The sequence below is a fragment of the Clarias gariepinus genome, chromosome 2 (genome assembly GCF_024256425.1).
Source record: "Clarias gariepinus isolate MV-2021 ecotype Netherlands chromosome 2, CGAR_prim_01v2, whole genome shotgun sequence".
Classification (NCBI taxonomy): domain Eukaryota; kingdom Metazoa; phylum Chordata; class Actinopteri; order Siluriformes; family Clariidae; genus Clarias; species Clarias gariepinus.
Genome location: NC_071101.1, coordinates 23,762,301 through 23,894,148, shown reverse-complemented (window position 1 = coordinate 23,894,148; position 131,848 = coordinate 23,762,301). Strand labels below are relative to the sequence as shown.

The following is a 131,848-nucleotide window of genomic DNA, read 5'->3' as shown; positions in this document are numbered from 1 at the left end:
CTGGCACAGAAGGCAATAATCAACACCAAACAACATGTTTTAGTTTAGACAAGGATAGAACTTCAAATGGTTTCATTGATTCAACACATTCATATACACTTATACACTTACCACTGTAGGGTCGGTAGCGCAAGCTATAATCAACAAGCCCAGTTATCCTTACAGTAACTCAGACAGGACCAGTTGTTCATGGCCTGGACACTTCACAGACCTGAGCTTTGTGGAAGTGTTTGCAAACTATACAAATTCCTATTGTATTTTACCCTTGACATGGCATTTGCCCATGACATGATAGCCACTCAATTAACATGTGGTAAAAAGTTTATTAATGAGATGATAAGGGGAGATCAAAATGATACAACAGGCTTTATAGTGTATAGTGATATTTAAATACTGTATAAGTAATGCTGTAATTAATTTATGTGCAGTAAGTGGATATATGCACATTACTCTGCTATATTTTACATTTTGTATAATTGGGCGAAATAGTGGTGCAGTTGATAGTACTGCTGTCTGTGTGGAGATAGGGATGTTCTACCCGTTCCTGCTTGAGAGTTCTCCAGAAGTTTGGATACTTTAAATTGACTCAATATAATACAATATAAATAACTGACCTTAAATTCAGAGTGCATTCCCACTGCGTTCCTGGGAAGGGCTTTGGATTTTCACAATCCCTGACCAGCATAAAAAAACTATTATCTATGATAGATTAAAAACTGGTTGAATTACTATTATATTTATATCAATATGCTGTGTGTGAATAATGCGAACTACAGAATATATCAGATTGTAGCATTTCTATATGTTACAGATATGTAGTTAGAAAAATATGTGCAAGCTTTGTAGACAAAATAAACCTCGTAGACTTTCATTTTAACTATTGGGTTATGCTGCCTATGCAATATTCACTGTTAACTTGAGGAGACGAGTTATTTTTAGGGATGCACCGAAATGAAAATTCTGGGCCGAAAACGAAACCGAAATTTTTGGATGCACTTGGCCGAAAACCGATACCGAAACCGAAAATGGCTTCATTAAAAAACATGTTTAAAATATTTTCTTTTTGTTTGTATTAAAAAAACTACAAATTAATTAAGCAATCAAACCTTTATTGATAATAAATAACAGTAATAAGGCTGTTTAACAATAACAAAACTAAATAAAATTTCTTTCTGTAACAAAATTGTGCAAAAAAAATTCTAGCTGCTTTTTTACTTCAATTTTAAATTACTGTACCAAACAACAGTGCACAAACAGAAGAAAAATAAATAAATCCAACCTCTTATTGTAAACAACATAACTATACACACTAAATTGGTCTGCTTTTAATTTAAGCAAAAGAAGCAGGTTTATCTTTATGAACAAAAGTTTTTCAGTTTTCTGGCTGAAGACACAGTTCCTCTTCTCATGAAGAACATACTGCACTGAATAAAATCACGCGGCTCAATGTGGTGTATTAGCCTACGAAATCCGATGTCCTCCACGACTGAAAACGGCTGGTCATCTAAAGCAATGAATTTCATTACTTTCTCTGTTATGTCACGTGCTTTAGCACGTGACCCCCTCTTGAAACTTTTGCAGAGCAAATGTTGCATATTGCAACTTTGCTGTCCTCATCTGAAACTTTGAAGTGCTTCTAAACCGCCGACATACTCCGTGTTTGATGCGTAATGACAGCGCGAACGAGACGGGAGGATGGGAGAGGCGTGGCGACAATTTCGGCTTTTATTTTCGGCGCTTTCTTACGTTTCGGCCGAAACCGATAATGCTATTTCGGCCGAAAATTTTCGGCGGCCGAAATTTCGGTGCATCCCTAGTTATTTTCTATCTTCTTTTATAAATATAAAGAACAAAATGTTGGCATTTGTGTTAGTTTAGTTGAAATTTGTTTCTAGGACAATTCTAAATTGTTTAAAAGTAATGCCCACATGTACATTTATTTTTTTATTCAAAATGAATTTATTCAAAGAATACATTTTCTCGACTTATACTGTATACTACTGTAGCTTTACAATACAGGTACCTGCTTAGTTTGAGAGATCCTGTATATTTCTTTCACTTTTCAAATATTTCCTATTGAAAGTTTTAAGGTTCAGCTCATCACTTTCTGTGATTTGATGCTGTTTTCATACAAAGGTGTTCCCTTTAAAGAATCTAAATATTATTGACATGTGGAAAAAGTATGATTATTCAGTCATCTTTATTTATCCTTTTGTGAAGTACACCCTGGATGGGATGCCAGTTTTCTGTAGGGTGCCATGCACACTGGCCCATTCCCACTGAGATGCAAAGCACTTTGGAGTTCAATTTGCCTACTGGCATGTTGGAAGGAAGGAAACTGGAGAATCTGGAGGAAATTTACTGAGCAGAGACAGCAGTCTTTTAGTTAATTGTCATGTAAATTCACCCTTTGATCTTGGTTCTAGTTTACGTCTGAAGTCTCACTGCACGCCGTGTAATTTTAGAAGATCTTAGTTCCATAATTTTGAGAGCTGAATGCTCTGCTTATTGCACTGCTTACTGAGTATTGCATTGTCATGTTTGTTGCTCTTATTTGCACATTTGCATGTGCACTTTTAGGTGCAATTAATTCGCTAGTGTGTCTTAGTCAATTAGTCAGTTTTGTTAATTTATGTTGTTAAATATGTTTAATGTAGCACCTTGATCGGGAGGAATGTTGTTTTGTTTCACTGTGTACTGAACTGTAGATGGTTGAAATGACAATAAAAGCCTACTTGCCTTCACTTGAAAAAGTTCTGAAATATACAAAAGAAAAAAAAAGAAAAAATTCTTGAATTTTGTTCACTTTTATGAAAAATGTAAAAATCTTTTTGACAAAAATATTGGCCTGCTTAATGTACTGTTAGCCCAACAATGAAGGTCAGACACACACATTGGTCTCAGTGTCTTATTAATTATTTAATCATTTAACATAAATTTGATTATGTTTATATACACCACAGTGACGTATGGATCCTGTGACAAAGCCACATTGTTCTGAATTGCCATTCATTAACATTTTATCCAGTTCATTTCCAAGTAACATGTGTGACTAGAACCTTTTGTGTATATTCGATAAAAAATTATATTATTGTTTTCTATTCTATCCTTAATTCTGTAACCATTATTTATTGATGCACATTTAAACAGATCTCAGTTTCATGCCATAGTGTGTCTCATTACGATGCACAGTCATACACTCACACTCAGTACCCTTACAGGTGCTCTGAGCTCTTTAGTGGTGGCTTCTATGTTGGTCATCCTGCTTATCATGACAATCATTTGGTGCTCTGTTAGGAAAAGGTAAAGTACACATTTTAAATGGTAACACTTTATATATGCCATATTAAACAGTTTTATTTTGTGATTAAGATATTTTGTAATATTTATTATTGTTGGAAATAACCAGGCTAGAAGATGTAAATTAGAAATGACAGAATCATGGCTTTAACAAGTTGAGTACAAAGCAATGTGTAGATTTGCATATATCTTATGCATGAAAATGTGTCTTCAGGTCGAAGACTGACCAACAGAACATAAAAAATGATGGATGCGAGCAATTGGAAGGAAAAGAGAAGAGAGGAAAGCACAGGCATGCAACCCAGTTTTTCCTACACCACATCTAAAGACCTGGCCAATGAAATAACTTTCAAATTAAACCTTTGAAAAGTATACGTGAAGCTAGGAAGCACAGCATAAATCTTTTTTATTTGTGTTTGTGTTCTGAACTTGACTTAACGGTTCAGACTATGTGTATATATATACTGCACATACTCACACACACACACAGGGAAACAAGTAACAACCACAACAGCAATAGTCAGTTTTTACAGTATTTTATATGACATAAGACATATGAAGGTCAGTTATTCTGGATGGTACTGTTATTTGCAAAACCATCAAGCACCAAGAAGAAACTGGATAAAACTACCTCTGCTGCAGAGGAGAAGTTCATTTAGAGTTAACAGCACCTCAGATTAGAGCTCAATATCAACTGTTCAAAAGGGATTATTATTACTTACTGATTATAAGAAATACCTTACTATTGCTTAAAAACCAGGGAAAACCATGGAATTACATGGTGTAATCACACTTTCATTGACAGAAGTGCTTTCCAGGTCTCTAATGTCTCTCACAGACGACATGTCTGTAATCTGTGTATGGCTCCCCCAGACAATGACATTTGTATCTCCTTGTCCATCTAGACATATAGTGGGTAGTGGAAAAGTGTAGATACTGTCAGAGCACATTATGGTTCAGTGTTAATCTGAGGCGGTGTGAGACGGGTAGTTACTTTGGTTCCACCCTGTGTTTAGCATTGTGCAGCTCTGTCGATTAGAATAATGAAAGGGCACTATGCTTCATGCAAATAGAGCTCAATTCATTCCTACTGAACGTGGCACAGAAATGCCTCATTGTTTCTTAGGCTGCACGTGGGTTCACCTTTGACCCTTCTTTCTTCAAACTAATCACAAGACCAACTCCCATACACTCCCATTGATCCCACTTTCAAGTAGACTGAACCTACAGTGCACCAGATGAACGCTGATCATGGGAAAGGTGCAATATAGACGAGAACTGTACAAAAGATACTGTCAGAGCACATTACACTTCAGAAAGGATTACTTAAGTAAATAATGTAGTTTGCATTTTTCTGTTATAATTTACAGAATAATATGAAAAATGACAATAAATTCATCACAATTCACATTCTGTAGCACTGACAAGTTTGCCACATGTTGGATATATGCAGATACTATCTATTTTAACCATCTTCTCAAAATTCAACGTGCATTTCCTTTATTTAAATATTTCACCTATTTTAACCTATGCATTTAATGTAAGTTTTTATAGTAGCAATGTTACAGAACTAAGACAGTATGTGTAGGTTGTGTGTGTAAATATGTTACCAGCAATATAAATACATGGTTACGGGTGTACTAAATGTTTTTTCCATAATGACTGCATTTGTCTAGCATTATATGATGGAACAAATAATACATTGTTTCAGTGAATTGTCTTAATTTTGGTTATAATTTCGGGCTAGATTTATAAAAAAAAAAAAAAAAAAAAACTTAAAACTTAATAAAAAAAAAACTTAAACTGTTAATTTTTTATGCTTCACATATTTTGCGAGTATAGTTTGCCTTGTTACAAAACTATGAAATATATTTATCACAAGCTTTACTGCAAATTAAAGTTGTTTTCAATAATGCGATTTAAACTCCTTAAGATGATATGAATCTGAATTATAAAGACATGAAACATAGTCATTATATGATTCAAGACATGACCTTCAATTTTAAGGACATAAAAAAACACAAAAATGTGTCGTGTCATGTCATGCATGTTATAGAACATGTATAGCCTAAGATGTTTTTAGCAGGACATCATGTCAGATTCTTCAATCTCAGCATGGGTGTCAAAATACACCGATGTCACACTGTCTGTTGACTTCCATGTTTTTATGAATCATTGAACATAGGATTAGTTAAAAAAGAGCTGTCTTGCTCTCAGGTACATTATTGGTAGCAACCTGCCAACCTAAATTATTTTCTTGTGTTTGATATGATGTGGATGTGATCTTCTTGGCTTTTTAAAGAATGGGAAGGCCAGGAGTACAAGAATGAAAGCATGAATGAGCCTGAGGACAATTATTCTTACAAATAAAGAATAGGCATAGGCATAAGCTTTTTAAATTCATTGACATTACATTGATATAAGTTTTTAAATTGTAAATAGGGCAGTGATCATTTTATCACCCACTTAACTAAGAAATTTATTCCGACTGGCGCAGTGGTAAAGTGCTCGCCCTATCATCCGGAGATCGCTGGTTCGATCCCCGGGTGATTCTGTTACCTCTCACAGCCGGAGGTCTAGAGAGAGCTGATTGGCCGAGCTCTCTCAGAGGGGAGGGATGAGAGATACTTTGTGCTCCCACAATAATCACGGCTCTACAGCCAATCAGGGGCGTCTGTGTGCTCGCGCACGCAGAAGGAGCGGCTAGCGCTTTCCTCTGCTCTACTCTATCTCTTTTTTTCCCTTTTTTTTAATGCCAAGAACAAAGTACAATAAAAATAATTTACCAACAAAGAGGTAATAATATATACAAAGCACCATTGGTATACAGAGCTAAGATTAAATAAATAAATAAATAACAGATATAATAATAATAATAAAATAAAAGAGTAGAAGCTCTAAAACAAATTAAAAAGAAGAATTTTAAGTGCTTTAAGATTCTTCAATGATGAAATGGTTTGGATATACTGTTGAACCTCTTTTTTAAAAACAATAAACAAAGAATTTTGCCGAGAGAATTTACAGCGATGAATATGAAACTTACCTAGAAATAATAGTAAGTTAATACTAAAATATTCATTAGTTTGATCTTTTTATATATAAAAGAAGCCAAACAGTACATCTTTAAACAGCAAAGAGTAACCCTGGAGCACATTGTGATTGATACCATTGGAGAATTCAATCCAAAAAATTTGTGTGTGAGGACAATCCCAGAAAATATGCGTATCGGTTTCATTTGTGTCACCACAAAAACAAAAAAAACTTGTATCTTTATCTGATTTAAACCTTTTTAAAAACTCTTTAGCTGGGTAAGATCTGTGTAATAGTTTAAATGAGATTTCTCTAACCTTGTTAGTTAATATATATTTCAAAGACAGAGACCATACTTTTTTCCAATCAATATGATCAACAAAATTCTTCCAATAAGACATCAAATATGGAGCTGTTACAAGTTCCTTTTGAAAGAGCGATCTAATCTTATAATTACGTGATGAAGGATGTGACAAAAAGCATAGGTTTCCTACTGGGAATTCAAAAGGGCCCAGAGAAATAGATAAAGTGCTGGTTGATCTCACAGAGTCTCTTAAAAGCATAATAGCTCCTTTAGGAACAGCGCCCATGACAATGGAGAACTCTTCATAACTTAAAATAAGACCTTCAGTTTAATAACTGGGAAACAATCAAAAAGTTTTTCTCAAACCAATTATTAAAAAATAGAGATTTTCTCTTATATACAATGTCTTCATTGTTCCAAATGAAATACCGATGAGGCGAGAAGTTATGTTTAAAAATTAAAGACCATGCAAGTAATGCCTGTTTATGGAATTTAGATAAATTGTAAGGGATTCTGTCAATACAATAATTACAGATCAATAAGAAAGGGAGGTCACCTAATTTGGAAAAAAAGTAATTGGGGATAAAATTCCAGATTGAATTAGGATTACATAGAAACTGCCTAATCCAATTAATTTTAAAAGTGTTATTTAAAGAAAAGAAATCAAGGAAATTCAATTCACCATACTCATACGTATTAATTATAACAGACTTCCTAACATAATGGATTTTGTTTTTCCAAACAAAATTAAAGAGGATTTTATCAACAGATTTACAGATTTTGTTGTCCACATATAAAAAGAGTGCGGCATATGTGAGTCTGGAGAAAAAAGCGGATGCTGTACAATCTTTGATAGACATTAATACACATTTACCTATGTTTAAAGTAAGACCCGAAGCTTCAGAGAAAAGTTTTATATTATTAATTGCTATAGGGATTTGGGAAGCATCTCTCAAAAAAAAAGGTGGAGTCGTCTGCTACCTGACTAATAAATATGTCTCGATCTGCTATATGAATACCTCGAATACCGCTTTCACATACAAATGTTGAGAGTAGCTACATGGAATGGAGAAATAAATAGGGAGAGATAGGGCACCCTTGTCTCACGCCTCTGAATAAACTAAACCTTGGTGAAGTGCCATTCTTAAATTTAATCGAAGCACTCCATATTATAAAAGGTTTTAACTACTCTGCAAAACATACCCCCGAAACCAAATTTTTCTAATGAATCAATAATAAACTGATGCTCTAAAGAATCGAAGGCCTTATAAAAGTCCAAGAAAAGAATAAAACTGTCCCCCTGAATCAAGTCTGAATAATCTAGTAAATCAAGAATCATTCTTACATTGTTCACAATGTGTCTTTTGTTCAAAAAAACAGATTGAGTCTCGTCTATTATAGAGCTCAGTACAGATTTTAGTCTTTTAGCAAAAAGAACTGCTAAAATTTTACAATCACTGTTAAGCAGAGAAACAGGCCGCCAATTGTCAATTAAAAGTACATCTTTTCTGGGTTTAGGAATTAAAGTAATTAAACCTTAAGTGAGAGTCGGGGGGAGAGTTTCATTCTGTATGCTTTCTTCAAACACCTTAATTAAAAAGGAGACAATTCTTTAGAGAACTGTTTATAAAACTCTGCAGTAAGCCCGTCCGTTCCCGGAGATTTATTGTTTTTAAAGTTCAAGAATTGAGTTACTAAATTCAGATAAAGTAATTTTACTGTCACAAAAATAATCTCTTGTAATAGTCTTACAATTTTTTAAGGAATCTAGAAAAGTATGGGCTGCCTCTTCAGAATAATTTTTTTTTCGTAAAGATTACTATAAAATTTTGCACAGAAACGTGCAATTAGCTGAGGATTATTGGTGGTTTCCCCCTCGATTTTAAGATTTTGGATTAGTGAAGTATTAGAGCGACTCTTTTCTAATCTGAAAAAATATGCAGTGTTACATTCTCCCTCCTCCATCCATTTCTGTCTAGATCTAATGTAGGCACCCTGTGCCTTGTAAGTGTACATTTTATCTAATTTCAATTACAGATCAGCATACTCAAGCTTATCTGATTCAGAAAGTAACTCCGGGGGTTTAGAGGAAAGTATTAAAATTTTGAAAACCACCTTGTTTTCTTCTGCTTTCTTAAGTTTAGCTAAAACACTACCAAATCTTCTAAAGTATTTCCCAATTTCAAATTTTAACAACTCCCCCTGGAAACAAAATGAATTTGACACTAACGCTCTTCTCCAGTACTGCTCAATTAGTAATGTAATATTCTTCTTAGCATCCTCATAGAGGAGAAGAGAATTACTCAATTTCCAGTAAGAAGGAGAGAAGCTAAAATCAAGGGATGCAGAAAGACAGACTGTGAGAGAGACAGCACTATGATCTGTAAAAGGTGTAGCATGGATGTTAACTGATCTACAACTATTTGCTAGGCTTTGGGAAATGAGCCAGTAATCGGAACTGCTTAGAGTGATCCTTGCTACTCCACGAATAAAGTCTTAGATGTGGATACATTTCTCTCCATATATCAATAACACTAAAACGTGCCATGAGATTACTTCTTATTGGACTCATAGAAGCAGCTCTAGGGGGAGAACCTGTCTAAATCACTGTTTAAAACCATATTAAAATCCCGGCTAAAATAAAAGCAGCATTGGGGTATTTATTTAACCAGAACTGTATATTTTCAGAGATCTCATCGATTAAAATGATATTTTCTTTAGAAGAATTATATCCATAGATATTTAGTAAAATAGAGATGGTGTCATGAAGTGAAATTACTAACAAGAGGAAATGACCTTTAGGGGGGTCACTGACAATGTGCAAAATCTCACCAGCAAACTTATTTTTTAAAGTGGCGACACCTGCTGATCGCTCTGTACCGTCTGACATCCATACATTATTGCCCCACTGGGACCTCCAAAATGTAACATCATCTTGTGTGGAATGGGTTTCTTGAAAAAAGCAAAAGTCTGATCCATGGTTTTTAACAAATAAAAAGAGGGCTTTGCGCTTCCCATTGTTTCTTAAACCGTTGGCATTCAGAGAAATGAACGATACTGACATAAACAAACAGTAAGGAACAGCTGTTAACACGAATCAAAGTCTACTCTATCTCTCTGTGAGCGAGCAGTTCGAAAAGACACGGTCGGCTGGTGTCAAGCGGTTCGGAGAAAATACGTGATAGTCCTCGGCCCTCCCGGCTGAATGGTAGTACAAGCCTTAATGTGGGAGCCCCCCTAGTGACAGGGAGGAATTGGCCACGATTAAATTAGGGGAGAAAATCGTAATAATAATAAATAATAATAGCCTCTGTGCTACCAAAATTCGATGCATTGTCCAGGAGTTTTGTAGATTTCTGTCAGATACTGTATGTGTTGGATGTATAATAATAATAATAATAATAATAATAATAATAATAACAATAATTATCCATGTTTACTCTACATCCAGTCGAATGAAACCCCAACATCTTAAACCATTGCAAGTGTGTGGTTAAAAAAATAAAAACGAATTATTTGGCATATGTTCCCCACAGCACAGTGGAAAGTTTTTTCTTTCACATATCTCAGTAGGGAAGTTGGGGTCAGTGTGAGCCAGAATACAAACCCCTGACCTTCTAATCAGTAACCCAGTAATGAAAAAAGTTTTTTTTTCTACAAAACACACATTTTTGGTGAAGTTTGTAACTAGTATGTCTATATTCAGTTCAATTTATTCATCCATTGTGCACAGCAACTATCCTGTGTAAGATTGTAGGGTAAGTGGAGGGGTCATAAAGTCTGCAGCCTCTCCAAGGGGACTCAGCACAGAGTGGAGGACATCCTGGATGACGTGGCAAATCATCACAGTGCACACACACTCACACACCCAGTCATACACTATGGGCATTTTAAAAACGCCATCAGCCTACACCGCATGTTTTTGGACTAGAGTAAACCTTCCAAGCACCAGGAGTATATACAAACTCCATACTGTATACACAGACAGGAAGTGAAATTTGAACCCCCAACCATGAAAGTGCATGGCAACAGTGCTAACCATTATAGCAGTTGTAACAATGGACATTGTGGCAAATTACTGAAGCTTTACAGAAATACGGTTCATATACAGTATTTGTATATGAGAATCTCATGTGATGTCATACTTGGGAGATTTTTTTTAAGTATTCCTTAAAAATAGTCTGGACTTTCTTTACCTTATAAATAAATTTTAATTAACAAGGTGATTTAAATTATTTTAAAGATTATTTAAATTATTATTAAAAAATATATATCCTGTCAAATCTTTGATTTCTTTGAGATTTACAAAGGCCATCATCTGCTCTTAAGCCACTGTGCATTTGTTTTGGACCTGTGGTTATACAGAAATATTTTCGTCAGATATGTTTTTTATTTAGAATATTCAGTGTCTTCTAAATTCTTTCAAAGACGTTATTTTTTTAACAACAAGAAGGAGGGGGTGTGATAAATATTTTATACTAAATTTAATCTTCATAATTGATAAGTTATTTTTTTATAAATGTAATTTCTATAATGGCTTTCTTGCATTCAAAAATTACATTATGAGATATTTAGTAACTATCAAGTTTTCCAAAAACTACAAAGCTGTTAGAATTGTAAGTCATATGGAATATTTTTAATGCTCCTTTTACAGTAATCCCCCTCTCCTTTCCTGTTTTTTTTTTTTTTTTTTTTTTGTTACCTATGGCTTCTTTTTATCTTCCCTGGCTATACTGTTTGCATTGTGTATCATTCTATTCATAAAAAATCAGCACAAATAATAATAATTAGTATTACTAGTAAGTACATTATATAAGTATTTGTCTGAGGCGTTGCTTTTTTTTATTGAATATTTGCTCAGAAATACAAATGTAACAAAACACATACTAAGGCAAAGATCCAGGGGTTCAAGGATTGCCAAACAATACATAGCAAAAAAAACAAATCACATAACTAACATAATCTTTCCTCACAACATAAATAATGTCTAAGGCGTCGCCTTTATTTTGAATGACTAGGTTTGATGACGTCATCGCCAGTTTCTCGGTGCGGAAAAAACGGGCTCCTCCAGGCTACCGTAGCTTCCTTATCACCTGATCACTGCTCGTTAATTCACTGATCAGAGGTTGGACTCTCATACATCTTAATGCAAATAAAGTAGTAACATTCTCAGCTGCCGATTTAACTTGTTTATATAAATATCACGACCTTTAATTCTGTCCTTATTACTTCCTTGGGGATTTTTCTTCTTCCTTTTCTCGCCATCTGTACAGTGACTGTTCGATCATGTTTCACCCGCCGGTGTTTAAACACAGGCGCACTCTTCTGGAGCGGGCAGAGAAGTTTATTTCTGACGTGTATTTCACCGACTGTAATCTCAGGGGAAGGTGTGCTGACTGGTTTTGTTATTGCTGTTGTAATGTATGTTAAGGTCTGCATGTGTTCTTGTCACATTAAAGGCTAATAGAATTGACATTAAGTATAAACAATGTATACTTTTTAAGTAACTAAAATAAACATTAATGTTCTCTGGAGATTAAAACTTCAATACAGTGTTATTAAGGGCTGTATGTGAGGGACTCTGCTCTCTTAATAACTCCTATAAGTTTAATCATTTACAGCAGTGACAGCCGTAAAAGCTTCTTCATGGATGTCCTTTCAGACTCTATGGAGAATCGTGTCCTCTTGAGTCTCTGTCAGTGTTTCAGACTGCTAAACGTATCCCATACGCCGAGGCAGTTCAGCAAAACTTTCAGCCTTGTAAAGTTGGCGATACTTTTGGACCCACGTAAGATTATCCTTAAGTTTTTTTCTTTTCTTTTTTTCACAATGTGGCACTAAAATGAGCAAACCTTTAAACTGGTATTCATTATTGTGACAGGTGGTGGACTTGCTGGTTCAAACTTGCCCTAAAAATTCCAGAAGAGTGGAAAGGGAAGCAGGTTCATCTGAGATGGGAGAGCGATGGAGAGGGAATGGTGTGGCGGGACCAAGAACCAGTCCAGGTAAGGGATTTTAGAATAGATAAGACTAGCAATATGAGTCGTTTGTTTTTACTCTGGTTATTTGCAACATATGATGATTTTTATTTTTTAGGGTTTGACCAAAGAAGGTGAAAAGACGAGCTACATTTTGACTGAGTGTCTAAAACAGGATGAACCCCACAGGCAAGTTCTAATTGTGTAAACAAAGCTTTTAATAAGATGAAGAAAAATCAGGATGAGTAAGTAGTTAAATTAAATTTAAGGGCATTTATTGGAAGTTTGCAACACCATCTTCCCTACACAACTCATTTGTCTGTCTGTCTTTCTCTCTATATATTTATCTATTTACATTTTATTTTTATTTGATCTTCTCTTACCCTCATCAGTCTAATTTTTCATTATTGTGTTACAGCATGACCCTGTATGTTGAATTAGCATGCAATGGATTGTTCGGGGCTGGACAGGGTTCCATGATAGCTGCTCCTGACCTAAACAGAAAGTACAGTCTTCATAAGGCTGAGATTGTTGTTTTTAATCAAGATGTGCAGGACCTTCTCACTGACTTTGAGATGCTTGTGGACATTGTTAAGGCATGAGATATTGTTTAAATCACATGTAATTTTAACTGGATACCAATTCAAATATTTGAATAGATTTTTTATGAAATGCCTGGCTTTTGGCTCATATTTTTTATCCTGCTTTTACTTTACCTCAGGTGCTTGGTGAAGGTGACCAACGTGGATATCAGGCTTTGTTTACAGCAAATGAGATGGTCAATTTGTGTGACCCAGATGATCCCAAGTCTTTCTCTTCAGCCCGCAACCTAGCTCAAATATTCTTCAACCAGAAAAATGGACAAAGCCAACACATCATGCATGCCATGGGCCATTGTCACATTGACACAGGTTTTGAATTTTACTCCTTTAAAGCTTAATGAGTGGTGATGCGGCCTAAGGAAAAAGGCTACAATTCACACATTTGATGTTTGGGGTTTTCTTTTCACAGCCTGGCTGTGGCCATATGAAGAAACCATCAGAAAATGTGCACGCAGCTGGATCACAGCAGTCCGCTTGATGGAAAAGAACCCACAGTTTATCTTTACATGCTCCCAGGTATTGTAATTAATCATCTAGTTTGCTTTTCCTTATCTACTGTATCACATAATATGAATGTATACAGTACACTTCAGTGTTCATTATACACACTCATAGCAAAGATTTTTATAATTTGTATTGCCCCCCTTATACAAAAATACTTATATCCACCAATAATAGCATTAGAATAGCATTATCTGAAAATCAAGTAAAATTTCAAGCATTTTCTGAAAGAGATATCATCTGCTGTAGAGGTCTGAAGAATCCATTAGTCTGTGTGTTTTTCATTCAGGCACAGCAGTTTCTGTGGGTGAAGGACTGGTATCCAGGTCTGTTCTCCCAGATCCAGCACTTTGTGAAGAAAGGGCAGTTTGTTCCAGTTGGAGGCACATGGGTGGAGATGGTAATCATTTATTTCTTCTTTTTTTTAATGCCCATTTGCAAATAGGTTCAATTCTTTTGAGCTGGAAGCGATAACACTTCTGCAACTAAGTCTAACGGTATTGAAACTTGTCCTTTTCTTTTTAATGACAGGATGTGCTACTAACAGAAAGTAGTTAACCATGAGGAGGTGTTAGCTGGCACAATGCTAAGCAGATTTACTACAAGCATCCCATAGTTGATATTAGAGATTACAATATTTTTGTTTATATATGTGGAATGTGTTAATTGTTGATGTACAAGTTACCAGAGATTCAATAATTAATTTGAATGAATGCATTAATATAAAAGTGTGATATAAATTACAGCTAAATCATCAAAGCAAATCATTACAGCAGGGCCTTTTAAATGTAATAAGCATATAAATGTAATAAGCATCACCTGACAAATTAAGTTTAAGGATTTAACATATAGGCGGCATGGTGTCTGATGGGTAGCACTGTGGCCTCACACCCCCAGGGTCAAGGGTTCAATTCCTGCTTCAGGTGTGTGTATGGGATTTGCATGTTTTTCCTGTGCTTGTTGGGTTTTCTCCGGGTGCTCCGGTTTCCTCCTACAGTCCAACGGCATGCAGATTACAATAATTGGTATCCCAATTGTGTTGTGTGTATGTATGCTTTGCAATGAATTAGCACACCACACCTTGTGTCCGAGGTTTCCCTGGCTCCAGGCTTCCTGCGACCCTGTATGGGATAAGCAGTATAAAAGATGTATGAATTGATGATTCAACCTATACTGTGTAACAATGCTTTTTATCCCTATAACAGACTGATGTTGCTTTAAATAAAATGTAATTTACAGTGATTTATTTATTTATTTATTTATTTATTTTTAAGGATGGCAACTTGCCCTCCGGAGAGTCTATGGTCAGGCAGTTTTTAGAAGGCCAGAACTTCTTTAAAGCAGAATTTGGACAATACTGCAAAGAGGTAAGTTTTAAGCAACACAACATATATACATACATATATAATATTGATTTTTATTTAAAAACTTTGAGGTTTAGCTATCTTATTTATTCTGTATTTTTATTTTTTCACAGTTCTGGTTACCTGATACATTTGGCTACTCTGCGCAGCTCCCGCAGATAATGCAAGGCTGTGGTATCACCCGCTTTCTCACACAGAAGTTAAGCTGGAACCTTATCAACACCTTTCCTGTAAGAATCGGGTGTGCTCACTTAAAGGCGCAATATTTTTTGGACCCCTGACCATTTCACCACTATGTGCATTTTTTAAAAAATAGTCTATTATATTTAATCCCTTCATTGATTTTATAATAACCTTCCTTCTTTTGGGCTTTTCACCAGATTTTTAAGCATACCTATGCTGTTTGCTTGTTTAGCCATAGGAACATTAGTCGGGTGAAGAGCAGTCAGCATTCCAGTTGATTCCAGTTTGTACACAGGGGCATGATTTTGCTGGGTTGGGTTTCTTGATTCCAGTGAAGGAAAAATGTAATGCAACAGCATTTAAAGTTATTCTTTACAACCTTATACAAATTTAAAGCAACAATATGATAAAGATCCACATATGGCTATGATGTTCAGGTGTCCACAAAGCTTTGACCATATCTTGCATTTAAACTTTTATATTGCCTTGCAACAATGGCTCAAATAACTTCTCGCTTGACCATAATGTTGATTATGATACTTAAGCTTCCTTTCTATCAGCACAACACTTTCTTTTGGGAGGGCATTGATGGATCCAAAGTGTTAACACACTTCCCACCTGGAAACAGCTATGGGATGATGGCTAAAGTTGAGGATGTGAGTGAACATTAATACCAAATCTATTGATAATGGCTCCCTCTATTGGTCAATGTAATTCATTCCTTTCTCTATTTTCCACAGTTAATCCAAACCGTCAGGAACAACAAAGACAAGGGGCGGGCAAATCACAGCGCAATGCTGTTTGGTTTTGGGGATGGAGGTGGAGGACCTACCCAGGTCATGCTGGACCGCTTAAAACGCGTACAGGATTCTGATGGTCTACCGAGGTCATTTCCTGCTTTGAGTTTCCTCTATTCTAGTCATAACAAAGAGAGAAGAAAAAGCTGATATTAATGTGTTCAGTGATGCAAATTAATATAACAATGAGCTTTGCAAATCCTGCTTTAATAAAAAAATTAAATATTTAAATGTTTCTTTGTTTCATCAGGGTTCAAATGTCCAGTCCAGATCGTCTCTTCTCTGAACTTCAGGCTGACTCTGGCCTCCTGTGTACCTGGTCTGGTGAGCTCTTCCTCGAGCTGCACAACGGCACGTACACTACTCAGGCAAAGGTATGCGGCCATCTATCAGAAGAACACTTATGCTCTCCCTTTTCTAAAGCAGATGTTTGCTTTTTCAACATCAAGTGATGAACTTGGTGCATGTTTGTATCACAGATAAAGCTGGGAAATCGTCAATGTGAGGCCCTACTGCATGATATTGAGGTGGCCAACTGCTTGGCACTCAGTAAAAGCCCTGAATTCTTATATCCAACAAAGGAGCTTCAGAAGTTATGGAGGTAAAGCCTGAACATAAATATTTAAGTGACCTCAACTCATTCAGTTGGAGGACTTATTGTCTTTTGATGTCCTTCTAGGCTTCTTCTGCTCAACCAATTTCATGATGTCATTCCTGGCAGTTGCATTGAGATGGTGGTACAAGATGCAATAAATTATTATACTGGTAACACTTGTTTGAACTATACACACACACATACAGTGCCTACAGTGGTGTGGAAAAAGTACCCCTTATTAAACTTTTTTTTTGTGTTTTTAGCAAGTTGTCACACTTTGAGATCATACAAACAAATTTTAATATTACACTAAAAGAATCCAAGTAACTACAAAATTAAGTTTTTAAATTATGATTTTATTTATTAAGGTAAATATTTGTTCAATTGAACAAAAACTCCAAACATTTGTCTTTACTTTGTCATTGAGGAGTATTATGTGTAGAATAATGAGAGAAAAAAGGATGAAAATCCATTTTAGGATGGGGGTACTGTATGATAATGCAACCAAAGTCAGCAAAGTGTTTTTTTTTTTTTTTCTTTCCCGCAAGAAATTCAAAAGACTGGTTCCAGACTTCTGCTTGCTGCCTGTGATGTGCTAAGGGTTAGTCCCCAGTTTGGAGCAGGCTCTAGGACAGGAGTTCTCAACACACTCTCTTGGGAGCGCTCTGAAGTCGTAGAATTGCCAGAAGAGGGTGCTCAGAGAAAGCTAGGTAATCAAACATGCCATTATTTCACCTTTTTAAACGCTGGGGCATTGTCAGAAAATATTTATTTTCAATAATGTTCAATAATGGCTTTTGATTTGGCAGACCTTTTTCATTTTCTTCTTCTTTAATTGATTTCTATTTCTTCCTGCTGCTAAAACGCAATTCTAAAATATCTCAGGCTTTTGTCACACAAAGGCCTTTAAACAAAAGGTGTCTTTTTCTGACATGATTATAATCAAATAGATTTAAATCGCATAATTAACTGTATTTCCTATGAATCTTTTCTTTCAGCCTTGGTCACAGCCCCAAGTGTTGGAGTAGCTCCGGTCAAAGAGTCTGCTGAGTCTGCGCCTGTAGTGACGGTAACAGTGCAGGTATTGTGCTCCGGAGTACAGTTCATTACAGAGGTTTGTTTACACCCATAAAACACTGCTTTAATCTACGGGTCTCTTAATTCCAGCCTGATGGCACCGTCAGAATGGACAATGGCATTTTGAAAGTCATCTTGGACAAAATGGGCCGATTAATATCTCTGATTCATGTGGAGACAAGCAGGTGAGGTCTTTTCAAGTTGAATCTCTGATAAGAAGAACTGCATATAAATACTTATCTACTTAAAAAAAAAAAGAGAAGATTTTAATGCACTTTGTTTGTAGAGAGGCCATATCTGAGGGCTGTCTTGGAAATCAGTTTGTATTGTTTGATGACATTCCTTTATACTGGGATGCATGGGATGTGATGGACTACCACCTTCAGACCAGGTAATTTATCATCCTATTAGATTTTACTAGTAGTGAAAGATCTAATAATGTTCCTGACATGTTTGCATAGTTTACCTTGAAAGTACGTCACAGAATCTATTTGCAGAAAGCCTGTTGTGGATGTGACTCATCTTGTTGAAGTGGTGAGTGCTGGGGGACTGCGAGGAAGTGTGACCTTCTCCCTGCGCATTAGCGGGAAAAGCAGCATCACACAGGAAGTCATACTGGATGCTGACTGTCCTTACCTCAAGTTCAGTACGCAGGTGAAAAGTGCAGGGCTCTTTAGAGTCATTGATTGCTCATGATTTCATCAAGCTCATGCTTAGTGTTGGGATTTTTTTAGGTGGACTGGGCAGAGGCACATAAGTTCCTTAAGGTGGAGTTTCCTGTGCAGGTTCGCAGTTACGATGCCACCTATGAGATTCAGTTTGGTCATCTGCAGAGACCTACACACAGAAACACATCCTGGGACTGGGCTCGCTTTGAGGTGCCGAGTACACAGTTGTTATAATGTTTGACTGCTGTTAAGCACATCGATAATATTTATGAGCCAATATTTACCATAGTTGATAAGTGATTTTTCATACCTCTAGGTGTGGGGACATAAATGGGCTGATCTCTCAGAATATGGCTTTGGCGTTGCTCTTCTGAATGACTGCAAATACGGGCACTCTGTTCACCAGAATATCATGACCTTATCATTGTAAGTTCACTGACTTCATGAGGCTTGTGGCCTGTTTAGAAATCTGTTTAAACAATTTCTTACCATCTCAGACTGAGAGCACCGAAAGCACCTGATGCCAATGCAGACATGGGACATCATAAATTTACTTACGCTATCATGCCACACAAAGGTGGGTCCATACAGATTCACTAAACAATATTAAAACCAAAGTCATAACCCTGATGATACGCTGGCTTTCCAGGCACTTTTCAGGATGCATCAGTCACACAACACGCCTATAACCTCAACTTTCCTCTTCGTCTGATTCCTGATGTCAACATCTCCAGTCCTTGGAGTGCATTTAGTATAAGCTCAACAGCTATCATCCTGAAAACTATTAAACAGGTACTGGGGTGGGTTTGTCTGAATTGTTTCCTTTCCGTTATCTCATTGCTGAGTCGACAACTTATTTTTGCAGGCTGAGGAAAGGAAGAACGTCCTTGTTGTCCGTCTGTATGAATCTCACGGAAGCAGTGTGGCTGCAGTTCTGTCCACGTCACTCCCAGTGAAAGAGGCTTGGCAGTAAGTTTGTACATGGGTACAGTATCATGAAAGCTAAAAGCTGCACTAAACTCTTGCAATACTGATGCCCAAGATGCATTAACAATATTTTAGGAGTAAATGAACATTACCTAACTACTTATCTACCAAGTGTGTGATGCAGGTAAACAATGTCTCAGTCAATGAAAATTGTTTAAAAGATGTTTTTATATTAATTGCATTAATTGCATGATTTTGCAATGGCATGAAGTTGCCTTGTTTTCTAATATAACTAACTCTCCTACTACAATTACCTGGAACACATCAGTCATTTTTTGAGTCCTTTACTGCATGAACAGGAAATGCCCTCTGTAGAATATACATTGTCTAACAATTCATGTGGTCTATCCTATCAGCTACAAAACCACATTACCTTAGCCAGAGTTCTCGAACATCACCTTTAACTGCATTTTTAATTGTAAACCAGAGAGACTTTAATTTATTCCAATATCATTAGATATTCCAGTTTATATTTTTATAAGCTAAGCAACTTTGATAATGGTAGGTTATAATTCCCCACAGTTTATATCACAGAACCCCTGGTTATGCATCACAAACTCCTGGCTTTATTGAACGCAGGGTTTTATAGACCAGAATGCTGGTTTCTTAATTAGGTCTCTTAAATCATTATACGCTTTACAAATTTTAAATAAATTCTTGTGTCTACTTAATTAGCCACATATATTTTTACAAGTAGTAAGCATTCCTATTTTTTTATCTCTTTGTTCCTTCTTGTCCTAAGTATGTACGTCCTCCTTAATAATGCTTACTAGCCATTTCTGGTGTATTATGTTACTGAAGATCTTATCTTTCTGACCAGTTGTGACCTGCTGGAGCGTCCGGGTTGTCCTGCTACACTCACTGACTCTGGAATTCCCCTCACCTTTAAACCATTTCAGATCATCTCACTCCTATTGCAACTACACTAAGTTAAACCAGTCACACATAAGCTTGGATAATTATATTTGGTGTAAAGAACTTTTTAAATAAATTGTATTAAAGTTTTCATGAAATTATAAGAAAAGCCTAAAGTGATAGTCAGATGTTAATTTGTAACATTCTGTTCATTTTATTTACTTACATGTTACAGTGTAGACATTAGTTGTCAAGTTAACAAAATACATAAAATACTGCCAGTCAAACATTAAGGTTTTAAATATAATTAATGAATCAATGAATATTTTTGTTACATTACATCCTAGAATGAAAAATGTATTTTTAATTCAGATTTTATTAACCAGACCTCACATAATGAAAAAATACCTTAATAATCAGGAACAAAATGAAAAGCCCTCTTTGCTGTGAAACCCCTAAATAAGATCTGGTTCACCCAATTAACTTCTGAAGTCAGATAATTAGTTGATTATGGTCCACCTGTGTGCCATCAAAGTGTCACATATGTCACATGGTGTTACTGTATATTCCCCCTTTTTGAAAGGCCCATGCGTCTGTACTGCCACTAAGGCCATGTTCACAGGTAGCTGGGTATTTTTTAAAAAAGAGATTTTTCTTCTTCGTTTTTAAAAACAATTCTGTCCACAAGACCTATAGTTTAAAAATATGTTTGTCCACATTTGAAAATCTTCACTTTGGATGGAGATTTCCAAAAGCTCCGTTTTCAATTACCAAAATTGCGCTGTGTGGACAGAAGGCGGAAACCACAGAGAAAAATTTGTTTTTAAAAATACCCGGCTGTGTGTGGACATGGCCTAAGTAAGCAGCATGAAGACCAAAGTGCACCTCAAAGAAGTCAGAAACAAAGTTGTGAAGAAGTACAAGTCAGGTGGATTATAAAAACATACCCAAGACACACCAAAGCACAGCACTAAATCCATTACAATAAAATTTAAATAATATTGCAGTACTAAAAACCTGCCACAGATAACGCTGAAGGAGCGACGCAGACAAAATGAAAAGGATGGATGTAGAATAAATCATGAGAAAAGGGGTATTTTAGTCTACCTTTGATTTGAGACTTACTTCTGATCCCTTAAGTTTCTGCCTAGCCCAAAGCTGTTGTAGCATGACTGTGCGCTGTAGTGTATGCATCACACTATCATAGAACAATTATGGACAATAATATCCATGCCAATAGAGTTTTGAAAATGTTTTTATTGAGATGAGAAACGGATCAACATGTTAAAAATGCAAAATAGCATTATCCAAAGCCATAACTAATGTGAAAGGTGTGCACGAATATGATTTGTGTATTAACCACAGCTTAACAAAGGCAGCTGCCCACCAAATCTCACACGTAATTGGGAGGCAGTCATTTACAGGTTCACATGATCCTCCTGATCCAACAGTCATGCCTTTTTTATAATAAAGAAAATGGTTCTTAAGCATTTCTACTGCTCTTCTTGCGAGGTTTTCTGGCCTTGGCTTTAGTGTCACTTTTTGTTCTTATACTTTTAGTTGTGGTTTGCTGTAGACCTGAAAAGAACCAGTGGTTTAATTTCAAATGGTGAGAATACTGTGACCAAACTAAATGGTCATACAAATAAATCACGTCAGTTACCTGATAAACTGCTCTGCCTGCGTGTATTTGGTCTTCCAACGTCATCAGCTGCTTCTATTTTTAGTCCAGTTGTGCTAGCATTCCGCTGTTTGTTGTTTCGTTTCTTAGGCACACTCTTCTCCATTTTTACAAGCTTTTCCTGGAAAATGCTCCAAGTTAAAGTCTGTCCCTCATTAGCTACAATGTGCACAGTTACTAACCTTGTAGTTGATAAATAAAGCTGGATCTTACCTTCTTTGTATCTGTATAGTCATCTTTCTTGATTTTTCTCTTTGTCTTAGGACCCTTGGAGGCTAAAATCCAATAGACTTAATTATAGCACTGACTTAACAGCAATGACACAAATTTCTGAATTAATAAGCTTAGATTACCCTTAGGGACCATTGGACCTGGATGACCCTGAAAAGAATACAAACAAAAATAATTATAAGATCTATTTAGTTTTTATTTTGCTCAGTTAAGTATTTACTGTATAAAACTAATTCCTTACATGAAACCAAATAGTTCTTCCATTGTGGTCTCTTACTGAATTCATTCCATCAACATTGTAACACTGCAGCCAGGAAACAAATTCTGTGAAATCTCCCTTCCCTGGGTCATATCCTTTTCCACCTAAATAATAATATTAATAATAAACTGCCAGTAATTTAACAATATCATTATGACATTATAGTTTTAGTTTTACCAAGCCCTTTGTCTTTACACACAGAATAATCTATCTTAATGTATAGCCAATGTCCCAAACCTCCTATGCTTGGACTAAAGTTTTTCTGCCTACTGTACATCTAATGCTAAATGTAAATCCAACACCAAATATGGGTTCCTCACAATTATCAAGGATAATTACATGTCCTATGGACACAGATGTATTCTTATTCAATTTGGTTTGTAATAAAATTGATTACGACTTTAGCTGTCCATAATGTTCATAAGGCTATTGTATGCACATCATCAGAACCAAGAAGAGGGCTTACACACCCTGGACAGGCAACAACAAAGTTATAAAAAATATTTAAAAGTTATCTGTTAAGTAAAGAGACAATAATAAGTGAACTGATTTACAAAAAGTGATCATACAGACAATTGGATTATGCTGATTAAAGTGATCCTCCATTTCCTATTGTAAACTTTATTATTTTAAATGATTCAATAATGTTTTTTCCCTAAGTACGTTGCAAATGTAGAGGTAGGAAAGCATCTCTCTGTGGATGATTTTTTTAAATTTCACTTTTTTGGGAGGGTTTATTGGTTTTTATCAAATTTATTCTTGCATATTATTACCTTTTTAAATGAAATTTACAAATAAAACTAACTTACTATAATAAAATGCTGTAGTTTGAATTGTGTTTGAGGCTACATGTGAAAGAGGTACAGTTTGACCATATGAAGGGTTTTTCCCCAAGCTCCCATACACATAATGCAACATTCATAGCTAAATTTACCCAGATTAATCACTTCAAGTGGTACAGTGTGACAGAGAGAGAGGAGGTCTGGAGACTCAGTTTTCTTCTCACCCACATCAGCTTTCTGAACATGAAAAAAACAAAGCTATTATTGTACAATGACGCACTAATAATTCATAACCAAGACCTTTATCATCATCACCTTTGCCATCTCTGTGCTGGACTCCTTTTTTATGTGCTTTGTTTCTTCATGTTTTAAATTAAGTCCCTCTAACACGCTTCTTGCCTTCACAAAGGGAGGAATCTTTAATCTGAAATAACAGGCCAAAGTGACAGTGTTCTCAAACAAATCATATCTTTATGGTCTGGGAGGTAAAAGAGGTCAATGTAGGCATGCAATATTTATGGTCAGCCTCTAAATGATGGAATGGCAAAGCTTTTTTCTATTGAAAGAATTTCAGTATTTATTATACACAGATTTCACTGCATTTTTAAATATATAATGATTATCAAAGTCACAAATAACCTGTACAAAATCTCTGCTCGGAGGTAGTTGCCAATTCCATTGAAGTATTTCTGATTTAAGAGAGCCTCACAGACTGGCCTGTCAAATGCCTTGTCTGACAAGTTGGACAAAACGTTCTCCCTGAAAAATAACAAGAGTAAAGACATTACAGTAGATGCAAATGTTTTTCAGCTGCTCCCGGCAAGGGGTCGTTCTGGTCCACACACAAGCTTGGCACAGGTTTTTCGCTGGATGCTCTTACTAACACAACCCTCCCATTTTATCCAGGCTTGGGACCAGCATTGCATCCATTGGCTGGAGTTTGTGCACTGGCTGAGAATCAAACCTGGGCAGGTGAAACACCTACTGTACAGCTGGTGTACGTTTACACTCCCTCATGGAAATGATGTTCCCTGATGGCAGTGGACTCTTTTAGCAGGATAATGCGCCCTCACGCACTGCACACATGGTTCAAGAAACATGCCAAAAGTTCAAGGTGTTGACTCTGCCTCCAAATTCTATAAAAAGCCAATCCATGGATGCTTCACCTCAAAACTATGGACGGATGTGCTACGGACAGGATAAAGCAGATACCACACATACCTTTAGAGGTCTATCAAAGTGCAGGCCATGACAGCTTAAAACTGAATTTAGATTTTAAAAAATTATACATACTGTATATACATATGGCCATAATGTTATGGCTGATCGGTGTATATGTTCTAGAGCATCTGATTGGATGAACACTAGACTACACAATATAAATCACCAAAGATATTGAGTGTTTTAACAAAACTGACATGATATGATCTCTTGTTATGTATAACACTTCAACCTTGAATTCAAGGTCACTTTAACAGTTTCCGTGAGTGACCAACCCCCACCTGAAGCTCTCATACTCAGTCATGACACAGGGGCCTCTGTCTTTCTGCCAGTCTCCATCAGCATGCCAGCTGCCAAACCTGCGGACATCAACGAAGCTCAGCACTCTCTGAGGATCCTCCTTAGTGTAGAATCGCAGGTGGGCATGTTTCGGGAGCTCAGATGCCGCAGTGAAACGGAAGTAGCCTGACATCCCAAACCGAAAGACCACATCCATAGGCAACTGGTTTAGCCCTGATTTTTTAGTCTTGATCGGAGTGAGTGAGAGTCGCACTTCTTTTCCTCTGGATGTGGCACTGATCCGGTACGCATCGCTGGAGAACGACACCTCGGCTCCTTTACTCACTTCAGACTTCTCCACAGCGCCAGTGAAAATCACACCTGCACATGTCGTGTTCACAAACACACTGGCCAGGTGCAGCTCAGGACCCTCAGGCATTGGACCCTGTTTCAAATTAAACAGATACTAATGACGACAAAGTTAAACAGCAGGAGGTGTTAGGGGTGATCCCCACTACGGCGTGCAGCTAGAAAAACTAAATCCAAGTTGTTGCACAGTTATATAGTCAACGTGAACCAGCAAAACGCTGTGTCTAACGGTACACTAAAGTACTTTACTCACGCTGTTTTACAAAACACCGCCATTTTTACGAAGCGGAAGCCGAGGCGTAGCGTTATTTCCTGCGCGCGAGCTAGTGTATTAACTCTTTCAGTTTTTTTTTTTTTTTAAAGCTAATGCTAACTTCTGAAATTCATCATGTTCTTTTAACCGCACACAGCGAAGTAATTTGTTCATCTTATCCCACATATACACTTGATAACTATGACACACAAGGTTTTCACCAGAAACACGAAAAAAGCCTTTAAAACAGGCTGATTTAAAAACAAACATCTACATTTAGAGTATATTTAATCGAAATATCTGTGGTGGGGGATTTTTTTTCTTAAACCATTTATAAAGAAAAAAAATGCCACACAGGTTTTCCCCCCTAAATAAATCTGTAAATAGTCTTTAAACTTTTTAAAAAACTTCTTAAAATCTGTCAACCTTGCATTCCACTAAACAAACAAAACCTACTTAAAATCATATGAAGATAGACATCTGTGAATGATGGATTTAAACACTACAAAGTAATAACCGAATAGGACCTTTTATAAAATATTGTATATACAGTGTATATATATATATATATATATATATATAAGTTCAGTTTGTGTCTGCGATGGATTGGCACCCCATCCAGGGTGTAGTGTACCCTAGCTTGTGTCGCAGGTCTCCTGGCGTAGGCTCCAGGCCTTCCATGACCCTGAACACAGAATAAAGCAGTATAGATGATACTATAGGTTAGTGATTGGGTGGGCAGTGTTTGTACAGGCATTGTCATCAACTTTTAAGTCATACAGTAAGGGTGTCATAGGCATTCCTCACCATCTGTAACATTAGGCAGTGTCTATCATAAAACAGGTACACCAGGCCATCTCATAGCTACCGACACCCCAGATCAGCCTGCGGGGCATCTACAGAGACGCATACAACAGCTGCTGATGAAACATTGAAGTGGCTTGAGAAGCGGCAGCGAGTTGACCACACACATCTTTTGCAGGTAATGGTAGCTTGCAGGCGTCAGGATCTCCACGCGGTGGGAGACGCGGGTAAACCTCATGTATTGCATGAAAAGTGGTCCCAAAATGAGACAATGTAAATGCACAGCATACTAATAACTTTAGTTTTATCTAATTTAAGTTCCTGATATCACAGTCATTATAGCAACTTAAAACAGTTCTCTCTCGCTCGCTCGCTCTTTGGGTTACTGTAGAAGCACAAATCTGTCCTTAATGATAGAAAAAAATTACACCAAGTTTCCTCCTGTCTTTTTACTGAAAGCATCATTATTGAATGATTATCAGGCATGCAGAATTAAATAGTGTAGTGTTATATTATTCCTTACATCGTTTGCATTTTGGCCTGCACTTCTTGCCTTACTGAACAAAATCTCAGGTGGTGGTGCTCTGCATCTGGAGAAAGTTACAGCAACTTATTTCTCTCCAATCGCTGTAATTGAATGAAGCCTTATGCACTTATGTATTACTTATGACAAAATTTGTAAACTATGTTAAATTTACAGAAGTCAAAATAAAAAGTCGTAATACAGGCAACATGTTATTGATGAATTATTTATTTGATGAACAGTCATCTATAAAATACAAAACATTTTCAAGATAAAAAAACTTAACATGACTTGAAGAAAAATGGATCAAGTAATATAACTTATTTCAGTCTTTAGGTTAAAGACCCGGCTGTGTACAGCTCTGTATTGTATTGATGTGCTTTATAGTCTGTACATCTTTGTACAGAAACACCTAACCAACTAATATAAAGTGTTCTACATTTACTTTATGATTAAAAAAAGATTTAATCTGATCATAGTGAATAAATCTATATACCTGAGGCACCTTATAATTGGTAATTACACCACCAGGTTTTCTTCTTCCCATTAATTCCACTGGCACTGAAAGCCTACAGTTTAGATAGATTCTAGTCTAAGTGTACATGATTCATATTTATAATAAATGAAAAAAGCATAATACAAGATGGACTCATTGCAGTGCATTCATCATAGCTTGTGCCTGTTTAAGTTCTAGAAAGCAAAGGGGGAAAATATACATTAATTTACTCTTAATAAAGATAAGTATTGTAAAACTAAAACAGCAAATTTATTAGTGACAAACTCATACCTGTTAAGAGCACTCTGAACTTGTCTGCAGTGATTGAGACTACAGTGGTCTCAGTGGAACCAGACTCTTGGTCCTGGGCCTTAAGCTTTAGCTGTACTGAGGGCTCATTCACCTCCTTTAGCTCGCTGGAGCTTAGCAGGTAGTCAACTCTCCAGTTTACTGCTTCCAGACGCCCCACTGAATACACAGAGTGACACTGTATACTCTGCTTATTTGTAGTATATACTATATTCAGGATGTGCTCAGCAATGCTCCATAAGTAAGAGCTCATGTAAAGGCTGCTTTATGCCTTTTTATACTTACAGCGTAGACTGCTCTCCTTTAGCTTCTCCTGCAGGACAGTGTGTTTGTCTTCATAGGATTTACACAGCCCTGTAGTGTGCTCTGCAAAAACACAGGTGCAAACACTGCTTATGTAACTAATCTCTGAAGATGTGTGCAACAATATCATGCCCAATAACTGAACACACTGATAATGTAGCTAGAGTTAGAGGACCATGTTGTGTATATACCCAAGTTTGTGTAGTTAATGTTCTAAATCATTCTCACCTTTTGGCAAACCCAGTTGCTGAAGTTCACTGGACAGAGATTCACTATCAACATCATGCTTTGCTGCACTGGAGAGAATAAAACTCAGCACAGCGACACTGGCTTTAATATCGCCACTCTCTGGAACAAATAAACTGATTTAGAACAACTTGCAAGACATAAATAGGAGCTATTGGTGAGAGTGAAGCTTATCCGATAAGAAAATTTACTTCTTTTGTAATGATTATGTTTGATGCTGTTAAATTCTTGAAAATGTTTTAAAATGTTAATATGCAGAAAATGAAACTTATTCAAAGTTTCCCAGTCTTTAAGCATGTAAAATAATCAGAAATACTTTAATTTTTGCATATGGTGGGAAGCAAAAGGGAAATACATTTCACTAGCACAGTAGCACTTATCTAATAATAGATATTAAGTGGCAGCTTTACGGGAAATCTAAAACAAGCCAAAGGCCAAAAGCGGCCAGAAAAAGCTCCATTAGAGGACACAAGAGAACAAAAGGAAGCAGTACTATTTCTGTTTTTAAAAAGGTATGGTACAAACATAAGTCACATTTGGACCAATATACTAACTATTATAATAGTTACTTAGAATTTAGCTTTAATTTTATCTAGCCATTTTTTTTGTGACGACGTTCAGCCGTTTTCTGTAATAAGTGCTTATATGTTGTACTATATGAGGTGTGATATTAATTTTGAGCTCTTTATGGAAATTTGTATGTATAAAATTGTGACAAAAAAAATTCCTTCAAAGCCAATTAAGCAAATTCATGAAGAGCTTATAACTTTTTTGTTTACATGAAGTATGAGGTGCACAACCCACTTTTAATAGTAAAATCAATAAGGTTTTAACTCACCAAATTTTGCATCAGAGGTTAGTTTCGCCACCTTGTCATACTGAAAAGAAAAACTTGATTTCAATGATGTCTCCAGATCCATCCAAGCATACATTTACATTTAGGCATTTGGCAGACGCCCTTGTCCAGTGTGACTTACAATATTGCTTTAAAATTTCCATCATTGGATAGATCCTTACACTGTTACTAAGTGACATCAGTCAAACACTGTTGGGAAGGATTTTTTTGTTTTGAAAGTGGGGGAGGGTTAACCTAAATACCCAGGTTTTTGGCCATCGCTTAAAGATCATTTAGGAAATTCATTCCACCACCTAGCAGCCAGAACAAACGATTAGATGCATGTCTTTATCAATCCCTGAGAGGTGGTGGGACCAGTCGAGCAGTGCTTGAAGAACAGAAGAAATTTAATGCAGCGCAGGGTATGATAAGAGCTTTGTGGTAAGTGGGGGCTGATCCGTTTTAAGCTTTGTAGACAAGCATCAGTGTTCTGAATTTAATGCAGACAGTAACAGGAAGCCAGTAAAGGGGGTGGAAAATGGAGTGGTGTGGGAGAATTTTGGAAGGTTGAAACAAGTCGTGCAGCTGCATTCTGCATCAGCTGCAGTGCACAAATTGTACACAGAGGCAGGCAAACTGCCAGGTCTGGGTTTCAGTAGTTTAATCTTGAAATAACACATACATGAATCTTGAAATAACACATACATACTGTATAGCACCATAAATGCATTGAAACTCACATCAATGGCTTCGTCGAGAATGTCTTTTATCACTTGCGCACACAGAAGTTTCATCTTGACGCTTGACTGTGTTGGAAACAATAAAAAGCACGTCAGTGTTCCTTTGCTTTACTATTAGACTGTATTCACGTGATGTAGCAGCATGTCATTTTATCATAAATTAAAGCCGTTACTTAACTATTCGTGCTAACGTGCTGATTTCAGCTAAAACCCAGTCTGGGCAGTCCAAATCCCCACAAAATCGGAACCGCTGGAGGGAAAAGCCAGAATGAACAGAATGATTAGCACATTGCTTACTTAGCCAGCTAGCTAACACGATATTTAACCCTGACATACGACGGCTACAAGAAACGTTTGCTTTAATTTGTTATTGGTTTTCAAACACCGTATTAACTGGTAGTTGTGAGATACAATAAATCTTCTGTAAAGAAAAATACCCGTTATATTACCATGTTGTTCTACAATCAGCTGTGTAGACCCCCTTCTTCTTCGTCTACTTTTATGTTCATTAACATTACACCGCCACCTGAAGGCTGATCAAGGAAGAACGTGTGAAACCTGCACTTTCAGGATTCTGGGTTCGAATCATGCCTACAGTCCTGTGTGTGTGGGGGGGTTTGCATTTTCCTCCATGCTTGGTGGGTTTCCTCCCACAGTTCAAAGACCTGCAGATTAGGCGAATTGGCGTTCCCAAATTCCCAGTTTGTGTAAATTCGGAAGCGGTATTTTAAGGACCGTCGACAAATTTCTGTCCAAATGAAAAGTGATACTTGTTACTTACCTGGTGTCAGTTATTCTAGTTTATTATTAAATATACATATACCATGCGTCATTGCATACTTCTTTTGTTTATTTATTAATACTTGTTGAATTAATAGATAATATACAGTGAAAGTATCTGACTATATACAGTAAAGTATATAGTCTCTCACACTCTAGATATGTAGATAGATAGTTAGATAGATAGACTAGGGACAGGCTCCAGACCTCAGGATATGGAAAACCAATGTGATTTAGTGTATGCAGACCCGAGAATTAAGTGCTTTTTAACAAATTGTTCTTCTTGAAGATGTGTGAATAAAATTGCTTTTCGAAATAAAATTTCGCTGCAATAAAGCTAGCTATAGGCTACACAGTGTCAAATAATACATACATTAACGCTATAAAAAAAGGTGACGCCAATGCGGGTGCTCCCATTGACGTGGTGGATGACATATAAGCAATACGATTTAGTATCTATAAATGCTATTAAGTTCTGCACTACACCTCCTCCCTCCCTCCCTCCCTCTGTGTGTTGGGTTGGGTTGGGTTTATCCTCTTTGTGCTATACTGTAAGTCTGAGCCACTGACCGCCGCTCTCTCTTCATTGCATACTGTAGATGAACTGAGAGAAATGACAATGGTTTGCAAATTTCTTCTTTTTGAGTCGTGCTTTCTATCTGTGTCCTGTTCGTGGATGATTCCCAGATTAACGCTGCGACAAGGTAGGCTGTGTTTAATATTAAATAAGCATGACGGCTTCGTTTGATCTTTTGCTGTAGTTATCAGACTAATGAGAGAATGGGTTTGCAGTAGAGTTTTGCAGTGAGGGATCTAATTCTCGCAGCAAAGTAAACAAGACAAGATTTAGCATATAGAATAACTCATGGCATGCATTATTTTATATTATGTTTATTTTTATTATTATTTATTTTTCATATATATATATATAAAACAGATGATTCACCTCTCCAGCAAATCTATAGCAAAAATGTAAGCTACACAGTCTTCTGCCTTGGAAATGGGTCCGAGAAGCTGTTCATAGGGACCCTGAACCGTGTGCTAGAGCTGCACAATGATCGTGTAGTAAAGGTAATTACTTCTAAAGATTATTCAGTGTAAAGGGAAGGCAAGGAAATACTGTAGCTGACTTGTGTCAGAAGGTTTTTATAAGATTCTGTAGTATTAAAATAAGAACATTTCATTAACCTATACAAGTGAAATTGTTGAAATTATGTCATAAAATTCTTTTTTGTTGTTGTTTTTTAAAGAACTTCACTTTGCCAAAAATAGGAGGTGATCATGAGGTATGTTGTTGTCCTTGATTTAAATATAAAATTAGATCTGGGATTTGTTATGCCCTTTTGGCTTTGTTTTAGTTTTCCATATGTCTTCTTTGGTTGATATTAGGGCGCATGGTGGCTTAGTTGTCAGCAGTGTCGCCTTGTACCTCCAGGGTCCAGTTCCAGGCCAAATTTGTGTGCATGGAGTTTGCATGTTCCTCTCGTGCTTTGTGGGTTTCCCCCTGGGTGCTCCGGTTTTCTTTCATAGTTCGAAGACATGAAGATTAGGAGTTCCAAATTGCCCATAGTGTGTGAGTGTGTGTATGTGTGTGCGCCCTGCGATAGATAGTCATCCCTTAAGCCCGCCTCATCCCTTAAGTCTCCTGGGATAGGCTCCAGGCCCCCCATGACTCTGTATACAGGATTAAGCCGTATAGACAATGAGTGAGTGAGTAAGTGGTTAATATTATGAACACCATTAAATTTAAATGCCAGACACCATAAATCTAATTTCCAGGCATGTGTGGGTTTATTTAACAGGACTGCTTTGGAAATGTGTAAACTAGAAGTTTATTACATGGTCCTGGTGAGCCAATGTCAAGTACCGATTAGGTGCACATTTTCCCTCTATTTCAGAGCATTCATGAATATGTCATAACTGTAATTGAAGAATTCCAGGATTGGCTTATTGTTTGCGGTACAAATGGACATAAACCAAAGTGCTGGAAGATGGTAGGTTGAATAAATACTGTACCATCCATCAGCTTTTTCCTAGTTCTTTTAAATTTTGTGAATATCGTAGCTGGACCTTACTGTTTTAATTAATTCGCCTTTTTCACCTTTTTAGGATGTCAGAACAAATGATAGCTCTGCTGTGGTTGTGGAAAGTTTTTCTGGCAGTGGCATTTCACCTTCCATATACTCTCAAAACTCTCTGTCTCTTGTAGTAGGTATGTGATATGCAGTGTTTCTTAAATACGTAGATAGTTTATTAAAGCCTGAATGAAAACAATGTCATGTATAGAAGCTACAGTATTAAAGTAGCTGAACAGGAAAATACAATTACCACTAAAAAGAAATTCAAATGTGTATGGTATTTGACAAACTTGAACTCCGTATGAAGTGTATAAAATATTAATTAATAAAGTTTTGTGGAAATTTCTATAGTTTATAAAACAAGCATAGATGGTGCTTAAATATAGAATATAAAAATTAGAGGCTTACATATAAAATACTGGTATAAAAAGCATTTTTTTAAAAACAGATATGACGCATGTATTGTGTTATTTAGATTCAAGTCAAACTAGGACTCATACCACAGTTATGAAAGTTAAAAACTAAGTTTCCATTATTTATCTATATAATCCCCCGCTACACTAATGGACTTATTCTATGCTGAAGCCATGATTCGACTGCCTGCTTCACATCTAAAACACTGGCCTCCCGGGAACACTTTTATGGCCCTAAAACATGTGGAATTGGCATGCAGCAAGGTCAGGGCTGTACAGGGGATGTGGAAATAACTCCCTGCCAAGTTCCTGCAATGTACAGGTGGTGTTCATAAATGATTGTGTGTACAGTTCCCACAGACAGGTGTGTCTCTTCTGCAAGTTGTTAACAAGTTATCTGTCAATTTCCAATCATCAGGTGTTACAATCGTTGAATATTTACGGGACTTCGGCCAGGATCGTCATTCATGGATGTATGGGTTTCTTTATAATTTGCACCATTAAAATGTTTTAAATCGGCTATGAGTCTAATCACCATACTGAACTTGAAGTTTTCTGTAAGTGGCAATTGGTTTAATTCTTTTATTCATAAGAAATTTTATCACAAGTCCTGGTTTGACTTGAGTGTGCCTCATAGATTTAATTAGTTGTCATGCAAAATTGCTTCCAGGGATTGGATTTGACAAAACCTTTGATTTTTCTTTACACAATTGTATTGTGAAAGAAATGATCACAATATTTACATTACAGTGCTGTAAAAAAGTATTTGATGTAAAGTGGTTAAACAATTGCATAATTGTCACACCTAAATGATTCAGATGATGAAACAAATTAATATTTTACACAAAGAAAACCAGCGTAAATATGAAATACAGTTTTTAGGTGATGATTTATTTATTAAGAGAAAAAGCTGTTCAAACCTGGAGATATTTTAACAAAATATAGAGCCTTTGTGTTCTTTTTGGTCAGCAGAGGCTTTTGTCATTTTTGACCAGTCTCTTTTTTAATTGTTGAATCATTAACACTGACCTTTTAACTGAGGCAAGTGAGGCCTGCAGTTCTTTAGATGTTGTTCTGTGTTCTTTTATGACCTCCTGGGTGAGTCATCATTGTGTTCTTGGAGTAATTTTGGTTTGCTGGAGTCCCAAAGCCTTAGAAATGTCCTTGTGTCTTTCCATACTGATGCAAGTCAATTACTTAGACTGCGGCATATTGTGTTGTTTTTTGAAATCTTTTAGTGTGAGACTAGCGTTACTATTGAAGTGATTTCTTGATTCATCTGGTCTAGCAAAGGTCTGGCCTGGGTGCCTAGTGTGGCTAGTAAAATTACTTTTTTTTTATATAAAAGAGCCAGCCAGGATAGCTTTGGATAGCTTTTTTCCCTTAATAAATTAAATTAGCATTTAAAAACTGCATTTCGTATTCACTCAGGGTACCTTTGTGTAATATTAAACTTTATTTAATGATCTGAATCATTTAGGTGTGGATTTATAATAATTAAAAAAATCGGGAAGGGGATAAATACTTTTTACCAAGTCCTGATATGTACAATCCTTCCCTTCCCAGATAGAGATCTTTATGCTGCAGCTCCACTTTATTCAGATGGAACATCACTACAGTTCCGCAGGCTAGCTGGCAGCCAAATCAAATTATGGATGAATGGTCCATGGCTTACAGGTAGATAAATATCAATGAGCACACATAAATACACAGACAAAAAAAAAAAATCATTACTCTTTTATCCCATTGCTTTCCAGAACCAACATTTATCTCAGCTTTTGTGGCCAGCAGACCTGAGGACCCAATGAATGAGAAAATATATCTTCTATTTCGAGAGAGAAACTCAGACGACAGTCCAGAAGCTGACCCCTGGATCTCTAGAGTGGCCAGAGTATGCAAGGTGTGGCATTATATATTTGTACAGTGTAATGTTTATAGCCATTTAATAGAATGCATGCTATAAATAGAAGGCACACAACACAAACATGTTTTTCACAAAGGAATAAAGGTAGATCCTCTCTACAGTACCATCAGGAATGCTGATGCATTTGAAACTATCCTGAGGTGGGTGGGGAGAACTGATGCTATGTCGTATCATAACATTATTAGGTGGTGCTTTCAAGATGTTTATCTTGAGCTAGGTTTGTAATATAAGAACATTGTTTTTGCAACTGTAGAAAGCTTTTTTTTATTATTATTCCTGGCATCTCTTTGTAGACTGACCAAGGAGGGCCCAAGAGTATTCTTCAGAACATTTGGACATCTTTTCTAAAGGCTCGCCTTGTGTGTGCAATTCCTGGAGAGTCACTGTACTTCAATCGTCTGCAGGACATCTTCGTGCTACACTCTAATAATTGGAAACAATCTCTGGTCTATGCTCTTTTTTCAAGCAGCTGGTAAACATCCTTGTCTATTTCTGTAAAGCTTAGCCAGCAGACATCCTGTCTGCTCTAGCTGTTTACAGCTTAGTTAGAAAACATCCTCCTGTAGAAGTGTAGGCAAAAATATCCTTTAATTATGTACACCATGACCATGTTAAATATGTACATGTTCAATTAATCATTGTAATTTTGTCGGGAACATGTGAATGCTATACAGTGAATACACAATTTGTTGATCACCTGTTTCTATTATCGTGTCTATTTGTTTACTCATGGTACAGGAATGCTACGGCTGTTTGCATATACTCCTTGGCGGAGCTTGATGATATTTTTGAGAACTCCAGCTTCAAAGGATACGATGACGATATTCCCAACCCAAGGCCAGGAACTGTAAGACTTTGCTTGTTCTTTTTACCTCTGTTTATATTGTTATCTGTCTATTGCAGCAAGAAGTATTCAGGCAAACAAAATCAAGCAAGCTCATGGAAATGTCATGTACAGGATAATTTTTTAAATAATGAACCGATTTCATGACTAATTGCTTCACTTATCAAGCATCGTTATGGAAATAGTCAGTGACTAAAAAAGGAGTTATCTAAGTTTTGAATGGCTGCCATCTTAAACCTTAAACATCGAATAACAACAGCGATCAACTCAGTGGATCGTGATATGCTGGTACGCACTTGAGAGATATTCTCTCATCACACTGATGTTGCCCGTGCTGCCAGTGGTGGTCACACTGAACACTTGTAAGACAGGAAATAAAAGCTGATTGTGAGTAGAATACTTGTGACTTGACTGAAGTTTTGTATTACTTTTCCTTGATAAAATATTGTGAAATCAGGTTTATTCTTTTTAAATTACCCTGTATAATTTCTTTTTAGATGGTACCTTTAACATCTGCTTTTAATCATATGACTATGAATGTTTCATTATGATCCACATCAAAGAAACTATTTTTATTTGTATGGAACAGTTGTTTAGCATCATCATCTCATGTTTTCAGCTGTGTCCCACTGTTGCCACTGGACCCTATCCTATGAGGGGTTAATGCTCTGGTTTAGTCCAGTTGAGTATTTTAAATAATTGCAGTTGTTTCACCAAGATTGTTTTGTTCTAACAATAACCTCAATTTCTTTATCGTTTGACCTAGGACAAAGGAAATCATTTGTATCCCTCAACAATGCCTATTACTGTATATTGGCTTCACTATGCTCAGGATGTGCTGAAAGATTGCTTCCGAATCCCAAATACAGACAAACCTCTCTGGAATTTGTTATACAACATTAATCTGCCATAACATTAAAACCTCTAAAAACTGTGCCGTAAATAGGATTAATTATCTCGTTACAGTGCCACCTGTTAAAGGGTGGGTTGTATTAGGCAACACATGACCAGTCTGTTTCAGTGGTTGATGTTTTGGAGGCAGAAACAATGCGTCCAACATATCAAAAATCAGGCAAGTGGTTTTAATGTTAAGGCTGATTAGTGTACATACCTTAGTTTTACTCCACAAGTCAAGGCATCCAATAGAAAAATTCCAGTAAATGTGAAAAAATGGCCTACATATTTTATAACAAGTTCTAACTGTCTTTTTAAAATTATTATCTTCCAGTGTGTGAGGGACAGTAGGTCTCTGCCCATCCAAACTATCCGTATTACTAAAAACCACCCAGAGATGACCGAATGGGTGCATCCCATACAGAAAGATACTCCTCTCTACATAAGCAATAACCAAATTTACACCAAAATTGCAGTGGATAGAGTACAGACTTCAGAAAAAATGTATAATGTGTTGCTGCTTGCCACAGGTATGTACTAATAGCTTTATATTACATTATTTTGAATTAACTCAGCATTGTTATGCTTCAAAATGAAGTTTTGATCACCTTTCACAGCAGCTGCAGGAACAAAACCGTTAAGGTGGCACCAGCAAGCCGAGAAAAGGCAGTCAAATCCAAAACACAATCCAAATTGTAGTCAATTAACAGGTCAAGTTTGCAGTAGAAAGCAGATGCATCATTCGAGAAAAAAGACCAAAGCAAAACTAAACATTACAGGGGTCGCCAAAAAGACAACATATGCCATGTATTATAGTTCTCCCTGTGCACAAAAAAACCTATGCGGCTAAAGATTTAACCACAGTTAATGGATGGAAGCTTCTAAAGCTGGGATGTCCAACTCTGCACAAAAATTGCTAAAACTATGCAATTCTCAAATGAATTGTGAACGTCATGGATTGAGGATTTTCATACTAAATATTGATTCTTGTATAATTTTATTGCATGAAGTTGGAAATTATTATTATTATCTTCATAATCATTATAAAAAAAGTCATTATAAAAAAATATTGAATTTCACTTTTGTCACAATGCTTTTTGCCACCACTTTAGTTGTTCACTATATAAATATTTTGGTAAGTTGAATGTTTATTCCTAGTTGTTTACTTGACCACCCGCTTTTCTGTAGATTGCTGTTACTGTATCTGACTCAGATGCTGTGATGCATTATTTACTTTATTGCATTATTTAGTCTTTCAAGCATAAATTAAACATAGTCTATTTGGGTATACATGTCAGGCTCTCCATAAACAGCTTTGCCAGATTCAAGTTCTTCCAGTGTAAGGTTTTCTGATATTGTAATACAACCCACTCATTGAGTTCCTGATCCCTTAAATGGAAATACTTCTTAAAGCCAATTTCCAGATGAATATACATACAGTACAATCCCATTCCAGCTTGGGTCTGCTGGAACCCTTTTGTCTAATCAGACAATGCTCATGTATTTCCTATTGTCTGTTTCCGGGTCTGTCTATGACTTACATGTGAATTACTTTTGTTCTTTTGATATATGGGATGTACAGTATGTGACAAAAAGCAAATGGCTAAAAGCTTAAATATGCTATCTTTGTTGAAGAGAACTTCAGGCCCACCATGTGGCCTTGTGGTTGTCCCCCCTTTTTTAAATTTGGGTGATGGCCAGTAAGTGTATTGAGGTGCGGCGGTCACATCAAACAAATTAACAAAATACACAGGGATTGTTTTCAGCTTTTTAATGTTGTATAGTTGTGTGTGTATTATTTAGAGAATGGATTTTATCTCATGTCAGTTACTGGTTAAAAACTTCCATTACGTCTTGGCAACATTTGCTATTGCTTCTAGCCTGATCTCTCCTCTTTAGTCATTCCATGCTTTTCTATTTGTGTGTAAACTGCAGATACTGGAACAATCCATAAGATACTGGAACATAATTCCAAAACCTTTATAATTTCTGAGACAAGTCTTTGCCATGGGCCTGCTCCTGTTCTGTCTATGAAACTACATTCTGAAAAGGTACACACAATGCTGCTTTGAATTTCCATTTGTTATTTGAATAATGTTTTTCTGAAATGATAAGAAATATCATGTATAATCTATGTATATTTATTAAAATGTATGAAGTCTGAATATCATGCACATTAGATTACACATTGTTTTCCCTCTTTACTCTTTCTGCTTTAATTTCTCAGAGAAAGTTGTTTGTTGGATATCCTGGGCAAATGTCTGTCTTAGACCTCCAGAGGTGTCAGGACTATAATACCTCCTGTGAAGACTGTGTTCTTGCCAGGGACCCATACTGTGCTTGGACTGAAAATGGATGTACTTCACAAACTGAGTATGTTTTCCAAACCTACCTTTGGTGAAGTTTGCATATTTTTTAATCTGTTAAAATGAAAATTGTGTCCTCCAAGTTTATTAAACAAGCTAAGCAATCCTAAGAACAAAAAGATACAGTATTGTATGGCTATTTAATTGCAGACGTGGGATTCAAAATATTGCCACTGGTGTGCCACACATATGTTCTACAAATTCAGGTAGGATTTTGCATTAATCCCTTAATTATGTTTTAGTTACATGGTGCTAAAATCCTTTAAATAACATATTTTCCTACACAGCTCCAAAGAGACGCAAACGGGATGTATCATCTTCATTTTCGACCACTCCAATTGTGCACATTGTGCCCAAGGGCCTTCCCTTCTACCTTTCCTGCCCCATTGACTCCCACCATGCCACCTACAGCTGGGAGCACAGGGATGAAAGTAAATCATGCCAGAAAACAAAGTCTGATTGCCTCTATCTAATACCAGCTATTAATACACATGACTACGGAAACTACAGTTGTGTGTCAAGGGAGCGTAACTATAAAAAAATTGTAAAAGTATATCAGTTGCATGGTCCTTCTGAGCCACGGTCCCCAAACAGAGCCTTAAAACTCACAGTTCAGAAACAATGGCTGTTTGCTATATTCACTGGACTTCTTTTCATTGTACACTAATCTGGGCAGATTGTCCATTTCTGTCCAGCTTATTTCCCTTTTTGACTTTTTGGAATGCAATATTTTATACAGTGGGTTGAAAAGGAAAACCAGTGTGACCACTACCCTAAAACGTAGGGAAAACAGACAATTGTGTACGTCAGCAAGTGTGCTGGGTCATGGTAATACAAGTGACGTGGATGGACACCTGGGACTATCCTGTATTCGTGCTTGCCTTCATTCTATGGTTAAAACAAGGCAAGGAAGCAGCTTACAATTAGGTGTGGTCTAAAACAGTATAACCGGGAGGTTCAAGCATTGTGAGATCACTTGTTAAATAAAAGGTGGATTATTGAATGACGCCTTCCCTGGGAAAATATAATATTATTTCTTGTCTCCATGGTTGGTACCCCACCCAAGCCTAATGGTAGGTAAAGTCAGCTTTTTCGGTATGATGTCTTCTAAATAGGTGGATGGTTAAAAAGAAAAAGGTTTACTGTAAGTTAACACAGCTAACTGACCTCAAAATTGCTACTACTGTAAGTTAAGTTAACCCTTTATTTGACATATACATTACTGCACCATAAAAGTCTTTGTTTGCATATCCCAGCTTGGTGGCTGTGTCAGAGCGCAGGCTCAGCCATGATACCGTGCTCCTGGAGCAGACAGGGAACTACGGCTTGAACCGCTGACCTTCTAATCAGTAACTCAGTTCCGTAACTCACTATTCACTTTCTATATAGCTTAAAAAATATTTATTTATTTATTTTCCAAGACAAGAATAAAAATACCAGGAAACACAAGACTGTTATGAATTAATCGACTGATACAAGTGCAGGCCAGCCCTTACTGATGTTTTCACTCATGCAATTCACAAACCACGCAAAAAGACTATACACAGGATCAATATACACAGGAAATGACTTACTTTGCAATTGGAAGAGTAGATGAGAGTTCCTGTATACTGTGTGACTGAGGGTGGAGTGGTGATGGTTAAGACTTAGTAATCATTAGTCAGATTGTGTAGTTTTCTGTGGCTCTATTTGTAGTCTATAATGTATTGTCATTTGGAGTTTGTTCTGGCACAATCCTGACACATGCCTACACTCCTGAAGTTATGATTGTCAATATTTATAATGATAGTGTTCTGTAAAATTATTTGGTATTTTACAAAGAAGAGCATCCATAGACAACACTAGAGCAAAAAATCTGGTTTATGAAAGGATTTTACAACTTGCAATTGCTAAGTGGTGTGTGTGTGTGCGTGTGTGTGTGTGTTCGTGTGTTCGCGTGTGTTGTGTGGGACAAAAATGATAGGTGTAGCCATGAAGTAGCTTTTTATGCATTGTATTGTATTATAAGTCAGTGGTGGTGTAGTGGTTAGCACTGTTGCCTTGCAGCTCCTGGGTTGACAGCTCGAGTTCCGGATAGGGTCTATGTGTGTTGATTTTGGCAGTTCTACCTGTGCTTGGTGGCTTTTCTCTGGGTACTCTGGTTTACATCCACAGTCCAAATACCAGTTGCTGTTTTCAAATGCCCCCTTAAAGTGCGAGTGTGCATACAAACCAGTGTGTACCATGCATGGTAACTCAAATCCCTTGGGCTTTCTGTGACCCAGGACAGGGTAAGCAGTTTAGTTGTTATGTTGGAACTGATCTAAAGCCTTCTAAATATAAATAGCCTGCTATAGAAGGCAAGATGTATTGAGAAACCATAACACTTAGATTCATGCACGTTATCTTTAATCCAGTATGTGCTGAATTTTGTAGATGTTTAGTTTCTCATATTGAATACTTAATTCTTTGCACTAAACCTGAGACAAAGATGTGACCCTTGGACCAAGATAGGGTTTTTGCCTAACGCTCATCTTTTTCTTACTCCCCCTTGTGTGCCCGTAATGTGCATTTCTAATTGATGCAGCTGCTATTTAAAAAATGGAAAAAAAAAAAAAAAAGCTGAGTGTCCTCTTTTGCTAAGTGCTTCAAGCTTTGTTGGTTTTAGTACGTCAGCCGGTCTTTAATTATCACACTAATTAAAAAGCACAGCATAGCAGGGGGAAGTGGTGGTAAACAAGATAGAGAACAATACTGAAGATGCAATACCTTCTCTTGGTATAAAGAAGTAGAAAGTTAGAAATGTATGTAAGGTGATGTGATTTGCGATGTAACTAATATGAGATATCATATGTAGGTGTTGTTATGAGCAAACCACGAAAGTAGAATGATTTAAGTGAACAATCCATAAGATCTGTATGTTGAGCAATTAGTTAAAGTGGTGTTTTTCTAAATAGGACAATCTCAGAAGTTATTTGTCTGGACAGGAAGTAGGTGTTGCCCATCTGGTCATAGACTAAGTGGGCTTTGTTGACCAGCCCAAATGGTAATGGAGCATAGAGGAAAAGGTGTGGTGTTAAAATAATTATTCTGTTTCATTAATTATTCTGTGGCCTACACAAAGACTGTACATACTAACAATAATCTACTGGGCAGTGAATTTTGCTTTTGAGTTTTGAGTTTGTCAGTTTATATGATAACATTTAACTTAATTTATTTTTAATTATAACATCTATTTATGCATCAAGTAAACTTATGTATATTTTTTTATAAGAATTTGTTATTAAAGATGTACTCTGGTCACTAAATGAATAAAAAGCTGATTTATTTTTTGTGCCATTATGTTTCATTAAGCTATTATTTGTTAAAGATGGATTGCAGCAGCAGGTTGTGGTACAAGATAGATGACAAAAAAAACCATGACAAAAGGCTTTGTCTTGTTTCCAGAGTATTACAAGTATTATTGTAGCCACAGTACTGTCTAGTCTACATCCTAGTTCCTGTTCATTTACTCACCACAAGATATCCTCCTATGAAATAAGGGGTTTCACTTAACATGTAATCCAAATATTATATGTTTTAATCCAAATATTATAGATTTCATAAATGTGGTAGAAAATTTAGTACATTCAGATGAGCTACTAAATGACCATGTTATCACAACAATGAGGGATTCAGGGAGCATGAGGGAGCATTTTTAGACATGAATTGATCACCATATTGCACACCGTAATCAAAGCAGTCAAACTAAGTATTTAACTGTGTGTTTATACATTTATTGTCAGGCAGAGTATAATACATTGGATATCATTTTACTGTTTTTCAAAATAATGGACCTAGTTTCCTTCGAAAATAAAACATTACTCAGCATAAATAATGTTCATGAGTTGGGCCAGAAAGACTTAGACTTAGTCATCAGGGACCAACCACACTTCCTGTCTAGATGTTGCTACCGAAATTTGAAAAAACAAACAAACAAAAAAAAAGGAAATACATGATGAAGGCCAAAATTTACCAACATGTTTTGTTTTGTTTACCAAATTTATGGTATTTTAATTTAATAATATACACCATATAATATACAGTACATGCTGTACCAAGCATCATATACTGTAGGGCTTTAGTCAGTAACAGTGTGAATACAAATTGTACTTGTATTAAAGCTGCACATAAATAAATAAATAATATGTATAGCTGCCTATTATACTTTTTGTACCTACTTGTGTGGTTGGCTAGTTTACTGCATAAACAGAAATATTTCAGGTTTCAGGGTGATATTTGAAGAAGAAGAAGAAGAACAAGAAAAAAGAAGAAGCCTTCATTGTACAATGTATATACAGTACAGCGATGAATTGGCACCCCAAGTATCCTGGGATAGGCTCCAAGCCTCGCAACCCTGAATACAGGGTTTCTTCCTTAGGTACTTCAATTTCCTCCCACAGCCAAAGGACATGCATATACTAACTGGTGTTCCCAAAGTGCCCGTAGTGTGTGAATGAGCATGCGATGTGTGTGTGTGCCCTGTGATGGATTGGCCCTCCCTCCTGGGATAAGCCAAAGGACCCACTACTGGATGTAAATGCAGAATAAAGCGGTATAGACGATGAGTGAGGACATCATATGCATGTTGTTAATAAAAGTTTAGCAATTTGGGGGCAGACTTTTCTCAGAAAGATGAGTCAGTGCTGCCCTCTGCTGGAGAAACCGTATTCTGTCGACCAGACGAGTATGTTTTAATACGCATGCGCACTGTCGTCCCCCAGAGAGGGTTATAGTTGTGAAGTTTGAATTTGTCATCCACACATGGTTGTTGGATTTTTACCCAGTTAGTGGTGTATTTTATATTTTGTACGCAGCTAATTGTAAGTACTTTAATTTTTCCTTGTTCTGTATACAAATTAATTAAATCTCATAACTGAAGTCCAGCATATGGTTATAGGCAAAGATTGTGATTGCTGTAATCAATATATGAGAAACTGTTGTATTATCCTGGTAAGGCTGGTTGGTTGTAGACTTTGTTGGCTTGTATACCTGCGTGATTAACATTTAGAAATACTTGTCACTGCTGTGCTAATTATAATGCATTTGTTCACTAAATCACAGCTAATGAATGAACAATTGATCAAACAGGGGAGACTCAATGCCGGTAACATAGTCATGTTTTTAGCTAGTTTTAATAACCTTTAAGACACCTTTATCAATTTTGAAGGGACTTTTCGGACAAAGTTGACTTCCCTTATGGGCAGTGAACTTCCCTCGACAAAACTCCATCGGTCAGACCACTCTGCGAAGTCACCAGCGTGACGTCACTTCCTCTGTGCGTTACCATGGAAACATAAGCACCTCGGATATCTATTGCTGCTGTGAAAATTTCACATTACGGACATTAAATATAGAATGTTTATCGGAACAAAAACTGCTAATATTATAAAACGTATGCTATTAACTCTTGTATAACTTGTAAATAAATTACTGATTAACAATAATTGATTAAACACGTATGGAGATTTTTTTAAATAGCCTGTATAATATTACAGATTAATCAATTAAATCAAAATTTAATTAATTGTGTCCTATTAATATAATGTCATTCCTGATAATAATGATGATTAATATATAAATGCTTTTTTGAGCTCCATTTTTTTTTTTAAGCTCCAGTGAGACGCAATGACTGATGGGTCAAGTTTTCATTCCCTATTCCGGTAAAGTGAAGACCTGTTGTTCAGTTGTTCCCTACACCGTTTTCAGTTTCCTTTTAACTGAGCAGTTTCACTCCCTGAGCAACTAGCATGGAACATTGCTCGTGCAAAAAAGCCATACCTTAAAAAGGGAATTTGTTAAAAAGTGCCTCAGTGATGCTGTTGCTATTCTTTGTCCCGAAAATTTAAATTTAAAACGTTTAGTAAAGGACCTTCAGCTGTCACGGCACACTGTTGAACAGAGAATAACGGACATTGACAATTCACTAGAAAAACATTTATTATCAGATCTTCAGAAGTGCCGGTATTTCAGCATTGCGTTGGAAGAGTTGGTCGATGTTCAAGACAAGCCACAATTGGCAATATTTGTACGCTTTGTGTCAGAAGACTGTGCAATTAAGGAAGAGCTGCTTGACACTGTGCCGCTGAAAGACAGAACTCGTGGCATCCATCTGAAAGAGACATGATGACTGTTGTTGAGAAAGCAAATCTGCAGTTATCAAAACTAACAGCAATAATTACTGATGGAGCTCCAGCCATGTTGGGATCTGAGAAAGGTCTTGTAGGGCTGTGTAAAGGTCTGTTTTGGGCATTTCACTGTATTATTCATCAAGAGCACTTGGTGTCTAAAAAGCTGAACTTAGACCACATCATGAAACCTGTGCTGGAAATTGTCGATTTTATACGCACACATGCTCTCAATCACAGACAGTTCAAAAATCTGATGAATGAATTTGATAAAGATCTTCCATCTGATCTGCTTCTACACTGTGGTGTGAGATGGCTTCCAAGAGGTAATGTGGTTTCTCGTTTCTTTGAGCTTTTGAATCCGGTGAAGCTGTTCCTTGCAGAGAAACATAAGTACTATCCATGATCCCCAGTGAATTTCAGATTTGGCTTTTTTGGTCGACATTCTGCTGAATGGATTGAATGTGGATCTGTAAGAGAAGTTAAAGATGCTGCCTGGCCTGGTGCAGAGTGTTTTCACATTTGTCAACAAACTCAAGCTGTTCAGGACACATCTCCAAAAGAGAAACTTCACACATTTTCCAACCTTGTTGAAGGCAAGTGAACAAGCAGCAGAAGTTGTAAAAGGGAGTACAGCACAATATGCAACACTCCTTGAAAATCTTAAGAAAAGTTTTGAGCAGAGATTCTCCAACCTACAGCAAAAAAGACCACAGGTTACATTTCTAATCAATCTTACATTTCGATTCACTGCTGAATCAGACTGTTTAAAAGCCCCTTTAGTAGAAGATGAAGCAGCATCTCGGCTTGAAATGATCGAACTTTCTGAGGATGACAGACTTAAAAGCGTTCTGAAGGAAGGAACCGTGGAGTTTTGGAAGATTGTGCCGGTTGAGAGATATCCCAGTGTCAAACAGGCTGCACTCAAACTACTGTCAAAGTTTGGGTCAACTTAGATCTGTGAATCTCTTTTTTTGACACTGAAACAAGTGAAATCAAAGCATCGCTCTGTTCTTACTGACACACATGTGAAAGAGTTACTATGAGTAGCCACAACTGAATACAAGCCAGACCTAAAAAAGATTGTGGAAACCAAGGATTGTCAGGTGTCCCACTGAGTCAAATAAAAGGAGGTAGCTGATTAAAATCCATAAAAACTATTCTGTTATGTAATTTAGTGTATAAGTTGTGATACTGTTGTTTGCACATCTGTTGTGTGGCTCTCTGCAGTGATAAAGATTTTTTTTGGCTCATTATGGCAAACGGGTTTGCCACCCTTGGTTTAGGAAATGAGGTTCATTATTTTGGTAATGCAGAAAAAAACAGATAATACTTGCACAATCATGTATTTAAGTTTAAAACTGTTTTATTGTGTAATGGTTTCAAAATACAAAAGCCAATAAATAAAATGTAAGAAAAGCATTAAAACAGAAATAAACAGAGCAACATTTGAGGAGTACTCTATTTAGGAGTATGACTGTTGTATTATGGTGCAAGTGTTTTCAGGGGTCTAATAAGAAATTGGGACAGATCCGGCAGATTACTTGTAAATCCAGTAGTCAGATTAATATTTTTAACAAATTGATAACATGAGGAGACACAGCTAATCTGTTCTACGGGTAAAGTATATATCAGGAGGTGATGAGCTGTGATATCATCACTTTGAGGTAAGATCTCTATATTAGATACATCTATACCATAATTAAATCTAGTTTATGATTAAAGCGGTGAGTTGCTCCACAAATGTAAAAAAAAAAAAAAGAAAAAAAGGGTAATTTGTAAGTCACTCTGTATAAGGGCATCTGCTAAATGTATACAGTAAATGTGATAGTTTATTACCTTTGCTTTATTGCTTACCTTCTTCAGTAGTTATCCCTAATGTTACTTTGTCAGTTTATAGTATTTACCCTTATTATAGCTTTTATTTCCATATACTGTACGCAAACGCATTGGGGACATTGCACATCCTATTTTTATTTAAAACATGAAGAAAAAGTAATCAAATTTGATGTTATTTTACAAAAAGTAAAGAAAAAAATAAATATTAGGTTGTTCAAAAAATATATTTTTTTAGAAACTCAAACATTTCTTGTATAAACTAAAAAATGCTTGAAGATTTTGCTTTATTGTGAATCACTGAACTAATATTTATGTGTATACAGTAATCACGGTTTCTGAGAACTGCATCACAACTGTGTTTTTTTTTAGCCCAGAACAATTGCCCTACATACCACAATTCCTCTGCATTTCTTGGTTTTGCCTTGAAAACAGCACAAGTTTTCTATTGGATTGGGCTGGCCACCCTATACGCGTAATTTTGTTGGTCTGGAACTAAGATGCTGCTCGCCTACTGTTGTGTCATGATGCTTGAACCACCATGCTTCACTGTCTTTCTGCTGTGGTTTGAATTCAGTGTTTGAGCGTCTGACTGTCTGAGGCCACTAGACCTAAAAAGAACCCAAAATGTTGTTTCTTTTTAGACCAGTTTATGTGTTCAATGGGACTTTGCGAGGGGGCGTCTTTCCAACAGCTTGGCTTCACAGGTGTCTACTGAGGTTGATAATTGGCTAAGCCATTTTGACTATTCTTCAATCTATTTGAATGGTAGTTTTCCCATTTTCCTCCAAGTCTTTCTGGTTTTGGTTGCCATTTTAAAGCATTTATATAATTTTAGCTGAGCAGCCTATAATTTTCTACACTTCTTTAAATGTTTTCTGTTCTTCAGTCAACTTTTTAATTACAGTATACTGTTCTTCTGAACAATGTTTGGAACGACCTTTAGTCAGATTTTCACAAAAGATATCCACTATGAGCAACATGTACGACATTTGCTGCATTTGTCCTTAAATAAGGGCCACCTTTTTGACACCATTTTTTTTTTTACAGAATGAATGACTTGACTACCTGAACTGCTATTATTTTGAACATGCACCCTTTGATTAATGATTTAGTTACACAAAATCAGCAACATGCATGTCATGACTGTTGGGTCTGTTGGTTTTCCACTACACCCACAAGTAAATTATTTGCCATGTAGAAATATAATTGTCATTATTGATCTGGAATACAGGTGTTGAACTTCTATTATTTTGAGAACAACTGTATATATTTTTTTATCTATTTATTCCTGTTGTTATTTCGGGACTTGATTGTGAGCATGGCAATATACATGTATGCAGGGTTCGTCATAGATTACACATAATATTGTTTGTGTTTTGTAGGATTCAAAGTGTGTTATCCCCTGAATGTTCTCATGAACATAAAAAGTGATACAAAATACAGAACTTGAGCCATGCAGGGTATGGTGTATGTAAATAAGATACAACACCAATGCCCTTATATTAAGAATCTCACTCCGAGCATTTTTAAAAAGTTGGCAGTTATGCTACATGTATTTTTGAAATAAAAATGATATGGTAAATTTTTCATTTGGCTTTATTATGAAATTATGAGAAATTATCAAACCACAGATATTTTATATTTTTTAATCTTGTTTAACCATCATTATTTCCTTAAAATATTACATTGTTAATTATTTCATACTTACTTGTTGTTACACATTCTGCTGCCGAATGCTGCTGAACAATTAAGAATGTAATAAATTTGCATCATTGTACAGTAGATTCAGTGACAAATTTGTCTTAGTGGATTGGGGGTATCAAAAAATTGCGAGCACTAATTAGTCAAAATTGCAGGGATTAGAAGCCCTATTTGCCCGTGTAAGAAAATGCATGCGCCCATGTACTTGTAGCCGCTCAACCTGTGCACTTAATTTTGAGTTTTGAGATTTTGGAGGCATTTGAGGCAGGGAGAATTGAGACGGATTTTCATTCTGTGTAGTAGGAGTGAATTATTTGTTAGGAAGAAATAATTATGACAGAGGACAGAGATACAGTACATACTGTACTGCTTAATAGAAATGCTAAACTCTTATATTTTACGTTATTTTGTATTCTTTAAATGCAGCATTTGGCTTTGAAGTGACAAAACTAATGTTATAAGGAGCATACTACATTCAATTAATCATTAACATTTTTAAATTTACCTATTTTTCCCGCCTGTACTGTGATATATATATATATATATATATATTTTTTTTTTTAGATTTTGAATTAATATCTTTGAATATGTGGCTTATTACTCTATATACTTGCAAAAGCACATACATATACTGTACATATGTACCAGTATATAGCCTCATTATACACGCATTACATCCTATACTTGGTATGTAATAAGAAAAATGATTTTCAATGTTTTGCCTGAAGCCCAGCACATGTTTAAAATCAATGTTTATGATTCCTGTAATAAATTTATTGGAAACTGTTATATTATTCAGGTAAGTAGTAGTATTAATTTAGAGTTTTGGTAACCTTAGTGGGTGGATTCATTTCCAGTTGAGTGCAAAGAAAATGTATTGTCATTAAGATGATTACTGTACTGTTTATATTTTTAGATTTTCATAAGCCCCTTTCACACAACACAAGAAGGGAACAATATAGGCTTTATTAAGCTTCAGCGTTTTGTGTAAAAGGCACAAAGATGGAATTGTTTGTTGTTGTTGTTGTGCCCTTATACCTGGAGCAGTGGCAGTGACAGAAAGAAATTAGATCTGTTATTAAGTATTGTAAAGTATAATTGAAAGCAATGGGCTCATATAGCATTAGTTCAAGTTCAAGTTCAAGTTCAAGTAGGCTTTATTGTCATTACAACCATATACAGTTAGTACACAGTGAAACGAAACAACGTTCCTCCAGGACCAAGGTGCTACATGCAACATAAATTTACAACATAAATTAACAGAGACACTAAACTAGCTAACCAAGAGGCCTAGTTAACTGGCTAGCAGAGACAGGACAGAGAGACCTAACATAAATTACAACATAAATTAACAATAACTAACTAGCTAAGTAACATTTTTATAGTCAACATAAAGTGCACGTGCAAATGTGCAAATGTGCAAATTAATACAAAGATATTAAAAAATAACCTTTTTTTCTGACAAATCCCACATTCTAAGTTGTGATTGGTTGCAATTTTAAATGTCATATTTCAGTGATATTTATGACTCAGTTGATTAAATTGATCAATATGTAATGGTATGAATTTAGGGCTTTCTTTATTTAAACATCAGCATCCTCTGCATATTTTAATAATGTAATTTATTTTAAATTGAGTTTATCTTTACTTGATTGATTTTCTATGATGTTTTGTAGCAAAACTATTTTAATACTCTAAGGAAATGTTAAGGAGAACATTAGGCTTTGCCTATAAATCAACACTTATAAAACTTGGTACAGGTAAATTAAAGGCTATACATTTGGAGAGCCTCAATAAAACGCAGCCGCACTCAATGACATCCTTGCACATGTGCAGAAGAGACGCGAGGTGGCAGCATTGACACACTGCACGTCACTCATGCTTCCTGAAGCAACAGGGTGTTCAGTGGGGTTTATGTCCTGCAGGATTGCACATAGTGACCTAAACCATCACATGTTGAGGCCCTTTACATGGGTTATAGCACCAAGTGCCTATACTACTAATACTACTACTTTCTACTTCACTTTTGTAATGTTCTGTTTAAATTGGCTAAATTTCAAAGGATTGGGTTTTTGACACACTATAGTTTAACACAATTTCTATAATAAACTGTATAGACAGTTCTCACAATTTATTCTCACTCAGTGTGAAACCTGAGCCTGCTTAGATGAACACAAAACTACAATCCAGGAAGGAACTGCAGCATGGCACACACAAAGCTCATGCTCAACAGTTTTCAGTCCCACTGTTTTTTATTTTATTTTAGTTTTTTAAGGCAGCCATGCTTAAAAAGCTCAGCTCCCGTGCGTAAAAACACTGAGAAACAGACAACTTTAATGAAATATAATTCTATTGCCATGAATTAACAAGATCATTATTGCGCTGCCTACTGCCACCCACTGACGGAGGTAGGCAACGCAATAATGTGTATTTCCATTATTCTGCCAGGCACAGGCACTCAATTTATGGCTAATTATTTCATATATAATGACCCCCCCCCCTCTCTCTCTATATATATATATATATATATATATATAGAGAGAGAGAGATCATATAAGTGTAATTTTACCTTTTTCCCAGGCACTCTTGACGATCTCTCAGGACACAATTTTGTGCAGCGGCACAGTGGTTGAACTTCACGGGTTTAGTTTGGATTTTAGTTCGCATTTTATATTCTTAGATGCTTAGGTACAAGTGCAGATAAAGTCTGGACTCTCAGGAAGTTTATGATATTAAAAAAGCCAACCTGAAATATTAAAACTAGAGTCAGTATAACAAAACACGCTGTGGGTGTGGTGCAGAAAAAATATATATTAATTAAAAACATTAACTAATTAATGACTAAAACAAATCGTACAAATATCTTAATGAAATTTATATAAATCGTATGAAATATCTCTCCTAGTCTAACTGTGCTTTATTGTCTAAATCAAATAATAATTTAGCGCATAGTAAAGCCCAATGTCATGTACTTGAATCATGTACATCATGTTGATAGCACAGTGTTATTGATTAATATCCATTAATGCATTACTGTAGTCAATATATGAAATATAAACTTGACTGTAGGAAATAAAAAAAGATGTCGCATAAAAATATTTAAAATTAAAAATTAATTAAAGTTACGTGATGCATTTTGCGGCGGGGGAAAAAGTAAAAACTAATCACTTACATCCTGATCCTAAAAATATTGTTCGTGGCGCGATCAGTCCCATGGCTTTAATGTATGGAAAGGGAGAGGCTGCGCGTGCACGACTCTTCCGTTTGCTCTATGGAGGCGGGAGCGCGCAACGGTTTCTGCTCACACACGATCGCATGCAGAGAACTACCTCCGGACTGCTAAGCATCACGGTGAGACGAAAATGTCTCATCTGCTGTCCATCAACAAATATTGCTTCGTTTTCCAGAGTAACATAGGAGTATTAATTATGTTTTGGAATAATTCTCATTACCACATCTAGATAAATCCCATCATATTTTATTGAGTGTTGTTTTGATTTGTTTCCATACGAGGAGTCGGAGTACTTGCGCACAGGTAAGACAGTTTAAAGACTTCCTAATACATGGGATTACATTTAAAATCAAAGAACTCAATTCTATATAAAGTTGCATTTGAACGTAATATTTTTTGACATAGAAGTAGTCTGCGCATCAGCACGGTCCTTACGCCACCGCATTCAAAGTAGTTAAATTACGAGATATATCCTATAGTAGTACTACTACGACTCATATTTGACATGCAGTCACGAAAGGACGTGGAGTTAAACGTTTTGAAAGGTTTTCAGGACCACGGATAGCGGGAATGCGGAGCGCGCAGTGCAGTGTCGCGCGCTTTCACCCCGGCAAACACGCGCGAACCGCACGAACACACCTTTGGTTTATTTCTTACATGGTGTATAGTCTAAGAACTTATGACAACGATATACTATAGTATTTTCAGTGTTACGCATAAGCTTGAAGCAACTATGCTCTATGCGTTTTTCCAACTTTTTTTTTCAAAAGTGCATTTACTCTCTTTCCAATTCTATTTCCCCCTGCATATGTGTGCAAAAATTACCAACAAGAATAACGCCCCCCAAATTTTATCATATGAGTATCAGCTTTTTTAAAGTTTATATCATATAGTTCATAGCCTTTACATTTGGCAAATGTATGAACAGTATACTTATCTCCATTTTTTGTAAATGTGTTTATTACAGGTGTGAAAATGGCGACCAGATACTTGGTGCTCCTTGCCTTGGGAATTGCAGTGGTTACCCTTGCAGTGACTGTACAGTGCTGTCCTGAACAGTGTACTTGCTCAGATAAAAACCCCCATCACTTTGTGGACTGTGCATACAAAGACCTTCAGCAGGTACCTAAGGGCTTGCCATCCAATGTGACCACTCTTGGCCTTTCAGCAAACAAAATAAAAGTGTTGAAATCCCACAATTTTGTGGGTGTGACCCAGGTTACATCTCTTTGGCTGGCTCACAATGAAATTGTCACCATTGAAAGAAACAGCCTGGCATCAATGTTCCAGTTAAAGAATCTGGACCTAAGCCATAATAAAATAGTAAATTTCCCTTGGGAGGACCTTGCTAACCTCACTGCTCTGCAGCTGCTGAAAATGAACAACAATGAGATGGTTAATCTGCCTAAGGATGCTTTCACCAACTTAAAAGATCTGCGTTCAGTTCGCATCAACAACAATAAGTTTACCACTATTGCAGAAGGAACTTTTGAACCTCTTATTTCAATGTCACACCTACAGATTTACCAAAATCCTTTCACCTGTTCTTGCAAACTGGAATGGATAAAGGATTGGATTATTAAGTCTAAAATTTCCATTCCTGAGCAGAACAACATCCTGTGTGAGGCACCTTCCAATTTAAAAGGTTTACAGGTCATTCAGATGCCAAAACTTGTATGTCAGGCCCCAACTGTTACCATAACCCCTGAACCCAACATGGAATACACAAGAATCCCAGAGGGGTCTATGGTCATCTTACACTGTGAAACTAAAGGGAGTCCCAAACCTGATGTTGAGTGGGAAGTATTTGCAGGAAATCAATTATTAAAATTTCCTTTGCCCTCAGTTGTTGAAAATAGTGAGATTCCTATTAATGGCGCACTTCCTGATACAAGATTTCTCATCTTTCAAAACGGAACTCTAATCATTCCTCATATGAGCAAAAAAGAAGATGGAAACTATAGCTGTTCTGCTACTAATGACATGGATAAAGCTGAAAACACAGTGAAACTTGCAATGGCTGTTACCAAAAAAGGAACCAACAACTCTGTGCTGAACACAAAAGAACGTATTAGTCAAATTGACAACAAGCCTGGCCCAGAAACAGGAAAAAATAATATATGGCCCATACATGAGAAGACCAAAATTCGTCCAACTGGAACAGCACCAATTACTGAACAAGTTAATACTGATACTTTCCCATTTCCCAGTAAATGTGGAATAAGTGATGGTACACAGTATATATCTAATCATGCATTTAACCTCAGCTTGGATGATCTTAAACAATACACCTTTGACTTTGGGGTGATTGCTTTGGAAGTGTCGGAGACTGAGGCAAAAGTCCAGCTTAATCCTTTACAGATGGCAAATGCCAAATCAAATCTTCACCTCAACCAACCCAATGACCAAGAAACTGTAAATAAGGAACCGGTTACACTTTACCAGTCATCATCCAGAAAACCTTCCATGGACATGCTGTATGTTTGTGTTAGCACTGGAAATGGACATTCGGTTGTTCAATGGTCCAAGATCGAGGATGGTGTCAATACATATCGTTTTCAAGGTTTAAAGCCGGGCACTAATTACACTCTGTGCCTTACCTATGGAGGCCAGGACTGCCAGGTTCAAGTTGTCTTCACGACAAGGAAGAAAATCCCATCATTGCTCATCATTGTGGTGGTCAGCATTTTCTTGCTGGCTCTGGCCACAGTGCCCTTGCTAGGAGCCACTTGCTGTCACTTGTTGTACAAGTACCAAGGGAAGACCTACAAACTAATCATGAAGACGCAGAATGCAGATCAGATGGAAAAGCACATAACAACAGATTTTGATCCGAGAGCCTCTTTTGTGGGATCAGAGAAAAACTTAAATGCAAGTGAGCTTGGAGAGGGAGATGCTGAAGCTGATATGGAGGAAGGAGAAGGGGAAGGTGAGGAAGCCGAGGGCAGTGTGGTGACTGAGTCCATTCCTGAGTCACAGTCCAAAACTCAGGAGGAGTTTGAAGTGGGCTCTGAGTATAGCGACAGGTTGCCTTTAGGGGCTGAGGCAGTGAATATATCCGAGGAAATAAATGGCAATTATAAAGAGCCACGCTAAAACCAACAGGGCGTATAATACTTACCTTTCGACCACATTCCAAACCAGGTGAAAACCAATGAGCACATTACCATACTATTATAATACTCTGCAGAAGGTGCATTAATCCTATTTTACCTCAGTTATTTAGCAACAAATGTATATATTTCATATTTTTTTTATATATTTTTTTTTTAAATAGCCTATCTTTACAAACAAATTAATTTAGTCCAACACACCTAACAATAAGTTGTACTTTCAACTTAACGTTAAATCCATCACCTGGAAGACTTGGCATTCCTGTAGTATACTTAAGTAAGTCAGTGTGAAATTCATAGTAACAGTCAATCACTTATACAATGTCCTTTAAATGAAGGTTTTGTGTCCACCCTGCGGTCTGGAAATACAACGATTTATTCATCAGTTGTTCAGTCCTCGGTGCACAGACTGTTATTTCTAAAAGGCATTTTTTTTCTCACTTCACGGCATGTGCGAAAAAAAGTAGGCAGAAAAAACCCCAGGTCACCTTCCAGTGACATTTTGTGTAATGTGTGACTTCAGATCTCCTTTAAGGAGCGGGTGCTTAAAAGATCCTTTCGCCTTTATGGACTGATTAAACGTCTCCTTTCTCTAGTTTAAGGTTACTTGTTCGTGGCATGTCACACAAAAAAGTATTTCCGAGTGTGTTTTATTAGAATATATAGGACGATAGATATTCTCAGTGTCGATATGTGGTGTAAAGCAGTAAAGTGTAAAGATGTTCTCTTTTTTTATATCTGAACCGTCGCATTTCACCATCAGCCTGTGCGCACGTCCCTTCCACTTCCACTTAGTGAATTGTGTCGAGCTGTTCAACTGACGAGAATCATCTTGTGAACCATCTTTTCAAAGATTTTTGATATCATTTTATGTACGTGAACTTAATAAAATACTGACGAATACCTTTGGTTTTAATTCTTGCAGTGGTTCAAACACTTTCTACTTTATTTCAATAATGCGTTCTGGCACATATTAGAATATTTGCGTTGGGAATTTTATTAATTTGCAATGATAAGCAGAAGCAACTTTTATAACATGATAATTATTAAGCACGATTGCGTAGACAAAATTTTAACGCATATCATATCATTGTTTTTGTTCATATGATTTAAAGAATTATGTTGAGAATGGTATTCATGTTTGTGCTGTTCTCCTTTTTCCCCCTGCGCAAAAAAAAAGCGCAATAAAGTCTGTTTCCTAGTGCAGTCTCAACCCTCATGTTACACCGTGAACAGCTTCTCTAAGCGTTCGGTAAATCGCTGCTTGTTTTGTGTCTGATCTCGGTGTCGTTTTGATGTCAAGAAACGTTTAGAAGAACAAAGAAGCGAAGTGCAGGTGCTCGCAGGCTGCAGTGCGCAAACAGCGAGTCTGATCCGCCACGTGCCTGCAGTGACACTCTCACAGCGCGCAGAGCACCAGAACATCACATCTGCGCTTAAAAGGAGGGGGTTTTTGTTTTAAAAAACGAAAACAGTAAAAATTTGTTTGTAGTAATAATTAAAAGCTCGCACATTAAATCTAGCATGATTTTTCGTGAGCCTTGTGGGTTATTGAGGTCAGAAATGTCTATTAAAATTATACATTAACCTATAATTTTAGATTTTTTTATCAGTTTTATTTATTCATATATTAATTTATATATATATGCATTTTTTTAATCATTAATTACTTCACACCAATAGGTAATTAACTTTCCGCCCATCCTTTTAGCGCATTTACATGTCACAGCGCGATATGCCTTTCTTTGTTTAAGACTAAAAGAAAAATACTGTTTAACATTTGCTCATTTCAGACCATTTCAAACTAACACATGATCACCCAAAGCAAAGCATCAGTGGTCTAAACATCCTTAATGAAAAACATACATTTTAAAGATGTGCACAGCCTCACAGCATTTCTTTCTTTCTTTCTCTTTTTCTTTCTTTTTGCAAATTCTTTTAAATTGCAAACAAATTATTAAAAAAAAAAAACCGGTCATAATTTACTTTAAATCTGTCAGGAAACATTTTTTTCTCAATCTAATTTTGCATGACTGTAAACGTATTTAATCCACTAAAATAGATGACACTCTATCGTATTAATCGTTACATCTTCAAACAAAAGAATCATAATCAGCATGAAAAAAACTTAGAAATTAAAACGTCGTATATCATACTTAAATAGCAAATATAACGTTGCACAAGTATTTATTTTGGGAGTTCAGTACCACTGTAAAAAGTTTACCAAATGAAAAAAAAACAAACAACCATTTAAAACACACAAAGAAAGAGTGTAGCTTTCCATTTAAAAAGGGAAACAGTCTATCCTCCTGCCTGAGGCACTATATGGTAGCCTATAAGAACATTTATGTGAGACAAAGTTTATTTTAAAATAAAGCAATAGCAATAATATTATTCTCATCTCTCTAGTTCTAATATAATATAATAAAGGCAGACAGAAAATGTATCGTTATCAGTCTCAGTCTTTAGTTGCAGGTCCTTCTCCTTCTTTGCTGGCTGCTGTGGTGCCACTCTTCTTTTTGCTGCCTTTTTTGGAGCTCCGATTGAGGGTCCCGTTCAAGATATTCTCTGAGCATTGCCGCTGAAAGTGCTTCCTAGATCCCACCAAGGATGGATTATTAACTAGTGTGTATATGAGATGCCAGTGTCCACGTGCTCGCTTAATGCTGGGCACCTTGTGCTGTTTCTTGTCCTGTGAAACCAGTTGAATTCCTGCAGCAAAACAGACAGGTACTGTAATACCCAACAACAGTTCACCTATAGATGTGTTACAAAAAAGGAGCAATCCAAAGGTTATTCATTTTGGGGGAAAAAATGGAAAACATTACTGGGGATAAATCAGAAAAATATTTCTTCCTTTTTTTCACAAAAGGGCTTACACAAAAGTCATGCATTATAAAATGTAATGTAGTCTACATAGTGAATGAGACTCATCAGCACAATGCTGCATAAAACCCGCTATAATGGAATCTTTTGAGATGGCATTTGGGCCATATTGAGCCTGCCATTACCATGCAAGCCCTCTGGGTTGCATAAATATAAAACAGTCAATTAGAATGGTCCATCTGTGTAATCCACCAACCTAATGCTAATCTCTGATACACAATAGAACCTTGTTCAACAGGAGTTAGGGGAATTTGGACTGTAATCTAAATACAAAGACGCACAATAAATATGTCCATTTTGGGATGCTAAGTGGTTTGTATATGTCTAGGAATTAAAAGAGCAAGAGCAATTAATCAGACCTGTGTTTTTCACAGATGGTGCACTCATTCATCTGCTTTCTCTGAGAATTTAACTTCTTTGAAGGCGACTAGCTCTATGACACACTTTTCCTTTGATTTTTAAGAAGTGAAAATTGCAAGGATGTTTCTACCTTGCCTGATGCAAACAGTTTAAGAAAAAGGAAGTAAAATTTCATCTAGATGCGGTACTTTTCAGCAGAGGTTGGGTGTCTTGAGTCTTGGGTCCTTTGTCTGCAACGGGTCTGATTGAGAGCAACAGCGAGGCCAGAGAGACTCATTGAACATTATGGCCCAATTTATACTCACAAATTTAATCAGGATAGATATGCTCGCCTGCTGTGTGCAAGACAATTTGATGAATTAATTATGTTTTGAACAAAGCTGGCCAACTGCCTAGAAATACAGCCTGGATGGCCTATAGGAGAAAACTAATGCATAGACACGTGGCTTCGCTTGTGCACAGGGCTAACATTTGTCCACCATGGATCAATTAGACACCATCCTATAACAGAGAAATTGTGGACTAGTTCATGAAACACATATGATTAAAAAAAGAAAGCATTTTTTTTTAACTGTGTAGTGGATTTCATTACTGTATAGTGAAAAACAAAGCTGGCTTAGAAACAGCATTCCTTAGTGTCTATGTTTATAATTATTATTATTTTTTTTTGTCCAATGTAATGAGTACAAGTTGATTTAGTTGCATAGAGACACATTAGATGTAATACATTATACAAGGAACACATAGGAATTGTATTGTCACCAACCTTCCTCTGCATTACGTAATGCATCTCCAGTGGCTTTGTCCTTGCTTGGACACTGTAATAACAAACTGCAGAAGGCCTTCATGACTGGGTGAGACTGACTGACCTCAATCTTTAAATAATGAGCATAGCAGCGATATCCTGCAGAGCAACAGAATGGTGCATGAGTTGAATCGGGGAAAAAGCAATCTACAGACTATCATATACTATTGTGTCTAGTGGCAATTCTGTCTGCACTTTTGATATGTCTGCTCTCCAACTGTGCAGAGCATTCATCTTAGGTCAGACTTAAAGATTATTTAGCAATCACTGTCAGGGCAAGATAGAAGTATCATACAGCTTTTAAAGCTTACATATTTAAGAATCATGACAGGTGTCATAGTTTTGCAGAAAATGTACACCATATATACAGATTGGTGGAAAAATCAAAATAAGAAACAATATACAATGTTTCAGGGATGTTAATGTGCCAGAAGCTTCTGGTATATATTCTACAAGTTTCTGGAAATGTATTGAAGGGATATACATTATCAAGAGTTATTTTCTTAATTTAAGTTTTAATTATGGTAGAGAGCATGTTGAACACATTTTGTTGGTATTCATATTTATTTGGTTTGGGAGCTGGTCAACATGAATGGGGACTTTGACATGCTTGAAGAGAGCAAACTTATAACATTTTTCATCATATACTCACTGACAAAAGATATGTTGCACTGTAAACATTGAACAAATTTCTACTCTTACAAAAACCTGAAAAAAAATTCAGAATTATAATTGTCTTGTTTCATTAAGAACACAGGAAATGTCGGATTGCCATCATTACATATTATTACTTTATAAGGGCTAACCTAACTCACATCTTTATAAGTTGCACTGTGCACATGCTATGCACATATGCTATGTGATTATACCCATTTGACATGTCTTGGTATTAAAAGTGAGGAAAACATTCTGGTTGTGCACTTTATCTTTACACTCTTATGCTCCATTTTGATGATGGTAGCAGAGAGTGAAAGGGCCAATGAAATGCCTTAATTTGGTGCAACACAATCAGACATGCTTTGGAATTGCCAAGAATATAATTTCCATGATATTCAAAGATTTAGAACAACCGAGTCCATTGCTGAACACCCTACAGTAGGTCTGGAAAGCCAAGACAGACAAATTAGATGATGTCATTTGAGAAATCATACAGAAAATGCAACCACTAATGCTGCTGACATTCCAACAGATGTTTTCAAAAAATTCAACAACATTTGCCTGCAGCTGGACTGGCTGGATGTGTAAGGAGGCCATGTCTTTGTCCAATGTTTTGTCAATGAAAAACAAGCTCGTCTCTAACTGAGCTAGGTTACTAATGCAATTCGATTTACCTGAGTCAAAAGCTTCCACACTGCGGTTGAGCAGGCTGATGTCCATGCGGCCCAAATGGCCAATGTTAAAAAGAGCTGTGACAACCAACCTCCAAATTCCCAATAACACACCCACCAGTACATTGACTGGAAAGAATATGTAAGTCAGAAGGAAGAGTCCCCTCCTACAGACACCGGGAAAAACATTTAATTTTAAAAGATAAATATAATTGACCTTCTCCCAATATAGGGTAAGTGCAGATATTGTCCAATCAAATGCAATAATTTTAAAGACTTTCACAAACTAATTTTATTAAAAAAATTAATTAAATTGAATTTTATCCAATATGTACATTACATTACATCAAATTTGTATAATTACACCAAAGTGTGATTAAAAGTTTTTCTATTGCAGAGTACGTTGTGATCTATAGCCAGTATACTGTATGCTAAACAGCTAACAATAGCATTGGTGTAATTTTAATAAATGCTTCATGCAAATCACATGTATTATTTAAAACTAATTCAAAACACATAAATTGACAACAGGTTAGGAATGCTTGTAGCATAAACTTGTCGAAAACAATTCACATTTGGATTTAAGACAATTTAACACTAACACAATAAATATGGTTTCAAACAATGTTGATAATATATATAAAGTTAATACTTTAGTGTAATAGTTATAAAATGGCCATATATCTACAGTAACTAAAAGCTATGATATTTCACACTGGGCATGAAAAGCAGTACCTGTTAGTAAGATCTTGTGTTCCAGCTTCCTTTTTAATGAAGAAGAACCTGGATGTAAGGTGTTGGATAAGCACAGTCAATGACAGCGTCAACCAGAAAGGCCTGGATATAGAGACACACACACACAAAAGAGGATTTTTTTAAGTAGCACTTCTTTAAATGCAGGAGTTTATGGATTAAGATGTGAGACGGTGAAGTGTACTTTGTGATAGTGTCATGACCCTGGACACAATGAGGAGGCAGAAGAAACTAATAGGTCAGTGACCAGCACTATGATGAGGTAATATAATCATCCTAATCAGCAGTGATGTCAATGCACTCACCACATTCTGCCAATGATGTGGAAGACCACAAGATTCTTTCCATATAAAATGGGAATGATGATGAGGAACACAGCAAATAGAAAGCAAATGAAGAACACAAGAGTCTGAATGACCATGCCTTAATGAGAACAGACAAAGAAAGTTAATATGGAATACATGCCCCAACACATATTAAATACAGATTATTATAGTGAATACAAATGGAAATCCTGCTCAAACTCCAGTTCTAGACTTCATTTTCTCAATCTAGTAAATATGCATCTTTCAAACTAGCTCTCCAGTATTTACTGAATAATTATAATTAATGCAAAAAAATGCTCTATTACTGATAAATAATAAATAATAAGTTAAGATTTAAGCGTTTAACATGAAATTTATATTTTTTTATTAATACAAAAAATTTAGAGTCTAAATGGCTATAAAATTAAAATAACATGGTATTTCCCACTGGAAAATGAAAAAACAATGCTTATTTAAAAGAGTTAAATTTACCCAGACAAATAAATGCAGCTTGGTAGCTGGTGTAGCCCATCCAGCACACCAGGGCAGGACGTGATGGCCTTATGTTTCTTTGGCAGTTATACACTTTGTAGATATCTCCTCGGTACAGCCCTCTCAGATTGGACCTAAATTCAAAAATATGTAATTTTGGGAGTTAAGAGAGTCCTAATGTGTGAGGAATATAATAATGATGCATGAAGCAATTTGAAAGAAATAATTAAAACAGACTCAATTTAAGGAACCCATTATTTTCAGCTAGTAGTTTGTAAATCAGGGTCAAACAAAGGCAGCTCCCACTAGCAGTAATTTTTATCATTGAGAATACAATACATTCCACTATTAGTTATTCTCTCTTTCTTTCTCTGTATGTGTAGAGGAGGAAAATGACAGAGAGACATATAGAAAGAGGGATACGCGTTAATGTGTGAGAAAAAAAAAAACATTTCTGTGGATGGTTAACCATTCTGTGCATTTCAGCCATACCTGTGTAGGACCATGGATCTCATAAACATGACCAAATTAACCAGGCAGGTCAGGGTTACTGCTGAAATATAGCACACTGAAAAAACAAAAAAAACACACAGACCACACTCTCAGCACTTTTCACTGCTGACTGATTAGCAAGTAAGCTCTGATATGGTCCGTCAGTCTGCTCTGCTGACTCCATCACTATTCTAAAATCGTAATTTGTGGATGTAGGCTCATGCATGTTTTTGTGCACATAGTATAGATTTACACAGGTGTACATAAGGAACAGAGTGACAGCGGATCTATATGCCTAGCAGTGGGTGTATTACATGCCTCTAGGTAATATTTCTTGCAGCTTAATATAATTAGATTGCAGGCAGCTTCTTCTACTAAGCACAAAAAAACTTCTGAGTCAATGAGAGCATATCCTGAGTGAAATCTCAGTTACACTATGCAGCTTACATAAGCAATAATAACAAATATCAAAAATGAAAAGTAAGGAATTTGTGAAATTTTACAAACATTATGCATATAGAAACAATCTGCTAAATGTTGTTTATTTTGGTTTTATGAAAAAAATAGAATGTATCTGAACTCACCTTCCACACACCACATGTAGTACATTACTATCTTAACCACCTCTTTCCTATCATTTGACAAAATAATGTTAAAACCGGCCAGAAGAAATGCAATGTCTTCGTTCACTCCTTTTCGGGCAATCTGGAGGGTGGGCACTACTCCAATAACCAGCAAGAGAGCCATCTGATAGAACATGGGCAAACAGCATACAGTATATTGATGCTTGTAGTAATATTGCAGGAAACAATTTTAATGTCTTTACTCAGGAGTTACAAAGACACAAACCTGATAAAGAGCTATAAATGCCACAACCAGAGAGATGACTAACTTCAGAGGAAACCTAAAAACTGCAAAAGAACAAATTATGACAAACAGACATTATCACTGAATGCTAGCATACATAAAAAGTGTCATTTACCATCTTTAGGTGTGTAAATGTAAGACTTAAATATGTAAGTGATTCTTTCAGCCAGCTTGGGTTTGGAACTGCTTGAACTAAAACAGAGCAAAAACAAAAAATTAAAAAAATGCAATTCTTTAGTCGAAATGATCACATTCACCACATTTCTAGCTTCATTTTTTTAAAACAGAATTCATGCACAACAAGAAATGAATAATCAACTGACTGCATATATTATTATTATTATTATTATTATTATTATTAGTAGTAGTAGTATATATTATTATATTTTTTTTTTATTCCTACTCCCATTTGCCAACAGATTTTTTTCCCTCTCAGATCCTCTGCATAAACACTTGCCATTTGAGTTTGTGACCAAGTTATTGATCATCAGTCCAAACAGACTTTTGCAATATTCTACTCATTCTTTTGTTTCTCTTAGTATTTTTTTAATGCAGCGTGCATTGAACACAATACTTTTTGCTCAAAAGAACATTGCTTTATCTTAAACACATTTCATTTTCATTTGCACAATCATGGAATTAAGACACTAATCTCTTGTATAATAACCACAATTTTGCTAACTTGTATGACTGAAATCGCACCCCACAATCAGATTTCATATATTGTCCTAAGTTGATTTATGGAACAGCTGGATTAAGGTAAAGGTGCATACACTCACCTAAAGGATTATTAGGAACACCATACTAATATGGTGTTTGACCCCCTTTCGCCTTCAGAACTGCCTTAATTCTACGTGGCATTGAGTCAACAAGGTGCTGAGAGCATTCTTTAGAAATGTTGGCCCATATTAATAGGATAGCATCTTGCAGTTGATGGAGATTTGTGGGATGCACATCCAGGGCACGTAGCTCCCGTTCCACCACATCCCAAAGATGCTCTATTGGGTTGAGATCTGGTGACTGTGGGGGCCATTTTAGTACAGTGAACTCATTGTCATGTTCAAGAAACCAATTTGAAATGATTCGAGCTTTGTGACATGGTGCATTATCCTGCTGAAAGTAGCCATCAGAGGATGGGTACATGGTGGTCATAAAGGGATAGACATGGTCAGAAACAATGCTCAGGTAGCCCGTGGCATTTAAACCATGCCCAATTAGCACTAAGGGGCCTAAAGTGTGCCAAGAAAACATCCCCCACACCATTACACCACCACCAGCCTGCATAGTGGTAACAAGGCATGATGGATCCATGTTCTCATTCTGTTTACATTTACATTTACATTTAGGCATTTGGCAGACGCTCTTATCCAGAGCGACTTACATTTTTTTTTTTTTTTTTATCTTATTACACATCTGAGCAGTTGAGGGTTAAGGGCCTTGCTCAAGGGCCCAACAGCGGCAACTTGGTGGTTGCGGGGTTTGAACCTGGGATCTTCCGAACCGTAGTCCAATGCCTTAACCACTGAGCTACCCCTGTTTACGCCAAGCTCTGACTCTACCATTTGAATGTCTCAACAGAAATCGAGACTTATCAGACCAGGCAACATTTTTCCAGTCCAATTTTGGTGAGCTCGTGCAAATTGTAGCCTCTTTTTCCTATTTGTAGTGGAGATGAGTGGTACCCGATAGGGTCTTCTGCTGTTGTAGCCCATCCGCCTCAAGGTTGTGCGTGTTGTGGCTTCACAAATGCTTTGCTGCATACCTTGGTTGTAACGAGTGGTTATTTCAGTCAAAGTTGCTCTTGAATCAGTCGGCCCATTCCCCTCTGACCTCTAGCATCAACAAGGCATTTTCGCCCACAGTACTGCCACATACTGGACGTTTTTCCCTTTTCACACCATTCTTTGTAAACCCTAGAAATGGTTGTGCGTGAAAATCCCAGTAACTGAGCAGATTGTAAAATAATCAAAATTCCCATTCTGACATTCAGTTTGGAGTTCAGGAGATTGTCTTGACCAGGACCACACCCCTAAATGCATTAAAGCAACTGCCATGTGATTGGTTGATTAGATACTTGCATTAATGAGAAATTTAACAGGTGTTCCTAATAATCCTTAAGGTGAGTGTGTGTGTGTGTATTATATATATATATATATATATATAAAATGGATATTATGCCGCTAAAAGATGTAAAAGAATCCAGCTGTTATATGTGCAGTAAACACAAAAAACACATACAAAAAACCTACACACATGAATTATAGGTATAGAGAAAAGAAATTTTGCAGGTCTAAGATCACAAAAACAGACTTTTTCATTTATACAGCTTAGGCAAAAATGAGATCTAGGTCACATTTAAACAAAAAAAAAGGTTTGAGAAATTTTGTTGCACTGTAAATATTTTATTAGCTGATATATCTTAGCAAAGATGGTTCATTTGTATTCATGCTATGTCAATTTGTCAATTTCCTTTTAATCCTATTTTCATCATATTTGTGATTATAGATACAAGTTAGATAACAGAAAATATTGCTCAATCCACACCATCTAACCTGGCTTGAGATTGTTTCTTCTTTTTGAGGAGATTCTTTACATAGTCTGTGTAGTAGCTGCTCTGTAGGTCCTGTAAGACAAAATAAAACTGCTAGAACTAATTTAACTCATGTGCATTGCAATCCAAACTTATAAATATAAACACAAAAATAGACAGGAGTTTTAATTGAAAAGGTGATTGAGATCCTTGCCCCAATTCCACCCTGGCCCATGCATTTTTACAGAGTATAGCCAAATAAGAGCACCATTGTTCTGTCTCAGTGGAAAAATAACACAATGCTTGTGTAATCTATTCTGCCACAGACCAGAACCCAATCCCAGAAAGCTGCTTAATATGATTAGGCAGTGGAATGACATTGTGGATATTACACACAGTTTTACACTCTGCGTTGTGTTTGATAATTAAGCTTTATTATTTTTGATTTAAAAAAAATTCTCACGTGTGCACGGTCAGTCACGAATCTTACTTTTTCTAAACAGCTTAAATGGCACCATGACAAATTCTAGGCCTCAAATATGCCTGACAAGTTTATTAATCCCACAACTCTCAGTCTCATCTCAGCCCATTTGCACATCATTGGCACGGCACACACTCACCTCAAAGGGATTGCTTTTCTCTGTTCCTTTAAAGCTCTTGAACAAGAGAAGAGGATACTGGAAACTGAGAAATGCCAAACAGGCAATTTCTGGCAGGCTACTCAACAGGGCGTGGTACTTGTATAGCTGTAAAAAAACATGTAGCAAAAATAACATCAGCATCTTTTTCATATCTTGGGCTTAGAATTGTTCGAGCTTTTCAAATGCATCATAATTTTTATTAAGCAAATTGCTGATTAACTGTTAACAGGAATTTATTCTCTGTCTGTCTGAATTTGACAGTTTTCAGATTAATCTGAAACAAGTATTGGAAAGAAAATCTGAACACACACATCTGATCACTTTGTAGGTGTACCTAACCTGAGATTCACTTCACTGTGTCAGATAAACATCTTACATAGTATAGTATGCAGTAGATAATAATTTCAATCCAACTATTAACAATACAAATACCAACTGAGAGTGAAAACCTGTAGTGTTTTGGGGCAGTCGACTTTATGCCAGATGAGGATGCCAAAATGTGTCCACGACAACATGCTTCCCAGCACATAGCCGGCCGTGATGTGCAGGGTGCCACAGGCCAGCAAGGGGTAGTACAAAGCAGGGTAGTAGAAGAGAGCAAGGATCATCCAATACTCTAAGAAAGTCAAGGATAGGTAACAGTAAAAAAAAAATCATTAGTTTGGCAGTTTCTCACAAAAACTATGGTGCATTTGTCATCTTTGGGACAAGTTACACATTTACTAAACTTATTGGGGAAAAAAGTCAACAATATGTTCAGGACAATACTATGAGTATCAGTGCAACAGTTCAATGAGTCAGATAAGAAGCCATTATTCATCCTTCTGTATGAATAGAGCCTGTTTTTGGATAAAAGCCATTTTGTGAAGAAATAAAGCTCATTTGATAGTTCCAGTGGAGGAATGACTCACTTCGCCTCTGGTTCATATCATTATTACCAGTCATGTTTTACAACTACCTTGGTGGTCTCAAACTGTAACAGAAAGTTAATTTAAATTTACACTGTTTGTTGTATAAATATTGTATTAATATTAAAATATGAAGAAACCGGGCATCTGTTTATTTCCACATGAAAGAATCAACATACCTTTGTATTGTGTGTCCCTGGTAAAGGGCAGTGGGCTGGGGGATAGAACCAGACCAACAAGCCGGCAGAAAAGGATCCCAAACACAGGCACAGACAAAGCTTTGTGCTGTGTATGGTTTAAAAAATTCACAGGGCTTGAGAAAGAAAAAAAATCGAGTCATACATGCAATTATTAATGAAATGAACCAACACTGTGGTTCGATTAATTAACAACAGTTTTAAGTGCTGTGTAAATTAAGAAACATTAGCTGTGATTAAAGATGTTGAGGTGAAAATCATTCTGGGCTCACCTGAGTAAAGTTGGAACTTCTTTTAGACTGTCTACAATTTTCTGCCGCCTTGCCAACACCACTAGGATCAGCATGATGACAAACTTTGATAGATAAATAGGAAAATCTTGAGCAGTTTATCCCTGCCAAAATCCAACCATAACCCACCTTTTGAACCCAATGTTCTATTACTTCCCAGTTCAAATAAATGGCAGACCCTCATTAGAGGAAAAGGAAACAGCCTCCTCTTCAAAACAAGGTCATGTTTTGTAGCCCTGTCTTCCATTTATAAAGTTCAATGAATGCAGGTCTGGGATCACTGACCTGCTACGACCTATTGCAGCTTTAGGACTATTCAGGGCCTTAAAACCATGCTGGGGGTTGGCCTGACCCTACCACACAATCACATTTATAAACATCAAATATGCTAGAATAATGACTGTGACCTAACTGTGAGCTAGTAGGAAGCACAGCATGCGATAAACTTTTTTTCTGTTTCCTTTTAGATTTTACATCATTTGGCTGACCACACAACAAAATGCTAGAAGCAAAAATGAAAAAAGGCATCAAACACAAGCATGAAGATAGTATAACTCAATAAAATTATGTTGTGTGAATGTGAAGGATCAGAGTTTATCTCAGACGAGACTCACCGATATGACAGTAATGCATATGTGGTAGAGACTTTCATCAGCTTTTGAGTCACATGGTGGGATAACTCTGAAAATTTTACATAAACGGAGTATTTATCATAAGCTGTTGTGATACAAGTTGTTCACACAAAACACTGTGGAGTAAATCTCCCTTTCCTCTTAGACATCCTAAACTTTAACTGATTGAAGTCTCAATTAAGCAGTAAACTACTACTAAACAATATTAGTTTATGAATATTAGTTTAGGAATAAAGAATAAATTGAACTAAAGCAAAAGAACCCATGTACAAATACATAGACTGTGAATATATAATTTATATACTATGAATTTTCAATATAAAACCAATGTGTAACAACCTGTATATACACCACCAATATCTAGAGTCTCCTATTAAAAATGTAAATCAAACAGTATATTCCTTAACGTAGTAACAGGAAATTAGGTCATAGGTCTGAAACGGAAATGCAAATTGCAGGATGTTTTCCCACAGCATTTAACATGTGATTTTTTGCCACTGCTGTAACTGATACATGTATAGACAGTAGTAATAAAGGCTGATGTAAGACAAACAGGATCCTGTTTTATTTATCCTGTCTATTTTATTATAACTCATAATCATTATTTAATAAAATGTACAGCAAAGTTGACATTTCATAAAAAAATAAAAAGGTGCAGAAAAACACTGGTAACTAAAAGAAACTACTTACTCTGCAGGTGGCTTGGTGGGTACAGCGTTATCATAAAAATCTTGATATTCATAATAGTCTTCCTTTGTAGGTTCTGCACTCATTATCCTGTAATGACCACAACAGATAAATCAGTTCACTGTATATATAAAAAGAATCCAGGAATTCAGGAAGCGTGGGTTATGTTCCTAGTCCCTCTTTCTTTAGGCACACAACATTTTTCTTCAGTTAACTTACGTTGTGCAAGAAAAAAAACTCCTTTGAAACTTTGGTATTGTGAAGTCCTGTGTTCTCTGTGGCCTCTCTCTCCTTCACTTTCTCTCTCTCTCTCTCTCTCTCTCTCTCTCTCTCTGTTCAGGTGCTCCAATCCTGCTGTAGCAAGGAGCTGTGAAAAATGCTGTAAGCAGGCCCCAATTTTCAGATTTAGATGACTACCACACTGGACGACTTGAAAACGACAAGAGAAGAAACTAAAGACAAAGAAAAAGGAGTAATGAAAATATGAAAATAAAGAGAACAACAATGCAAATAAAGGACAGCCAGTCTACCCTGCCACCTGTGGCTTACTGAGATTAGGTAACCTTCCAGGGGTGGGCTGCCGTCTGAGCGGCCAACATGAAGAGTATCAGACGCACAGGAATTTTATAAAACACTGAGCAGTAGGTGTGTGTGTGATGGCAATGGCTGAGGAGGTGTGGTGTATTAATTCATTTCCATTTTCCACTGAGATAACAGGGAAATACATATGAGTAGAGCTATCGTGCTGTGAAGATTCCTAATGAGTCATAAGAAAGTAATACAGACAAGTAATAATAACACTGTCCACACATACACACTGTACAGCACATACAAATTGTGGATTGGCCTCATTTGGATGGCCATCATAACTTCATTCTAACTTTATAGATAAACATAGATAAGACAATCAGTTAATTAAATTTTGTTTTACAGTGTATATTATTGCCTTAAATGCCATAAACAATTTTTATGAATGACACAAGCATAAATATTCTGTTACTTTAATGTATCCCTGAATTCATAAAATGTTTAACTTAGCTTGTCACCTTTAACCTTAACTAATTATTAATTAAGGTATGACATGGTACATGGAAACTTTTAACCAGAGAACCTTGTTAGTTATTTATACTAATTAGTTAATATTAATAGTAAATAAAATACAATGAAATAATTAATAATTGATTATTATGTTTTCACAGGTTTAGGTACTTTAAAAAATATTTGCTAAGAATATAATAGAACACAAAAAATACTGAATTTTTTTTAAAAATCAAAGTGCAACATATATTATTATAAATTGTTAGGGATTGCAGGATGATATGGGAATGTTGAAGATATTATGTAAAATACTGTAATTTTTGTTATATAAATGGTATCAAGTTTGTCATAGCCAGAACACTTGTTTCTCTGGCATTTTTAGTCTATTTTTCAAATGTACTACCATATATTATTTGATGAATACACACACATATGATCTAAGATTACACTAGAGTAATAATGAAAGCATTATACACAGGAAAATGATTTTTTGGTTTGTCAGAAACACTGTTAAACTATTTGCACTTCAGTTATCTGGAGATTCAGACAGCTGAACCTTAAATAAGTCACTATGTATAAAATTTAATATGCCTCTTCTGCCCCAGCATTAGCAAAGAGGCCACATGAAAGGTTACACCTTCTTCACACATAAATGGCTTTATATCTGTTTACACAGAATAAATAAAATGAATTATGACAAGATTCTGTCTAATTTCTATATTGTCCATTTGACAGTAGTGTTGTTTTTCAGAGGTGAGTTGGAAATACAACAAATGGCTGTTGCTGGTCTCCCTCCTTCTCTGTTCCCTTCTTGTTGCTGTTGTGTATGTGTTGGCATCACTGAAGTTTTGTAATCTGAGTCACAGTGTCAGGGTTGGTTTGCTGCTCTCATTATGCAGGGATTACAGTCAAAGAGAGTTAACGAAAATTTCAAACCATTGCTAAAACTACTGAGTGGAACTAAAAGCCTCACAAATCAGTTTCATCCTTCTGTGAGAAAAAAGAGGCTGGACAAACAGAGGGTGCTGAACAAAGAATGCTTTGAAGACTTACATCACCAAGGTGGTGGTGGAATTGGGCCAGAGACTTTGTTTGGTCCAGGCTGAGAAATAGCTAATGCTTGGGTTTGGTCTGAAAAGTGAACAGAAAATGTCTGTCATGCAGTATATCAAAACTCAAAAAGAGGTCAGGTCCAGTTAAAATATTAATGCTATTGTATGACATTAGACGTTTAATATTTATTAATTATAGCTAACCATACTAAGAGCAAAAAATAAATACATAAAAACAACCATTAAATGAAATAAATATGCTATCTTCAGTGGTAAATATAACCATCAAGCTCACTCAACTACCAAAAAAAAATGTTACTATTAAACCATCTTTAGTCTCCATGCCACTGCCCATCACTGCGCTTTTGTAATGCTGTGTGCTGCTGTCCTGTGACCTCCTCTGACACAGCTAACTAGAATGGGGGTTCTGTGTAGCCAAAACCCGCTGAATGACCGAATTTAATTAAGGACCCAGCAGCAAGGACATAGAACAAGATGGTGATAGTTATAGTGATTTCATATCCGCCATCATCACTCATGGTCTCTTGGGAACACTAACATCAGACAGTTAGGGGAAAAATAGTCTTGATACTATTAACCTGGCTTTGCCAAAAACAGATTGAGTTATTTAATGTTGGGGATAAAAAGAGCTATTAGTCACTGACAGAGCATGTGACAACTTAATCACCTTTCCCAGCAGGCAGAAAGGAGTAACAACAATAAAAAAGGACACTCATAACAGACAATTGCTCTTGATACTATATGAATAAAGAATATTATGGCAAATCATTCACTTAATAAGTGATGCTCAAAACTGAAACAGCTTATTCCAGTATATAGAAATAAAGCTTTGTATACACCTATGTTATAGCCATCTGTTCCTGCCAGTTTCTAGAGCTTGTATAACAAATTTTCTGCAGGCCACCATTATACTATTCACTGAGACTTAATATTCCAGGTTGCCAAGAACTGGGCTACATACTATACTATAGAATCCTTTCCTTTGAATTCTTCCTCATTTTTTGTGCAAGCTGCTCAAGTTCTTTCATATCAACTTGGGCAAGTAATGTCTTTGCATTGTGCACAGGAATATTTTCATTATGCAACAGGCTTGGACTATACCATAGTAGTACCAAAGAGAAATCCTAATGTCACATTATACAAAGATAGCATATACAATGTGGTCAGGTGTCCACATTTTTGCCTTATGGTATACTATGTTATTTCTGGGTACATTAGGGAATTAGCATGTGACCTGGTGTAATGGAAATAAAATGCTGCAACTAACAAGGCACATTAACTGAATGACTAGTGGCATCCAGTTGGGGGTATATTCCCTGGTCATGTCAAATTTTTCTGGAATACCTTGTGGATCCATCATTACAATTTACATCTGTAAATTAAATGAATGAATGGCAAATGTATAGGAAATACTCAATGTTAAATGGCTTAATGGCAGAATAAGCCTGGAAGTTTTGGGGAGGTAAAGGTCTGGTTAATGTATTTGGTTTGGTGTATTTGAAATATTTGTACTGACCACTGATTTTAAGGTTATTTTAAAATGACTGTTTTGTCTTGAAAACTGCTTTGTCATAATTTCCATTATTAAAAGCACTGCATAAATAAAACTCAGTTTTAAAAAAAAGCAAATTTGGCAATTCTAGTAGCTCTGCTTACATTGGACACTGTTGTGATTTTGGCTTTAGTTTGTAAAATCTCAACTATTAAATTTAGTAACGTAATGCCTCCTACTCAGCAGCTTAGCCATCACATTATGTACTAAGCTGTAATAAACACACTTGTTTAACTGCACCTGATGGATGTTATTCTAGAATCTCAACACTGTGCTAACACCAAGTAGACCATTTAACCCTGTAAATATTTTTTTTTTATTTCTGTGCTTCTATTACTGTATATTCTTCCATATTATCTTTTTGTGCTAATTAGCTGTAAAAAGCAAAAAAGGAAAAGACAACCCCCCTCCAAAAAAAAAAAAAAAACATTCATTAATGCATGCTTACCTTACAAGTGATTCTGATTCTCATTTGCATTGCTTCAATGGTAAATACACAAAAAAGGTCATGACAAAATAAAAATAATACTTTAATGTAGGTTTAAAATAGGTTTCTCTGTGCAGCTTAAAATTATCCTGTGCAAAGAGAAAAGGAGTGCTACAGTACAAGCAATCAAATGGGACTTTGCCCCTAATTTTGCAGTGTGTAGACCTTGAAGTCGACTTGAAGCATTTTTTTTTTAAAGGAAGAAATAGCATGGGTAGCCTTAGAGCATATCTTGGCCAAATATGTGTGTTCATATCGTAATACTAACAAGATTATTTTATTTTATAAAACAAAAAAATGTTGTTTCTCTTTATCATACTATAAGCACTACTATGGAAACACATGTCACTGTTTACAGCAGTGTTTTACAATGCTGTTAATTATCACAGACAACCAATGGCCTTACATTATCTATTTATCTTTATGTGAAAGTATGGTGTTTGAGCTGTTTATTCAGGAACAGAACACAACCTTGATTTTAACATAAATACTAGGTGACCAAATGACTAAGCCCTGCCTGAAAATACCATTGTAAGAGAATTAAAAATGCTCAGGAATTAAGCAGAAGATCCTGGGGCAATAGAGGCTTATGCTGACTGTAGAGAATCCATTTATGGCAGGATCTGGTTCTGGAATCCAACTGAAAGTAAAACATGAAAAGCTAATTCAGGTCATTTCTGTCTGTACTGGTACTGTTCAGCAGGATAGTTTGAAAGAAGTTTTTCAAGCAACATGTTCGTTTTCTCACTACTTGAAGGTACAATCTTTTGTTTTATTTTTGGTTCACTTTTGAAGGATAGTCATCAAGTCAAACACTGACGCTTAACTAAAAGTAGAGGTCATTTTTGTGACAAACTGGTGAGGGTTTCTTTGCAATTTATCCATGAATCAGTGCCCCCAAATTAACCTGTATGCAGACCCAGTAGAGGAGCTCTATCAGTACAGTGGCATCATGCCACTGCTCTGTGTACAGCATGATTACTTGGCCATGCATGGTGGGAGCTTGCTCTATTCAGTGGCTCTACATGTGACTTTGCAATAATCTCAGTGAAAATCTCAACTCTTCTTGCTTACCTCTCGTAAAGGAGGAAAAACTGTATAATAGAGATCATGTTCCACAGCCTTGCTCTACTCATGTCAACAGTCTGGGACCTTTTGAACGGTAATAAAGCCAGTTTGAAACTTTATATGTAAAAAAATCCCAAGACGACTATACACATTATCCAGCCCATGGCCTCAAGTGATAATTTCATGTTTTGCATTAGGATGCCATTTTCAGTGACTATAATCTTACAGCTTTCATGTTTCTACGCCTTTTTAAACAGATAAAAGCTTTTTGTTTTAAATACAGAGGCTGATACTAAAATACACTGAGAGAACTTTCAATAGAGAAAGAGAAAGAGAACTTCTCTTAAGAGAGCAATATCACAGAGTTGCTCAAACACAAAACTGATCCTGATTTAAATACCCAGTCCTATTTCCCCATGACCACACCCTGTAACAAAGCCTTGAGTCCCTCCCATATATTTACGCATGTAATGCTACTGTACAGTATCATGTTTATTTCTCATTAAATTATATGCTGGCACTTTTTTTGTAAGTGTTCTTGTGTCATTGAATGATGGATGTATCTGGTCCTTTTCTGACCTGAAAGGTTGCTCTGAGGTCCCACATCAAATTCACCACTGTTAGCCCCAACATTATTGCCTGACACCTTAAAAACACCCAGGTCACGTGCTTCATTTCTGAGATGTGGTATTAAGACTTATTCTAGTAGTAAACAGTAGTTGTAATCAATGAGGCTTGCTGTACTCAATTACGAGGTAATTGGATTGGTGTATGTTCCTGAAATTCTCTATGCTCAGTTTAACAGAGAAGGCGGACATGCTTATCACTTGTGACAATTACACTGTCACTGAATTAAAGCAGTGTCTGTGCCTTTTAGGGTAAATACCACTGATCTGCACCATCTGCTTCTGAGAATGCACACACTAATTTATAACCCAAGCACATGGGAAGGCTGGATGTACATCAAAGTGTTAATGTTTTGATATGGTTATTTATTACTGTAGCCATGGAAAACTGCTAGATTGATTGCATCCTAAGTTATTGAGAAAAAAAAGCTTTAAAACAGTTTAATTGCTATGTTTTTATTTACTGTATAATAATTCATTACACTTTTACCTCCTTTGTATAACATTAAGCAAGCTCAACTGGTCCTTATTTGTTGAAAACCACATACAGTGCTAATATTTGCAATTTGTTGTCTTAACCTCTGGATTATGTTATGTAAAGCTTTTTTTTTTTAACCCGAGATCTCAGTAATGACAGTAAAATCACTTGGGTTGATGTACAGTAGGCTTTCAGCCTCGACATCCATGGTTGATTACAATTTTTACAATGTGCACAGGCTCTAAAAAAGGAAAATCAATTTGTGTCATTGCTGGCAATTTAAAAAGCGATAACACAGTGCTGGTAAAAGGGCTCAAGTGCATGATGGTTTAGTGAGAGTGGATTGTGAAAGCAGGCTGCCTGTGACAAGTACAAAGATTTTTGATGGTTATTAAACCAGAACCAGTCATCATGGACACACACACACACACACACACACACACACACACACACACACACACACACACACACACACACACACACACACACACACACACACACACGCACACACACACGCACACACACACACACACACACACACAGTCTGTCTTCTCCCCTGTCACATTTGCCAATAGCTGACAGTGGCTCTGATATAGAAAGAAGATGTTGAGCTTTCTCTGCATTGCTTTAGTTGATTTCCTGAAAGTTCTGACTAATCGAAGCAGCAGCAACCTGTCATGTAGTCTGTGTTTGGGGAGTAAATTGTTACTGTATTATGAAAAAGAATATAAAAAAGACACTATAATATAAAACACATACTGATTTGTAAACTATAAAAGCTCAACAGATACAGTAATAGTCTTATCTAAGAAGAGGGGAAAAGCATGCATATGTAATGGATTATACTGATGTTGGATCTGTGTTTGTGTATGTCCTGATTGATGGTGTAGAAATTTGTTTACTAAAGAAATAGGTGCAGGTTTTGAATAACACAGAAGTGATGGGAAATTCAGTCCAATTTCAGGAGAATAGGGCCTTTGTCTTGACCTGGTTGATCTGGGTAACCTACTATTAGACAAGAAAATAGACAAATTTAATTTGAATATAAAGTTCCTTACATACACTTTTAGGTGCCAGGAACATTTCCACATTTTATAATATAGTTAAATAAATGGAAAACAGTTATTTGCGAGTAGTTATTTAACTAGTTGTGTGATTTCTAATGGCAGAAACTTTACACCAAAACTTTAGGGGATTTAATAGCAGTAAAAAAAAATTATGATTTTCTCCTTCATGACATTATTAAATCAATTTCTGGTCCAGTACTAAATATAGAATTGTCAAGATTAATGAATACTTATTTAAGTATTGTAGATATATAGAGAGAAATGGAGATTGTGGGAATGAATGTGTGATTAGAGTAAAACTACACAAAACATTTGGGACTTTTTTATTTGCCTCTGTAAGGGCAGAATTTGCCAGGATTGGTGTTTTAAATAAAGGTGTGGAAGAGGAGAATGAAGGTCATGGAGTGATCATATCTGTATTTGAGGCGGAGATGGAAACCGCTCGATCATTTGCATGTAAAGTACAGATGGAATAACGCAAAGGTCACTTATGCTCAGATTGAATATTAGTGAACAGGAATATAATTAAACAATGAAACACACGAAGACTAAAGCTCACATTAAAAGTAAAGAACATTAACATTGACTATGCCTTTAATTTCTTTTTGTTCCTGACTGTTTGTTACAGTAGCACCCTGCTCAGCTCCTCCGCCTCTGCCTGGAGCGCATTAGCGCCCCAGCACGCCAACTACACTGCCAAGGCTTATCAGCACTAATCATCACAACATGGTGATACTGTGACAGGAACAAGCCTGCTTTAATTAAATGCTGTGGCACCCAACAAGGATCACCACTCACTTCAACTAGTGCAGTAATATACATCCTTATTAATTATGGTTGACTATTCTAATTTTTTTTTATCCTCTTATCTGTTTTCAATATACTGAGGTTTTAATGTTTAGCATATCTATATGTTTTGTGAGTCTTTTCCATCAGAAATATTTATGATTTGCAAGCATAATCCTCAAGATAAATTATTGTAATAAAAATATATCCATGGAAGAATCTGATTTCAAGCTTTACCTCCCTCATCCAAGGCATGGTGTTGTAGTGGGGGTTTGGTATTATAAGGTGTTGCTCCCTGTGTGTGTCCATCTCTGTTGTGTTTTCGTAGTCAGTACTGACCACAGCAACTGCTGTTCTATTCATGCTGCACCACACACCATATAGCCGTTTTAATAAGTCTTGTGCTGCTATTCATTATGAGGTCTACTCAGCGGCTGAGGATAAACAGGCTGTAAAAACGTACTCTTGCAAATTAGTGCTGTAATTAATAGCTGAATTTTATAGGGGTCTAGGGAGTGTTTGGGCTAAAGGCTAAGCAGAGGCCTCATTGTGTCCGTGTGTTACTGCCACAGACAGTGCATTCACACAGGTCCTTAGATTAGTGACATACAGTACAGTATGTGTGTTAGTGTCCATATAAGTATAAAAGTACTGTATATACACAATGATACATGCTGAAACACATAGATTTTTTTAAAATCTGATTTTAGGCATGGAAATGAAGGAGATTTCCATGCCTTAATTCTGAATTATGCACAGACACTATAAAAGGAATTAATCTAAATTTTCTGCTTAATTTATGCCACATTGTACAGGGCTTGTAAAATGCAATATAAAATTTCACAGTGTGAGAATTACAGGTGTTTGAGGTAAAATGGAATATTTCACATTATTTAGCAAGACATACACTAATACCATATTTTTTTTTAAATCAGAGATCATTTTATTAGTCTAGGAAAAGCAAAACATGGTTACATATGTTAAAGTTTGTTTTAGGTTTATGAATAGCATTCATCACTACAGAAACCATCATGTCTATAAAAAATCATCAGGGGAAAAAGTACAACAAAATGAAGAAAATACCTTGGTTACCAACTGTCTTTGTCAAAACCACACAATTAACCATGGAAACCAGTAAAGCAGTCTGCTATTCATGGTGTTTGCACTAATAAGGTATCTGAAAGAATAAGACACACAAAAGCATTTATTGTATTTGAATGTTATAATTGCTAAAAACTGTATATGCAAGCCGTATGTTTAGTGCAGTGTGCTCCTGCATACATTTGTGTGAATCACTTTTTATTTTGCATCTATAATTGCTCAGTGTCTCCAAAGGACAATAGTTATCTCAAAGGCCGAAAAAGATAATTTGCTTTTTTTCCCTCGATGTTCCTCGTTGCTGCGGGGGAACAGAAGAAGCCCAGAGAGCGATTATTGCAGTTATTGATATAGAGCATGAAATTGGTATATGGAGCAATTTCAACAGGCTTACACCAGACCCATCCAAGGCAGAGGCCTTTCTAATCTTCAATTTTTATTTGATTAGAAAAGGCTGACAAATCCAGGTTATAGAATTTCATTGACTTACCAAGTAGAAATGAGACAAGTGAGAGTGTAATAATGCTCTTATTTCTAATATGTGATCAAATTCTTTTAAACTGAATAGAGACTCCCATGCCTTGTCTATAACAGATCTCCACACCAGGTCATAAAACTGTGTTTTCTCTTTTGTAGATGTGGTGCAAGCATTGGACTTATCTATTGCTGTAAACTACAGTATGTGATAATGTCAAAGGAACTTAGCACCCTTTATCTACCTAACATGCTATACGCCCATTATATCAATACAGTAATTAGTGTTTAAGTAATTAAGCATAAAGCTGTTTAAAGGTAAACAAGTGAGTGAAATTATAATGGTATGATATCCTGTGCATTATAGTCGCTAGCATTTTTTTCTTTTCAGCGCATCATGCTATCTGCTATTCCAAACAGACCAAATGAATGGAAATGTTATTCACTTAAAGCCCCTATTGAGAACCTGACACTTCTGCTTTCATCCTTACAAATGAATCATTTACCATCTGTGTATGTAGTCTCAGGCCAACGCTTTGAAGGCACGCTGATGGTCAGTATGGTGTTTGTGGAAGTCAACTATGTACAAATGATCATGCCGGCCCTGATGTTTTATCAAGAGCACCCCACTGTGTGAGCAGAGGCTCCCAACAAGCCAGGTCCCTACAGAGATCAGTATGATTCTCTATTCTCTCTCTCTCTCTCTCTCTCTCTCTCTCTCTCTCACACACACACACACACACACACACACACACACACACACACACACACACACACACACACACATATATAAAAGCCTGTCACAATGGATTGTAAATAGCTCTGTTACTTAGGAAAGTGTGTGATGATTCAATAGGCAGAAGCATTATGTGAATTGAGTCATTTTAGACTATTATGACTGGCATGTGGACAACTGCCCTGGACGATTCTTTCTCCTCTAAATAATGGGATCATGCAAAAGGTTCATGCAAAGTATGTCTGGCAGCACATCCAGAAAAGGGGGAGGGGCTGTAGAAAATCAAAATGTTTTTTTTTTCTCTTGGCTGTTAGTCATTTCCCATCCACTACCTAGCTCTCTATTATACAACATCGACAAATTGAAGGCTCAGTCTATATCACATACGCCCTCCGCATGCATTAACTCACACATGCCCTTGATTGGCATCTTTGACCAGCACCTTGATTGACAGTAATGCTATTTCTCTCTAAGAATCCATAGCCATTTGTGTTCCCATATATGGTTGTAATATGTTGGTATTCAGAATCACAATCTGTCACTTCAAAACAAATCTGTGTTTGATTGTTTCACTTAAGACTCAAGCTACTAATTTCTTAACCAAGTCAGTTATTGTTAGTTTTTTAGCTGATCCCATTGGGGAGTCGCCACAGTGGACCAACTGTCCACAGTTTTGCTGGATGCTTTAATGCCCTGACACAATCCTTCCATTTTATCCGGGCTTTGGACCAGCACTGCATCCAGTGACTGGGGTTTGGGCATTGACTTGTAATCGAACCCGGGCCTTCCGCATGGTAGGCGAGAAACTTATCACTGATGCTCCCTGAATCAAGTCAGTACTATACTAATATTACACATACATTTTTGTGATCTAAGTTTCATCTGCTTTGGCTATCTTTAGCTGACATGGTTGCCTTTTTACTATTAGCAGAAAGACAGTTATTTACTCAACCTTTTTATGACATTAATAGCTTTTGTTTCTTTACTAATATTAGAATTTGTGCAGTTCAGTTGTTAATAGAAGTGGATCTGTGGCAGCTGCTGTATGAGATTGGTAATAAATTACTTAGATTAAATTGTGATCTCACTCTCCTTGACTCACAGTAATCTTTGAGTCATCTGACTTCCAGGATATGAGTTACTGGAGGAGTCTCCTGGACAGATGTTCTCATGGATGCTTTCCTTTTGTGGGGGTAGAATGACAGTGATATGACTGAACTGTAGATTTATTAGGTCAATGGATACTCATGCTAAGGACACCTCAAACGCTTGCTAATGTTAATGTCCACATAAGAATTTTATTTTTAGTCTTCATATGACAAATAGACTTATGATAAATTGAATAGGCCAACCTGTTATAAGCCACTTTCTATTAGCAACACATTCAGCACAACACTTCAGGGCAGTTTTCCAGGTGTTGCACCTCCTCCCATCTCGTTAGGGATTCTGGGAGAGCTTTACCTTTATGAGCTGCTCTTGTCACACGTTTCAGAACCTTTATAATTAGGGCAGCAGATTGTAATTTGCATGTCCATAACTGCAAGGTGTGTGTGTGTGTGTGTGTGTGTGTGTGTGTGTGTGTGTGTAGGTGTGTGTGTATGCGTGTGTTTGGGTGGGCAGGTATGTTTATACAGTATGGATTAATGGGGTCAAAAGTCACTTTAAGTATAAAAATATCTGACAGGCATGACATTCAGGTTTTGAGGTTTGGTTTATTTAAAACAGTAAAACAGGTTAAAATTTTCTAACTGAGGTTATGGCTAGATGTAGGCGTAGCGCTTATTAGCTGTGTTAATGATAATGGCAATGAAAGACCCTCATAAGGATAATAAGATAAGCGTGTGTGTGTGTGTGTGTGTGTGCGTGTGTGTGTGTGTGTGTGTGAGTGAGTGAGAGAGAGTGATGGGTTGGGAGAATGACACTTAATGCTAATCCCTCAGCAAACTCTTGAGCTGAGAGAAAATCAACACTCTCGTTTTGCTACTAATTACAGAGTGGACTAATGGTTACCTTTGAACATTTAAAATTGTCTGTCCTAATGGAGAGAAAAAGGTCCAAATCTGTGGTTTTGTTTTTGAGTCAGATGCTGCCCCCTCTGCTATTTGTACTCACACTGAATGCTACTACATAATGTTTTGTTTGATTGGCATTATTATTTTGTTAACCGTAGCTTCTCCAAATCTGGTTGAGAATCGAAATTGATCTGAAGAAGACCTAGCTAGATCACAGTTAGAAAAGGAAGCAACCTTGCTAAACCAATCACAGAACTCGAGTCACAGCGGGCTGAGTCACAAACATGCAATTTCCTTAGAGACAAGGTGTGTAGTTACAGTCCCTGCAGTACTCATTTGTGGAACAGCAAAAGGTCGCTCCTTTCCTCAAGTCTCTTATTTACTCAATAGCACATTCTGTGCCATTAATGCATTTGCCCCAGAATACTGTCTAGCACCATCTGCTTAGGTGCAACATTGTTATTTATTTATTTATTACAAATTTGCAGGTTTATACTGAGAAATAACACAATGAATCAGCTGTGTTTTGCCAAGGAGGGTTTGTGAATGAATGTGAATATTTCTGTTCTAGTTTTCATGATGTGTCTTTCACGGTGGCTGTGTGTAACGTGTATCTTATCTAATTCTGATAATAGATATTTCCCCCTTCCTTTAATTCCCAAACCCACTCTGTTTGTGTGAGAAATCCACTCAGCTCCATGTGGTGGTGACATTTCAAATTTGACACTCAGCTCAGAATTATTATTATATATATATTTTTTTATAAACGAGCATCATTAGTTTTAGTTTTCAAAGGAGAAGCCCTGAGCACTGGCAGATAAAGGGGAGGATTTTCAATCCTCCTGGGAGATCTTTTTCCTCTGGAGACATGAGGCACAAAGCTTTTCTCTGCCTTCCTTTTATTTAATCTTTTACTTTTTATTGCCCTTGGCTGTATGCACAAGTTTTCAAAAGCACTACAGAGTGTTTTATCTGATGATTGTGTGTCTAGGTTGAGATGTTTTTCCTCTATCTTTATTCAGTCTGAGCTTCGTCGTTTGTTTTATCACTACAGGTCCTGCTGTCTGATATTTTATTATCAAAGAAGCATTTTGCATGAAGAGGGGAAACGAGTGTTTGATACATGTTGTGATGGCACTTCATACTGTTCAACCCATTTCTGATTCTCTGAATGAATGTATCTTACAATAAATGTACATCATTTAAATACAGAGAAGCCCAAAAATGTATACACACTTCAACAGTTGTTATCTATGCTTAGAACTTAAATTGAATTATAGAAGCAACGTGTAGTATTATGTTTCTCTGTGTGTAGTGTTACATTATCTATAAAGACCGTGTGACCGTCAGAAGAGACGCATATATATTTTTATGTTGTGTATGCATTTTTTAAACGCTTTTGTATGTTGTGTATTATTTCCTCGTTAACATAATTTGGCTGTTATGATTTTTTTGTGGTAAATGACTGTGCTCAATTGTCTTCAATTGTCTCATTGTGTTTCATGCGATTCCTGGACATTCCAGGGATTCCATTTCTTGGAATTATTGATGTAAAGGTATGTTAGAAATTAATAAATATGTCTTTCTGGTTGTATTTTTTATTTTCATTTCTATCGTATAAATGCATACTGAAATCAGACTGGCCTCATAAACCCGGGTAAAATTCTTCAACAAAATGTATTACAGTAAGAAATGATTACTCTAATGCAATATAAGAAAAAAAAAATCAAACCATGGCATGGAAGCATGCAAAGAAGCAGGACTATACTCTCAAAAAAAATGCCAAAATGGTGATGAAAATTGGATTTAACCATATTTTCTTATTTTTAGGCAAATGTACTGTATTCAAAGAGAATGTCATTTTTGTTAAGGTTAGCTGGTCACCCTAACCCTAAGTCTTAATTTGCAAAACTACATGTATCTCAGTATCTTTAAAGTTTTTTTTTATTTCTCTCTCTCTCTACTCTGTAATTTTCTCTTTTTGCCTGTTTGTCTCCCATTTACTGTATGTCACAGAAAAATCTAAAAACAATGATAATTTCTTGTGACAGCTTCAATATAAATAAAGGAAAAATTTTTGTCTGTACTTTGGTTAGAACTTGCTCTTTCAATAGTATATTTATGTTTTATACATTGTAGGACACGCAACCAGTCTCAGAAAATGTTCTGTCCTTATGTCCTTATGTCTGGATGTGTGTATGTCCAGACAGATTTTGTCAGGACATCATGCAAAACTGGCTGGGCAGAATTTAATAAAACTTTGCCAGTCCTTATGTATTTGCCTGCATTAAACCTCAAAAATGAAATCAAAATGTTGAGTAAAAGGGAAGTTATGAGCATTTTTTGCCAGATTAGAAATCTCAAATTTTGACGGCATACTGTGTACTCATCAAACTGTAGGCGTATCTTAAACCGACCACTCGTTTAAATGAAATTTAAATTAATTAAATGAAAGTTTTGCAGTACTTAGATATCTATCTAAAGTTTAACCTGCCCCATAAGTGAAATGAAAAAGCAGTAAAAGCAATGTTATAAATGTTATGTTACAGTATGTTCCAGATTTAATATTCTACTTTAAAAACTAATAAGAGACTTATTACAATAAGAGACTCAATATAAACAAACAGTAATTTTAAGACCTGATCCACTTTATTGATTTCTTCAATCTGAAATAATAATATCACTGATTACATTCAAGCTAAATAGCTTATTTTAGCTCCAAACCTTCAACCTTTCTACAAACTCTTTAACCGTCAATGACAGGTACTTACACTAGTATTAAATAAAACATTTTTTTTTCTAAAAGCTGCGTCTCAATATAGCTATGTATGTGAAACACAAAGAACTGTAGCTAACTATAGTAACTGATAGTAAGAAAAAAGCACAATTACATTGATTACTATTAAATCTGCTTCACATACTGACACAATAAGTGTTTAAATGTTTTTATTCTTCTTCTTGCAGCTGCTTCCATTAGGGTTCACTACAGCAGGCCATCCATCATGGGAACCCGCATATTTAATTTGGAACAGGTTTTATGCTGGGATGCCCTTCCTCATGCCACCCTCCCATTTTATCTGTTCTTGGAGCCAGCACTAAAAGCTTGGTGGCTGGAGCTGCAATTTGTATAATACAATTATAGCATTGTAGATACATTATCCAGTTAACTACCAGTTACTTGTCATGTAGGCAATCAACAATCATTTTGTTAGATGACTAGGATTAGCATTTAGCCTTTGACAGAAATGATCAAAGGCATAAAAAGGTACAGTACATTAAGTTTCAATTGCTGCGGCTTAACATAGTGTCAGTGATATGCCATAAAGCTTAATAATCATGTGCTAATAATTAATACTGTACTAATTATTATTGTTTGACCTGTCCAAAACTAAAGTTAGACTAAGAATTGATATTGAAAAGAATAAGGATTCTGATTAATTGAGGGGGAGCATTTATTTAATTCTAAGAGCAATTGATATTTATTTCAAAAGAAATATATTTTTAGCTAGATTTAGCTTGCTTTTACAAAAGAATTTCATAAAATGGCAACAAATCCAATATTTATTAATATTCCACTATTGCTTTTCACTATCACAAAGCTAGAATGATTGGTACTTAGTCTGGTTGTGTTTACAGTCTGACATTTCCTTTGCTTTATGGTTGTGGGTGTCTTTCATCAGGTCATCTTAGTCTTCTGCAATGCACTGTCCATATCTCTCCCCTGGCTCATTTTTGCTCACCCTTCAGTCACTCTATCCTTCATTTCCACTTTCTCCCCCAACAAACGCCCCTCCTCCATCTCCCGCCTCACACTCTGCTGTCTGTATCAGCTTATAGAATTTCTTCCACCAACACTGAATTATTGACAAGTCTGGAGTCTCAACAGATTAAGCATGTGAAAGGCAGTTTTATCTGGAAAATAAGGGCATGAATTTTATATTGCACTCACTGGCCACTGTACTGATACTGGGTGGAACCCTCCTCTTTGTGACTTTATCACAATGCTGGAAATAATAATTATAAGATGCCTCAATTGCAGATGCAAAGAGATGCATATGGTCAGCAACAATACTCAGATAGGATGAGGCCAATAATTAGTATGAGGCCCATAGTATCAAGGGGCCAAAAGTATGCCAAGACGATCTTATATTTATCAATATGTCACTACCACCACCAGCTTATTAACACAAGAAAGTTCTGGTCTAGGATTCATACTGTGGTGCCAAATTCAGAAACTGAGATTTAGCAGATATTTAAGATCCTTCCAATGTCATGTGATTTTTATTTGTATTTATTAAATTTGTTTTTGTTGTTGTTTTGAAAATTTTAACTTTCCACTTTTATGGTTACTAAGTCTATCCGTATGGAAAGTACAAAACATTAAATTATTTAAAAAAATGTGAGAACATGTTGGATAACATAGAAAGAATCCTTTATCCCATTGAAAACATCCAATCTGCTTTTCCTCCCTTTTGGAAATAAGAGACTTATTTTATAAGACGATAACAAATTGAAGCTCTGAGAAAATCCTTCATTCGAACAAACCACAGCTTTGTTGAGAATGCCGCCAGTCTGTGGGAGAATGCCTATTAGGCTGCACATGGCAAGGGACCTTGAGTCATAGATAGATGTAGCCTCATTGTTTTTTCTGGTGATTATTTTCCATGCCTTTCATTTCAGTTGAATAGAAACAGCACTTATCCCTGTGCTTTGAATGGTAAATAGTATCTCAAGGTTGGTACTGAGGTAGTGTTGACCAAGATTGACTTCCAGAAGCTTCAACCTGCTGCTGTGAAAAGCCATTTCTGCTACAGCTCCAAGTCTATTGTATATTACCTGTTGCTAAGGAACGACATTGACTTCTTGTGTCGGTTTTCATGTTAACCAAGGTTATTAGAGAGAATCAGCATGTTCTTTACTATGTGCTTGTTATGTGTGATTTAATATACCAAATGCCTGATGCATTAAAAAATATATATATTATTTTAATATTCTGTACTGTACAAGCACATGGCCTCTAGGGTCAAGGGTTCAATTCCCACTTCAGGTTTGTGTGCATGGAGTTTGCATGTTCTCACATTGCTAGGTGGGTTTCCTCCAGGTACTCCGGTTTCCTTCCCCAGTCTAAAGACATGCAGATTAGGCTAATTGTTGTTCTCAAATTGCCCATAGTCTTTGAGTGACTGTGTGAATGTGTGGTCTGTCCAGGGTGTACCACTGCCTTTTGCCAGAGGTTTCCAGGGATAGGCACCAGGCTTCCTGCGACCCTGTATAGGATAAGTAGTATAGAAAATGAATAAATAAATGAAAATAAAGATAAGCGCATTTTGTTACATTACCAACTGCTCATGGAACTGCTTTGGAACATTCCATCTGTAATCTATTTGTTAGTGTGAAGACTTAGTGCATAGTTTAGGGCAAAGATTGCTTTGTAGATACAAATACTTTCAGGCCCTTAAGTAGCCTAGCCCTTTTGTTTACAAAATATATTAAGGTCAGATTGTCTTTCATCTACTGTAACTGCAGCTTCTTACTACTGTAACCCAACATTTTTAACTTGTTTTACTATTCTCCCATCTCTTTGGCTGTCGGAAATAATCGGGCTACAGTTGAGTTTGTAACAACTTATTTTATTAAGCCAAACAGCAAGACAGTATATAAACTTCTTCCATGTGCTTATTTCCCCCGGGAAAACCAGGGCAGGTACTGTAACTTGTTAGTTTCTCTTAGCATAACCAACACTACAAACAAAGCAATAATAATAATAATGTGCTGTAAATAATAATTAAATAATATTCAATTCTAATTTAAAACACACAAATAAATAAATAAATAAATAAATAAATTAATTAATTAATATCTTATGATATGCAATACACCTCTAATAAATAACAAATCAATGCAGCCAACTCTAAATAATCCAAAATATAGTGTGTAGGTTACACTACTCTGAAAACTTCCCCTATTTTTAAGAAGTATTTTTAGGAAAACAATCAGTAATGAAATGATATAATGTACTGATGCACGTTACCACGGCAAAGTCATTAATTATCCAAAAACATAATTTAAAAATTATTACAATTTTATTTCATTAATGACAAATATATTTGGTCTATTTTTAACCAAATTTGAAGTTGTGAAACTTGGTGGGTTTTACAAAGCATGGACATAAATAAATATCTCCTAACAGAAATCAGTAATAAAAATTACCATTTTAATGATAAGACATAGCTACATTGTTCAAACTTAGATCGTAAGATTTAAGTTCCAACACATGTCCTTGTGTTACTCAATAAATTAAATCATGTTAGAATAGTAGAAGATTAATATATAACTTTTGAATTACAGCCAGCCCTACAGTCATATCCATGTCAGAACTTCTGTCCAAGTGGATTATTTAACAGATTTAACAGATTATTTAGCTGATTGTTATTGGCATATTGCAAAAGTATACTATTTATTTGAGCAGGCCTATCTGCTTTTATGAATTAAACTTTTTTTTTTTTTCTTCTGGACAGATGACTGAGTCTTCTCTGAATAAAGAAAGTGCCTTTTTTGTCTCTTCCCTGTTCCTCTCATTTGTCAAAGCTAGGCCACACAATCATCAACATCACACTGCATGGGCATCCAGCTGTCAGACAGACGAGTTCCACTGCCATTTGCTATCGCATGAGTATCTGTACTGTAACATCCCTGCCAGGGATAGACCCGGTACACCTGACAAATTGGGATTATTTTAAAGATTTAAAATAATTTTGAATGTATCTTGAAGCAGTTAGTGTGTTAGATTTAAATTTTTTGAAATTAAGTCAATTCAACTTTTTTCGTATAAAGCTTTTAACAATTGACATTGTCGCAAAGCTGCTTTACACAAGCAAAAGAATCATTTATGTTTGGATGAAATGTGAATGTGTATAAATCAAAATGATCGTTCCTGGAGGCTCAGGTAGACTATACTGTAGGAAACTCCAGTCCTGAACTATCAAGTGACTGAGTCACAAGTCCTCAGAGAACAGCTGTCTGCATTAGCCATGGACAGGACTATCTTTGTGGAAAAGTGGAACCGTCCAAAGTCACCCAGGCAGACCACATGGGGCATCCAGCGACAAGATATCCAACCAGAAGCAGGACACCAGGACGAGTCAGGCAGCTCCAGAGGGCAGAGGCGGTCTGGATCACAGCTCAGGAGCGACCTGTATAGTTCGACAGAGAGACAGGTAGAGGCAAGAGAGAGAGAAAGAGAGAGAGAGAAAGAGAGATGGCAGTTGGGTATGGTCACAGTCAAACAATGTACTGTATATTGTGAATGTATATTTAGTGCAGAGTGCAAGCAGGGACTATGGCAGGACTAACTATGACAGCATAACTAAAAGGGAGAGCCAGAAGGAAACACAGACATGTGGGCTCCCTGAGATGAAAAGCGACCAATCACTTCACCGTCAACAAACCTGAGTGATCAATGAGAGTGGGGAAAACAGCATCTAAACACATCACACATCAGTTCACTAAATACTCTATTGTCCATGAGCCCCCCCAGATGTGCTCCTTTACCTAAGGCAAATATATTTAGAAAAATGCTTGGCTAAATAAATAGTTTTTTAGCCAAAACTTAAACACTGAGACTGTGTCTGAGTCCCGGACATTAAAGAAAGACTATTCCATAACTTTGGGGCTTTGTAAGAAAAAGCTCTGCCCCCAGCTGTAGTTTTCATAATACGTGGTACTGACAAGCAGCCTGCATCCTTTAATCGAAGTAGGCATGGCGGATCATAAGACACTAGCAGTTCAATTAGATTCTGCGGTGCAAGACCATTTAATGCTTAATACTGTACATTAGTAGTAGTATTTTAAAATTGATGCGAATTTTACAGGGAGCCAATGCAGTGTGGATAACCTACTGTAGATGTGAGAAACGCATGAACTACTTTTTCTGCATCATTTAGTGACAATATATTTATTATCTTGGCAATATTTCTGAGGTGAAAAAATGCTATTCTGGTAATATTATTTACAAGTGTTTTAAATAAAATGCTGGAATTTATAATCAGCACCGAGGTCCTTCACTGTTCCACTTGATGGAACAGAAAGTCAATTTGAAGTTACAGTGTGATCAGAAAGGTTACGTATAGCTGCTTGTGGTCCTATTACTAGAACTTCTGTCTTATCAGGATTAAGCAAAAGGAAGTTAATTATGATCCAAACTCTTATGTCCTGCACACATTGCTCAACTTTAGTAAACTGGTTTTTCTCATTTGTTTTTACTGAGATGTTTAATTGTGGTCATTAGCATAACAATGACGACTAATTCCATGCTTACGGATTATGTTGCCCAGAGGAAGCATGTAAAGGGAAAAAGCAGTGGGCCCAAAACTGAACCCTGTGGAACACCAAACCCTGTGGAAACACTTGAGAACATGCAGAATGGTTACCATTTAAATCTACAAACTGATAACGATCAGTCTAATAGGATCTGAGCCACACGAGGCCCGTTCCCTTAATTCCTACTACATTTTCTAATCTGTGAAGGAGAATACTATGATACTTTTGTGATATGACAAAAGTCTCAAAAGCTGCACTGAGGTTGAGTAACACAAGTATAGTGACACAACCCTGATCAGAGGCCAATAGGAGGCCATTTACTACTTTAACATGTGCTGTCTCTGTGCTGTGATGAGGCCTTAATCCTGACTGATACAGTTTGTTTATGCAATTTCTATGTAGATATGAACATACTGCTGTGCTTTTCCAGAATCTTAGAGATAAAGGGAAGGTTTGATATTGGCCTGTAATTGGAAAGCTGACAGGGGTCACGATCAGGTTTCTTGATTAGCGGTTTAATAACTGCTACTTTAAAGGATTTAGGAACATACCCACTGCTGAGTGAACAGTTCATTATAACAGGGGTTTTGTTATTGCTGAAACTATCTGCTTGAGAAAATGTGTCAGTATAGGCACATTTTTGTTATTTTCTATAAGATTGGAGAGATACTGAGCACTGAGAGCTTTTTTATAGTTCAGGATGCTCTCCTTCCATGCTATTTGGAATACTAAAAATTTAGTTTGACGCCATTTGCGTTTCAATTTTCGAGCAGTTTGTTTTAAAGTGCGTGTGTGGTCATTATACCAAGGAGCAAGTTTCTTATCTCTAATCATTTTCCTTTACATTATCTATTGTCATTAGCTACATTATCTAACATATAACGAAATGTTGACTCTAAATAATCAGTTGCCTGATTCTAAATAATCAGTTGCCTGATCAGTTGCCGAGTTCTCTGGAGTCAGATGGCAATCCAGTCAAAGTTGATACAGTAACTCTGGGAGATTATTGATAAAGCTCTGTGTGGTATTTAATGTGTATGTACGTTTAAAGCGGTAACATGGTGCTTTGCGTACATCATTACTATGACACACTTTAATCGAGACAAGACAGTAATCTGAGATAGCTTTAGACTGTGGAATTGTGATTATATTTCTTATGTGACCTGCTTTATGAGTGGGTCCTACTAAACACTGATTAACTCCTACTGAGTCCAGTATGGACATACGGTAAATGCTGTTCTTAGAAGGTCTTCTGGATTCTTATAATAAATATTAAAGTTTTCTGCAATTAAAGCTTTGTCTACCAAAACGACAAGGCTTGAGAGGAAATCTGCAAATTCATAGAGAAATTCAGAGTACGGCCCTGGAGGTCTGTAAATGATATGTTGAACATAACATATCAAACTCCTGGCCTGTGATAGTTACATTAACAATAACTGCTTAAGATGTAAGAGATCTAATGTTTAACATTCCTAAAACTTTTTCAAGACTTTCTGAGTCTTTCAAAATTTTTGTTTAGCTTGGGGAACAGACACAGTCTCAATATAGTGAACCCTGAGTGACGACTCATTCAGCTAGCAGACGGGTGGTTTAGCCTGTTTGTCTGCTCCCTGGCCTGGGCTCTGGATTGTCACCGATTACCTAGGCCGTTTCTGAGACTATGCGCTATACTACAGGAAATGAGATCAGCATCTTCCTGAGTGGGATGGACACTGTCCCGCCCTAACAGGCCAGCTTTGCCCTCAAAGGTACTCCAATTATCTATAAAGCCCACATTATTTTTGGAGCACCACCTAGACATCCAGCAGTTCATAACCTGCTGTAAGCTACTGTATGTCGCATTGGGATGGGACCAGAGCATACTAGTTCGTCTAACATCGCCTTCGCTAAATTGAACACCTCTGTAAAATTACTCTTAGTAACCTCTGACTGGCAAATACGTATATCGTTAGTCTCAGCATGTATCACTATCTTTAAAAAATTAGAAACCCTTCATTGTGAAAGCATAACAGAACATCAATTTAAATTGGGCTGCGCACCTTTTTTGTAATTGGGTGAACTGATGGATTTAAAAGACAAGGTAATGGGAACTGAGGGAGAATTGATGGCTGACTCACAAACATACTATAGTGCTCACTGAATGGTAATAAAACTACTGGTATACTGACATATTATGCACCATAATAGTAAACGTTTTGAGTACATAATTAAATTATCCAAATTGTGGCTAAAAATATGTGACTGTGTACAGTACATGCATGGTTGCCTGAAATGAACTGGTGTCTCATCCAGGATTGGAAAAAATTATAATAATAAACAAAAATGTGAAAAGAAAAAACTTTCCAAGAAGCTAGAGAAATAGGGAAATAGGATTGGATCTGCTTGCTATAATGTAAGTCAAATGTTTAAACACACCTTCTAATTCAAGTTTTTTTTGTGATTTATGTTTTTTTTACATTCTAGAGCAATACTGTAGATTTCAAAACTATGAAATTGCATATGGCCTATGCAATTATGTAATAAAATAACAAAAGTTGTTCTTTTAAGGCACAAAGGTCAGCTGTTATGGAATAGTTCTTGCAAGACCAGTATTGTAAGTGCATTTGAAAAACCCCTTAAGCACCATAATGAAACCAGATCTCGTGATGATAAAATAAAAATTAGGAATGACCATTAAACTAAAGGTATGTCCAAAGTTTTGACTAGTGCTGTACAGTATGTGCTCTGTTTCAATGCATTGATCACTGGCTCACCAGTGCCACCACATAACTAAGTTCTTTTTGCACATTAAAGCACAGAGTTCACAGCTTTTTTTTTACCTTCACTGCTTTATATATATATATATATATATGTATATATATATATATATATATATATGTATATATATATATATATATATATATATATATATATATATATATTAGCTTTTTAAAAATTAATAATTAATTAAAATATATTTACACTTAGATCTTTTTTTTGGTATCTTCTTAACTATCTCCACAGATAATAAAAAAAAATCACTTTGATATCTTTTTACTTTACAGTCTAAGGATCTGTAAGCTGAGACTGACCACTACCTCACCATGTCCTGTGTTTTTGCTAATGAGTTTTGCTCTGGTGGAGATGCCATCTGCTTTAGTCTCAGTAGAGCTGCATGTATGGAATTAGTAATAAGCTGGCTATAAATATACCCAGGCAAACCCCACTCAAAATACATTAACGCATGCTTATCTATGAAGATTTTCCCCTTGTTTTTATTGTGTGTGCGCGTGTGTGTGTGTGTGTGTGTGTGTTTTAAATTGTCAGGTTTTTTATTGAACAGCAAGGTAACTGTCAGACCACATAGGTTTAGCCTTGTATAATTCTGCTTTATTTTTTCTGTCACGTTTTCACTCACCCCTGAACTCAACCTCAGTGCACACCTGGGGCAATCTGTATAATGGTGCTTTTAGTGTCTTGTGTGAAAGAGGTTCATGCTACATTTGGCATTTCTATAAAGCCAGCTAGGCGTAAGATTTCTAATACAAAATTTTGCAATGCATTAGGTTTACGGTGTGCCTGTGTATATGACTTTGTACATGCAGAACATACATGTATGTGTGCTTCACTGTAATTTTTCATTCTGCTATTAAACATATTGATCTTGGGTTTAAACATACTAATCTTGGGTTACCACCAATAGTTGCAATTACAACCAATATTGATTTCTAATGCAAAATATTTGCTATCACATTACTATTCATACTGAATGAATTATTAAAAACTAATGATTTAACAAAAACCTTTAAATGGCATATGTTATTAAGATGATGCACAGTACATTAATGTAAGTAAGTATTGGCAGTGAGATCACCCCTCATTGTCATAGAGCTCTAAAACAACATATCTGTCATACTTCACCCCCCATACTTCATATAAACTATTAAAGTTTTTACACAAATCTGTAAACCCATTGTTTTGAGTGCATGAGCTGATTAAGATGATCATTATTAATTATGATATTTGATGTTACAAATATACATTATTTTGTTGGTAAGCATGATGACTAGTCTTAAATATTTTTCCAATCTGTTGAAATTGCTATATCATAATATTTTTTTAATTATTATTTTCTAATTAAAATAGCTTATTAACTAATGTTATGGAAGTTAACATAATGTTATGGAAGCAATTATGGAATACATCACTTAGGACAGTATTCTTATGTATATTGGCAGGTCCAGGTTTATTAATGACAATAGTTAAGGAGGAAAATTTGAGGGACAATGATGGATCACAGCAAAGTATATAAAGGAATCATATGTACAACATTTAGGCATAAGTGTTACTATTAGTGTAACTGTAAAAGTACCATTTTCATGAGATTATAATAAAATGCTCTTCTGAATCTATCATTAAATTGCATGCCATTACATGCAGAAATGTGCACTTGATGTTTTCCTGAAAGAAGCAGGCCTCTTAATACTATCTCTTTTTTCATGATGAAATAAAATGAGAGAAAAAAAAAGATCCTCCCATGGTGTTGCTGCAGGCTTTCCCCACTGAGAGAAAAGTGCTACTGTGCTAATGTTTCTGATCTGAAAGCCAAATAATGAGACTCTAATGAATAATAAATTCAGTGTGACCTTGTGGGGAAATCCAAGCCACACACAGACATTGACAAAAATGTACACAAGTGTAAATTACATTGTAGGCTCTTTCCTTCCCCTTCAAGACATACAGACATGTCATCTAACAGCCATATTAAACCCAGTAGTTAACTGGTCAGTTGAACGAGGAGGGTTTAAACCTAGAAATCATTAATCAGTGTTGGACTCCTGTTGTCCAGGATTGGAGTTGCGCATCCCTGGTTTACACTCATCACTAATTATCACTATCCAGACTACTGATCCTGCCAAAAGCCCCCTAAGTCAATAGTTGGCTCAATCACTCCTTGATTGCACAGGCTAGCCAGGTCAGATGAGCTTTAATCAGCAAAGGTTTGACATGCAGTGTTTCTGAGTGCTAAGGTGGCCACCATCAGAGGGGTTAGCTTCAGAGAAAGAGCTTCAAATGGAATGGAAGAGTGTATTTTTTTCCAAGCCACATTGTCATAAATTTTTCATCTGCAGCTGGCTTTGAGGCAGACAGAAGAGGGGGCAACCCAGGCAAGGGGCAAATCGAAGGCTTGCAACATGGGCTTTCAGAGTAAGGGGGAGGATTGCTGTAGAAAAAGAAAGAAAACATTGTTATTATTTACTGAAAAAGAACAAAGACCATCTCATGCTATAACCTTGCTCAAAGTTTATGAAACCATTTTGATTTTGTATGTGTCAATCAAACGTCATTAGAGTCTTGTCTTCTTGGTATATACCGTACAATATGGTAGTTTATTTATGGTACTGCATATTATACATGATGTTTGTTTGTTTGTTTTACATATATTAAATATTTAGGTGTGCCTGATTAACTGCTTAGTAATGCAAATAGCTAATCAACCAATCAAATAGCAGCAACTCAGTGCATTTAGGCATGTAGACATGGTGAAGATGATTTACTGAATTTTAAACCAAGCATTAGAATGTGAATGAAGCTGATTTAATGTGGCATATTGTTTGGTAGCAGACAGGCCGGTCTAAATTTTTCTGAGACTGCTGATTTACTGGGATTTTCCACACAAAACCATCTCTAGAGTTTATAGAGAATGGTCTGAAAAAGAGAAAATATCCATTAATTATCCAAAAAAGATTTTCTCTGGACTAAAATGCCTTGGTTATACCAGAAATCAGGGGAAAATGGCCAAACTGATGTATGCCGAAGAGCATCTCTGAGCACATACAGTAACACATTGAACCTTAAAGCAGATGGGTACAGCAGCAGAAAAACATGGGCTAACCAAAATAGCACAATAGAAGAGTGGAAAAATGTTGCAAGGTCTGATGAGTTTTGATTTTGCATTGACATTCAGACAGTAGGGCTTGAATCTGCCATTAAAAAAACCTAAAAGCATGAATTCTTCCTGCCTTGTATCAGTGGTTATGGTGGTGGTGTAATGGTGTGGGGGAATTTTCACAGCATAATTTGAGACTCTTAAGAAAAGTTAAGTATTGTTTAAATGCCACCACCTACTTGAGGATTGTTGCTGACCATGACCTTCCTTTTACAGTATGACCACATGATGATGTGCCATGTCACAAAGTTATGCATGATGCTATCGTGTCAATGTGGACTAAAATCTCTAAGGAATGTTTTCAGCACCTTTTTGAATCTACATTATGACAGTTAGACAGTTCCAAAGGCAAGAGGGGATCTAACCCAGTAGTAACAAGGTGTACCAAATAAAGTAGCTGGTAAATATATACATTGTATTTAAACAATACTTTAGGTTTTAAGTAGCTTTTTAGTTACAGAGTTGAAGTTTTACAGTAGTGTTGGAATTCAGTGGTGTTTTTATTTTTACAAGTTTAGAAACTTATTTAAAAAATTTAAACGAATGAACAAACAAAAACAAAGAAACAAATACACTCTGTGTTCAGTAATAGGTTGTTAATAACTTATGTGGAGAAGTTAAATGATTCTTCAATGTTAATCATCCTTGGAAACATACAATAGTAAATTGAGAGTTGGCTCCAGAGTAATTGCAATTATCTTTTTGTTATACTGTAGCGTCAGCCTGAGAGACAGTCTTTCATCACTGCCTTCCGATGTCTGTGAATGTTCTCCAGCTGCTGTACATTAATTAAGGTTTCATGAATTTCATGCATCCTCTGGTATTACTCTTGTACAGAGGGTAATGTGATCTGACTGCCCCGGCCTTGTTATTGCATCCAATATCTCTGGGAATGAGTGCAGAAATAAACTGCAATGTATGCATATTTTTATTTGGTTACATTTATTGCATTAAATCAAAAAAGTGAACAAAGGTTCACTTTATATTACCGGTTTTACATGACATGCATGCAGATGTTTCAGATGCTTTTACAATATGTACTGTATGATGGTTTAAATTAAAGATTAATGCCCAATCTTCTAAATTGATAAAAGGCTTGCTTTTTGCACAAAGACAAAGAATCCATGGAGTTTTAATAACCACATTATCAAAACTCTTTTCTTGTAGTGGAACAAACTGGAGCATGCAAAGTGAACTTATGTTGACTGTACTGGAGAAGGTGCTTGTTATTGTGGCTCTGGGTCAGAATTTGGATTGTTATAAATTCTGATTCCAGTCATAATACCTTTTTTGTTTTTGCTCCATTTTAATGATAGCAAAAAGCTCTGCTTATTTGCACAGTAAATAATGTCTCCTGAGAGACAAAAGCTGTTTGTTGTGTTTTTGTGCATAACATGAAAGAATGTTTCACTAATAAACCATAAACATATCTAATGCTGTCTCTCACACATGTCTATGTCTACTGGATCTCTTTCCTAACAAAGATCATACTTATAAGATTGTTCTGCTGTCTTTCAGATCACCTGTTTCCTAATCCAGCATTTTGCACTCAGCTCATACACCATGAAGGTCTTAGGTTCAAATGAAAGAAAACGACGGGGGTGTTCGGGGGGTTATGTTAAAGGTTTTAAAGCTGCCTCTGCTTCAGGCTTATAGATTACCAGCAAAACATCCCTCAAGACATGTACAACCCCAAGAAAGGTCAAAAAGGATGTGGCATATTTTCCATAATAGCAGGCACAGAAAATTTACATTTTGCTCCCAATTATCAATGTGTAATTTTCATGCATAGTAAGATGGACAGTTTTTTGTATGAACTGCTGACAATATTTCTTCAAAATTTAAAATATTACTGTTATTTAGAGTGTATATTTAAAGGAAATGACAACACAACATATCATGCTAAAAAAAACAAGATCATGCAGTATTTGCAGAGGTTTAATAACTTAAATAAAACATAACATAAATAAATAAATCAGTAAATATAACATAAATAAATTAGTATTTGGTGGAATAACCCCTGCAATTACAGATTTCATGCATTTTGCCATGCTGTTGGGTAACTTTATACAACTCTTTTTGCAAAAAAGCAGCTCATCGTTTGTGACATTTTGGTATATTTTCTTAAAGCACAATACTATAGAAATGCAACTTGGATATATTTTATAGTAGTCAATGTGCAGCTTGTATGACAGAACAGATTTACTGTCTTCTGAAAATAACCCCTTTACAGCCATTATTATTAAAATATCTTGCAACAAAGGTGAGTACACTCTAAGTGATAACAGCTGTACATTGTTTAACCTTGCAAAGTCACATGTCCTATTCATCATGTTCATGTGTTTGTCAGTTTAATAGGACCATACAAATTTGTGGGATCCTCTTCCACTCTTCCATAATGATATCACGAAGCTGCTGTATCATGTTGGAAAACTGCCATTTGGCCCAGTTTTTTTTACGGGAGGTCATCATGTTCTACAGTACATGCTGAAATGCACAGCCCCCCCAGTACCGGCAGCCTCATGCAGCCCCAGACCATGATGCTTCCACCACCATGCTTAACTGTAGGCAAGAGACAATTTTAGGTACTCCTCACGAGGGTGTTGCCACACATACTGGACACCATCTGACCCAAACAAGTTTATCTTGACCACAGGACATGGTTTCATTAATTCATGCTCTTGGACAGGTTGTCTTCAGATAACTGTTTGTGGGCTTTCTTGTGAGACATCTTCAGAAGAACCTTCCTTCTGGAATGATGGCCATGCAAATCAACTTTGCCATAAGGTACAGTGGGAAATTTTTAGTCTTCCACTTGTTAATGTTACCAAATTATACAACATTAAACAAAAGCTCTAGTATCTCTAGGCAAAAGAACCAAAGAACGACTCAGGACCCTCTGCAGATCTGGATAAAGTAAACAGGATTTATTGCAGCAATAAAACCCAAGTGAGCTGCACTTGAATGCTTAGGTCATAAATCCAAGCATGATCAAGAGCAGACTGTCTGACAGTTACATCCAGGCTCATTATATACAGTTTTCAAGGGGAGGGATGCACACCTTATCTCCTCCCTTTTTTCCCCCTCCTTACCAAATTATTAACTCATTATAGGCAAACTTTCCCCAAGGAATTCTCCCATTATCTTTACGTTTTCTATCATACACTGAAAAAAATTATACTTTGGATCAACTTAAAAAAAAAATGCTACAACTTGTTACAAGCAATTTTTTTACTTTCTCTTAAATCAAATGTTATAATTATATTTAAGGTTAAATTTGTATTAAATATAAACATATTTTTAAGTCTCCCCAAAGCAAAAATAAATTCATCGATTCAAAAAAAAAAAAAAAAACGTTGTTACAATGCCTTAAGCCAGTAAAACTAATTTTTCGACTTTGTAACAACTTGATTATATCACTTTAGAAAAACCTGAAATTTAACATTATATTTAAGTTTAGTGTTTACCTTGAAAGAAACAAATTACATTCATGTAATATAAAGTTATGTTATATATAGTTATTATTCTCAAGTTAAAAGTATGATTACGTACAAACAAATTTTATGAATTATACATAAAAATCAACATAGTCTTTTTCTGAAATAAAGAAATGTACTAATCTCTCTGCCAAAAAAGTTCATTTTATGTAGAGAAGTTACGTTTATGAATGAAGTAACTATAACTTTTGAAAAAGTTACATTTATAAATGAAGACAATAAACAAACAAGTTCTCCTCAAAAACATTTACCATCCTTGAAACCATACATTACCATTTATTTTTGTTGTACTTTTATTTCCCCAATTAAAAGACAGAAACAAAAATTAAATAAATAAAAGAATGCATTTTTAATAACTTAAGTTTAAAAACTGTATAAACCTATTTGCTAACCATGTGAAAATTTGACAATTGTTTGACAAAGTGACCAAAATTTTATATTTTAATGTCAATAAAGAATATGTTCCCTAAATATTTTCTACAGGGCCACAAAAGTGTGTTTGAGCTCACCAAGATAGTTCAAGTTTAGCGCATAGATGAGGCCAAACAACATGGAACATTCTTGTGCGACTGATAGAAACTCAGTAAATCACAATCCCGATTTCATGTGATGGCTAAAGACAGTCCTCTTCCTACCTGAGGACAAACAGGGCCATCGTGCACCTCACAAGTTCTGCCTGAGCTTCATCTTTCTGAACAACCTAATAAAAGAAAGCACATTTGTTAGACAAGTTGCTATATTTGGCAAAACAGTGTCTGATGTATGCATGTAAAAATCACTTAATGCTCCCTATAAGTGCAAAAAAAAAAAAACACCTAGGATTAAGGTTAAGGATCAAGTTAAATGTAATTATGTCAATGAATAGGCAAAAACAACTGACATACATACACACACACACATTATATATTACATTATATTGCCAAAAGTATTGGCTCGCCTCCCTTTCCATGCATACAATATAAACTTGAGTAACATTCACTTCTTGATCTTTAATTAATTTTAATATGATGTTGGCCTTTTGCAGCTATAACAGCTTCAACTCTTTTGTGAAGTCTTTCCACAAGGTTTAGGAACATGTATGTAACTAATGTTAATACAAACTATGATTAAAAAAAAAAATGTGTAAAGATTGTGCTGCAGCTGATAATGCCACTGACCATATTTGTGAAGATGAAGGGGCAAAGGTAGTTGTGTGGTTTTTGGATGTTGGTATACTGATTAAAACCTTACAGGTTTAAACCCCAGCACCACCCAGCTGCCACCTGGACCTTTGAGCAATGCTAATTTATCAATTCAGTAACATTTTTCAGTTCTAAGGTTGAAATGCCTTATAAACAAATGCTTACCAGTGCTTAATCAGTTGGTCCACATCTTGCACTAAATACACTATAAGACATTTCAGAAGATACTCTCTTCATACAGAACATTCACCTCCAGGATCTGGACATGTAAAAACAAGCATAGTATTGTTGGTTATGTTAGGCTTGTGAAGCGTGATAAAATGAACATGGCAGACATTGAAACCTGTATTCAGACAGCATACACTAATCTGTGAACAAGTTAAATTAAAATGTTTATTCTGCTAGTTATGTGTTAATTTAGTGCGTCACAGCCAACTTGATTTGGATGACTTGCCCAGCTCCTGTGGCTTCCATTCCCAATATTACATTTGACACCAAGCTAATTTCTGCTTTTTTGAGCAAGTACATACCAGATCAAAAACTTGAAGATGAAGATATCATCTCAGGTCTTCTCTCTGACCATTCCTCCCTTGTTTCTGATTATCTCAATTAATTTGTAGTGTTGCTTGTTCTTAGCAAATCTTAATTATAGTGTGTATAGAAAGAATTGCCCCACCCCCCCACAGACACACCTTTAAAATAAATGCATTTTGTTGTTTTGCAATTGCTCACTACTGATAATACAATAAACCCATGAACATAATTCAGTTTAGCAGGATAATTGAAATTATTCTCTAATATTATCAGATTTCACTTTTTTCAGTGTATTATGTTACGTCATACAGTATACCTCGTCATCTGACTCCCTGACCATTCTTCCAGAAGTGCATTTATAAGGTCAGACACTGATGTTGGACGAGAAGGCTTGGCTTGCAATCTGTGCCTTAAATCATTCCAAAGGTATTCTATCAAGTTGAGGTCAGGACTCTGTGCAGGCCAGTCAAGTTCTTCCACACCAAACTAGCTCATCATGTCTTTATGGATCTTGCTTTGTGCACTGGTGCAGAGTCATTTTGAAACTAACTAACTACCTAACATAGAACTAACTATAGCTGGAAAAGCTATAATTCTATCTTTCATAGTTGTTACAATGGATAAATCAACCTGCAGTTGCATTGGTAATCATTTAAGCCTGTGATTTAGTCTCAATATTATGTCGCTTGACTTTGTAGTGAGTCAAATAGAAAGTAGTGGTGGCAAGTAAGTGATGCATACTTGCACGCTACTTTGTTATAACTGTTGAAGTGACTACAAAGGCAGTAGCAGGGGACAAATGTCCTTTTATTGACTTTAATATTCTCCAAAAACCCTTTAAAACATTCAAACCACTAACGCCACTATGTCAGTACTGTATCTTTACCTTTGTGCTCACATGACAGAAGCAATGTGTCAGCTTTTAATTGCACTACATAGCATGCTTTGCTAAAAATCTGGTCTAAAATAAGGTTGCATAGTGGTCTTCAAAATTTCAAAAGCTTTGTTATGGACAATATTGTGTGCTATAATTATTTGCCAAAATGAGTAAATGTCCTCATAACTGTGTATTTATGCTAAATAGGGTATGGTTAGTTCTAATGTAAGCAAGGTAGAGGAGGCAAGATTAGGCTATACCTGTGCTCAAACTGTTCAAAGAAAAACATTTTGCATTTGTAAAATACAATCTAAAAATGTTACAGTAAGGGGATTAAAAAATAGGAACATGTTAGTAATTCCAGTCTTTGCAATGTATCAGAAAATCAGGTCTTTGTTAATGCTATGAATTATTTAGGAGTAAATTTTCACATATTCATCTAAATACTAAGTCACATACTGTTTGTGTGTTTATGTGAACAGTTTCAGGGGGGCTGAAGAGGATAGGACTGGTAGGTGGAGAAGCCAGGCAGTAATACGCTGTGCTCTGCAATCCACATACAACCCTTTCTGGTAGGAAAACCTCAGTGGAGCACATGGATGTTGAAGGCCACAGAGAGGGTAAGCTGTTTCATAGCTACTGCAGACAAGTGAAATCATCAGTAATGTTCTGTGAGATGAGGGCAGTCAGTAAATTATACAGGGCATAGCCAGACATCCTGGTGGATTTGACATTTCTACAGAAATGTACAACTGGTTTGACCCTTATTCTTATCTTTTTCTATTTTGGCTGCGCTCCAGTACTGCACATTTGGAGTAAACAAATTCCTTTTATAGTATTTCCACAATTTTAATGCAAAATGTGATAATTTGAAGTGGTTTAAGTTATGGTTGAAAAAAACCTTGAAAACAGATAAAACTCAACCTAAAGTTTAATGTACGCAAAATAATGTACATTATGTATCAAGCACAACTGAGTGGAAAAAAAGCAGCATATATTTTTAACTATTTCCAAAACAAATATTTTTTGTAAAAGGTTGTTGTACCACAAATACAAATCAAACTTGCTTTGAAGTTTATAACATCTACAAATGAACTGGATGAGATTTTGGCTAGATGTTTATTAAACTAAAAATGGTCTTTAGTAGATAAAGACTGTTCATATCATTACTCGCAATATGCATTTTTTTTTTTATTATTGACAAAGTGGACAAAAGAAAGTAAAAAAATTCCACACTATGATTGCTTATGACAGCTCTTTACCGAATGTTAATTGAGCAAGTATTGTTCTCTTCACTGTGAGCTTAGAAAGACTGACAGATGAAGTGAGATTGAGAAAGAAAGTGTGTGATGGAAAATCTATTCGTGTGAAATTGGTTTGTCTTGATCTGCGAGTCCACACTCTGAATGGGCTCCTGTGTTGATGATAATTGCAGTGTGTGGGTCTGATTATTCCAGCCTCATGGTTTCTGCCTGTTAAATGACAGAATAATTACCCACTGAGCTTAATGGCTCTCTCAACAAGAGCAGAGGGAATGATTGCGCTGGATTTGCTCTTGATGTGTCAGGAATGCTGATCGAGTCGGGAGACAATGGTGTTACATCTCAGACAGGCGCAACATTCCAAAATATCTGCTCACTTCAGCTCCTTTGTCAGCTTTATGTATTTCCTCAAGGCTGAAAAGTAAACCTATTGGCTCTAGGTAAAGTCAGGGGGCTGGGCTTATGTCCTTGACAAGCTAGTATAAAGATGTCAGGTGTGTTGCTAAGCAGCCTGGAAACACATTTGACCACTATCGGTGATGGGGTGTTGGCTGTGGAATTGTAGTGAAGAAAATGTTTTTCATCTTTAGTGTTCTTCTATCGCTATTTTAATCAAAGCAGTCTGGGCCATGTGCAACTTAAAATGATTGCAACTTAATATTATTATTTATTTTTTTTGGACAGAGGCTATGGCTGTATGAAGAACATACCTGTAGGAGGTGTCATTTATAGCAGTTATTAGTAACAATCATAGATGTCTCATGTCCAGTCCTCTTTGGTTGGGTGTTCCCTTGGTGCAGCATAAATAGAAATATGAGAAAAGCAATTAATAAAGGAATATTTCTGGTCCAAGTTTTGACCAAGCAGATCAGTTAGACCCAATTATCATAAAAATTTTATCCAGCTTGATGTGGAGAATTTGCACAAAAATTACTCACAGAAAGTAACTCAAACTTTTCTTCAATGGAATGAGGATTATGAACTGAATAGTAAATAGGGATTATGTCTAATTACCTTTAATCAGTCACAGCTTAACCTTCACACGTTTGCGTCTCCTGAATTATGCTTAAAAGCGTAAATTAAGGTATCTTCTATTTCACATGCAAGATTGAAGTGAATGACTCCAACTGCATAACCATTTAAACCATCCAAATAAAAGTTCCTATAAATCAAGACATCCTTTATTTTTTACAAAATGTTTAAGATATCTGGGTTTATGTAATTAAATAGGTTGATATGTCCCATGTTTGTAATTTCTGTATCTTAATTATGTTTCTGTGCGCTGTGTCTTACTGGCATGCAGATGTTTTTATAAATATAGCAGATGGTCCATCAAAAGAGGTTCTGGCACATTCCTGCATGCCTTCATCTTATCTTAAGCTTTTTTAGCACCTGGATCAGGTAAGCGTGTACACCCCTCCAACATGTAAAGTAGTTATGTTACAGTGTTCCATAGATGATAATATTTCATAAACCCAAACTTCAAAACAAAATGGCAGTTAATCGATACATTCTCTAAATTCCCCCTAGTTGTGTGTCTGTGTGTGTGTGTGTGTGTGGTTGGGTTGGGGGGGGGGGGGTTGGGGGGGGGGGGGGTATTGCTTTGTAGTGCACTGACCTTCCATTCAGGGTTTATAACTGGCTCAAGCCCAGTTTTCCTGGAATAGGCTTTGGCTCAACTCTAACTGTGATCTGGATAAAGTGGTTACTGACAATGAATGATGTCTTATATTGGCTGAGTAAAGCTTCATGATTAGTTTCAGTCAGTAAAAAAATCACACACTCATGTACAGTTCCATAAGCTTCATCAAATCTGCTTATAGTCAGCATCACAGGGTTCAGCGATACAATTCATCCTCCTTATTCCTGACATCAGGTTTTGGTCTTAAGTCACTGTGGATAGGCAGGTCTAATATATCATTAGTTAAGGGAGACCTACAGGCTGCTGGAGTCAGTATGTTCATCATTGGCTCTGAGGTGCTTTGTCAGAAGGATTGAGCAAGAGAACTCGCCTCAGGGGCAATCCATCAAACCTGGATTTGTGCTGGGTTTATAGAAGGAAATGAATAAACCATGCTCTCTAGAACCCTCTGAGGTGGGTAACTACAGGGGCAGTAGTTTAATGGCATCTTGAACTGTGGTGAGCTATGTGTAAAAAAAACAATGCAATATTTTATTTATACTGTAGGAGCAGTAAAACAATGATCAAGTAGAATTTATAGCAAAACATTTTTTTACACAGGTTCTCTGGTTTATGCTTTTCACTGTTGCAATATCTGGTGCTAATTAGCCTTATACTGATTCCCTTGAGTTTCTTGTTCTCAATGATAAATACACAGTGCCTCCTCCAGACCCTTCCAGCATCAGTTGACTCAGGATCGATTCTCAGCAAATTGACAGTAAACATGCAGAAGATATATTCTGAAGACTTTACTGTGACTCACAGAGAATGACTGGAATGGCAGATGGCTGCTCCTGGCTGGAGGACAATTTAAGAGCAAAGTATGTCTATACCATATAAATAAAAAAAGAAAGAAAGAAAGAAAGAAAAAGTGTGACAGATATTTCTGTTTTTCTGCTTTATCCTGTTTTGTCCTTTGGCTGTCAGTCACTAACCAAAGCCCACAGAGCAGAGGAGATGTGAGTTTACACATGATTGGGCTTCTCTGTGCCAGTCTGCACAGCTTCCCTGCACCAGGGCTAGCAAACTCCACAACATAAATTATTCATCACTCGCACTGCGGCCAGAGCGCTCTCGGCACTATAATTTCACTCTCTGCTCTGAATTATAATGGTCATCATTAGCTATGGCAATTTCATAGTTTTTTTTACTCTGAAGAATAATAGTAGCAAGGTAAATGGACGATTAAAAACAATTACAATGATTGTAGTTACATTTGTCAAAAGGAATTATACAAGAGACATCAACGAAATGATTGCAGGATGGCCTGGTTATTCATCAAACTCCTAACCAGCAGCATGTCGTGTACTGATGAAGCCATGCTCAGGGGTCACTAGGACCCTACTGTAGCTAGCACTTCTTTATGGCCCCTATAAACATTGATTGGTTCAGTGTTGTGATATTGAAGCACACTCTGGAGAACACAGATCTGTAATCAAACGTGCAGTGTATCCTTGTGAAACCTCGCTTCATCACCTGGCCATCACAAAAACCACACAGACAGATGGCCACATTTAAACACCACGTATTACTATCACAAGAAGTGATAATATTTAGAGACTTCATTTATTTACTTCCTCCCTGTGGGTGCAATGGTTATAACTAGTATTCTATTTAATCTGAAATGTATCGGTAATCTTATTTCTGTCTGGTCCCAGCATCTTCCTGGATATAACTATATAAACATAATTGCTTTAAACAGACGTATTATTATTTGATTGCACCTTGCAATATGTGTGTGTGTGTGTGTGTGTATGGGTCTGTGTGTGGGTCTGTGTGTGTGGCGTTCACACTTCAGCCCCACAGGGCAGTACCCTCAGGAGAACAAGTCTATGTTACCATGGTGCGGAAACTCAGCCTCCTCCCCAGACTCCCTTTCTTCTCCTTCACTAGCTTTGAGTTTAGTACTTCCTGCTTCCAGCCACATAATGTCTGTCTCATCTAAACAATAGCTTAGATTAGAAACACTTTTATGGTCGAAAAGCACTTTGGCATGTTTAGGCGATAGTAATGCTGCATTGCCAGGTAATGGTGTAATTTGGCACTGTGCATGTCCTGTAAACGGCTTGCACCTTGTCACAGCATCACTGTGCCCTGAACCCTGCGCTTGAAACAATTTTAAATAAATTACCTGTTTAATCTAGTTGTATGTCAGGAGTGTATTCTACTGATTGGATGCCTGACCTCATTTTCTGTCTGGCAGTGGTTCGTTATTGCAGTAAAAGGCTAATTTAATATATTTCGTCTTGCAGTTTCCCATTTAGTGAGTTCATTCATTGATCTGCCACATACCAGGAAGTATTGAATATCAGATGAGCCTAAAATGAACCCTTTTTTTTCTTTTTTGCTGTCTGCTTCTTTGTCTCTTTGCCTCCTTTTTAGTTTTAGGTCAATTTCATATTTTTCCATCACTCCCTGAGTTACACTATTTGTCACTCATCAATATTTTTTTCTTTTCTCTGGTTCTTATTTTCAGGTACTGTTGCAGTCCATTGAAAATCAACTGAAAGATCGAGTTGAAAGATCTTTATTAGCTGTTACTAATATTGTTGCTGATTATGATTCAAAGTGCTTTGACTAAATTCATCAGTACTAATATATGTTGTAGATGAGTATGCTCTTCTGCAAGAGCTTAGAGCTCAAAGCTGCATTAAAACATCTTATCATACCTCATGCTAATGCATTTAAGGTCCATGACATCACTTAACAGGGAAAATGTATAATGATCCATAGCTGCAGGCACATAAATGAGCTGCCTGAAAGCTTGGAGGCAGCAGTGGGAGGGGTCTGAGGGTTCTCTGAGGGCTTAGGACTGGATTTCATTTGTGCTTCAAGTGTGTACTTGTGGCACTCATATTGGACTAGAACATAGAGATTTTGGAAGATTTCTCTCTCCAGTGCTCTTTGCAAATCTGTTTACTATCATGAGCTATTGACCGGAATAATAATTGAAGCCAGCATCCACTGTCTCTTAATTAAATTTTCTTCCCACTGTATGTTGACTCGCATTCTTTCTTACAGAATGATGATCATGCACTTCCATTAACTCAATGTGATTGTAATGAAAACTACTTCTTTGAACCCCTTAAGATTTAATTAGCTATTTTATGTTTGCCAAAGGTGTATTGATCCATCTTTTTTACTGTACAATACTGTGTAATAGATTGCAGGAAACCTGTTTTGGTACAAATAGAGTAAAAAAAAAACGTATTGAAACAGGTCCAGTCCAGTGTAAGATTGAAGTGGAGATGTGTATTACGTATGCTTGTAAGATGCATTAACATTTGTGAGCATGATTGTGTATATGTGGGGGCACATCTAGTACAGTATGTGTGCATGTCTACAACTAATCTGGATTATCATGTGCATTTTCAAAACCCATCAAGCACCATGATGAAACATGGAAATCAAGACTACAACTTGCAGGGGAGAAGTTCCAGAGCCTGCACTCAATGTAGAGTTGCCAGCCTCAAAAATCACAACAAAAATATACAGAAATATATTATATAATAATTATGGATAGAAAATAGATCACTAGTTCCACTGTTCTAGTAGATAATGGCAAAGGCTACATACATAGATGTAACCAGACTGATTGGATTTTAATAACTGATGGAATTATTTTAGTTCAGCTAAGTGACAGAGCATATTAGCAGACAGCATTTGATCAAATGTGGCCCTATTGCCTGTACTGTAGATGCCTATAGACAAAGTTCCTGCTGTTTACACTGGGCTACTCCTAGTAAATCCCACATCATAAGTACCCACATTTTTCAGTTCCTATTGTGTTTGCAGACTACTGGTCTGTTCATCTGGATTATTATTTATGTAAACTTACCAGTCAGTTCATTAGCTACACCTTGCTAGTACAGGGAGGACCCCTTTTTGCCATCAGAACTGCCTTAATGGCATAGATTCAACAATATGCTAAATTGTTACATATTAACATGATAGCATCAGAGATCTGCTGCAGTTTTGTCGATTGCACATTCACAGTTCAAATTTCCTGTTTCACCACATCCTAAAGGTGCTCTATTGAATCTATTGAATCTGGTGACTGTGGGGGCAAATTAGATACAGGGAACTCACTGCCATGTTCAAGCCACCAATTAAAAAATGGTAGGTTTAGCTTTGTGACATGACATGTTACCCTGGTGGTTATAATGGGTTGGACATGGTAAGCACAATACTTACAGTAGGTAGGCTGTGGCATTTAAACAATACACTGGTTATAAGGAAAATATCCCACACATATTACACCAATCTATTGATAACTTTTTATAACTATTGATACAATGCAGAATGGATCAATGGTTTCATGTTGGTTACATCAAATTCTGACCCTACCATCCAAATGTTGCAACAGAAATTAGAACTCATTAGACCAGCCAACTTTTTTTCCAGTCCGCTATTATACAAGTTTGGTGAGCCCATGTAAATTGTAGTCTTAGTTCCCTGTCCTTAGCTGGCAAGAGTTGCACCCAGGGTGGTCTTCTGCTGCTGAAACCCATCTGCTTCAAGTATGTGTTCAATGTGTTCTGTGTTCAGAGAAGCACTTTGGCATACCTCGGTTGCAACAAGATGCTATTTGAATTACACTTTTATACTCTTTTTATCAGCTCAAACCAGTCTGGCAATTCTCCTCTGACCTCAACAACACCCAGGGAACTTTCACTTAATATATATTTTTTTCTTTTTCAGTGCTTTTTTTTTTATTAATCCTAGAGATGGTTAAGTGTGAAAATCCAGATCAGCAGTTTTGGGAAGAATCCCAAAGATGTAACCTACAGTGGAAAACAGACAGGAGACTTACAGAAGGACATGCTTTTTGATTCACGTCATTACATTATGTACAGTATGAAATACCTACAAAATCTAGATGTATTGGAAATGCTGCTTTTGTGTGTGTGTGTGTGTGTGTGTGTGTGTGTGTGTGTGTGTGTGTGTGTGTGTGTGTGTGTTCATGCAAGTATTCACTTCACCCTTCAGATGTCTTTCACTATCCTTTCAGCAGGTCCTGACACACACACACACTGTGCTGCTAATAATAGTGAAGCTTGCCAAGCTGCACTATTGGAAGCGTGAAATCATGTTTTATTTATCTTTCTGATTCATTCCCAAATGGGTTTCCTGTGCCAGTGTTGTAACTGTAATCTCAGAATGACTGCTTGGCTGCCACCTTCACGTTTTCATTTTCTGACTGTGTGCTGTGGAATAAGTGTGTGTGTGTGTGTGTGTGTGTGTGTGTGCGCATGCATGCTCACCATCTCATCATTCAGCCAATCTCTAGAACAAAGAACTGCTCTCATAGTGGCTGTGTCTCTGTCAGTCACAGTCAAATATAAAACAGGATTGCTTCTTTTCTCTTTTCTACACTTCCTTTTTTATACCTGTCTCCTGTTTGCAATTTATCTGTCCATCTTGTCCTTTCTCTGTATTTGTGAATATAGAGAGGCTATGCTGCTGCATGTGCCCTGGGCGGCATGTGTCTATGTGATGTCTGTTTCGTTCCCACAGCCTCCTGAATCTGTCTTAACTCTCCTAGTTCTCACAGCTCAGGGCCAGCCTCAGGTCAGACACATTTCCTATAAACTCATTTATGATTCATTCATGCGTCAGTTTTTCACACTTTTCTCTTCACTTTGCCTTGCTTTGACTTTCCCTTATACATGGCATGCTTTCTGGTTGTATGTGAAGCCAGTAGTTTTGTACAGTTTGTACAGTCCTTTGTACATTACAGAACTGTCTCAGTGTTATAACAGAAACGTGATTAAGCAGTTAAGCAAAGAAAGCAGCCGAATGTTGATTTTTGTTTTATTTTTTATACTCCTTTGAAAATGCCTTGCTTACACAAACATGCACTCATACTCTTACACCCCAAAGAACACTGACTGGTCTTGCTAGGTGATGCGTCATCTCCTGCTCTCTCATTTGAAGCTAATGTGATTCCCACAGAGACAAAGCCATACTGATCTATCTGCTGAACTCTTTTTTCCTCATCCTGTGTACTTTGTGCCCTCCATTGATCTTTTGCTTAAACATATTCAGATGTTCAGCCTGTCACAATAAAGAACACAGTGCAACATCGTCCTTCCTGTGCAGGTACAGTAAACATGCATATTGCATAAGTAGCAGTCATCATCACCTGCACTGGAATGTGTATTTTGGCATGTTAGTGTGTGTACATGAGTGTGTGGAGGCAACAGGAATGGCCGGGCATGCTGGTCCTGTACCATCTGTGCCCAGTCAGTGCTGTGGCATGTCTCCATTTTCAGGACATTCTATAGCCAATCATATAGTAGTCACATAGCATGAGCTGCAAGAACGAAGACAATTCTGTTCTTTATACCTGGTCCAACCACAGTACGTGACATATATTATATTATTTATATCAACATTAAGAAACTAAATTAATGTTTGTACTTCGTTATCTAAAGATACAACAGACTGTAATTATTTTATATATATATATATATATATATAATATATATATATATATATTATATATATATATATATATATATATATATAATTAATGACCCAGTTTACCATTCTAAAAATGCATTTAAATTCAGTTTTTCTGTTTAATTTTTTTTATTTTACTTTAAAGTTTGCTTAAATCATGCATTTATTTGCATGACCAGAATCTCAGTACACTGTATAATTACCCCTTGTGATTAAACCAAAGAGCAAATCAATGCTGACTGTAAGAGTCGCTTTCACTATTGACATTTGTGTGAGCACTGAGTTGCTGGTGCTAGTGACATTTTGGTAGTTCTCAGGGGAGAGCTGCTCATGTGTAGCAGCCCATCTTTCACTCCTGATGTCTTCTCACTCCAATTGCATGCAGTTGGCATGCAAAACTGAGAATAACTACTTAGTATTCACAAAACTACATAGGATTCTTTCAAGCACCAAGTAAGGTGGGCTTCAGTAATAGTCATTAGTCATTAGCTGTAACAGGATTTTAAACATGTGTAATTAAAGTAGGAGAGTCATTAATTCTGAATGAGTTTAGTATGAGAGTCCTGACTACCAGCATCTGTCTGCCTCCAGCTTGGCTTGACTACCGTGCCCTCAGAATTTGAACTCAGAACCTTATGCCCTCACATCTTAACCTCTTCTTTGCTGTATACCTTTTTCTATCCCAACATAAACAGGCCAGCCTGAGGGCTCTGTGCCAAGCAGCAGGCCAAAGCCTTCTGCCTGCAGGGAATAGGCCATCTGTTATCCATGCCAGCCCTGCTGGTCTTCCAACCCATGCAGAACCGTACAGGCGCCATACACAATCACACCTCAGCTCAGAACAACAGCATTACCCCCAGGGACGAACAATCACTATGCCAGCTTGCCATGTCCACAGCCACTCTACCCACAGAGCCAGAGATATAGATAGTAATTTAGACATCGAAACACACTTGTATTCTTTTCTTGTTTTTCTTGATAGTGACATTGTACTGAATAGTACAATGTCACTATCTATGTCTCTTATATAATTATATAATTATCTTATTATCTTATATAATGTCTCTAATCATAATCAGTTGTTATTCATTGGAAACTATATTTAAAATTTATTCTTTGCATCCTAATAATCATACCTACTGAACTGAAATTTGTAGTCCTGTATACAATCATTGTTGACCGTGTGCAGGACTCTATTAGAAACCTTAAATATTTGTTTGTTTGTTAATTTAAACAATGTTAATCTACCAAGTCTGTAACTGAGATTTAGATTCATATGATTAACCACAAACAGGTTGCACTTTCAACACAAGACAAACAGAATAAAAAATGGAACTTTATGGAGCATGTTCTGCACAGGTTGTTGGGGAAATCACCTTTGGTTACAGCTTTTGCTAAATCAATATGTCCTGTGGGGATCCCATAAGGACTTTTAGCACTGTTTCATGTTACAGGTGGTGTCACTGCTTTTACTCCTGCAACAGCTTTGGTACTTAAATACCTGCAGCATCAGGTACAGACCAGACTTTAGTCAGAGAAGTAAGATGTGTGCTGTAATATTGCTGGCATTTAGCAAGAGAAACAATATCATCTCTGTCTCTATAAATTACTTATAGAAATAAATTATTAGCTACAAAAAGGATTCCAAACTTATAAAGCTTCAGTAGGCCAGTTTGGACATTTGGACATTTTCTCATCTACAGATTATTACAAAGTGTGCATACTCTTAAAGCAAAACAAGTACTCATACTGTAGCAGCATAGAAACTGCATCCTTTGAACTCCAATAGTTAAACAGGATAATCAAATAATGCAACATGCATTATTATTTGCAACATTTTGTCATTCTATTCTATTTCATCCTTTGAAATAAAAAAATAAACATTAACATTATGAAATTTTGTCAGCTTCTACCATATATAGTCCTGAGCTGTAATACAGGATACTGTATTTGAATTTTTGCATGGATCTTAGACAGAAGTAAGGTTATAACACTTTAGTCTGTTTAACTCTACAAGTGAGGAAACAGCATTTATTGAACATATTCCAGAGTGATTGCTGTGGAAAAGCACTGCAGACATTTTGACAGACAGTGTCTGATGTCTATTTCAGTCCAAAATGCAACCACTTGATCAAAACATGACCTTCACTGTGTGTAGAAATCAAACTGTTTTTAGTACGAGGTCCTTATTTAAAAGAGTACAAGACCATCTGTTCAAGAATTTGAATAACAAAATAACAAAATAAATAACATTTTACATTTTTTTATCTGTTTTTATCTGGTCATAATATGCTTTGGCAAAAAAAAAAAAAAAAAAATTATATATATATATATATATATATATATATATATATATATATATATATATATATATATATATATATAATGAGGAATATAATTGAGGAATCCTGCAGCATTATACTGTAGCATGAGTCTAGTCCAGCAGCAGAGAGGCCAGAAAGGCTTAAGACTAAAGTGTTTACAGTACCTCTACAGGTGCTCAAGGGAGAATTTTTTTTAAATGATTCTTTTTCTATTGTAATAATATATATATATTTTTTTCTGAGAATCTGTTGGTTTGTATATGTATATAACATATTGCTACCAATGAGAGATTTTTGGAATTGATCTTCTTTAAAACTGTTTTTCAAAAGTCCTAACATTTCACTCTCAGTCCTTTAAACAAATACATGATTTAGTATTAATGGTGTCATATATATGCTATGTTGCACAGGCTGGCTCACTGCGGACCATTTCAGACACGTCGCCCTCCGTCAGTCTTGTGCTGTGTCTCATTGGTTCAGAGGTTTGTAAACAAGAGCAATATCCACCAATCAAATCCCATCTGTCTTTTACCTCATTTCTTTCTCTTGCTGTTCATAAGGATTTTTCCTAATCACATGGCAATTAAATGTGCTCTTTTTTCCTAGAAGCCAAATAAACAATTTAGAAATACAGTAAAGGCCAAAATATAGGGTATAGTGTAATGTTTCAAATGATGTTTTTTGAAAGCAACAGTAATAAAACAACAGTGAAATAATGTATAATACAGGTAATTAAATTTTTCTAATACATATTTACTGTACAGCATAGTAAGATCTCTTAGCTGCGTTATAAGATTAGAAAAACCTAGCGTTCATCTATAGCCAAGTCTTCCACAGTAAAACACCTGATTGTGACAAGCTGCATGCCCTACACACACAGACACACACATGGTGTGAAGAGGGTAGTAAAGCTGTTTTATTGCCCTTTAATAATTTCTATACAGCATTATTATCTTAATGCAGCCATTTTTACGGGCTGCAGGGGACAAGGAGCAGTTTACTGTCTCTCTCCGGAGCACTCTTAGTCACAGTATCCATCTCCATCTGTCTCTCTTTCTCTCCCTCCCTTTACTAACCTCTCATTTCTCCTCAAAGTCCTTCATAACAATTTAATATGTAATTCTTTTTCCAAAACATTTGAATATTTAGCTTTCATTTTATCATATGTATCATTTGTGATGTCACTGTGTCGATTACATCAGCTACTTTGTTTACTCTACCCAATACAACAGGTAGAAGAACAATAGGCTGTAATGACGGAACAATTACCTGATTAGTAAAATCTTAAAAAAAATATTTGCAACACTGTTTTAAAATTGATAATTAGATGCAGATTTCAAAATAATAGCTCAAGTTTGGTCTACATGGTGTTCATGAGCATGCAGTTTAAAGCTCCAGCTCTGCTTGGCAGCCCCAAAGGAGGGTGAGGGTGGGCAACTGCGAATGTGGGGCTGGGTGCTGGAGTGTTAATTGTGTGTGAGAGTTGGATCTGAGACACAGTGGTGTGAAGTGAACAAACAGAATTGGAATGACACTAAATAATGGAAGATGAGCAGGGGGAGAAAAACAGGAGTACACTGTATGAAAGGAGTTAACATGTTAACGTTAAGCCCAGCTGTAAGCTGAAGCTTCTGAGGCACTTACAGTAATGCAGCGAGAGAGAGAACAGAGCTGATGAGTAAAATAATTTTTTTCCTTTTTTTTTTTACCATCCTTTTTTTTTCAGTTATAGATGAGTGGTCCCATTCGTGCCTTAAATGCAGAGGAAATCACTCAGAGGACTGTTATTGCAGCACTGAAATGTTTTTTTACCTGCCCCGGTTCATGAGGACCAGTGGTTGCAGACTCTATGTAATTATCTTTCTAGCCACGGTTTTGATTGCAGCTGTAAAACGAGAGACCAGGAAGGGGCAGAGCAGGTGTGTGAATAAGTACATGTGTGTGCATATGAGTGTGAAGGGGTGGGTGAGTGGGTGGGTGCAAATGCACTGCCTTGCAGATTAATTCACACTCTTGCCAGCTCACGCAAGTTAAGACATGGTTTTCATTAAAACTGAATTGTCTTAGATTGATTCATTGCATGATTTGTTATTTAGTCTTACCAGCCATGCAACATCTATCTTTCATTCACATATCCTTAAATTCACATTTGTCAAGAAAACTATTGTTGGACGATAATGTAATCTCAGCTTGCCCTTCAAAATCATACAGTATGCGTAGTGGTAATGCATTTTTCTTTAGAATTTCTACTAAACAAACCCCTATAGATATATGATGCCAGGCAAACAGGTGCTCAAATTTTTTTCCAGTTTCAAATTTCACATTAGTTCCCAAAATGATTCTGACAACCCGACAAATGCAGAAATACAGACATCTGTTGTGTGTAAAACGACTGGCAGCACAGGGTTTGAATGCAAATGCTGTGAAAGTGTTGTCGTCTAGCATGCAATCCCCATCTCTTTCATCATTTTCAGAATTTACATTCTCATCACAAAATGCATCATTTTATATATTCAACCAGATGTGTTATATAGAATCAGATAGAAAAAGGTCTAAGAGTTATAGTGGTATTTAAACATAGAAAAAAGAGAATGATGCAGAATGAGGCAATTTTAGAGTATACAGTATTGCTGAGCAGAACTTATAGCATAGCAATGTTTGTGTCAGACATTTTTTCGACAATGTACAATGTGTGTAGAGGTGTGTGTGCTTGAGTGAAAAGCATGTGCACATATTGTTTCTAAGCGCATGCTTGCCTCCATGTGTGCTCCTATGTTTTTGAGGCACACTCACTTGCTTGACTAATGAGGTGGACTGAGCCGGGGCATTGGGGGTTGAGCCATGTCTTTGTCAGACTACACACACTTATGCTTCCCCCTCACGCTGTGCTCCCTTCTCCCAGGGGAGACCTCTGAAACCTGTTAATTGAATCAAGTGCACATGGTGCCTCCCCAGCCCTGAGCCTCAGAAGAAGCCCGATTCAGGCTTTGATGCCTTTGTTTGGCTCAGCACTATGGACAGAGCCCAGAGACTTGCTGCTGCAACTGGTTGCTGATTTTGGAGTGAAGAGGTATTCTGGGTTTGTCATGTGCTCCTGAGGGATGTTAATAATGCCCCTGAATGTGCTTACAGTCCGTGCAGTGTGCTGGAGGATGAATGTATAGAATTAAAAACAACATGTACAGAACAATATAACTGTTGCCCTGCTCATTACTGTTTGGAAGAGGTTTACGGAATACAGATGAGCAGCAGCTCAATGAGACTGTAATAAATGATTCTGCACTGCTGCCATTTGTTTTTGACACGGCTGGCACAGAAGGTCAATCGTGTGTCTGGGGAGAAGCGTTCAGGTGGGAAAGGAATGACAGAAGAATGGTAAATGTTGTTAAATGTCTGTGGGTGGGTGTGGATGTGTGTCCGTGCATATCTGAGACTTTGATTAGACAGCTGCATGAGTTATTACCCTAGTTACCAGAAAGTCACATTGGTCACAAAATTTGTCCAAGTTCTTTAAACCAGATAACTGATTAGTTTGTGTTAGTTCAATTATATATGAATTATGGACATGTATTTATATACAGTTTTACCTTGTCATCTTTTTCATTCTTTTTTTTATATAATTTTAATTCTATATGTTTAATTAACATTTTTGACATATAAATAAATGGCATCAGAAAAGTATAAAAAATATATAAATTGTATTTATATATAATATAAATATATGACATCAATATAGATTTTTTTTTAAGTTGGTGTAAAAGTAATAAATATGACTATATTGTGTTAGTTAGTTTATTAGTAAGTAAGTTAGTTAGTTAGTTAGTTAGTTAGTTAGTTAGTTTTTTGTTTGTTTGTTTGTTTATTTATTTATTGATTTATGTTGTATTACCATTCTGACATTGTTAATAAAATAACATTTACTTCAACAGTTAGAGTGTACAGGGACATCATATAGAAACTATGTATAGTTATTTAAAAATGATTTTGTATAAACATACTTTTTAAGTAGATTTTTCTTATTTTACTGACTTCCTGTAGGGCACTTGCATTTACTTGCATTATTATGTTTTCTTTTAATTTACAACAGTCACATCAGTGAAATCTAATCTTATTTTCTTCCTGTGCAGAGAAATAAGTAAAGTTGACCTGCATAAGAGACCAAAAAAATGTAATGTGATGTAATTATGTACAACAGCTGGATCAGTTCTGCATCCGCTTATAATTACATTAGTTTAGAGTCTGGAAAGCCATTTCCAGCACACAGTGCCCATTTAGGGCAGAGTGCTGGTTGATGGAGCCTGGGTTTTAGTCTGGCAGCCTCTGCTCTCCTGGGCCGTAATTCCTTACTCAACCCTTAGTGTCAATTATAGCTGCATGACCCACCTCTGAAAGGCTTTTATTTCAAGGTTATCTAGGGTGTCTCTTTCTGCATTAGCTCACTCTTGTCTCTCTTTTGGTGGGTCAGCTATACAATTCAACTGTGTAGATTAAAATGACATTGTGCCATAACTATTTGAATTGAATCACAGTATAGAGCTATACTGTTTCCTGTACAGATAATTCATTGTGTGTGTGTGTGTGTGTGTGTGTGTGTGTGTGTGTGTGTGTGTGTGTGTGTGTTGCTAATGTCTTTGTTTTATAGCATCCAGACTCCCCCTTGAGCCAAACGAACCGCTTCTCTTGTTGTAGAAGTTCCTCACACAGCGCTGGTGCTAGAGTAGGCAGACAGTGAAGACAGCACTTCCTTCACAGAAAACCACACCCTCCACAAGTCCTTTGAGAGAGAGTGAGTGAGTCCCCCCCACCTCCCCACACTCTCAACAGCCCTTTTCACTCCTCCCCTCTCAGACCACCACACCCTCCTGTAGACTGCTGTGAGTCACATCCATGCAGTTCTCTTCATCTCTCAGTTACATCTCCCTCTTGTATTCTTCAATCCTTCCTTCTCTTCCTGTGTCTTTTGTCCATTTTATAAAACCCCACCCCCCTGCAAGACACCCAGTCTCCATCTCCACTACTCCGCCCATTGTGGTTTGCGCATATCAATTATATTGATTACATACAGTGATAGAGATGCCGTGTAAAACAACCAATCTCTGTAATAATTAATATGTAATTGTGTGGGCGATTTGATTAAAAAGTTAAAATTGTCTCTTAACTGTATGGATAACCTCACTGTAAAAGATCTCTCTCTCTTAAACATACTTCCAACTAGAAAAGTCAAACTGCCCAAATAATTTTAAAGAAAGCTTTTCTCAAGGATACACTTAAAAATGTTATTAAAGGTGTAAATGGGATATTGTCTACTATGTCTGTATTTTTAGCACTAATTAGGGTGTCAAAAATGCATGCACATGCATACCCATGTTCCTTCAAATTTGTTTGATATTCTTATAATACTTCACCCTCAGACAGATTGAATATTCAATATTCGGCATTAGCCCCATATTGATTGGGAACACAGTGGCTGTCAATGGCTGTGCATATAAACCTGGTCAATATTCACTCTGAGTACACATTTTGAATTCATCAAGTCGCCTTATAGTGTATTGATTCTTTTCAGATTGAATGCCTTGAAAAGAATCTGCCCAATCCTTTTCCCGGCAATCTAAAACAATCGCAACTATTAAAGATAGAAATAAGCAATGAAAATTATTTCTTTGTCCATGTTTAAAAAATAGACAGTAAGGAAAGAAAGCAATGATGTTTTTTTGCTCCTTTTTAACTACCAAAAAGAAAAGAAAAAAAAAACCTGTGTGAACTAGCTTCCTCAAATAAAATGTTTCAGAAAGATTAAAAAGATCATGAAGCATTACTTGCCAAACATAATAACATAAGCCCATGTTGGAGCTCCGTCTTGCTTTGTAATAAATCATTTATGTATTTTTTTATTGCCATACATGTGGTTTTCCCAACTGGAGTGGCCTGGGGTTCAGATGTGGAATAATGTTATGCTGTCTTTGCCGACGATCTTAGAAATGACCCGTTATTTAAACACACATGCCTACTAACATATAGATATAGGAATTTGAGCTGTGCTCCTATGGGACAGGCAACTGCAGCAGTGTGAGGAGTGTCTGCTTTGCTGTTGTCTGTCCTACTGGCTATTTGGCCTCAGGGTAGAGTAGCACAGCTGTACATGCCCACAGTGACATCTAGTGGTTGGTAAGAATTTAAAGGCCAATGTTGTTTTATTGTCTTTCACAGAGAAGTCTTGCTTCAGTTTCTTTCTCTTTTGTTATTGTTTCAAACAGAACAATACAGAAACTTGTCTGAAAAACAACAAGAACCCTTTTTTTTTTCTCCTGGCACTTTTACATCCAAGCTGTTACACTTTCATAATTTCTGTCGTGGGAACAGGCAAGTTGTATGTTGTCGCACAAATGCCAAGCAAAACTCTGACCTCAGTTTAACTTCAAGCAAAATATCTGTTTTGGGATCTTGATCGTTTCAGCCCAATGATTATGAAGTATTCACTTTAGGTTCTGGATGTCATCTTGCTAATCCAGTCAAGTGTCCTCTTCTCATCGCACAACGCTTTTCATGGTTTCCATGCGAGACTATAACAATGCCAATGGGTACAGGTTCAGATCTGTCCAGCCAATTCAAATCGCTGGATTTTTGTACTGTGTGCAAAGCCAACACATTACCGGCCTTGAGAGACAATGACACTCAAGCTGGAGGGGGTTCTGAAATGTGTGTGTGTCTGTATTTGTGTGGGTGTGTAGGCATGTGTGTGAAGGCATAGCGTGGGAGGATGCTAGAGGTAGGAGGCAAGGTTGAAGCTATAGATCTGTGTGAAAGAAAAGAACACAGTCCCAGACTCAAGGCTGATCTTTGTTGAGAATCCCTGCAGGTGCTTTCATCAACATGGGCTACATCACTGTGTAACCTTACCGCAAAGAGTCTTTAGTCTCTAGACTTTCCATGCATTTATAAACCCATCCAGTTCTGTTGGTAATCCTAAAATCAGGCCTAGGATTGAAATAAATAAATTCTAATTAATGCAGAATTGAATTAAATTTTTATTTTACATTGATTTTGAAATAGAAATAGGCTTGGAATAAATTTGGAGTGTAAAGTCTCACTATCTATCCTGAGACATTTAAACTGTGTTACTGCTTGTGTTATTTACTGCTGAGCAGTGCTGGTAATGCTGAGCTCCTGGTCCTTTCTGATAACAGTCTCTTGTGACTCACAGGGGAAAGCAGCAAGAAACTGGTTTGCCTCTTTGGACTTCCTTTGAAGCACCAGGGATGCTGGTGTATCCGTTTACAGCAGCTCTGTAGTCAAGATAGAGAGAGAGAGAGAGAGAGAGAGAGACGTGGGGGGGGGGGACGCTATTGAGACATTAAAAAAACACCCTCTATTACTATCACTGCTTATGCTTATGCTCTCTTCCTCATGAACTCCTTCACAATCACATTCTGCAACATTTTACTTGTATTGTCTGTTCTCCTACACATCTCCTTCATCTTAACACACTCTGACCAGAAAGACATCAGCAGGAGTCAAAGGTTCAAGGGTGAATGGTTAAGGGAAGATGCAGATTATTGTGGAATATATTTTCCTGGTCTTTTGTGTTTGTATGTGTTTTATGGTTATTCGGTACTCTGTCCAGAGCAGTGAGAATGTCTTCCTGCTCTCTGCTGATATGCGCACTAGAGCCTAAGCAATTTATCAGGCAATTATTTGTTCCATTAAGTTTGTCTTTTGGGGTATGATTGCATTACTGAATATTTTTATTCCTCTACAATTATAGCTGTAGGCAGATTGCATTAGTTTTATGATCTGCATCTATTAACTCTCAATGACTTGGATGTGCTGGGATGTGTCCAGTTAATGGCTTTATAGGGGTTTATGGAGTACACTAACCTCCTCATATGTAAAAACTAACATACTGCATCAGAAAAGATGTCACATAATATATTACTGCACCATTAAGCATTCTATGATCAGGTTTCAATCTTACACACACACACACACACACACACACACACGCCCATCCCCCTACCACTACCCTATCAATTTTCTTAAGATGAGATGGGTCTAAGACCAAGCTCCACTTATTGCTTACGGCGTGTGTGTGTGTGTGTGTGTGTGTGTGTGTGTGTGTGTGTGTGTGTGTGTGTGTGTGTGTCAAGTTTTATTTAAAAAGGTAAATCCAATCCTGTGAAATTTTCAGGTATATCTAGCTAGAGGAAACTATATTCCTGTTGTGCATAAAAAACATGAAGTGTTTTTCTGCTCAGCTTGGCATGTGTAAATGTCACTCTCAGTGTAAACCATTATGCCATGCTTGTACTATACTTTGAGAAGGTCACAGAAGCCCAAAGGGAAGAGACGGGTGTAACTGGTGAATGTGTACCAGTAGCGTAAAATTGTGGCTTGCATGGTGCGTGGGGTGTCACACTTGTAAATTCATAAGTATCCTCATAACTAACTTTTAATAAAAGGATTAAAGGATGTCTGTGTTTAAACATTGTCTTAACACTTAATGAAATCCAGCCACATAATTTTACTTGTTTAAAATTTGGATGACTTAGTGAGATTTATATCCGACATCTGATTGTATGTAGCATGGCACAGACATGTGTGGGTGTGGCTCAAGGCATTTTGCCATCCTCAGGAGCAGTAGCAGTGATTTTTATGAAGATAATAATAATCAATATGTTTAGACAGTTACTACATAAAATTTCTGTGCATGCTCTCCTCATGTCCAGGTGGGTTTCTAAGTTCTTTGTTTTTCTCCAACTTCCAAAGCCGGTAAGTGGACAGGATATGATAAATTGCCCCTAGGTGTGAGAGAGTAAATGACCAACCAGCTGATATGATGAACAAACATCACATCCAGGTTGTGTTTGGCATCTCACCCATTGCATGGTTTTGTATTAACCAAAAACCATAAAGAAGTTCTTGAAATTGAGTCAGTTACTGGGTGTGTTTATGATTTATGTGTGTATGTATTTTAAACACTAGGCAATACATTTAACTATATTTATTATATTTACATTTGCTATTTTTTAATGCATTTGAGAACTATGTTGTTAAAGTGTTAATAAATTGCCAAAAATAACTCCTCTGCGGTTTAATTATTTTTCATAATATTTTATCAGTTTAGTTCTGATCAATATGTTGTGATATTTTTATTTTTTGCCATAGGCATTAAATGTTTAATGTAGAATATATATGAATAGTGGCTGGGGATTTTGCACCACAAATGTTTATTACTATGCATCTTATCCAGCAAAATGTCCTTCACCAAGCCTTCTGTCCTTGACACGCACATACCATTCACACTCATAAGCAGCGCCATACACAAATCCCACACAAAGCGCTGACCAGGCAGTTTACTGACAGGCCTTGGCCTAAACTAATAACCTAAACCAAACAATAGAGTGTAGATTGATTTAAGTCGTGGTAATGTTGTTTCAGGTTATTAAAGATAAATTAGGATCAGTCATTGTACCTCACGTGTTCATGCTCACACTTCAGTCAGGTCACTTTATATAATAAATTTAATTATAGAAGCTGTCTCACGCAGGTAAATTTTGCTATTTGCGAGCTGTGCCTAAAGTCAAATCCCTGCTATAGTATTTCTGGATTAGATCACAAGGTGGAGTGCAAAGGGATCCTCTCTACATCCTCTAAGACTCAGATTTTAAAAAAAATTTAAGATTTAAAAAGTAATGAAGAATGGGATGATATATGATATGACATGCAACTCAGATTCAAATACCAGTTATAAGAAGCAGAAAGCATGTCAACTGAAAATTTTGTACTGAACTATGCATACTGTATTTGTTAAATTATTAAATAAGCAAAAACAAACAGTGTGTTTATGTAATAATGCTGGGTTAAGTGGTGTTTTAAAATGTGATGTATATTTTTCTTCATTGCTTTGGGGCTTAAAGGAGACTTTGTTCAAGACATGAACAGAGCTTAGAGCTCATTGTTTCTCTGGTTATTAAAATGCAAAACTTTATGCCCAGTAATGTGCAGATGCCCCTTAAGCCACTGGGTCAGCGCCAGGGCATGACACCACACGAGCTCTGTGTGTCCGCAGTGGTGTCTGGCACTAAGATGTTACCTGCTATCCTTTCGGTGCTATAGGTTGTACGGTGGCCCTCATACCTTTTATGTGGGATAAGACTAGATGGGGTAGCCTTTGGTCCCCGTAAAAATGGGTAAGCCGTGGGTGTCCATGAGCCTGTCTCCAGTTTACTGTTATATAATTGCTAATCAATGTTATTTAATTCATATGGCAGTGGTTGTTGTGGCTGATTGGTGTATATCTTTACTTTTGAGATAGCAAAACAAGCCTGCACAAATGTTGAAAAAAATGTATCTTTGTGTATTATAGATAAGAAACAAAAATGGGTAAAATAAAATAAGTAAGAGACTATTACCAGGTGAAAATGTAACAAATACATATGAGCACTGGAAAAGGTAAAAAGGACTTGAGAAGGAGAAAGAAGGAGAAGGTGCAGACAGAGCCCAGGAGCAACAGCAAGGGATCCTCCGGGGACGTAGCCCTGTTCTGACAGGCTAATTGAGCTCTGTGTGGCGGCGACAGACTTGAGTCTGTCAGTCTTGTGAAGGCCCATTTGCTGCATTTAGCAGGCTGTGTCCTGAATACTGATGCAAGGATGACAGAGGCAAGCCTCCAAGCATAGAGCTCACAGAGCACAGCAATCAGCTTGCCACCTGGTGTCATATTACTCATATTCTTTCCCGGTCTGTCTGTCTATCTGACTGTCTGCCTATCTTTCTTACTCTCGCTCCATCTCTCTCTTTTCTGGTAACTGAACCACTAAATGTGACATGTAAATGTGACACTAAATGTGACATTTAAATAATAATAATAATAATAATAATAATAATAATAATTCAGTGTGATTTAATGGATAATAATAAACATTTAATTAGATACTTATTTATGGGTTTTTGTTAATTACTGCCTGTCTTTCCTTCCAATGTTCTCAGATCTCTCTTATTTCCTCCACACTTCTCTTCTTTTTCTTCTCTCTCAGATGCAGTTTGCAGGAAAGATGGAATTAATTATTAATCATGAATTAAATCAGAAATGTAAAAAACACATTAGGAATCTTTGCTTGGCAAAAAAGTCTAATACATAAAATATGGCTACTGTGTTGTGCATAAGGCTATGTCAAGAGTTTTTCTTTGCACGCCTGACAGATTAAGTTGTTACAGTAAGTATTTGCATCTATGAAAATGTACCATTTATGACTAGATATCTCAGAGGTTGCTATTGGCTGTGTCCTCAACGCATAGAAAGGTTTTTGGGTTTGTTTCCCCACTGTCACTATGCAACCTACAACCTTCACTCATATTAATCTCATTGGTGGTGGCCATTCACTTAAAGAAACGTAACACTGCAGTGGGTGTGCTCATGACTAAACCAAGAGAAAAAATATGAGAGACAAAGTCATCACTTAGGAATAGTATTTATGGTTTTCAATCTAAATTATCAGAAAGTCAGAATTACCAAGACTAAAATGTAAAATCTATATATAGACAGTTGAATTAATGGATTATTGATTTGTGTCATGGAGGGAAGGACATCTTGTATTCAGAAGTTAACATTTGTCTTGCTGTGCTGCCAGCCAGAGTCAGAATAAGGAACAAGGCTTTCACAGCATGATCACAGAACCCGCTCATCAATCTTCTTCTCCTTTTGTGCAAACAGACCATTCATTAGCAGATGATGAAGGCGGGGCAAGGTCTTTCATTGGGCTTTAATAATTTAACCCAGCTTTAAAGTGCCTTAATTGATTTATTTTTCAGTTTTTCTATGTTTCTTTGCTAAAAGAAAAATGCCTTCTTTACAACATGTTACTTGTGAAAAGTTCATTGAAATGCAGTCCAAACACAGATAAAAGCGGGAAGTCATTGCGGTTATGGGAGTTGCTAAGCAAAGCCTGTGTTGTAGAAACAGCCTAGTGCTCTTTCTCTTACCACACATAATGTTTATGAATCCCAAATATAATGCAAAGCTCTAAGGAACCACAGGTCCTTCCTGGCAGTACACAGGTATGATAAAGAGTGCGTAGACTGATGGTGGTAAAGCTGACAAATTTTGTGAATTGCTTATTGATTCTTTCATTTACAGTATCTAGATTGTAAAGTTTTTCCTAGATTAGCATATAATTTCTGCACAGAGAAGGCAAATACAGCGGTGTTTGTTTAAAAGGGCTGGGTTTTATATATATATATATATATATATATATATATATATATATATATATATATATATATATATATATAGTTTGAAGTTGCAATATATCACCATAATACACAAGTAAAAATAGTTTCTTGCAACTAAGGCTGAATTTGATAACAGGTTTAAAACCTAGTAGAAGATGTCTTTTCCAGTATATAGTTTTACATAATAATAATAATAATAATAATAATAATAACTGTATACACTATTTGTATGGTCATTACTGTGCATTTCATCAGATGTAATTCAAGAATAACGAACTTTCTACACAGTGTATTTGCATTTGTACATCATTTACATCTTCTTAGCAAACGGTGATTATTTAATGATTGGCTTATTCTCTGTGGTTTTGTTTAGCGTCAGAGGGATGGATTTGATTTACCCTCATATGATGCCCTTTCAAAGATCCTTCCAGAATATCAGCATTTCTTCAGGACACCTGATGCTCCTCAACAGAGCAAAGGAGAGCCAAAGGAACAGAAGAAATCCAAGAGGGCCTTAGAGCTCAACCAAACATTCGAAATCTATTCCCCATGTGAGAGGTAACCTGCATCAATTTTAATTTTAGCCATACTTACTTTTATTGTAATTTCACTCTGAACTCTTTTTGTTTACATTATTGCCATTTAAATAAAAAATATATATAATCTTGTTCTTTTGGTGATATTTCAGACTTCCAGTGCCAATTGTTCAGGGTGATGATCTACGTACTGCAGAGATTACTGAACACAATACAAAAGTAAGTTTTGCATAATGCACCCACTGTGAGAATTAATACTCCAGTACAGCTCCTATAGCTCCATCTGTAAACTCCCTGTCAGATGAGGACATTGACTTCTATCTCACAAATGTTGGTGCATAGGATTTGTAATATATCTAAAAATATGAACATTTTTGCAGACCTCCGGTAGAGTCTCTAAAGAGATTTTATCTTTCATAGAAGCAATGTATGTCTGTCTCATTTTCTTTGTCACCAGGGAAATACAGCCACTGCTTGAATAGATTAACATTTACACATGTTCCATTATGCAGCAGCATGGATAAGAATATTGATTAAATTGAAAACATTGCTTTTTTACTAATATTATTCCTGTGTTTTGGGGAAAGAAAAAGAGTTAGCCACAGGCAGCCAGACTGTTTAAACCACCAAACACCAGAGGTAGAAATGAAATGGAGAGAATATATTGGCATGACTTCATCAGGCACACAAAAAGAAACAGAGTGAGTGAGTGAGTAAGTGAGAGAGAGAGAGAGAGAGAGAGAGAGAGAGAGAGAGACCCATGCATTTTTCCTCAAGCTAAGTTCTGTGTGGGCTGTAAATGGCTTCTGGTATTCTTTCTTCTCAACTCTCTCAGTGGGAGCTTACTGTTTGTCTCTATCCTTCTTTATCCTTTTTACTTTTTTATTTTAACAAAATGATATGGCTTTGCACAGGCTCCTCATTAGATGCCACCCCTCCACTTCTTTCCTCTTCCAGTGAATCCCTAGTCTCCCATCTCATCATCAGTCATGATTCTCACCTTGCTTCTGTGCCCTTTCAATTAGGCGCTCAATTTCATCCAGAGGACCCAGGGGAGCTGCCTCCACACTGGCCCAGATTGGAATCTCCTAATCACATGTGTTCTTTCCTCCCATCCCTGACCATCTTCTTTATACCCACCCACCCCCGCCCCCTTATCACAATGATGGGTCCTGAATGATAGACAGGGCTATGAACTAGTATCTACATGATACCAAGATCTAAAGTCAGACAACAGCAGGGTTCACCATACATAATTACTGCCACACCTGTTGAATCAAGAAAATAACTTATTGAATATGTAACTCAGAATATGGCTGACAAAGTAAGGCATGCTAAAATATCTTAAAAAGCAATACATCATGCCACAATCTGAAGAAAATAAATAAAAAACAAAGTAATATACAGGATATCAGTCTTTAATTTTTTTTTAAAGCCATTACCCACAAATAGAGAAAATTTTGAACAGCGGTGAACCTTCCCAGGTGTGGCCAAAATTACTCCAAGAGCACAAAGATGACTCATCCAGAAGCTCATAAAAGAACCCAGAACAGCATCTAATAAACTGCAGGCCTCACTGGTCAGTCTTTGTGTTTCAACAATACGAAAGACACTGGGCAAAGTGATAGTCGCTGCTGACCATTAAAAAAAAACGTCTTTGAGATGTCTCCAAACAAAGGCTCATCTCACATTTACCAAATTTTTTTTTTTGATAAACCTCACTTTGGCCAAATGAAACAAAAGTTTTGAAAGGTGTGCTTTCCGTTACATCTGGTAAAAAATAGCATTTCATTAAAAAAAGTAAAAAGAAAAAACATACAAAGAGTCTAACATGGTAGTAGTTGCTACATTTTATGGAACAATGAATTCTTTGCCCTCCAGATAATCCTGAGAACGTCCAGCTTGTGACCACAAACTTGGGTAGTGCCGCAGGAAAATTATCAAAAAACACACCAGCAAGTCCACCCCTGAATTGCTCAAAAACAAATTAAGGTTTTAGAGAGACATAGTCATAGTCTGGACCTAAATCCAATTGAGATGCTGTAGCACGACCTTAAACAGGATAAACCCTCCAATGTGGCAGAATTAAAACAACTCTGCTATGAGAAGTGGGCCAAAATGCCTCCACAGTGATATGAAAGACTCATTGCCAGTTATTGCAAATGTTGACTGCAGTTGTTGCCACCAAGGGCAGCACAACCAGTTATGAAGTTTTATGAAAGTAATAGAGGACAATTATTTTTTTCACAAAGGGACAGGGAGGTTTGAACTGTTTCTTTTTCTTATTAAAACATTGTGTATTTTTTTCATTTTGTATTTACTCAGGTTATGTTTGTGTGATATTAAAAGTTGTTTGATGATCTCAACACATCAGGAAGGGGGCACATATCTGTTTAAGGCATTGTACATCACAGCACAGTAAAATTATTTATTTGCATAAAGAACTTGTTCTATAACTGGGGTCAAAGTGCAGGGCCAGCCATGATACAGGAGCCATAACCAGCTGAGCTACCGTTTAAAGCAACTGAAGTAATTAAAGTCAGGGTTTGAATGGTTTAGGCAGAAAAGCACCTGCAGTTATTTAAAATGTGTATGAGGTTTGCATGATCATGTTCTTACGTACTCATGGTATTTCCAGTATTTCTAAAAATCACAGAATATTTCAACTTACATCTTTAAAACATAAATGCATTTACACAAAAAAAGATTAATTTCCTAAATGAAAACAGATTTAAAATATTTTCAACTTCTCTTTTTTATGATATGTTATATAAAACATTTATGTCAGCAAATCAGGTTTAGCTATGCTGTCCTATATAGAAGGGATTTGGCTTTTTATTTTTACATAAACAGATATAGAAATTATCCTCTTTTTCTTTTTTTCGTAGGTAGACTTCATTGCATTCATGTCCCACTTATGCTTCAACATGATTATAATGATAATACATGGATGTTAATTAGGCAGACATGAAGGCAGCTGAGACAAACACACCATAAAAAATGACTGGTGTTAATCCTGTTATGGCAGTGTGGAACATGTTCCAATCTAAATTCTGTGTTTGTATTGGACACATAAAGGGTCTGAGGACACCTACTGAATAGGGTTTGTAACTACAATCTGCTGTTTGGAACTATTCCAATGTTTAAAATTGCTAGTGTGAATAAGTCAAATGTTTTTTATTATTATTATTATTATTATTATTATTATTGAAATTTATGATGTTCAATTTCCTGGACAATGACAAGCTTACTGTAAAGAGAATTATTTTTCTTTTCAATACTAAATCATATTTAAGTTTGTGCCTTAATGGAAATATTTCCATGCATCTGGGGAGCATTGCCACAGTGCTCATGAGTAATGCACCTACACTGCTTCAGACCTTCACCTGTGCAGGTTGTTGTATGATAAAAGGGCTGTGGATAACATTTATCTTTTTGCAGTCCTTTTTAAATCTAGACAAATATTAATTTCTTTATCCATCAGGAACTGGAGAAATATCGTTCCGCCATGTGTAAAATGGCAGAGGACATCCTCGCTCTACGCTCTCAGGTGGCCAGTCTAGAGGAGCAGAACAGCCATCTTCGTAGTGAGCTTTCCATGAACCAAGACCTAGGGCACACGCTGCTCAATGACACTGACATTGACGTCATGACCAAGGCTGAAATTGCAGACAGAATAGGTAGAACATTTTCTTTTATACAGTTTCTTCTGTCAATGTCTACTAACTAACAAAGTTTACTTTTACTTTTGTCTTTTGGTGTTTATATAGTTGACACTTATATATTATATCTTATATACAGTATATTCCAATACTGTAAAGTCATGTTTATCCATTGCACAGTATCCAAAATATATGCACACTGAAATGCTTATAATAAGGCTCAGGTAAGTTGCTTATGTGTAATGGAGTAAACACAACACACATAAATTGCTTAAACAGCCTTAAATTGCACACAAAAAGAATGTTGCACTGATGAAGAGTAAAGTAACTATTCAGCTTTTGAAAAAGTGTTCCATTTTAATTGGAAATGAACCAGCCTACAGTAAATGAAAAAGTTATTATCTGTTCATCAGGCTGCTCGTCCATGGTTGAAAGCCATGATTACATTAGCCAGATGGCAGTTGTGAGTGTGCTGGATAACTGCTTACCACTGTTACCTCTAAAAGAGAGCCTTATTAATAAAATCATGATTTCATTACTTTTACAACTCTAATATTGAAACATTTTCCCTACAGTAGAATGTTGCTCTATGAGCTGGTGTGATATTTCAGAGGAAAGTTGAAGGTACTCGGTGGATTGTGCCGTAGTTTGATAAGACTGCTCATTTAGCACTCAGAGACTGATAAGCAGTCAGGGCTTTATCTCTAGAAGGACAGTGTCTGAAACATAAACACACACAGGTATTCACAAGGTTTCATAGACTTTTTAAGGTCATCCAAGCTAGTCCTGACGCAAATGGAGGAATCAGCAGTGTTTTTTAATGTTATAGATGGTCTTGACCTCTTTATGCGCCTTTGTCTGGGCTCTTTTGCTATAAAACATTTCTAAACACTCTATTTTAATGTTCATGAAATGACACCAAATTTATTTTAACAACAGTAAATTAAAAGTATTAGAGTTATTTGGTAAAGGGTTTTCAAATGTTCTTTTTTTCTTTCTTTTTCTTAAACGCAGAGAGTCCTGTACAATAAACTGTAAACTGTGAAACTCCCTTAACACAGAATATTTACATGAACATAAGTCAATATTTCAAATATTATGTTTGTTATTATGGTTGTTTGTTATTATGGGATAACTATTGGAAACATGCATTTCTTTAATTATTCCTGACATTATGTCCAATTTGCATCTGTTAATAGGCTTCTTGTTTTTTTCCTATTGCATTTTTTTCTTATTTTTCTTCTTTCAAGTGACCAAATTTACAGGTTATCTATAGGAACTTGCTTTTAAATTCAATAATAGCCTTTTCGCCTTGAATTATTTGCTACTGTCACTGATCCACAGTTTTTTCTTTAAGTTTCTCTAAAGTGCAATCTAGCTAGTGAGAGTCGTAAGGTTGCAGATCAGAGGGATAAGATCCAGCAGCTTCAGAATGAGCTAATCAGGGTGAGTTACAGGCCTCTCTTTGACTTTCAATCTGATATTGCTTAAACAAAGAGCCGGTAGGGCTATGGCCATTTACATGGATGGCTTCATGCAATCTCAAATGCATTATCCATTGACTGCTTGCTATGCCTTTGTTACTCTTACTGAAAAGATGGGAATGCTGCTTTGAATAATACATCAATAATTTCTGCTCAAGGCCATTGATTGATACAGGTTGAGTCATACAGGTTGTGTTTACAGTATGTTGTATTTTCTAAAGTACAGCAAACATTCCATTAACTGCTCCTGCCTAAAAGATCCCCTGTTGTTCTCTGTAGAAGAATGACAAAGAGAAGGA

The 131,848-nt window shown here is 36.4% G+C and overlaps 7 protein-coding genes across 11 annotated transcripts in view; 4 read left to right on the top strand and 3 right to left on the bottom strand.

Annotated features, from left to right (window-relative positions):
• Positions 1–11,727: 11,727 nt before the first annotated feature.
• On the top strand, positions 11,728–22,145 carry man2c1 (mannosidase, alpha, class 2C, member 1). The gene is made up of 27 exons (XM_053479398.1): positions 11,728–11,759; positions 11,908–12,021; positions 12,297–12,422; positions 12,516–12,639; positions 12,731–12,801; positions 13,031–13,208; positions 13,334–13,523; positions 13,624–13,730; positions 14,005–14,115; positions 14,990–15,082; positions 15,193–15,309; positions 15,823–15,918; positions 16,003–16,148; positions 16,310–16,433; positions 16,539–16,660; positions 16,739–16,824; positions 17,203–17,364; positions 17,653–17,735; positions 17,822–17,916; positions 18,018–18,122; positions 18,229–18,385; positions 18,466–18,609; positions 18,716–18,825; positions 18,897–18,976; positions 19,049–19,191; positions 19,265–19,368; positions 20,207–22,145. The coding sequence occupies exons 2-27, from the start codon at positions 11,921–11,923 to the stop codon at positions 20,313–20,315; spliced, it is 3,084 nt and encodes a 1,027-aa protein (XP_053335373.1). The 5' UTR covers positions 11,728–11,759; positions 11,908–11,920; the 3' UTR covers positions 20,316–22,145.
• On the bottom strand, positions 21,479–25,598 carry neil1 (nei-like DNA glycosylase 1). The gene is made up of 9 exons (XM_053479410.1): positions 24,697–25,598; positions 23,834–23,953; positions 23,510–23,618; positions 23,347–23,431; positions 22,395–22,516; positions 22,276–22,303; positions 22,136–22,197; positions 21,905–22,043; positions 21,479–21,819 (listed from the first exon to the last, which is right to left on the bottom strand). Exons 1-9 carry the CDS (start codon positions 25,131–25,133, stop codon positions 21,725–21,727), a joined length of 1,197 nt encoding a protein of 398 aa, XP_053335385.1. The 5' UTR covers positions 25,134–25,598; the 3' UTR covers positions 21,479–21,724.
• A 276-nt stretch (positions 25,599–25,874) lies between these two features.
• commd4 (COMM domain containing 4) lies at positions 25,875–30,162 on the bottom strand. 3 transcript variants are annotated; one of them, XM_053477844.1, is made up of 10 exons: positions 30,022–30,162; positions 29,751–29,822; positions 29,573–29,638; positions 28,836–28,875; positions 27,980–28,099; positions 27,734–27,814; positions 27,431–27,607; positions 26,644–26,710; positions 26,124–26,353; positions 25,875–26,001 (listed from the first exon to the last, which is right to left on the bottom strand). In XM_053477844.1, exons 1-9 carry the CDS (start codon positions 30,022–30,024, stop codon positions 26,197–26,199), a joined length of 783 nt encoding a protein of 260 aa, XP_053333819.1. In that variant the 5' UTR covers positions 30,025–30,162; the 3' UTR covers positions 25,875–26,001; positions 26,124–26,196. The 3 variants fall into 3 exon arrangements, with proteins under 3 accessions (XP_053333819.1, XP_053333827.1, XP_053333838.1); XM_053477852.1 differs by having other exon boundaries at positions 25,878–26,001; positions 26,124–26,212; XM_053477863.1 differs by lacking the exons at positions 25,875–26,001; positions 26,124–26,353; positions 26,644–26,710 and adding an exon at positions 26,848–27,333.
• A 744-nt stretch (positions 30,163–30,906) lies between these two features.
• Positions 30,907–42,178, top strand: sema7a (semaphorin 7A). The gene is made up of 14 exons (XM_053477832.1): positions 30,907–31,056; positions 31,290–31,423; positions 31,603–31,638; positions 32,251–32,346; positions 32,462–32,564; positions 34,410–34,520; positions 34,601–34,743; positions 35,061–35,239; positions 35,506–35,614; positions 36,840–37,035; positions 38,441–38,556; positions 38,733–38,878; positions 39,022–39,077; positions 39,159–42,178. The coding sequence occupies exons 1-14, from the start codon at positions 30,966–30,968 to the stop codon at positions 39,536–39,538; spliced, it is 1,896 nt and encodes a 631-aa protein (XP_053333807.1). The 5' UTR covers positions 30,907–30,965; the 3' UTR covers positions 39,539–42,178.
• A 9,685-nt stretch (positions 42,179–51,863) lies between these two features.
• islr2 (immunoglobulin superfamily containing leucine-rich repeat 2) lies at positions 51,864–55,308 on the top strand. Its single transcript, XM_053476062.1, has 2 exons — positions 51,864–52,092; positions 52,757–55,308. The coding sequence occupies exon 2, from the start codon at positions 52,765–52,767 to the stop codon at positions 54,883–54,885; it is 2,121 nt and encodes a 706-aa protein (XP_053332037.1). The 5' UTR covers positions 51,864–52,092; positions 52,757–52,764; the 3' UTR covers positions 54,886–55,308.
• A 1,617-nt stretch (positions 55,309–56,925) lies between these two features.
• On the bottom strand, positions 56,926–69,710 carry stra6 (signaling receptor and transporter of retinol STRA6). 3 transcript variants are annotated; one of them, XM_053476047.1, is made up of 19 exons: positions 69,625–69,710; positions 69,295–69,504; positions 69,079–69,165; positions 68,371–68,437; positions 67,739–67,821; positions 67,449–67,582; positions 66,811–66,977; positions 66,341–66,466; positions 65,743–65,813; positions 63,306–63,382; positions 63,173–63,234; positions 62,908–63,070; positions 62,324–62,399; positions 61,832–61,965; positions 61,340–61,457; positions 61,017–61,118; positions 60,285–60,448; positions 58,915–59,052; positions 56,926–57,614 (listed from the first exon to the last, which is right to left on the bottom strand). In XM_053476047.1, exons 3-19 carry the CDS (start codon positions 69,159–69,161, stop codon positions 57,361–57,363), a joined length of 2,019 nt encoding a protein of 672 aa, XP_053332022.1. In that variant the 5' UTR covers positions 69,162–69,165; positions 69,295–69,504; positions 69,625–69,710; the 3' UTR covers positions 56,926–57,360. The 3 variants fall into 3 exon arrangements, with proteins under 3 accessions (XP_053332022.1, XP_053332012.1, XP_053332028.1); XM_053476037.1 differs by having other exon boundaries at positions 69,295–69,527; positions 69,625–69,642; XM_053476053.1 differs by lacking the exons at positions 67,449–67,582; positions 67,739–67,821; positions 69,625–69,710 and having other exon boundaries at positions 69,295–69,527.
• Positions 69,711–102,468: 32,758 nt separating this feature from the next.
• The window catches only part of ccdc33 (coiled-coil domain containing 33), a 31,015-nt gene continuing 1,635 nt past the window's right edge, over positions 102,469–131,848 (top strand). The window contains exons 1-6 of the mRNA XM_053512267.1: positions 102,469–102,527; positions 126,241–126,425; positions 126,556–126,622; positions 129,888–130,083; positions 131,423–131,511; positions 131,829–131,848. The exon at positions 131,829–131,848 is cut by the window's right edge and continues 112 nt beyond it. Coding sequence (XP_053368242.1) covers positions 102,507–102,527; positions 126,241–126,425; positions 126,556–126,622; positions 129,888–130,083; positions 131,423–131,511; positions 131,829–131,848 — 578 coding nt within the window. The 5' untranslated portion in view covers positions 102,469–102,506. The remainder of the gene's footprint in view (positions 102,528–126,240; positions 126,426–126,555; positions 126,623–129,887; positions 130,084–131,422; positions 131,512–131,828) is intronic.

What these genes read in the sequence shown, in the direction of transcription:
- islr2 (XM_053476062.1), top strand. Translation starts at nt 52,765, where the DNA reads ATGGCGACCAGATACTTGGTGCTCCTTGCCTTGGGAATTGCAGTGGTT.
- sema7a (XM_053477832.1), top strand. Translation starts at nt 30,966, where the DNA reads ATGACAATGGTTTGCAAATTTCTTCTTTTTGAGTCGTGCTTTCTATCT. An exon ending in CAGATTAACGCTGCGACAAG is followed by an intron (nt 31,057 to 31,289) that starts GTAGGCTGTGTT and finishes TATATAAAACAG; the next exon opens with ATGATTCACCTCTCCAGCAA. An exon ending in AAATAGGAGGTGATCATGAG is followed by an intron (nt 31,639 to 32,250) that starts GTATGTTGTTGT and finishes CCTCTATTTCAG; the next exon opens with AGCATTCATGAATATGTCAT.
- stra6 (XM_053476047.1), bottom strand. Translation starts at nt 69,161, where the DNA reads ATGAGTGCAGAACCTACAAAGGAAGACTATTATGAATATCAAGATTTT. An exon ending in CCCACCAAGCCACCTGCAGA is followed by an intron (nt 68,438 to 69,078) that starts GTAAGTAGTTTC and finishes TAAAATTTTCAG; the next exon opens with AGTTATCCCACCATGTGACT. An exon ending in TGTGGAAGCTTTTGACTCAG is followed by an intron (nt 59,053 to 60,284) that starts GTAAATCGAATT and finishes GTTGCTCTGCAG; the next exon opens with GATATCGCTGCTATGCTCAT.
- commd4 (XM_053477844.1), bottom strand. An exon ending in GCAACTGGGTTTGCCAAAAG is followed by an intron (nt 27,815 to 27,979) that starts GTGAGAATGATT and finishes GTGTTTTTGCAG; the next exon opens with AGCACACTACAGGGCTGTGT. An exon ending in AAAGGAGAGCAGTCTACGCT is followed by an intron (nt 27,608 to 27,733) that starts GTAAGTATAAAA and finishes CTGTGTATTCAG; the next exon opens with TGGGGCGTCTGGAAGCAGTA.
- man2c1 (XM_053479398.1), top strand. Translation starts at nt 11,921, where the DNA reads ATGTTTCACCCGCCGGTGTTTAAACACAGGCGCACTCTTCTGGAGCGG. An exon ending in GACTGTAATCTCAGGGGAAG is followed by an intron (nt 12,022 to 12,296) that starts GTGTGCTGACTG and finishes ATGTCCTTTCAG; the next exon opens with ACTCTATGGAGAATCGTGTC. An exon ending in CCAGTGAAAGAGGCTTGGCA is followed by an intron (nt 19,369 to 20,206) that starts GTAAGTTTGTAC and finishes CTTTCTGACCAG; the next exon opens with TTGTGACCTGCTGGAGCGTC.
- neil1 (XM_053479410.1), bottom strand. Translation starts at nt 25,133, where the DNA reads ATGCCTGAGGGTCCTGAGCTGCACCTGGCCAGTGTGTTTGTGAACACG. An exon ending in GAAGAACTATTTGGTTTCAT is followed by an intron (nt 22,304 to 22,394) that starts GTAAGGAATTAG and finishes TATTCTTTTCAG; the next exon opens with GGTCATCCAGGTCCAATGGT. An exon ending in AGGTCCAATGGTCCCTAAGG is followed by an intron (nt 22,198 to 22,275) that starts GTAATCTAAGCT and finishes ATTGGATTTTAG; the next exon opens with CCTCCAAGGGTCCTAAGACA.